The following is a 144,179-nucleotide window of genomic DNA, read 5'->3' as shown; positions in this document are numbered from 1 at the left end:
ATTTATTTTTGAGAGAGAAGGACAGAGTACGAGCAGGGGAGGGGTAGAGAGACAGGGAGACACAGAATCCGAAGCAGGCTCCAGTCTCCGAGCTGTCAGCACAGAGCCCGACGTGGGGCTCGAACTCACAGACTGTGAGATCATGACCTGAGCTAAAGTCAGACGCTTAACTGACTGAGCCACCCAAATGCCCCTATAATATATGCCTTTTTTTTTTTTTTTAAAAAAAGGAAAGCCTAATGAAAAAAAGTGGATGTTGTAGTGAACCACCCTCTTTTCCTTCTTCTGATAATAAATTATCTTTCTCATGGTAAACCCATTCTGATATCTCAGATGGGACAGGTTAGCCTCACCACACCCTGTGCAAAATACATTTATCCTCTCCCCCCGGGGGCACATGTCCCAGCACCTGCCAGAGGGGTCCACCCCTCTCCACAGGGTAGGCTCAAGCACATACGAGTCAAACCTGGACAAGAAGCAGCTGCCCTAGGACTTCCCTACAGACGCGATCTAGGCAGGCTGTCTCTTTCTGCCAGGCCTGTGGAGGATGGGAGGGTGGGGCTGCCAATGCCGTGTTGTCCATCATACAGACAAGGGTTGCATCCAGAGTCAAGCAGCGCTGAGAGATGGGGAGACTGCACTCTAATGGTGTGCTTTTGCTCCTGGATTCCAGCCATGCCTAGAACGGATGCAGCCTAGATCACACTTTTATATAAACCAAGACGTTCTCTTTTTGCTTGAGCCTGATTAAGTTGTACTTCTTTCACACACAACTAAAACAGTTCTGACTTAACACAAAGACAATCACAAGATTGTATCATCAGGGGTCATGAAGGTTCTGGGCTCTGCCCCTGTGGGCTCCCCTCTAAACCATTCTGTATACTTCCACTATGTTATTCTTTGAAAATACTAATTTTTTCATGAAAAAATCTTCCAAGGACCTCCAGTATTTACAGACTACTTTGATTCACTTCAAACAAAACCTAGGTTTAATTTGCACCCCTCCCCTCTTTTAAACTGGTATTCTTCCTAGTATTCCCTCCAGTCAGATTGGCTTATTGACTTCTTCCAAAATTCCTTTTTCATGCCTGACTCTGTTTTCTTGCTCATGCCTCCTATTTACCCTCCTTGGAATGTTCTCCCCATTCCCTTGTGCCTATTGAAATCCCACTCATATGTAATGTCTCAGTTCAAGTACACTTCTTCCCTAAATGCTTTCTCAGAACATAACAACTCAAGAATTCTTTCCCTTTTCTGAACGCCCATTGTACTTACCATCTGTCCCGCTCCTGACACATACAATAATATAAACTGCCTTCTATTATTTTTTTAGCTTTATTTATGTATTGAGGGAGAGAGAGAAGAGAGAGCAGGGGAGGGGCGGAGAGAGCAGGAGAGGAGAATCCCAAGCAGGCTCCGCACTGTTGGTGCGGAGCCTGATGGGAGGCTCTAACTCACAAACCATGAGATCATGACCTGAGCTGAAATCAAGAGTGAGATGCTTACCCGACTGAGCCCACCCAGGTGCCCCATCTTTGCCTTCCTTATTAGATTTCAAATCTGTAAAGGCCTAATGATATGAGGTTAATCACGCAGAAAATTGACAAAAGAGGCTTTGTGTCATGTCAGAAGGAAGCAAATTCACCAAAGAAAACCCAAAAGGGATGACAGTTGAGGTGAAGTCCTAAATACACAGATAAGAAAGTGAGTGTTCACGAAGAAGATTGTGGTAGTTACCAAATTCCTGCTTCTTTTTCTAAGGTAGAAAGTTGTTGGCAGGTAGCTTCCTAGTCAAGGACCACATGTCCCAGCCCCACCATCCTTCTTGATGGGGAGTCACGTGACTCATTTCCAGCAAGGGAAAGTGAGTGGAAATGTTGTGTGTCTCATCTGGTCAAAGTGGTTGAGAAGCACATGTGCCTCTCTACTCTTACTTTCCTTCCTGCTGGCTAGACAGAGAGGACTTGGGAGGGTCTGGAGGATAATGGCTCATAGGATGGAAGAAGCCTGGGTCTCTGAATCACCACAGGGTGAAAAACCAGCCCCTGACAAGGAACTCTGGCACTGGACTGCTCCTTGAGCAAGACATTAATTTTGTGTCCAGTCACTGAAATGTGCAGGATTATTTGTTACAGCAGTGCGTTAGGGTTCTCCAGAAAAAGAGAACCAATAGGATGTGTGTATCTGTCTATTTACCTCCTTAATCTATTGAGAAATTTATTTTAAGGCACTGACTCATGTGATTTTGATAGATGGCAAGTCCCAGACCTGTAAGGTGGGCCAGCAGGCTAGAGATCCAGAAAGAGCTGATGTTGCAGTTCAAGTCCAAAAGCCATCTGCTGGCAGGATTCCCTCTTGCCCAGGGAAGGTCAGATTTCTACTCTATTCAGGTCTTCAGCTGACTGGATCCATCCACATCATGGAGAGTGATGTGCTTCACACAAAATCAACCAATTTAAATATTAATCTCATCCAAAATACCCTTACAGAAACATCCAAAATAATGTTTGACTACATATCTGCGCACCACAGCCCAGCCAAGGTGACACATAAAGTTAACCATCACAAGCAGATAGTACTTCCTTAATATACACCAAAATGTGTTGAGACTAGCCACCAACACCTGCAGAAATGGCGTATTTCTCATTCCCTTGTCTTCACCCAGAAGTGGTTCCGACTCTGGTAAAGGAAGACATGTTCTTTTCTTTTCTTTTTTTAATGTTTATTTATTTTTGAGAGAGAAAGACAGAGTGTGAGCGGAGGAGGGGCAGAGAGGGAGACACAGAATCTGAAGCAGGATCCAGGCTCTGAGCTGTCAGCAGAGCCTGACATGGGGCTAGAACCCACGAACCATGAGATCATGACCTGAGCCAAAGTCGAACGCTTAACCAGCTGCGCCACCCAGGTGCCCCAAGAATACATGTTATTTTCAAAATATGCTGAACACATGAAACTTTCTACAGAGATACGATATTTGAAATGGCACTGGAGAATACACTATAGTCATTACACCATGATTTGTCACGTTTGCTTGAGTAAAGATACGGTCACCGGCGCTTTACTGACCAATTGATCTCCCTGCCTAGAGTCAGGCACAGTGAAGATTATCACCAAGGACACTGCCCTACACGTCCATCTTTGACAGCACCAAGGTTTTTTCTTGCCATGAGAGGCTCTTAGAGGAAGATCACCTGACTCCTGTTGGGCACCAGTTGGGCTTTTATGTCTTGGTTCTTATTAAGAAGCTTGTAAGCAGAGTAGAAAAACAGGACTGCAAATAGGACAGCTATACATATGGACCTCTGGAAACATCTTCCTTACCTTCAGTAGCAAAAAGATCAGTCAAAAACTAAGTGGTCTCCCTCCCCACCCCCCCATCATGTCGCACAAGATGGAAGCAGAGGGAATTGGTGTTGTTTCTGAATATTTACTGGCTGCTAGAGGCTTTGTAGTTCTCATGATAACACCGACAAATTTACCATAACCAACATTCTGGTCAATGCCCCATAATGATCTAGGTAACTTACTACCTTTTCCATGAACTCACTCTCAACCACCCCAGACTCTTTATTTCAACAGGTGTATATTCATTTATTCAACAATCAGCAGTTGAGAATCAACTATGGATATAACACTGTATCAGGTAATTGTAAATAATTCAGAGACGCACAGGGCGTAGTGTTACATATCTCCGTAAACTCTCTCTCTACACTGTGTGGATATGTGCATGCACATGCACTTAAAAAATAATGCTATCCTACTTGAACTCTGTGTCCTTTCTGTACTTTCCTTGGCTGAAGTATCTAAACACTTTTTGCCTGTGACCAGTTATAAGGGGGGCAGATTTCTGGGTCTCCTCCCTTGAAAGCTACTGTGTGTATCTGACTTTGAATTGTAATGGCATTACATGCTCACTACCAGGACAAGAGGGGACACAGATCTAATTTGAGGGGTTGAGGTGGGCATGCCCAGTAGCCAATGGCCCCTTATGCACTTCCTGAAGGTCCCACCCCAATTCTAGAAGATCTTGACAGGTGTGGTATAAGGAGGAAGTCTGCTCGTTTGTTGACTTGCAAAAGGGCTTAACAAAGGGGCAGAGCCACTGCGCCCCCAGACCATAGGGAATCTTGCACATGACAAGCTTGCACCAGCTTGGCTGGTGTACATATAACTGGAACTTCTGGAGACCAGATTCTGGGAAAGAAACACACCTGTCAGTTGCCTCCCTCCCCCTCATTTTTTTTTTTTTTTTCCTGTCCCTGGTTCTTGAAGCTCAGTGGGGGTTGGAACCATGACTCTGGAGCAAATCTCCCGGCTTGACAGTGTCGGGGGGATATCTAGGCTTTCAGCCCACAGGCCTGTCAGTCCTTCGGGCGCCTCTCGTGCCTCAGGGAGGAGGGGGGCAGTCAGGGGGAGACTTCCTACCTCACCATATGGTGCAGCTCTTGGTTTATTTATCAGACTGAAAAGTTTATGCTTAAGTTTAGGTATTTTTGTTGAATGGAAGCTTTAATTATTCCTCTGGCTAGGGTACAGTTCCAACATCTCAGTTTTCCAGCCCTCGCTCCCGAATTTAACTGCTGCTTTATTTTTCCCTGGCTGAGCCTCAAAAGGGCAGCCTGGAGAGGCTGCAGGAGGGTGGGATTTCCCCTCCTCTTGTCACATAAACAAGGAAGTGAAGGAGGCCTCTGTACTCTCAGAACTCCAAGCATGAAGTGCTGAGAGTCTAAGCATTTAGATCACTTGGCCTGGACAAGGCATGGAAAGCGCTCTTTTTTCATACCAATTAAACGTGAACCTCTGTGATGCGTTTTGGGACTTGGGGTTATCATTGGGATTATACTTTGATTCCTGCACTGGGTGTTCCACAAAGCTTTAATAAACAACAACAATAACAGTAGCTACCATTTATAGCTATGCTCCAGGCACTATCCCAGGGGCTTTAATGCCGAACCCTGAACATTTGTAATTATTCTCATTTCACAGTGGAAATGACGCAGACCCAAAGTGGTAAAAGAGACAAATGAAAACCTGCCCAAGGCACACAATAGGTCAGAGTTAGAAGTTGAATTTGACCCAAGGCTACTGTTTAACTGAAGTGCTTTTTTTTTTTTTTTTTTTTTTTAAGTAGACTTCACACCCAGAGCAGAGCCTAATGGGGTTTAAACTCACCACCCTGAGATCAAGACCTGAGCTGAGATCAAGAGTCAGACGCTTAGCTGACTGAGCCACCCAAGTGCCACTACCAAAGTGCTTTCAATTGACTCCACTGTTTCATAGGAAAAATGAAAATCAAATTATACTTTAAAGCTTTTTTGTTTTTAATGTTTATTTATTTTGAGAAAATGCGAATGAGCAAGGGAGAGACAGACATAGAGAGAGAGAGAGAGAGAGAGAGAGAGAGAATACCAAGCAGGCTCCACACTGTCAGTCCACAGCCCCATGTGGGACTCGATCTTGTGAGATCATGACCTGAGCCAAAATCAAGAGTCGGATGCTTAACCGACTGAGCCACCCAGGCACCTCCTCAAATTATACCTTAAACCTATGGAGATTTGCTATATATGAGGATCTGGTGGATCCTCTCATTAAGTGAAAAATATTTAGTCTGTGTGTCAATCCAGATATATACAGGTATAGAGATAGATTTATATTATAAATATAAAATATATAATATTTCATGTGTGTAATATATAATTTTGGACATGTTTAAGGTGACCTACAGTGTTTGGTCTTTTTATTTGGGACAGTAAAGATGTTTAAAAGAATAGTAAAGAGGGGCGCCTGGGTGGCTCAGTTGGTTAAGCGTCCGACTTCAACTCAGGTCACAATCTTGCAGTCCGTGAGTTCGAGCCCCGCGTCGGGCTCTGGGCTGACGGCTCAGAGCCTGGAGCCTGCTTCTGATTCTGTGTCTCCCTCTCTCTCTGTTCATGCTCTGTCTCTCTCTGTCTCAAAAATAAATAAACGTTAAAAAAAAAATTAAAAAAAAAAAGAATAGTAAAGAGACATCTGTTCATTCCTCAGCAGGTATTTATCAAGTGTCCCTCCGTGGGAAGACGAAGATAAGAAAAGCAGATGAGCTGTGTCCTCATGGACTGTGTGGTTCTTGGCTTTCTAGAGTGTCACTCCTTGCTAGTGGACCGCTTAGAAACAGAATGCCCACTTTCTTTGTGGTAATAAGTCAACAGCTGAAAAAATTTTATTTCCTTTTCCGTTTACCACGGTCATGCCTCTCACTGTAAAAATTTTAGAAAGCAACATTATAAGAATATATAACACAAAAAGTTACTCTCCAGGATTGCCGGCCCCAGAGAAACCAGCAGAATTATAGAGGAAAACTGTAATATTGAAATCTCTTGCTCCCAAGGGGGAACTGAGGAGCGAGGGTGCTAACTCCCTTCACCGGCTCCAGCGCGGCCCTGCAGGACTTGGGGGAGACTTTCCTACTCGGTGACTCCTAACTTAGGGCAAGCAGAAACACAGCTAAATGAAAATACGAAGCAAAATCCTGGCCAGAAGGTCTGACAAAGCCTCTTCTCCCCCTGCCTTGTTAATTTATTTCCATGAAAAGTCGCCAAAGACGTTTAAAATTAGGATTGTTCTGGAAAATCCAGACTAGATGGACACCAGATGTATATAGGGAACCAGGGCCTATCCCCAGGAAACAATAGATGTCTGCTCAATGAAGGAACGAAAACTCTGTACTGATATTTAGAAAATTAAACCAAAACAACCCTGAAATTTATCATGCCTGCCTTCATAGGTTTTATAGGTTTTCAATTTACCAACTTTTTTTTTTTTTTAATACACAGCAAAGGGAAAAATAGCCAAGCATTTCTTGGCTGAATTTTTCTATTTTGCTTTCAGTTTCTGCCATTTCAGTTCCTGTTATCACGCTTTGAGGTCCACTGAAGTGCAGCAAACCCCGGGGGTATCCGAGGCCGCTGAAAAACTTGGGCAGGCAGCAGAAGATATTAATAATGTGATGTCAACACAGCGCGCACTCAGGAAACTCCAGGAAAAGGACACAGACATAACCTCGGTACGAAGCACTTTTTGGAAAGGCTTTAGTGCAAAAGGATGGTAAGGGTTTTTACAAGGGCTATGAAGAAACGTATTTAAGTTAATAAAGCTCTTTATTGAGTGTTTACTGTGTTTTACAATGTGCCTTACATCTATTAACTTGCTTTATCTTCAAAACGACCCCATAAAGAAGTCACAACTATAATCCCCACCTTACAAATGAAACAACTGAGGCACAAAGCAGCTCAGGAACTTGCCCAGGGTGAAGGTAACTGGCAGAGACAGAGTTAAACCAGGCAGGGAAGCGGGTGCGTGGGAGGGGCTGAGTCGAGTTGTGGAAGGGAATTAAGAGGTACAAATTCTCAGTTATAAAATAATTAAGTCACAGGGATGAAAAGTACAGCACAATGAATCCAGCCAATAATGCTGTAATCACGTCGTGTGGTGACAGCTGGTGACTACACTTATCGTGGTGAGCATTTTGTAACGTCTATAAATGTCCAATCGCTATGTCGTACACCTGAAACTAATATAATATTATATGTCGACTATATTTCAATTAAAAAAAAATAAAGAAGAAGTCAAAGCAGGCAGCCTGGCACCAGGGCCCTGGTGTTAAACCGCTCTGCTACACTGCCTGTCAAGAGGACAGGGACACACGATTTATTCCTGGGTTGCTGAATGTTAGGTTATGTACATTGATCCCCACCCCTGCCCCCCAAATTAAGAGGTGAACAAAACATACGGGAAATGTTGGCAATAACATGTTAAAAAGCTCTTATGCTTCGTTCTTACTAAATCTATCATTTATTCATTCATACATTTTCCAAAGCATTTATTGCATATCTGCTGTATACCTATATAGTAATGTGCTAGCACCTCTCAGCTACTCAAAGGTGCATAAAGCACAATCCTACCACCAGTGTTTCCAGTGAGTTTTGGAATCATACATAAACAGGTTTGAGTCTCAGTCTTGCCACCTACCAGCTGTAGGACTTTGACAAGTTTTTTCACCTCTTAGAGTTCAGTTTCCTCACTGAGACACGAGGGGTAGCAGCGGTTACCGTATCAGGTTGTCCTGAGGAGTAAATGTGCTAACGTATGTAGCATGTCCAGCAGAGTGCCTGAAACATTATACGCACATGGCAACTGTTAGCCAGGCTCTGATTCACACCCTCACACCTTGTGAGGAAGAGGACACACAGAGACAAGCAGAACGCTGCCTCACCAGGGCTTACCCAAGGCAGGCCACACAAAACCGGAGGAAGCGAGCTGGATAACGTATGCCCAGGACTGCTCCCCTGCAGGAACACACTCCCTGTGGGCAATGGCAACACCAGTGGCAGAGTACAGGCTTGGATGTGAGCGCTGGCAACCTTGTTTACTTCAGGGAGCCCCGTAGCCTCTGGAGGTCTGCTTCCTCAGGTCTAGTAAATTGTAAGTTGGCCCAAGTGACACCAAAGTTTCTTCTGTTCTTTTTTTTTTTTTTAAGTAGGCTCTATGCCCACCATGAGACTTGAACTCATGACCCTGAGATCAAGAGTCACATGCTATACAGACTGAGCCACCCAGACACCCCTATAAATTCTATTTTAATCACATTTTTGGTCTTTCTTCCTTGTAAGGCCAAAAGAAAGGAGGCATAATTACATTCCGCCACAAAAAGGGTGAGGTTTTTTTTTTTTTTCTCTTCTTTTGAATTCCTTAGATGGGCTGAGCATTGAGAACAGTCAACTGCTAGCCACTATCAGATTTGGAGAACAGAACACCGGAGCCATAGTGCATCAAACAAAGGCCTCAGGGTATAGGATTCTTTTTCTTTCTAACTTCAATTATCCAAGAAACAGATGATCACATGACCAGGGAGAAAATTCAGATACACAAAACTCCATACCTTCAAAAGTCCCCTAATTTTATCTTCTCCACAAGTACAACTTGAAATGCAGAAAATGATTTTAATAAAGTCAACTTAAAAAATGGCTTCTGGGGCGCCTGGGTGGCGCAGTCGGTTAAGCGTCCGACTTCAGCCAGGTCACGATCTCACAGTCCGTGAGTTCGAGCCCCGCGTCAGGCTCTGGGCTGATGGCTCGGAGCCTGGAGCCTGTTTCCGATTCTGTGTCTTCCTCTCTCTCTGACCCTCCCCCGTTCATGCTCTGTCTCTCTCTGTCCCAAAAATAAATAAAAAACGTTGAAAAAAAAATTAAAAAAAAAAAAAAAATGGCTTCTGCCCAGAGAACCAGAATGACAACATTAGACCTCGACTCTACTTTGTGTTCTCGTTATCAGTTACTCAGAGGTAGACAGTGTTTCTTTTAGCTCTCACGGTTCATGCTGTTACCTGAGTTCTAGGTATCGTAAGTGTGTTTCATCTGTGTGCTCTTGAAGGAACTCTATTATAAGTCAAGTCAAGTGTCCTCACTTTCGTTCCTTGGGTGACATGCGGTGGAAAGTAAGCCTGGAGTGACAACATGTGGGTGTCAGTTAGAGCTTCTGTGACTCTACAGCTCTGGGTCTTGAAATGTCTTTTGTCCTGTGTCCTCACCTGTTAAAGAAAAATAATAAGGGGTGTCCTCACTTCCAACCCTTCGACCTCTAAATTCCATGCTTTCACATCTGAGTTATTAACTTCTCTGTATGGTACTCACAGAAGAAGGAAAATAAAATATCCAATTGAAATTATTTTTCTTTTGCTGACTACAGGCCGGATTAGCTTATTCGTGCTTTGGCAAGCTTCTCCTCCTATCGTTCTGTCTTTTGTTTCAACCCCAAAATGGTTTATTTTATATCTCAGACTTATATTCAAATGATTACATTTGATTTATTTTGCATGTCAGTCTAACCACTGAGCATATGTCATCACATCACTTAATTTATACCAGAACAGAAATTTGCTGTGTTGGCTCTGTTAGCCAAAATAGAATCTAGTAATTTACAGTCATCCACAGAAGAATTTACAGTGAGGAGTACTAAATAACAATAGTAATCGTCAAGAAACTCAGGAGGAAAAGTAAAAAATAAATAAATAAATAAAGGCAGATTTCTGTTAAAAAAAAGAAAATTTCTACCACCGTTTAAAAAAAGTTTTGTTTTCTTTTGTTTTGTTTTTCTGGGCCACCTGGGTGGCTCAGTCAGTTAAGCAACGGACTCTTAATTTCAGCTCAGGTTCTGATCTCATGGTTTGTGAGTTTGAGCCCTACATTGGGCTCTGCACTGACAGCATAGAGCCTGCTTGGGATCCTCTTTCTCTGCCCCTTCCCCTCTTACTCTCTCTCTCTTTCAAAATGAATAAATAAACATTAAGTTTTTTTTTTTTTTTTGCATCCTGCTGCCCTCAGAGAAAACTTTACAGATGCACCACCCCTCCCCCTCCCACCACATCATTCATTTTCAGATGTGCGGGGTGACCAAACAGGCATAAAGAGAAATGAAGATTAGATTGTTTTTTCATTAAACTTCAACCCTCAGATTGAAAAAAAAAAGGTAATAAAATAAATTTTAAGTGTAAGTTTTGTATCCTTTTGGGGGGGGGTGGGGGTGGGGAAAGGGTTACAGAGAATCTAATGAAAGCTATAGACAATCCTTCCAGAAAATACATAGATAAATCCCCCAAATTTCAAACCTTTCTGTGGACTCCAGTTTAAGAATCCTTGGCTTGGTCACTGTGGAAAAAATATTTTAAAATATTATATGTATAATTAGCAGGTACTTTATGTAGGTAATAATGGTAAGCCAGACCCTTAGTTTTTCAAACTATTTAATACATTATTTGTGTATGGTGTAGATCAACTCCCATTTACAATCCAGCGAATTTATGAAAAGTTAACAGATTTGGTTAAACAAATCTGAGTTTTAGACCACTGTACCCGTTGGAACAGTAGAGGAAAAAGTAAGGAAATCCTTCCATTGTGTAACTGACTTATTTCCTTTTCATAACTGGAATATGCCTTTTAACACACACTGCCTTAAATCTATACATTCGGCATCCTACGTAAGCCAGGACTCTGGTGGCCCTTAGGTACTTTAATTATATGGACATTCACCTCTAAAATGTTGTTAGACGATGGAAGAAACAACAATTTCATAAAAACCCTGATGCTAAATCAGAATTATCTCAATTAATATCAAGTTAGAAGTGCCAGATCCCTCTAGCCAATGCTGGCATGAAGAATGTGCTGGCAGCTCACCAAAGACATGTGGCCACTTACCCCATTGTTTTTAGGATAGAAATAAAAACTTATCCTGGCTCCTTATGAATCCCTCCAGGAGTTCTCACTGATCTCCAGAGAAAAGCAGTCTTCTAAAAAAAAATAAAAAAAAAAAAAAAAAAAAGGTCACAGACTGGAGGTTGTAGTAATAGTTTGAAACATGGAGTATCTAAAGAGAAAGCCAGAAAGAAAGAGAAAAAGAGATTCCACATTAGAGATCTAGAGTGGCTTTATTAAGCCCATGACTTTAAAGCATGTTGAGAGGCAGACAAGTTACTTCTCTAAACAGCATCACGAATGGAGCTTTTTAAATCAAAAAAAAGGGTTCAAAAAAAAAAAAAGACCTTTGGGAGGTGATTAGGTCATGAGGGTGGAGCCCTCATGAATGGGATCAGTCCTCTTATAAAAGAGACCTCAGAGGGGCACCTGGGTGGCTCAGTCTGTTGAGCGGCTGACTTCAGCTCAGGTCGCCATCTCACGGTTCGAGATTTTAAGCCCCACCTTGGGCTCACTGCTGTCAGCCTGTCTGTGCAGAGCCTGCCTCCAAACTTCTGTCTCCTCTCTCTGTCCCTCCCCTGCTTGCATTCTCTCTCTCTCAAAAAAAAAAATAATAATAATAAACATTTAAAAAAAGAGAGAGATACCTCAGAGAGCTGTCCTGTCCCTCCTTTCCTCCATGAGAAGATACAGCAAAATATGGCCATCTATGAACCAGAAAGTCATCTACACCAGACACCAAATCTGCCAGTTGGATTCCCAGACTCCAGAAGTGTGAGAAATAAATTTCTGTTGTTTATAAGCCATCCAGTCCACGGTATTTCTGTCATAGTAATTTGGAGAGACTAACAAAGAAGACATGGCAAAAATGAAACAGGAAAATAGACTCTATAACCGTGTCAGTAACAGGGCAGCTGGGTGGCTCAGTCAGTTGAGCATCCGACTTTGGATTTCAGCTCAGGTTATGACCCCAGGGTGCTGGGACCAAGCCCCACGTCAGGCTCCATGCTTGGGAGCCTGCTTGGGATTCTCTCTCTCCCTCTGCCCCTCGCCCCTGCCTGCAAGCTCTCTCTCCAAAATTAAAAAAAAAAAAAAATTAAAACCATGTCAGTAGTCCCAGAGACCCCACACTTGGGGTGAGGAAGGAGCAGGAGTGGGGAAGTGGTACAGTAAAGCACAGAGGCTCAAAGCACAGCATCTCGACTCAGGCAGGTCTGGGCTGAATCCTGGAGCTGCTGCCCAGGGGCTGTCTGACTTTAGGCAAGACACAAAAAGTCTCTAAACCTCATACCCTTGCTGAGGAAAGGAGTGTAATAATAGCACCTATAGTCCACTGTATTGTGAAAGTTCAAGGTAAGGTAATTAGTGCTAAGAAGCCCTGTGGGTGTCCAGTAAATATTTGCTATAATTATCAGTTATCTTCGAAGGAGATGCTATTGATGGGGTTCAGGGCAGGCCAGCCTAGGGTGTGTCACTCTGGCATGTTGATTATTTTGAATTAAGATTACTTGGGAAACAGCAAGTGCAAGAAGGGCACTCTGACCCTCCTCTGTGCCTCTGAAAGAAAGAAACAAAGTCCCTATGTGAGGGGTACCCTCCCCGCACCTGTAGGGCAGAGGTATCCTTTGTCTTGTCAGTTCTTTATAAATGTATTCTTTGTCTGAAAGGTACAAAAGCTCTGCCCTGCTCCCTACTTTGGGTGTCATAACTTTGGGGCCCCTGTATGTACTAGATGAAATTACACTTGTTGTTCTCCTATTCATCTCTTTTGAAGATGACTTTGAAGTCACTTTGAAGTGAAAACACACTTTTATTACAGTGTGTGTCTTGGCCAAGAAACTAGAAGGGTAGAGGGAAACTTATTTTTTCCCCTACAGATGTGGCAAGCCAGCCAGGAGATTTCACCAGCTGGACACTGCTTGCTCCAGGGCTGCTGTAGCTAAGAGATCTTGGGACTTCTGGCAAGCACTGGAAGAAGCTAGGAATTCTTACTGTGTCAGTCTCCTGGACTTCCGCCTGCGGAGTCTGTTGGAAATGAGTGGTGAAAGGCCTTTTTAAAAATTGAGATTGGGGGTGCCTGGGTGGCTCAGTCAGTTAAGCGTCCGACTTCAGCTCAGGTCACGATCTCGCGGCCCGTGAGTTTGAGCCTCGCGTCAGGCTCTGGGCTGATGGCTCAGAGCCTGGAGCCTGCTTCCGATTCTGTGTCTCCCTTTCTCTCTGCCCCTCCCCCATTCATGCTCTGTCTCTCTCTGTCGCAAAAATAAATAAACATTAAAAAAAAAATTGAGATTGGCAGGAGAAAATACCTGGGCAGCTATTTCTATAGGAACTCTGGTGAAGATTTGGTAACGAGAACTCTTGTTTTCTATCGATCCTCTTCCTCCCAGAGACGATCATTATTTTCTCTTGTCTCTGTCTTTTGTGTCATTTGTCATAAAGGGAAACATCATGGGTCTTGTGAGGTTTTCCTTTGTCTTATTCTACGTCCTGAGAGTTTGGCTTTATGACCACTAAGAATATTCCCTCGGCGTACCTGGGTGACTCAGTTGGTTAAGCGTCCGACTTTGGCTCAGGTCATGATGTAGCCGATCACAAGTTCGAGCCCCATGTTGGGTTCTGGGCTGACAGCTTGGAGCCTGGAGCCTGTTTCAGATTCTGTATCTCCCTCTATCTCTCTGCTCCTCCCCTGCTTGAGCTCTCTCTCTGTCTCTCTCAAAAACAAATAAACACTAAAAAAAAAAAAAAATTATTTTTTAAAGAAAAAAAAAAAAAAAAAGAATATTCCCTCTGGCCTGGGCCATCTGGAAGGTGTATATACCGGCATGCATCTGGTGAATAGACTGGGATTCTGAGACACGAAGTCAAGCAGTGCTCTCTTTGTAGACTGTGCCAGCAATCAGGGGAGTTTGTTACAAGGGGTCCCAGTACACAAGTGGCCTCTGTAATCTCAACCTTCATTGTCTTGTTAGTGCTGGAAAAGTCCCATTGCAGTAGTATGTGCCCCTGTGCCACAGGTTAGTTTTCGCATGAGAAACTTGGAGACACTATTTTCACTACACAATTCTTACCACCTAGGACAACAAAGGTCTTTGTTTCCTGGATCTTGTGAGGACTCTGTCTTTTGCAACCTCCTTTGGGGATGCGTCTTATATCCTGATGAAGCCAAAAACAGGTTTGTTGGTTTGAGTGGCTATGGGGATTCATAGATCCAGTAGTCAATGGCCAGACAGTGCATCTTTTGAATTTGAAAAACTTCTGTATTTGAAAAAAATTTTAGGAGCATTCATCCTAAACAATTGTTTCATTAGTACCTCTGGAAAGACCAAATTAAAAAGTGGATTCAAAGAAGTAGAATGGCTAGTCTTGGGGACTCCTTTAACTAGATGAAAGAGGAGAGATTAAATTTAGAACAAAATTAAAGTTCATATCCAGTGTAGATTCCCTCTCTTAAAACCTGGCTCTCTCTCCTCAGCAAGAAAGCTAGCACCCCAAACTCCTCCACCTTCCCCAGAAAATCCCTTCAACACCAAGCTGCTTATTTTAACTTCCCTTTCCCTGCAAGATATACAGAGAACACTCCAGACAAATCTCTGGGCCCAGGGTCTGCAGGTTATTCATGTAAATGCTAAAAGCCAGGAGATAAATTCAGCAGAAGTGCCTGGGCTGGGCAATAAGTCTCATTTTGCTGGCCTCTATGATCAGGCCCTGCTGGCTTCAGGCCTTCCTATGCAATGCCCTTTGTGGATATATTCTAGGCCCCCACCCAAAGAATTCATGTCTCCTGGACAACAGAACATCATTATCTTTTGATTCCCATCTTAGTTGGAAATTTCCTCTCTGATATAAAAAGGCAAATTCAGGGGCGCCTGGGTGGCTCAGTCGGTTAAGCATCCGACTTCAGCTCAGGTCATGATCTCACTGTCCGTGAGTTCGAGCCCCGCATCAGGCTCTGTGCTGACTGCTCAGAGCCTGGAGCCTGTTTCCGATTCTGTGTCTCCCTCTCTCTCTGCCCCTCCCCCGTTCATGCTCTGTCTCTGTCTCAAAAATAAATAAACGTTAAAAAAAAAAAAAAGGCAAATTCAAAATAGTACAGTTGAGTAGGCAAATCAACCTCTAAGTGTTTTAATGAAAAAGGTTATGCAATTCTTTGAAGACAGCTTGCAGGAATGAAAATTTAAAAAAGAGTTAAAAGTCAATAATTCTTTTTTTTTTTTATTTTTTTTTATTTTTAAGTAATCTCTACACCCAACGTGGGGCTCGAACTCACAACCACAAGATCAAGACTGAACACTCCAGGTGTCCCAATAATTCTTAATTTACAACTTAACTTTTCAGAAAAACAAAAGCATAACTCTGAAAGCAACGCAAAATCCACTCAGACCCTTTCCTACCTGCCTTCAGACATGTATAGATGCTGCAGAAATCAGGGCACTGGAAGTACAATGGTCCTGCACTTAAGAAGAAGAAAAAGAATTTAGATAGCAATTACCCTAGACTTCTGATAATGGAGAAATATATCCAAATTCCTAGAAGAAAACTTGCATTCTTTCTCTGTCCCTTGAAGATGTAAATCTTACCACGTCTTTGAAATGTAAACACCGAAGGAGGTAACTAAAACTCACTGGAGACTGGGAAATAAAGAGAAAGAGGCCTTTTTAAAATACAGATGGATGGCTGTGAAGGCTCTCTTGCTTCAACTCTACAGACTACAGCCTCCTTAAGATTACTTCTCAAGGGCAAATACACATCTTAAAAGTCATCTTCACAAATAGTAAAAAGCTTTAGGCATCTGAATGAATAAACTTATTCCAGCTGTTATTTATAAACTAGCGAGTTTTATATCGTCATATCTGATTCACGGCTAAAATTGTAAAATGTAAGGTATCTGTCTTTGGCTGTATGTATGTCTATGTGTGTGATTAGCAGTATGGCCATTTATCTACCTCCGAATGGCATTGCCAAAGTTAATTTGTAAAAGAGCTCTGTTTAACTGGCTTAAAAATAAGCGCTTTTAACTGAAGTATTTCTACATCTCAGAAAATAGTAGGAACTAACCCAAAGGTTTTTCAAACCCACATTATCTAGGATAATTTTTGGCAAATAAAAAGTAGTTTAAATTTGTTGGTTTAATTAATACAGACATGTATTATACTTTTAGAGTTGTCAGCAGTTAGTATGATACTTTTATTCTACCTAGGTTTACTAAAAATCAAAAAAGCTCATGCTGTTACAAAAATTTGTCAGCAAAGAAAAAAATTAAGATGGTGGCTAACTAATGTTTCGTGGAATCTTGAAGAGTAATCTAAGCATGATTGTTAAGAACAAATGAACTCAATACATGTAAATGAGATGAGTCTTTAGGTGCACTTTTCAGCAGTGATTATTGCTTAAATAGTTTTCCAGATCTTTTTGGTAACTTCCACCATCTAAATTAAATCAGATGATGGGAATTCAACGAATGTCTAGGGGCATTTCCAAATAAGATAACATATGGAAACACTAATTGCTAAACAAATCTAAGCTCACCTATTTTGACCTTTTATTACAGAGGAACTAAGGATATTGGGGTCAATTATTAAACATGTCTAATGCCACATTAAAAACTCTGCCATAAGGAAATTATGTTTCTAGAAATTATGAAATGTATTCATAAATTTGCCAATCTAAAGAGTGCTGGTATAAGAGTTCACGATTGCTTACTTCTTAGTTTTCACTAGAAATTAAGGTTTCTTAGGATTAAGACTTCTAATTAATATATGCAATTCAAGTTACTTGAAATAATAAGGGAAACATCTCCATAGGCAAGAAATGTAGGATACGCGGGGTGTTTGTTTGTTTGTTTGTTTGTTTTTTGGTGAGAAAAGGTATGGAGAATGGAGATGCATCTTTTTGTTGAGGGAAAAGAAAGTAATTTTGTCCTATAGTAAACCTGATTATTTATGAGTGGGAAAGATGACAGGGGACAAACTAAAATGGACATAGAAAGTTGTAGAACGTTTCTGGGAAAAAAAAAAAAAGACCTTGGAAAAGGAATTTTATGTGTGATCAACCTGAGCAAAACTGAATGGATTTGTTACAGGGTTTTAAACGTAAGCTTTATACCAATAGTGTACTTACGTAAAATTGAAACTTAATTTTCTTTCATGCACTAAAAGGACAAAGTTTGCTTGGATTCTTGGTCTGTTCCTGATAAGGGATTATAAAAGGTTTTCCCTTACCTTTTAAGTAATCTGCCTAGAAAGCAAATATTTTGTGTTTTAATGTGTTCAGGCCTTTGATTACTTAAAACAAACATACACACAAAAACAACCCAACAACTGAGTCTTTTCTATTAAAAGAGCTCAGTTTTACTTACAACTACTTAACTTCTGGTATTTGCCTGCAAAGTCTTTAATTGTTACCATGGTTAAATGGGTAAGTATTGTTTCATAGTGACCTATGATCCTATCTGACCAAGTGTTTTAAAACTTCTTTGATATTTTTGACAAAATTCCCCCCAATCAGATTCTAAATGACGTCTCTTTGACCTCAAACAAACTTTGGGAATTTCCAGAGGGTTCCTGGGACAAGTTAAAGGATTTGTTCTCTCTCCTAATAAGAAGAGACATGTTACACTAATTAGCCTTATTTGTTGTTTTAAATTACATGGGAAGCATTTGCCAAATAAATGGTGATAAACCTTCCTAGGTTATATTAAATGGGTGAATGTTATTAATACAAGTATACAGAAATTATATAAAATTTCTAAGAATCTGGTATGTCCTGGTATAATATTATCAGTCATACTTGTAGTTATTATCATAAATTTTGTATGGCATAAAAATAACCAAATTTCCTTGTCAGTTACATTATAATGAACTCTCATCAGATATTTAACTATGGGCATTTTTAAATCTTTGGTCATTTATAGACAGTTATTGTTTTCCTCTGATACTTTTGCAAATGTATTTCACCTTCAGAGAGATTCATGGAAAGGATTCTGACAAGTACTCTAGAACACAGTTTCTGTTAACTTTGAGATCATCAAATGAAACTGATGGAATTTCCAGAACTAATGGAAACACTGGATTTAAGCAGAACAAGAACTATTAAATGGAACTGAATGCAGTGAGTAGGATAATTATACTTATGACTTTGAAACACTGCTGATTTAAAAAATCTTTTGTTCTTTCAGATTTAAGGAAACCCTATTTTCTCTTTAACTATGACTTAGAGCAATTTAGTAAAATATGCCTTTGTGAACAAATATGACCCATTTATCTTTTTCTCCCCACTTCATCCCCCTAGAATTTGGAAACTCTCAGTGAGTATTCTTATATTTGTATGCGTTCAATCAGAATCTGTTCTCCTTATAATAAGACACTGGAGGCGTTGGTTATATTACCAAGATGTTGACTGGAATGTCATGTTTGAGAGAGACATGCATAGACTCAGACACAATCAGGCAGCTTTAAGGAACTAAGGTTGACTTTATGGAGCCAATAAAGTCTCTTGGAAAAATTGGCCTGGTACTTTGCTTACAGAGTTCCCAGCAGTCTTACCATGTGAGTAAGGAAGGTTACTTCCTGGCAAGACCAGGAGTCTCAGAATATTTTGGGGACCTTATGAAGTCAACAATTTACCCAAAACTATAGGTGTTACAATGAAGTCTGATGACTGGTCCTTGGGTTGGCTTCTTAGCCTCGAGAGGCTTTTAAAAGTCCAATCTGAAATTCCTTATGAAAAGTTCCAGTAAAGCAGATTAAAGATTCTGTATGATCAAAAGGTATTCTTGGGGCGCCTGGGTGGCTCAGTCGGTCGGGCGTCCGACTTCGGCTCAGGTCATGATCTCGCACTCCCTGAGTTCAAGCCCCGCATCAGGCTCTGTGCTGACAGCTTGGAGCCTGGAGCCTGTTTTGGATTCTGTGTCTCCCTCTCGCTGACCCTCCCCTGCTCATGCTCTGTCTCTCTCTGTCTCAAAAATAAATAAAAACAATAAAAAAAAAATTAAAAAAGAAAAAGGTATTCTTGCTGCACTTATACAAATAATCAAGCTCAATTTGTAAATAAATTGGTCTTACTGTGGTTATTGTTGACAGAAATGTGGTGATTGTAGACAGAAAAAACACATTTCAGTAAAAACTATAATATGCCCTTGTGGATATTAGATTCTAGTTCTGTTAATTGTCTTTGAGGTTTCATTTTCTACCTGTAAACTGGACTAGATCTTGAATTCTTCTAGTTTCCTCCAATATCTGGCAAAAACTCTCTAAACTAACATTCCAACTTTTCTCCCACCCTTTCGACTTAAAATCATTGAGGACTAAAGCTGCCCAGTTTCCAAAGCCACACAAGCTAAACCTGGACAACTTGATATGAACTACAGAAATCAACACAACAACATGAAAAGAAATGAAAAGAAAAGAAGAGAAAAGAAAAGAAAAGAAAAGAAAAGAAAAGAAAAATAAAATAAAAATCAACACAACAGCTCATGTATGGACAATCTTCATGCCTATTGATATATGGGCCACTCAGAGAGATCTCACTCAGACAGTCAAACTGCATATCAGGGGAATCTGTCAGATTGCCCCTGCCTGCCCTCCCTTTGTCTAAAGATAATTTGAGCCAGACATCTAGAAATCTTTGCAACTAACTGCCTCCAGAACTCAGAAACGAGAATAGAGTCTGCTCTATTAACCATTGCTTTTCGTTTGTTTCTGATCACTAAATCACTAAACACCTGATTGCTTGTACCATACAGGACTAACTTCGGAAGCCTACCTGCAAGAACACCTACTGAAGTTATAGACACAGATATTTAACTGGACTGACCTATTCTCTGGGCTGAGAGAGAGTCAAGGAGACATGGATACCAACTCAGCATCTACACTGTAAAACTCCCAGGGAAGTTTCAGAGGAGGGAACTAATGGGGCTCAGGACAGGCTGCCCCAGGGGGTGCCACTCTGGCATACTGATTATTTTGAATTTAAGTTACTTGGGCAACAGCCAGCATGAGAAGGATCCTCTGACCCCCTCTGTCCCCCTGGAAGCAGGTAATAAATTCCCCATGTGAAGGGTACCCTCCCTTTTTGGGGGCCCCCGTATGTACTAAATTAAATTTATTTTATTCTTGTTAATCTCTCTTTACAGGGGAGTCTCAGCTAAAAACCTAGAAGGGTAGAGGGATTCCCCCCCCCCCCCCCAAGATTATCCATTTATTTCCCGGGAGTCCCAGAATTATTAAAAAAAAAAAAAAAAAGTAGAGCCAGGAGTTCCTTTAAGAACAATAAGTACTCGCCTCTTATTTTATATGTAATACTAAAAAAAATGATTAGTAATTCAAGGACTCCCTATTCCCCCACAGCCTGCCTTTGGCTGGATGCACACTGAAGCTGAGACCAGGTTGGATTACTCTTTGCAAGAAAGGATGGACTGTAAAGTCCATTGCTGTATCCTCCAGCACCAAGAACAGTCCTGAGAAACGGCAGGCATGAAATAAATATGTTAAGTGCAAATAGACTTGGAATAGGGAGAAATCATAAAGAGTGTGACTCGGAAAAAGAAGGGGAGAAAAGATTTTTGTTTTGTTTTTGTTTTAAACGGAGAAAGAAATAGAAAAAGAGAATTTTGGCAGCTGGTCATGGAAGAGGGAATTGGCGGTGGGGGTGGGGGGTGGTGGGGGGAAGGAAGTATTTAAAGGAAACCTTAAGGGTGTTTTGCTGGTGATATGTGATGCAACCCCCCCCCCCCCACCATCCTCAGGAGAAATTAACATTGTCAGTCAAAGCTTCTGGAATCGTATTAGGGGATTTGGGCATGTGACAACGCAGGCAACTGACCTCCAGGACAGGCACTGGGCCTAAGAAGCTCGATTACATTTCTGTTGGATCTAGGTGAACAGAGAGGTCAAAGGATTTGCCCACAGACCTAATTAATGGCAGACTAGACTAGAACTCAGATCTCTAGATCCAATTTCACTGACCTTCCCATAAATTGGCATGAGGCTTAGTCGGCTGCCATACTTATTCAATTTCATGTTGAATAAGTCAGACTGTGGTCGGGACAACACATTTCTGGCTGCCCACACACTGGGCCTGTGTTCACAGATGCCTCATTGTGATTGAATGTCCCAAGACTCTAGCCCTGGCTTGACCACGTACCGTCTGTGGAGCCTTGGAAAAGCCACAACCCCTCAAAGTTTTATTTTCATCATCTGAAAAATGGGGGCTAAGAGTCCTACCTCTCAGTGCCTTTGCAGGATCAAGTGAGATGTTGTGAAAGCTGCATGTAAGACACTAAGTATCAGACACATGTTTATTAAGTAGTTACTTCTATTCGTAATTGTTACACTTGCCAGTATGGTATTTCTTTGGACATACTATGTTTTCCTTTTTTCTACTTCCTGAACTGATGCTTCCCAAGAAGACAGTCATTTTTGAAAATCTTATTTTCTTTCATTATGTTATATATAATCAAAATAGAATTTAAATAATTATGGGAGAAACTTGATACATAATTCCTCAACTCAGAGATATATCTTTAGCCCTTTAACAATTCTGCATATATTTAGAGTTTCAAACCGTGTTCATAATATACACTTTTTGCATCATTTTGAAAAATTTACTCGATATAACATCTTAAGCATTTTCTATGCCATTAATTATTCTTCAGCAATATGATTTTTAATGCCTGCACACTAGTCCATTGTCTGGACATACAACGTATAGAACATTTTTCAATTTAGATTGTGTCCAATTTTTTTTTCTATTATACATGATACCCTGATAAACGCCTTTGTGTATAGACTTAGTTCTAAGCTCACTAACCTGTCTCTTCATGTGGTTGTTGTGAGGGTCGAGTGAGAGAGTACATGTAAAAGATGAAGAATTGTACCTGGCACACTGTAAGTACTCAATACTGCTAGCTACTATTCTTATCACTAACTTCAGATATATGTGGTTAGTATCCAAACATACCCAGATCGAGTACTTGGTATTAAGTACATCAAATTATGCCTTCTAAAAATACTCTAAGATTATTTTTATAGTTTTGTTCAGAAATGTGCTTTTTCAAACGACCTCGAATTTGCTGGATGTTTCATTATGAATAGTAATTGAAAGTATGTTTGTTTAGATTTTATTTCTGTGCCTCAGGATGTCCTTGGAGGGAAGGTGGGGGTCTTAACATATTTGAAGTGATTTCCTGGTTTTAGAGTTTAAAGGAAGTCAACAAAGACCTACTTATTGGATTGGTCAAACACTTGTCCGACAGGGTCAAAATCTAGTTAAGTTACCTTCTTGATATTCCGTGGCGGGACCCACAGCTGTGGGTCAGAAGTTCGGAACAAAAAGTGAAATCCTAGGATTAACTGTCATACTCTTGTATCAAATACTTTGCTGTTGAATCGACTTTCCCATGGTAATTGTGTTTGGATGAGGCTTTGCCACCAGGGCCGTCTGCTGCATTCTCAGCTGGCACGGAGAACACAGCATGCAGGAGAAAAGCAGCTCGACGGGTGGCGGACAGCTTTTCAGGACCGGCTCTGTGTCTCCTGAGAGCCCCTGGGATGGCCGATCCTGTGCTTTTGTTGGGTGACAGCATGAAAGGGAAGAGCCTGAATCCCAAGGTGGTAGCCTGAGCCCCTCTCTGCCACTGACCAGCTGTGTGACCTTGGGCAAATGGCTCAAGCTTCTGCATCTCCATTTTAGTCTCTGGAAAATAGATATAATAATAATAATAATAATAATAATAATAAGTAGCTCATTAGGCCCACCTCTAACACTTATAGGACCCCAGCCAAGAGTATAAATAAAACACCTCAGGCCCACAGCCCATCTCCCTTTTCTTTCTACCTGGTCCCTGTCTCACACTGTGAGGACCTTTCTGCAGTGTCCACACTCCCACCTGCAGGTCCATATCTTTCCACCCTGCCTCCTCCCCCACCCTTTCCAGGAAGCCAGACTTGGGAAAGCATACCTGGGGAAGAGGCCCATGCAAGCCCTACAAGGAGGCCTGGGCCACTGAAGCAGGTGATTCAGGGGTCAGAGGCAGCCAGGGTTTCGTCTAGAAAGGGAGTATGGGCCCAGGTGGTCACACCATTCTGGCTCCGCAAGGAGGGAAGTGGCAAGTGTGGGGCCTCTATTGCCTGGATCTGAGGGTTAAATGGGTCGATACACGTACTGTGCTTTGTGTGGCACCTGGCACGTTGCTAGCGCTCGGTAGATTTAATGGCCACAATAATCATGGTAGCAGTTGTGTTCTCGGATGAGACTTCAAGTCCTTCATGTTATGTGGTGAGGAAGCACAGAAATATTAAAATTCACCACTATGAGGCACATACAGGACCTGAACCCAGGGCTCTTACCATGCAGTTGCCTTTCCTCTGCTCCGCAAGGCGTTCTCTTCAGCAACATGAATACGTGGGGTCAGAATCACCTTTAATAGTCAAGGTCCACAGAGGTGACTTGCGCTATCCTATCGTGATTTTCTGAAAAGGGGGAGGGAGTGTGTCCGCCTTGCAGAAAGGGGCACCTTCAGTGCGGGTCAGCGCTCCGAGGCCTCCTGTGAGTAACTCCCCATGTTGATGTTGGAACATGACAAATATTTACTGAATGATGAGAAGCACACGGATAAAGAAGGTGACATTTTGTACTTGAAAGCAGTGTATTGAAAGGCCCAGGAGTGAATACTTTAAGTCAGAAAAACCTATGCTGGTTCAGGTATCAGATCTGTAGACTGACTGAATTTCTTTTTTGTGAGTTAAATATGAACTAAAAGTAATTTTGAAATTTCCTTTCTTGTTCTCATTGTAAAACCTGGTTTGTTTCATTTTATCTCTAAAAATACCTTCTTTGACTTTTTAGCATCTGTAGATTTCTCACATGATATTTTATTTTATTTTTTATTTTATTTATTTTTATTTTATTTTGTAGGTTTCAAGCCCAGCAAGGAGCCCAACACGGGGCTTGAGCTCACGGCCCTGAGATCAAGACCTGAGCTGAGATCAAGAGTCACCCACTTAACTGACTGAGTCATCCAGGTGCCCCCTCGTGATTTATATTTTTAAAACTTTTCATTATGGAAATGTTTAAACACATAGGAAAGTAGAGGGAATAACATGATGAGTTTGGTGTATGATGTTCCATGCATCCACTGTCCCCAGTTTCTGCAGTAATTATGTACAGCTAATCCTGTTTCATCCATAAACTCTCCTTCTTTCCCTATCCTGGAGATAAGTTCTGAATCAAATCTCAGAGCTTCTATCATTTCATCCATAAATCCAGTAATTTGTTTTCTCTAAGATTTTTGGCGAACGTTATAAGCTCTCTCTTCATCTGGCCACTTCAGATTCAGCCTGTTCTGCAGGGGAGTCAACGGACCAAAGCTTGGGCCTTTCTAGAGGCCTTGCACGGTTACACATCCAGAGAATTCAGGCTTATCAGCTTGAAAATGGAGCCTCTTTTCATTGGGTTGCCTGGTGGGAACTGAATAAGGGACCATTTTGGATACTTTTTATTCCTTGCCGAATTTCTGCCAACTCTGTATATGGTATTACCATAAAAGTCTTGTTTTCTTTCCCTTTTATTTGAAGAATGAAACTGCTTTTCCCTTTTTTTCAGAGAGAAGACAGTCTCAGTTCCAGACTCCTTCATCCCCCCTGCTGCTGTTCAGCTTTCCTTCCATTTGGTTCCTGCACAAGTCTCAGTTTGCATATTCTGGGCTTTTGCAAATCCCTGGGTCCCCTGGGCGGGGAGGGTGGCCCTAGTCAATGCCTTCGAAAGATTATTGCGCTTCAATCACTAGGGTTCAACTGAAAACTTAAAAAAAAGTTATCTGTGTAGCCACTGAATTTTAAATCATTACCCTAAAAAGACTCAGGGGTGGGGGGGGGGGGGGGAGAATACCAAGTTAAAAAAAAGATTTCACATTTCCCTGCCAGAAACACTGTTCTTATTTTCGGTTGAATGGCTTGGCTATTAATTAAGTTTTTGTGCTCAGCAACTATCTCGTTTTCTACATTCTTGCTGTTAATCGTCATATATGTGACACATGACTTCTGTTTAAATGCTAAAGTTTATTAGAGTGGAAAAAAAAGGTATTCAGGGAAGGAAAAGAGATTAGGAACCAAGTCCAACCATTTGCTTATTCATCTGCATATGGTTAAAAGATTTAAAAGAATTCATTGGTTTCTGTTTCACTGCTACATGCAGGCCAAGGAGCAAGGGTTTTGAAAAAAAGCCTTTTCCTATCCATGGTGTAGAAATACATTTTCTTCCCTTTGCCTTGGGGGCAAGAAATCGTTTCCTCTCCTAATATTAAGCCAAAGTAACCAAACTTTGGAAGGACTGGCTCCTTCTGAGAGGTTATTGTTCCAATTACCTCTTGCTTTGTAACAAATCCTTCAAAATTTAGTGGCAGAAAACAGCAACCAGTTCATCTCGTACATGGACTCTGTGGGTCAGAAATTCACAGGGCACAGAGGGGCCTCTTCTCTCTTCCAGTGTTTAAGCCTCATCTGGGAGGACTAGAGAGTCATGGAGTGACGAAAATGGTGGGCTGGAATCATCTGGAGGCTTCTCTCCTCACACGTCTAGTACTTTGGATCAAGATGACTCCAAGTCTGTACTTGGAGGTGACTGGGAACCGGAACACTCCCACGTGGTCTCTGCGTGTGCCTTGGGCTTCTCGGAGCATGATGGCTGGATACCGAGAGGACATCCCAAGGTGGAGCATCCAGAGGGCAAGCATTTCAAGACCAAGTCAGAACATCACTTCCTACTCTTGCTGCATTCTAGTGGCTGAACAAATCACTCAGGCCAGTTTAGATTCAAAGGGAGCGCCACTGGACTCTACCTCTTGACGGGGAAGTCAAGGTCATACTGCAGAAGAACACGTGGATGGCTGACTTTGACAACACAATTACTCAGTCATCTTGCCTCTTGGCTGGTTGTGAGGCTGTATAATGGGGTGTCTTTAGTGAGGAGGTTGGGGAAGGAGTTATTTCATGCTGAGACCATCTTCTTCCTCTGGGCCCCCTCACTATGCTATTTCATCCAGTCCTTACTCAGCTTTTCCCCAAAGCCATGCTTTGTCTCCAGCACCTTCAGTCTTTGTTTAGTCTCTGGCCGTGGGCAGAGCTGGAATCACAATAAACAAAAACACTCCCTGTAGCAGCTTCCTGGCTGCTGTGCTTACTTTTCTGTTTGGTCTTTTTTTATCTGCATACACACCCACAAATATCTATATATATGGATAGATTCCTTGACTATTGATTGAAAAATAATGTTTTTTGAGAAATAATTCACATACCATAAAATTCACCCACTTAAAATGTGCATATGATTCAGTACTTTTTGGTATAGTCACAGAGGTGTACACCATAACCACTATCTACTTCTGGAACATTTTCATGACCCTAAAAAGAAATCCCATATCCATTAGGAGTTACCTCCACTGCTCTCTTCCACAGCCCCCAACAATGAATTTGCTTTCTGTCTGTGGATTTGTCTACTTTGGACATTTCATGTAAAGGGAGTGGTAGGATATGTGGCCTTTTGTGGCTGCTTCTTTCACTGAGCATGTTTTCATGGTTCATTTATCCATGTTGTAGCAGGTTATGTATTAGTATTTCACTCCTTTTTGTGACCAAGTAATATTCCCTTGTATGGACATACCACATTTTGTTAATCTGTCGTTGCTCAGGGGACCTTTGGGTTGTTTCTGCTTTTTTCCTATTACGTAATGCCAATATGAACATCTGTGTACAAGTTTTTGTGTGAATGTATATTTTCAATTCCCTGGCGGTATATACCTGGGTGTAGAACTGCTGGGTCATACAGCAACTTTATGTTTAACTTTTTTTAACTTTTTAAAAAATGTTTTTATTCATTTTTGAGACAGAGAGAGACAGAGCATGAGCAGGGGAGGGCAGAGAGAGAGAGAGGGAGACACAGAATCTGAAGCAGGCCCCAGGCTCTGAGCTGTGAGCACAGAGCCCGACGCAGGGCTCGAACTCAACGGACCGTGAGATCGTGACCTGAGCCGAAGTCGGACGCCCAACTGACTGAGCCACCCAGGTGCCCCTATGTTTAAGTTTTTAAGGAATGCCTAAACTGTTTTCCACAGCTGCTGAACCATCCTATATCCCCACCAGCAACATACGAGGGTTTCAATTTCTCCATGTCCTTGGTGATCCTTGTTATTTTCTGCTTAAAACGTTTTTAATAGCCATCCTAGAGAGTGGGAAATGGTGGTTACACTTTGTTTAAGGACACCCTTCCTTCAGGCCACTTACGTACCATGGAAGTCACTTTGGTTACGTGGAGTTATTGAGGGCTTCTTGTGTGCCAGGCTCTGTGGTAAAGGCAGCACACGTACCACCTTAGTTTGGTGCACAGAAGTCTGTAAGCAGGGACCATCATTATGCCTATTTTATGTCAAAACAAACCAAGGCACAAAATAAACTGCTAGAAAAGTGATGCAGTTTGGAAGACATGCATTTCCTGTGTTAAAAAAAAAAGAGAAAACATGGATACTAAGGTAGGAATTAAGTAGTTTAAGTGACAGGTTTGAAAAACATTTTTTCCTCCCAAAACGAAACAAAACAAAACAAAACAAAAAACCTCTGGCAGGCTGTGGTTGGCAGAATTCTCACATGGCCTCCAAAATTCCAGACCATGGCATCTACACCCTTATAATCCCCAAGTATGGGCGGGGTCTATGAATAATATCATGAGATATCACTTCCCTGATTATGTTTCATTCACATGGCAAAAGGTCTCTACAGATGTAATTGTGGTCCCTCAGCAGTTAATTTAGAGTTAATTACACGGGAGATTATCCTATGTGTGCCTGACCCAGTCACGTGAGTCCTCAAAAGAGACCAGCAGCAATACAGACTCTCTCTCTGGTCTTTACGGAACAGGTCACCATGAGTCCTACAACTGCTAGGAAATGAACTCTGCTAGCAGCAACCTGAACGAGCTTGGAAGAAGGTCCAGAGCTCCAGATCAGAACTCTGCCCGCCTGTCTCCTTGACTAAAGCCTCGTGAGACCCTGAGCAGAGAAGCAGTTATGCCCTGCCTGGATTTCTAACCTGCAGAACAGTGGGATAATGGATGTTGTTTTAAGCCGCTAAATACAAGGCAATTTGTTACACAGCAATAGAAAACTAGTACACTGGGGTGCCTGGGTAGCTCAGCTGGTTAAATGTCCGACTTCGGCTCAGGTCATGATCTCGTGGTTCATGGGTTTGAGCCCCGCATCGGGCTCTGCGCCAGAGCCTGGAGCCTGCTTTAGATTGTCTCCCTCTCTCTCTGTCCCTCCCTCCCCCACTTGCATTCTGTCTCTCTCTCAAAATAATAAACATTAAAAAAAATACTTAAAAAAAAAAAACTAGTAACAGAGATGGATCATTGACTAAAGGCTGGTAGAGGAGATAGAAGTTATTGATGTGCCATTGTGTAGAGCAACCGTTCTTAAAATGTAGCCCAGAGACCCCCCAGGGGGTCCTCAAGACCTTTTCAGGGGCCTGTGAGGTCAAAACTATTTTCATAATAATACAAAGATGTCATTTTCCTTTTTCCTGCTCATTCTCTCCTGATTTTAGTTTTCTAGATGCTACATGATGTGTGAGGATATCATTGCTCTGATGGCTAACAGAATGTGTCCTTGTGTATTCTTGTGTTTAAAAAGTTTCCTGTCTTAATTTCTAATGCAGTAAATGGTGACAAATATATCCCCCATAAACAAAAGTTTGTTGGGGTCTTTAATAGTTTTCAAGGGTGTAATGATGTCCTGAGACCAAAAAGTTTGAGAATACTGGTCTAGAAGAGCTGTACTAAGTAGGTCTAGACCAAGTCTGTAGGTATGAGAATTTATGTTTGGTCAGTGCCTACATTTTGTCCAAAACTGTGGCAGGTGTGACCAAGAGTGGAGCATGTTTCTAAGTACAAGGTATTGCAATATGATGGTATGTAGCTCAGGGCTAATCTTCGGCATGGGTGGCTATGTCACAGAGGTGTTTAGAGAACAAGTTGCTAAAACAAGGCTGTGGGAGGTGGGGAAAAGTTTGTGGGGAGTAAGTTGGGAGGGGAAGTGGAAGGAGGACAAGTATTCAAGGCTTATCCTTCAGATCTCAGCTAAAATGTGCTTCTTAGAGAGGCCTTCCCCGATATCCCTTGCTAGAGCACCCAATACCTTCTCCTCCATCACAGCACCCTATTCCTTTCCTTTCTAGCCTTTTTATTATTATTTTTAAGTTTATTTATTTTGAGAGGGCATGTGGGTGTGAGTGGGGGAGGGGCAGAGAGAGAGAGAGAGAGAGAGAGAGAGAGAAACCCAGGCGGGCTCCACACTCTCAGTGCAGAGCGTGATGCAGGACTCAAACTCACAAACCTTCTGTGAAATCATGACCTGAGTTGAAATCAAGAGTCAGATGGCTTAACTGACTGAGCCACCCAGGCACTCCTAGCAATTTTTTTTTTTTTTTTAAACCTAACCTAGCTGTTAAGGTAAGTTTGGCTGGAGCTAGAGTGCCTTGGTTCAAATCCCAGCTCTGCAACTTTCTAGTTATAAAATCTTGGATAAGATATTTAATCTCTCTATGCCTCAGTTCCTCAACAAATGTGCTAATAAAATGAGGAATTTATGTTGAAGAGTTAGCTTAGGTTGTGACCATGGGACTGAAGAGGAAAGGGTGGATGTGAACTAGTCCAAAGGCAGATTAAATAGGTGAATTCAGATGACAAGGAGCCAAGAGGACAGAAAGACAAGGGAAAATTCTGGGGACATTAATAGAAAGCGGCGGGCGGAGGGGAGGGCAACCAGTTACATATAGATTAAGGAAAGAGAGTAGAAAACAAAAATGATTCCAAAGTTTGTTGCTTGAGAGATAGGGTGGAGGCTAGGATCTGTTAACCACTCTGGAGGGAAAAGGGAGAGCTATATCTAATCCACGTTGAAAGTGAGCTGGCAGCAAGGGGCACCTGGGTGGCTCAGCTGGTTCTGGCTCAGATCATCTCATGAGATTGAGCCCCACCTCGGGCTCTGCACACAGTGCAGAATCTGCTTGGGATTCTCTCTCTCCCTCTCTCTGCCCCTCCCCCGCTCATACTCCCACATGCACACACACACGCTCTCTCTCAAAATAAATAAACGTTAAAAAAAATAAAGTGAGTTGGGAGCAAGAATGTAAGTGTAGATAATTTGTCTTTAGAGTGCTAGAGTGACAGGCTGAACAGAAGAAAGTTCAGGGCAGACAAGAAAATCTGGGTGTCTGCTCACTGCTGGACAGAGCTGAAAATCACGGGGAAGAAACTCCACGTGGCCCCAGATAAGGAACTGTATGGACGAGGACAATATTCTTTAACACTCACAAAGATGTTCTTATTGTGGATAAAAGAGGCTTAATACATTGCTGTCAAACTCCTTTTGGTGAGATGGGGCTTTTCAGAAGAAATAAAGCACTGATTCAATCTAAGGAACTGCACAGTAAGGGGGTAGTACATTTCTCAGTTTGAATCTATCTTTGGAAGGCCAAATAAACACCATGTTTTAAGTTGCTTTTATGAGGGAAAGCGAGGGTCATCTCCTTCTTAGCAGTCTTGCTCTTCAGTCTAAAATGGCACAACATTCCTCTTGTTGACACGGTTTCACAGCACTCTAAGTTCCTGGCTAAAGCTTCCTGTGATGACTTTTGGATGTCCTATTTGAAACAGTCAGACTTTCTGCCCTGGCAAACTGCTGAGACCCTTTAGGACAACTGAACTGTAGATAAAAATCTTCCAGGGAAGTAGGTGTGGGCAGGATGTGTGGTTTCCTTGTCTCTCATTTAAAGACTGATGCAATTAATTTTTCATGAACAGTCTCTTCCAGTAAGAGGTACATTCCAGAGTGTTTCAAGAGAAATCAGAAAAGACAAGCTAGTTCCTGATCCTCAGTTTGAGTCGAGACTACAGCACTATTTTTTAATGTCACAGAAAGACACAGCAAGGAAGCTGTGCCCCCACTATCATCTCAAACCAGCCCCCTTTGCAAATGTGACCTTGAGGACCTGAGTTAGCCATAACACCAACACAACACACACCAGACCATGTATTCGTTTGCCAAATAATCTGGAGCTGAGCCAACCTCACTCTGAATGTGTGCACAGTAGTCAGAACCCAGGAAGATTTTCCTAAATTTTTAGTGATAACACACACACACAAGATTCTTTCTCTGACATTCCAGGCTAACCACGGTCTAGGTTAAGGCTCTGCAAAACATTTGGGACATACATTGCTGGAAAAACTTATGGCATCTTTTCTACAACTCTCCATGGCCTGACGGGATTCTCTGTGGCAGGATTACCTGTGGGGACCCGGGGGAAGCTGCACTGGCACACTGACAGGCATTAACTGACCTGAACACAGTCCAATTTCACTTATTTACCTAGTGCCACTTAAACAAAGTGCAGAAAAAAAATTGAAAGGTGAAGAAATATACATGCTATTATCCCTAAAAAGATCACTTTCTGTCTAGAAAAGTAGAGGCTTATTTCATCTGACATTCTAGGCCTTTCCATCAATGGAAGCAGGGACAGCACCTGAGATTTGATGATTAAAGTCAAGGCACACAATGAACTATCACTAGGCTGACCTGTGGCAAAATACCATCCTTATTCTGAGAGTTTTCTCAGCCAAACACCTAGGAAAATGTCCTGACGACAGACGCTCCTACTTTAGCCAGAGATGTTCCGAGAGAACAATAAAGGCTGAATCAGCCTCAGCATTTTAATTTCACAGCATCTCAGGTACTCTGACAGTCAGTCTCTAGTTATTTTCACTGACAGTGATCTCTTCATTAAGCAGATTTAGAAGGGAAAAATAAAAACTCAAACACTACAAGAGCTCTTCTCACTGTCTGTTGCCTTGTTAAAGGCGAGAGCTTGGAGAAGGGGGAATGGAATGTCTGTTCGCTGAGGAGCCACCAGGCCAGGCTCTGCGCTGCGTGTTGTCACAGATTCTCAAGCAGGACCAACTAAATAATTGGTGGTGTCCAGTGCAAAATAAAACGTGGGTCCTTTGTCCCATATGTATTAAGAAATTTGAGAGTGACAGCAGAGTACTAACCCAAGTGCAGGGCCCTCCTGAGTGTGGGTCCCTATGTGGCTGCACAGGCCACATGCCCATGAAACTGGCTTTGCTCTCAAGCTAGGCTGCCCTAGGCTTGAATCTGGTCATGTGATTTTACTTTATTTTATTTTATTTTTTTTAACGTTGATTCATTTTTGAGACAGAGAGAGACAGAGCATGAACGGGGGAGGGTCAGAGAGAGGGAGACACAGAATCCGAAGCAGGCTCCAGGCTCTGAGCTGTCAGCACAGAGCCCGACGCGGGGCTCGAACTCATGGACCGCGAGATCATGACCTGAGCCGAAGTCGGACACCCAACCGACAGAGCCACCCAGGCGCCCCTCTGGTCATGTGATTTTAAATTTTTTTTTTTTCAACGTTTTTTATTTATTTTTGGGACAGAGAGAGACAGAGCATGAACGGGGGAGGGGCAGAGAGAGAGGGAGACACAGAATCGGAAACAGGCTCCAGGCTCCGAGCCATCAGCCCAGAGCCTGACGCGGGGCTCGAACTCACAGACTGCGAGATCGTGACCTGGCTGAAGTCAGACGCTTAACCGACTGCGCCACCCAGGCGCCCCAAGGTCATGTGATTTTAGACAAGTCACCTGTAAAAGGGGGATAGTAATAGTCCCTACCTCATTGAGTTGTTATTAGGATTAAATGAGTTAATATTTGACAAGTGCTTAGAAGAATACCTGGCCAGCGAGAACTTACCTAAATGCTTAGTAAAACTACACTCTGCCAAGGGGTGCCTGGGTGGCTTAGTCGGTTAAGCGTCCGACTTCAGCTCAGGTCATGGATTTGCGGTTTGTGAGTTTGAGCCCCATGTCGGGCTCTGCAACAGGTCAGAGCCTGGAGCCTGCTTCAGATTCTGTGTCTCTCCATCTCTCGACCCCTCCCCTGCTCATGCTCTGTGTCTCCGTGTCTCTCAATAATAAATAAACGTTAAATAAAAAAAATTTTTTTAGGGGCGCCTGGGTGGCGCAGTCGGTTAAGCGTCCGACTTCAGCCAGGTCACGATCTCGCGGTCCGTGAGTTCGAGCCCCGCGTCAGGCTCTGGGCTGATGGCTCGGAGCCTGGAGCCTGTTTCCGATTCTGTGTCTCCCTCTCTCTCTGCCCCTCCCCCGTTCATGCTCTGTCTCTCTCTGTCCCAAAAATAAATAAAAAATGTTGAAAAAAAAAAATTAAAAAAAAAAATTTTTTTTAAATATACTCTGCCAAGCCTAAACATCCCAAAATGCTAGGGACAGTTACAGCCATGACAAATGTGAATTTACTAAAGCATTTTTTTTTTTTTAAAGTAGGCTCTATGCCCAGCATGTAGCCCAATGTGGGGCTTGAACTCACAACCCTGAAATTAAGACCTGAGCTGAGATCAAGAGTCAGACGCTTAACTAAGTGAGCCACCCAGGGGTCCCAATTGAACATTTAAAAAAAAATTTTTTTTTTTTTTACATTTATTTATTTTTGATAGAGACAGAGCACAAGTGGGGGAGGGGCAGAGAGAGAGGGAGACACAGAATCCAAAGCAGGCTCCAGGCTCTGAGCTGTCAGCAAAGAGCCCAACATGGGGCTCGAACTCACAGACCATGAGATCATGACCTGAGCCGAAGTCAGACGCTTAACCAACTGAGCCACCCAGGCACCCCTCCACTTGAACATCTGTAAAAATTGTTTTGAGTTTCAGGGGTTGGGTGGTTCAGTTTAGTGTCCGACTCTTGATTTCGGCTACGGTCATGATCTCACAGTTCGTGAGTTCAAAACCCTTACTGGGCTCTGGGATGACGGCATAGAGCTTGCTTTGGATTCTCTCATTCTCTACCCCCACCCCGCCCCTACCCTAGTCATGTGCTTGCACACACATTCTAAATAGATAAATAAACTTAACATAAACAAATACAAAATGTAAAGGAAAAAAATGTTTTGAGTTTGGATTCCGGAAACACAGAATCATGTTTTTATTACTATGACAGTAGTCACCTTTTAATTTATTTTAACAATTAAACAAGACATTTCAAAAGATATTCTGGATTCAGGGCAACTACTCACAAAGCAAAACCAAAGAATAAAAAAAGATACTGGTGTATGCTCACGGTTCTGGAAGCCTGTGGAATGCAAATTGTCATGAAGCCCATTTAATATAACTGCTTCCTTTATACTGAAAGGATTCACTAGGGACTTTACTGCTTCCATACAGGAAATAAAGCCTGTTGTAGCTGAACAAAAACTAAGAAATATCTTTCTCTGCTACAATGCAGAATATTGTAAACAAAACAAAACAAAACAAAGAGCTGCAGAACAGGAAATGTTACTAATCATACTAATTCTATATTTAGTTGTAGGAAAAATATTACTAAGTCAAGTCAACAGATAACTTGCAGGTAGTGACAGAAAAGAAAAGAAATTTGGTGCACAGAAGCATAAATACTTAATGATTTATAAACGTTTGTTTTATAAGAGCACCCTCAGTTTCTTTACTGAGTTACACATTTTTTACTCCTCACCACCAATAATTCTCAGGACCTTCAGAAACCTTTATAATAAACATGTAGTTTTTCTCTCCCCTAATTGTGATAAATATGTTTGACTGCAAAATTCTAGAGAAGAAAGTTGTCATTTGTCAGACAATTCGCCCGAGGTACACAGACTTGGGATACTTCTCCTTAAGAGCCGGCCACTGAACAATGAAGTAATCGGAGAGGTGAAACAGAATCTTTCCGGACAGGGATAAATGTTCTACTCGGCAGATGCTTTCAACATAGACAATGATCACTTTCTTTATTCCTAGTATCCCAAGGAGAAGGGCAGATACGCAGACAGGAACACACGTTCCTGGTCCATTACACAACACCTTAAAAAAAAAAAAAAGTTGAAGGTCAAATTAACATACAGAATACTAATCTAAATGAGGCATTTAAAGTTAAAAACAGTCACATCTTAGAGGAGACTTTTTATTATCCTAAGCCTTGAATTATTCCTTATCAAGATCTAGTGTGCAGCAAACCCCATGCACATAGGAGTAGACAGGGCTCCGTGCTGGCTCTCCTGCTTACCAGCTGTGTGGCTCGAGGCAAACAACTTAACTTCTCTGGGCCAGTGGCTCCAGGCAAACAACTTAACTTCTCTGCTACCAGAGGGTGTCTAGCACAGTGCCTGATGCTCAGCCAGGATCCACTGTGTTGTGTTGCTCTTCTCCAATTGCTTGCGGGTCATACAAATACACAGAAGACAGATAAAGTCAGCTATGAGTCACTATTTTCTCACGTACCAACTTGTTCTTGTTGATTTTCTAAAATAATCTTTATAATGGTTGGAGCATTGACATGTAAGATGTAGAAGAAAATGTCTTTAAATGACTATGTAGGGTATTTTTGTGGGGTATATATAATCATTTTAGGAGTCCAGGCCAACAAATGGGATATTTGAGAGAAGGCTACTAAATGAATGAGGTTTTTTTTCCCCTCACGAGAATTTAATCTGTGTTTGTGGTCCAGGGATTTTGATGCTTTTGAATTTTGCTAATTTTTATAAAAAGCCACCGGTTAAAAACAATTTAGAAATAACAATTGTTATTTGGCAAAAGTAACAAGAGAAACAGAAATCCAACTCCTAGAGCAACTGCAAAGACTTTTTAGAAGACTTTTAAGAAAATGAGAGGAAGCCAATTTCATGGAATTGTCGGTAAGATAATTTATTATTATTTTCTGAGAAAAATTGTTATGCACAACATTGTAATCATGTGCCCGTATTTACTTAGCAAAGCCTAATAAAGCATTTTTTTTTTTTTACTCCACAAATCAAAAAACAGGAGATTTGTGGCTGTCTACACGTGCCTGCTGGGCATTATCTACAATGTCACATGATCTTTCCAGCACATAGTCCACAAAACTTATCAGACATCAGAGAATCTTAGAGTTGAAAGGGTCTCCAGATATACTGTCTGACCATCTCGGCATTTCAGAGACTGTCCTGATAGACGATGGACTGGACGGACATTCTGCCAGGGCTGTAAGACTCGGTCAGGGCTCTCAGGGTTTGATAAGTTATCTGATCTAGGCTCCGCCCTTCCTGGAGGCAAGCCCACCTGACACACCATCCACAGGACTTTGGGAAGAGAGAAGGTAGCCTGTTTCAGGTGGGAACCAATCTTTTTTATGCCTTCCTTAAAGTGGCTACCTACCTACCCCCTGTCTTTATGAAGAGTTTTTGTTTAGTTTTTCTTAAATTACCAGCTACTAAGCTGCTCTCCAGACCAATCTTCTTTGATCCCTATTGAGTTGCCCTTATAACTTTTTCTTCACAGACCCTGAAGACACTGTAATAGAAAGAACATGGGACTGAGAGTCGGGAACAGGGTACAACCCTGTTCAACAGTGTTGAACTGAACAGGGTTCAATTACTGTCTCTTTACTGTTGGGACAGTAACGAGAATCACCACCTAGGCTCTCACTGCCACTCTTTATCAACAACTCACTGTGGCCAGGTACTGTACTAAACAGTCCACACACATTATTTTAATTACTCCTCACAGCAATCATTTGAGGCAAGTTTTATTGTCCCTTTTTGCAGAATAGGAAACTGAGGCACAGAGAGATTTGGTAAGTTGCCTGATCGCATGTTTAGGAGTGGAGGACGTCTATTGCTTCAGTCACTTTTTACCTGGGACTCGGTTACCATATGTACAGGGAGAGTGGACTCAATGACTTTCCCTGTCAGCTCCAGGATTCTTCTAATTCTATGACTCTAATTCGCCTCTAGTTTTGTCTTATGCCTAAATTACAAGATTGTTCTGAATCCTTTCAGAGTTCAGAATTCTAAAAATCCTATTGATGCAAGGTTTCTCAACAGTGGCATTACTGACATTTTGGACAGGATAATTTTTCATTGTGGTGGCCTGTCCTGCACATTGTAGGATATTTAACAGCACCCCTGGCCTCTACCCACAAGATTCCAGTAGGCAAGACAATTAAGAATGTCTCCAGGCATTGCCAAATGTCTCTAGTTGAGAACCATTGCATTAATGTATTCCCTGATCCTTGGCTTATTTGTGTTGCATTTCTCAATCTTTTTTACATGGAACTGAACAAAATAAAACCTACAGCTAAAAAATAATGTAAAGATTGCTTGTTGGGTCTTCAATGTCACAAAAATATTTTCATGTTCATTGCCTTTGAAACAAATGTACATATCCATGTGTGTTCATTTCACTACCTGAACATACAAACTGTGAATGTTCTGATGGAAATGTCTGTATACAGGCAGGGAAATAACTGGCCATTGGTGGGAGATGCATTAACAACCTGCTACAGATCAGAAATAGAGATTGTTAAGCTAAAAGTGGAAATTAAAGGTATTCATTTGTTTATCTCTGTCCTCTATTTCTATTTTGAGGCACCTTACTATCAAAGTCCTCGATACGATAAAACCACAAAACCATAAATCAAGTATTTAAAAAAAAATGGCATGGGGCACCTGGGTGGCTCAGTTGGTTAAGCGTCCGACTTCGGCTCAGGTCATGAACTTGCAGTCTGTGAGTTCGAGCCCCGCATCAGGCTCTGTGCTGACAGCTCGGAGCCTGGAGCCTACTTTGGATTCTGTGTCTCCCTCTCTCTCTGCCCCTCCCCCACTCATGCTCTGTCTCTCTGTCTCAGAAATAAATAAACATTAAAAAAAAATTTTAAAAATGGCAAATTCATCTTGAGGAAAACTTTGGCGAAGGAAAGCTACTTTTAATTAAGCACAGGTTTTGATCCTGCATTTTACAGAAGCCTAGGCAAGACAATTAAAAAATTGTGGACTGTGGAGTTTCCACTGTTTAATGAAGCATATCAGAAAGACTTATTCCAAGCATTGAACAAAACAGAATTTTAAGTAAAAAAGATGTTAAACGATATAATGGTTGATCTTGTCTTTTTAAAAAAACACAGAAATACTCTTCATATTTCTATTTCTTAAAATGGACATTCTCAAGAAATATGGGGGTATTGCTTTTATTGTCTTTCCTCCTTTCTACTTTGTAAGCTCCTTATGGGCAACTTCTAGGACCATCTATGTTCTACACCTGGAACAACAAAAGGCACTCACTAAATTTTGCTCAAAGGAGTGAAGGGGTAAAGGAGGGGTGGGGAATCTTTTGCCCATTGTATATAGAGTGGAATGCTCCATTTGCTACACTCAACTCCATTTGTAACTCTATCATACACACTTAGCATAAACATAAAAGCTGTAACTGACAGCTTTTTTTATATTAAATATAATTTATTGTCAAGTTGGTTTCCATACAACACTCAGTGCTCATCCCAACAGGTGCCCTCCTCAATGCCCATCACCCACTTTCCCCTCTCCCCCATCTCCCATCAACCCTCAGTTTGTTCTCAGTATTTAAGAGTCTCTTGGGGCGCCTGGGTGGCGCAGTCGGTTAAGCGTCCGACTTCAGCCAGGTCACGATCTCGCGGTCCGTGAGTTCGAGCCCCGCGTCAGGCTCTGGGCTGATGGCTCGGAGCCTGGAGCATGTTTCCGATTCTGTGTCTCCCTCTCTCTCTGCCCCTCCCCCGTTCATGCTCTGTCTCTCTCTGTCCCAAAAATAAAAAACGTTGAAAAAAAAAAAAAAAAAGAGTCTCTTAAGGTTTGCCTCCTTCTCTCTCTGTAACTTTTTTTCCTCTCTTCCCCTCCCCCATTGTCTTCTGTTAAGTTTCTCAGGATCTACATATGAGTGAAAACATATGGTATCTGTCTTTCTCTGCTTGACTTATTTCACTTAGCATAATACCCTCCAGTTCCATCACGGTGCTGCAAATGGCCAGATTTCATTCTTTCTCATTGCCAAGTAGTATTCCATTGTATATATAAACCACACCTTCTTTATCCATTCATCTGTAACTGACAGGTTTTTAGAAAATCATCCCACATCCACTTGCCTTTTCTTCAGGGAACCATTGTACTGTATTTCTCTCTCTCTCTCTCAACTTAAGTGCTTGGGTAGACTCCATAACCAACTATAAGGAGAGGACATATGACTCCAGTCTGACCAGTCCTGGCATCAAATTCCCCTGACAGAAGTCACTTGTTCAGGGAAGAGCACCTAATCCAGTGAGAAAACCACAAGATGGAGCGGGACATTTGTTGGGGCTGCTGAGAGAGCAGTGACTTTTCTGCTATACGAAAACCTTGGAGGATGTAGGCCTGGCACTGTTAACACTTCTCTTGCTACCCTGAGAATGAAGCCATCACAAAGCAGAAGAGAACAGAACTGAGAGATGAAGACAGGCCAGGTCCCAAAGGTAGCATTTATGATCCATGAATCCAGCTGTGCCTGAAGGAAACCAGATCTATCTCTAGACTTGCCAGGTATGTGAGGGAATACATTCCATTTTTACTTAAGACAGCATGAATCGGGACTTCTGTCACTAGTAATAAAAAGTGTACTAATTGACGTAGCCCTTGATTTTGTCTAACTCCCTGACTAGCCTCTGACTAGTTGTAGTGCCAACTGTTAAGTGTTCAATATGTGCCTGCTAGATGAATTAATGAGCCAATAAATAAACTTTCTCTGAGAGCAGAAAATCCAAGAGATGTACTAAGGATAATACAAGTTATAGGTCAAGAAAACAGAAAGAGGTCAGGGCTAATATAAAGTCATGAGGGTAGATGAGCTGGATCAAGGATCAATGGTTACAAAAGGATTGTTGCTCTGTAGATGTGGGTCACCACAGGCCCAAGTCCTGTTGGCTGAAACATAACACTGGCATGTATGAAGAAATATAGTTAATTTGGGGAGTCTGAACTCAACTTCTGGCCTAGTGGGAACTTCATACACACAATGTGGGCCAAGACCTTTGGGGTCTGGATGGTTTTGAAGGTAAGAAACCATGAAGCTGAGAGCGATCCAACAGGGGGCACGTGAAGGAGAGATTAAAAGCCAGATGGGGAGCCCAACTAGGGCTGCAAGTGCAGGGAATGGGCAGAAAAGCAGAGTCTAACTCTGAGGTACCTGCCTGAAAGCTAGGCTTTCAAACAGCTTCTTGCTGGTGGAGGTGGAGGCTGGAGACAGCTCGTGAACGGCAGGGACAGAGCTGCAGGGAAGGTTCTGCAGAGCTTCCAGGGTCATGGATAAAGCTGGAGAACTAGAGGCCACTGTCAAAGCTGAGCTGGCTTAAGCAGGTAGTCTCTGTGGAGGTCACAGGTTTCAAAATCAACAGTCCTGTTTATTAGGATACTGGTTTCACTTTGTAGACAGGTAAATGGGGAAGATGCGGGAGGGAGCAAACACTGAGGTGGAGGAATAGTCCGGAGACACAGGGAGAAAAACGTCATAGATATAAGGCTTAACAGGAAGCAAAGTCAGATAAAGTGCTTAAGAGCGCATCTTCTTATTTTAGAAAAATAAGAAACCCACAAGCTCACCTGACTTAGCCTATGACCCAAAGTGTGTCAAAGATAACGAATCAATGTTTCTTATAGCCAAGAAAGCTACAAAGATAGAGATCATCAGATTTGGCCAAGAGAAGAGTAATGGACACCTCAGGGATAGCTATTCCAGTGAATCTTTGGGCTAAAATACAGGGCAGGAGAAGAGTGAGCCCAAAGGGGAAGAGAGCTCCAGGAGGAGCTGGGTGAGTGAAGCAGGCTGGGGAAAAGGTTTATAGAATGGAATGAATGATCTATATGTGAACATAAAGATCAGTGGAACTGGTGGTGAGGGAGGAACTTACTCTACAGAAAAGAGTGAATTCTTTCAACACCAGGAGAAAAGAGTTAGAATTCTGAGTATTTTTGAGGTTGGTTTGGGAAAAATTGTATTTTTTGAGAACACGACAAAGGATAAGAATGATGCCACTGGAAGTTTGCTCCCAGTGGATTTTCTTTTAAATGCTAATAATTTTCAGCTCATTGTGTAAACCACAAAAAGCATAAAGAAAAAAAGTAACCTTTCCAATCTCATCAATCTGTTAAATTTTGGTATATTCTCTTTCAGTGAATGTCTTTATATAAACATTTATATTTTACTAGAAAACAGGATCACATATGCACATACATAATTGTGAGAGCTTATATATAAATATTGTAGAATTCTGGTTAGCTATAGTTTTGTGTGTTATAAAAATTTTTTAAAATTCCATGATTTTTAATGACTGCCTATATTTAATTCTATGGCTAGCTCATAATTCAATTAACTCTTCCCTGTTAGAAATTTAGATTGACTCCTTTTCTTTCTGTTCTAAATCATGCTGTTTGATGTCTTTGTATAGATATCTGTGACCCCTAATGTTTTAATTTTGGATTGAACTACGTTCCAGAGTTCTTGCTGAGGGAGAGGTTAGAAGAAACAGCTTCAAGGACTTAAGGAAGTTGCAGAAAGTTTATTAAAACAACTGTCATGAATTGGGAATGGGCCATGTGGTGTTTTGGGTTTTGTTCCTGCCTAGAATCTGTTTGAGCAATTTCTTACCGTATGAACTGTGGCAGCAAGCAGAGCCCAGCTCTCATGGCCTAAGTGAGACTCCTTTCTAGGTCCCCTCAGCAGCTCGTGGACGGGCCAGTGACTTGGCCAGATGTTTCTGCCTAGATCTGACCAAGAGCCAGGGGTGTAGAAAAGCAACTCTGGAGAAGAAACGGTTTCTGTGACAAAGGTGCCATTGAAGAGACTCCTGTCCAGTACTCGCAGTGGCAGGTACAGTGTTCACTCTCCAGTAGCAGTGGCAGAAGTGTCTTCCCAAACCAGGTCTGTGGCCATGGAATTTTGGCCATGGCCCTAACTGTTCTGCTCCCATCTTGTCCCTCCATGTTTTCTAGTCCAACCTCACTGGCTTTCTCAGTAATTCTGAGAGCTCTTCTTTTAAGGTTCCCAGACCCAATTCCAAAGTGTGTGTGTGTGTGTGTGTGTGTGTAGGGGGGAGGAGTGTGGATGGTGTCCCTACACACAGTACCAAGCAATTCTCAGATTATCAGCAGCATGACTGAGAATTTAACTCAATTTTGACGTTATCTGGGGATAGTACCAGCATCCACAAGTTTAAGGACCAGTCCTATGAGAATGCTCCTCACTCCCTACTTCAGACATCAGTCACAAGCCCCAGGCTATTAAACCTGTATTTCTGATTGACAGGCTATAGCCTGGAAGTTAGAATGACTTCCTCGGTAGGTTCTTTTAATTTCCTAGAGCAGCTCACAGAACTCAGGGAAACATTTATGTTTACCAATTTATTAAAGGACGTGAATAGTCAGAGGAAGGGGGAGGTATAGCACACCACTGTCCCCAATCTCCAAGTGTCCACCAACCCAGAAGTTCTCTGAACCCAGTCCTTTTGGGTGTTTATGGGGACTTTACTATATAGTAATGACTAAGTCACTGGCCATTGGCTGATTCAACCTCCAGACCTTCTTCCCTCCCCCGAGATGGGGTTTGGGGGGAACTTGAAAGTTCCAACCTTCTAATCACAGGGTTGGTCCTCCTGGCAACTAGGACCCTAAAGTCACCTTCGTTACTGTAACACAAGACTCATTCATTGCCCTATCACAGGAAATTCCAAGGGTTTTAGGAGCCTTGAGCTGGAAATCTTGGACCAAGACTAAATACATATGAGAAATATATTCATTTCATTCATTCATTCAAATGACCAAATAATATATTTCTTATAAATCACATAATTTTAGCTTTCAATAGCCTTTCACTAAATTCTTTTCCTATTTCAATTAGCCAGAGTGGATTCAAAAAAAAATTTTTTTAAGTTTATTTATTTTGACAGAGAGAGAGGCAGAAAGAGAGGAGACAGAAAATCCCAAGCAGGCTCTGCACCATCAGTGCAGAGCCTGATGTGGGGCTCAAACCCCTGAACTGTGAAATCATGACCTGAGCCGAAACCAAGTTTCAGATGCTTAACCGACTTAGCCACCCAGGTGCCCCAGCCAGAGTGTATTTACCAAGAATCTGTACTGGTATGGGAAGAACAAAGACACAGAATAGCAAATGCAGAGTCAGACGAGGAATGGATCACATCAGGGCAGAAACAACATTTGCGCTGGCAGGGCTAACAGCACCGAAGCACAGGGAGCAGACACAGTGAGACATGGATGAGGGCAATGCCACAGGAAGGGCCAGGTGAGCAAGTACTCCAGAATGGGAAGGGGAGGTGAAAGACCTCAGCCACAGAGGAGGAGGGCAAGAGCAGTGAGGAAACAGCTCTGAAAACTGGAGGGAGAAGCATCTGTGAATAATCAAGGGAGGGAGGAAGAAAATGCAGTTGGAGAGCAGGTGGTCTGTAACATGTAGAGGTTAGTCAGGGGACCAGAAAGCTCGGGTGAAGCCTGAGGAAAGGCAGTGCTGAGTGTCCACGACCAGTGGAAGTGGACGGCAGGAAGGAAAAGGATGAGTAGCAGATGGGATGACGTATTCCTTGGCTCACAATGTGGTACATTGCATTTCTTCTTTTTTATGGATATTTGATCATCTGAGTATTAACAGTTAAACAGAAACATCTAAATATCAAAAATAATGTGAAATAACCAAATGAATCCTAAACACTAGAATCAACAGCTATTTATGAACTTAAGGTCTCTTACAATTCCACTGCTAACACACAGAATTTTCAGAGTTGTCATCATTGTGTATGTCGCATTCTGAGGTTTACTTTTCCAATTCCATCACTGCTTCCATTCCATGTGCTACATAGGCATTCGCTGCTTTGCAGCATGAACGTGCAATAGTCTACCTGGATACTTCCTAGCTTCTCTTGACACAGGTATAGCTTTCATCTTCTGTTTTTTTGTGAGTGAAGAATGAAACCGAACTTATTAATGTAATTACATCATTTGTAATGATGCTTTAAGCAGTGTTCACAGAAAAACAGACCGCCAATTTACACATGCTGAACAAGAGGTAATTGTGTTTACCACCAAAATACTTAGGTTAGATAAAGAATTGACACCTTTGAGAGAGAGATACCGGCTTCCAGCTACGGAATGAGTAAGTCCTAGGGATACAAGGTACAGCCAATGGACTAGAGTCAATCCTTTAGTAATACTGTTGTGTGCTTTCACATGATAGCTACACTTGTGGTTAAGTACAACTTAATTTATAGACATATGGAATGACTACGATGTATGCCTAAAACTGATACAACAAATGTATGAACAGTATTTCAATTAAAAATTGACATCCTTTACACTATCTTTAATTTCTCCTTCTTTGCCATTAAAAAAATCATTCCTGGGGCACCTGGGTGGCTTAGTCGGCTAAGCGTCCGACTTCGACTCAGGTCATGATCTTGCTTTCATCTTCTTTTAAAAAGGCATATTTAGGGGTGCCTGGGTGGCTCAGTCGGTTGAGCGTCCGACTTCGGCTCAGGTCATGATCTCACGGTCCGTGAGTTTGAGCCCCGCGTCGGGCTCTGTGCTGACAGCTCGGAGCCTGGAGCCTGTTTCGGATTCTGTGTCTCCCTCTCTCTGACCCTCCCCCATTCATGCTCTATCTCTCTCTGTCTCAAAAGTAAATAAACATTAAAAAAAAATTTTTTAAAAAGGTAAATTTAATAAATCGCTTTTTATCTAGTCTAATGTGCTCATGTTGTAAGGATACTGATTTTATTGCTGGCTCCTCAAATTATCAATTACTTGTACTTTGCTTGGTGACAACTCAAAAAAACTGTTCCTAATGTAAATGAGGTTCCTGGACCAAATTCCAACGTGTGTGTGTGTGTGTGTGTGTGTGTGTGTGTGTGTGTGTAGGCTTCCCCACACCAACAGTGATCTAGATACCAGCCGGGTGTCTTACAATTTGACTCAATTCTGACACTACCTACACAGAGACAGAATCAGATTCCAAAGGTAAAGGGCTCAGTCCTAGAAGTCCACCCTTCACTTCAGATACCAGTCACACACCCAGGATGGTACCTGTGCTTCTGGCTGACAGGCTACAAACTGGAGGCTCCAGCTACCTGCTTGAACTCAGGATACCACAAGCCCATGCTGTTACTGGTACTTCTGCCTAAATGGCTCTAAATCAGAGGTTCCCACAATCCCTTGCTTGAGTTCAATTAATTTGCTAGAATAGCTCACAGAACCCAGAAAAAGACATTTACTCGCTAGATTACTGATTTATTACAAAGGATGTTAAGGGATATGAATCAACAGCCAGATGAGGAGATACACAGGGCAAGTTATGGGCACGTGGAGCTTCCATGCCCTCTTGGAACTTGCCATTCTCCCCAAATCACCTTGTGTTCACTAACCTAGAAGCTCTCCGAACCCTGTCTTCTCGGGTTTTTGTGGAGGCTTCCTTACACAGTCATGATTGACTAAATCATTGGCCACTGGTGACTGAATGTACCTCCAGCCTCTCTCCCCTCCCTGAAGGTTGGGAGGGGGGTTGGCACTTAAAGTGCTAACCCTCTAATCACACGGTTGGCTACGCTGGCAACCAGCCCCCATCTTAAGGGCTCTCCAAATAAAACCTTTACTGCTCTCATTACTTAGGAAATTCTAACAGTTTTAGAGGAGCTTTGAGTCAGGAACTGTGGATTAAGACCAAATATATACGAGAAATATATTTTGGGTCACCTGAATGGCCATAAACATGCTTTTCTTCTAAATCACAATATCGCACATTGCAATAAAAAAACAACAGTAAGTTTTCATCCTGTAGGATCTTCTCCAGTTAAGTTCCCTATATTGACACTGATTACTCCAGTTCAGTCAGAATATTCTTGTTTATGTTGCATTCACACAATCCATCAAGAGGCTGGACAACATGGTGCTTATGGGCCAGGGATTTACGATCACACAGACATGGGTTGGCTGTTTCACAGCAGTGTGACCAGGGACAAACTGCTTATCCATTCCATGGCTCAGTTTCCTCACTTATGGATTACTTCATTCAAGAAGTATTTATTGAGCAAAGATAACATGCCAGGTACTATTCTGGGTATTAGGAATGTACTGATGAACAAAAGTCCCTGACTTCACAAAGTGTACGTTGCAGTGGGTAGACAGAAAATAACAGATGCATGTGTGAACATACAACACAGAGCAGGCTAAGGAAAGAGGAGATACGGAGGTCAAGTAAGAGCTGGGAGGAGGTGACTTGTAAGCAAATATGTGATGAAGTGGTGTGGTCTTCTGAGGAAAAGAGACACCAGAGCAAGAGGCAGGAAAGAAGAGGCAGATTTTGTGGACTGACTATAAGTTACTGAGGGCTAATGAAAGGGTTTGGGGGGTTAGGGAGGGGCAGGAGCTTGAGACAGATCATAATCTCACAGAGCTGTTATGTCCAGGTGAAACTCTATCTTCGGGGTTTGGCTTCTCGTGGTAAATACTGGAAACAAAGACACACAGGGCCAGATGACACTGGCCTGATGGTGCCGTGGGGAGGCAGATAATAAGCTTTAATGCATTCTTCTTCTTGGGAGCTTGTAGTAGGTAGGGAGAGAATGTGAGGGGTGGGGAAGAGTCATCAACCAGAAACAAACCAGAACATGAGGAAAACGGCATCTACTTAATAGTGTTACTGTGGAGATTAAATAAGCTAATACGTGTAAAAGCATCTGATGTAGTGCTTGGCCCATTTTAAAAATTCAATAAGTGGCAGTTATTATTATGATCCACCCAAAAGTCAAGGAGTGTAATTATGGCATTTTTCAAACTCTTGAGAGTGTTCACAAGGCTCTTCCTTCACTCTGTCACAGGCATAGTGCTGACCTGGCGCGATTCATCTTATCCGTCAGAGGACACCTCAGAAGAGTAACCCAAGCATCCATTTTGTCTTTACCTTCCAGTCATGTTTTTTTTGCCCTGCCTGCTCCCCTACAAGTGACGCTGGTGCAAGAAAATGATGGAAGGAGCCTGATTACCAGCAATGGTATTTTCCGGATTTCCACAGACGGTAGACAACTGAAGGATTCTTGAGCATCCCTGCTTTGGGCCTGCGGAGCCCCAGTAGTGTATCTCTCAGCCTGTGGCCAAATGGCCGTGAAAGTTGGCGGCTGCAACACGGTCAGCAAGCCTGATAACGTGATGAATAAGCCTCATCTTGTTCATTTCAAAACAGGAGATGGCTATTTTATCCTTGCATGGGAAACTAGACTCCCAACCTTCTGGCGACCTTCCTGATTTGTCAGGTTTGGGTTCAGCAACAGGGGTGGCAGGTAAACAGGGAGCAGAGACATGCAGACATTGGGCTCCAGTGTCCCCTCCATAACTCAGGGATGGTCAACTGTAGTTTCAGTACGTGTTAGCAGGATAGTACAGACCAAGGCTCCACAAAGCTGGGCACTCTATACATGTTGACGGCCAATCCTCCCACTCTGAGTGCAGAGTAGGCGAAGGAACTCAGAGCTTGTTGGGGACACACTGGGTTGGCGTTTCATTTCCTTGCCCTGATCTTCCATCATGAAAAAGTAAATACGTATGTAAAATTAACACTTAAATTTTTTTTTTGGTCTGGTTAAGCCATGCTTGCTCTGCATCAATATTAAAGATCATTGTCAGGCTAATCAAACATTGTTCTCCTAACCCATCCTGGAAGCAGCTGAGGAAACTGAATTTTTTAGTTTTCCGGTTCTCAGGACCAAACGGTCAAGGTGACGTTCATTTCCTGCCTTCTTGGTGTTTGTTTGTTTTCACTGTATTTTCCATGGTCTGAAATGATTTCACAGAGATCTTTGAATCGTAGTAGGTCAGTATTTTTTCCTTTGTTTTCCCTGCACCCTATACTCACTTGCTCTCCCAGAAGCAGATGGCTAGCGCTAGATGCGGCCTCTGGGAGTCATTTAGCTCAATCCTCTCCCTATTGCCTGAGAAAGAAGGGCAAGACCTTGACCTTTACAGGCACCTACTATTGCCAGGCACGGGACCTGTGTGACATTTTGCATAATTACCTCACTTAAACCTCACAATTGTTCTCTGGAGTGGATGCTGTTGCTCTCATGTTCTGGACAAGAAAACTAAAGCACAGAGAAATGAAATGACCTATGGAAGATCATACAGCTGAAGACTCCAACCCAACTTCTAGAAGACGAGTCTCTCCTGTCCACCATCCCGGTCTGGCTCTGCCCTGCACCTGTTAACCAGATCTGACATTAGCTGGAAGTAGGCTTAAAGGCAAGGAGGGCTCCAGGGCAGACAGGACTCAGGGAGTTTAACTGAAGGTGAAATTCTGACAACTGTTACTAATATTTTATAGCTTTAATAGAGACATAAGTGGCAGACCAGAACATGGCACTGGACTCGGATGGATTAGGAAAGGCTTTCAGCAGATTAAATAGAAAAAAATGGTTAACATTTTTATAAGAAAAGGGAGTACCCTTTCTAAACAGGAAGAACTGGCTTGATCAGAGCAGTTATATAATTCCTGACTTCTGTCAAGGCCCTCTCTTAACTAGATAAGTGATAGTCTTCATGATCTAGTCAGCAGTTCTCCTTAGATAATTTATGCACAGATTATTTTTGCACTACAGGCATATCTTGTTTTACTGCACTTTGCTTTATTATGTTCCGCAGATACAGTGGTTTTTGTTTTTGCTTTTGTTTTTAACAAACTGAAGGTCTGTGGCAGCCCTGTGTCGAGCCAAGTCCAACAGTGCTGTTTTTGCAACAGCATTTGCTCACTTCAGGTCTCCAGGTCACATCGTGGTAATTCTTGCACTATTTCAAATGTTTTCATTATTATTAGATTTATTATGGCAATCTGTGACAAATGATATTTGATGTTACTATTGTAATTGTTGTAAGGTGCCGCAAACTGTACCCATATAAAACAGCAAACGTGACTGATAAATGTGTTATGTTCTGACTGCTCCACCAACCAGCGGTTCCCCTCATCTCTCTCCCTCTCCTCGGGCCTCTCTGGTTCCCTGAGACACAATGTGTTGAAATTAGGCCAATTAATAACCCTACCAGAGCCTCCAAGTGTTCAAGTGACAGGAAGAGGCACATGTCTCTCACTTTAAATCAAAAGCTAGAAATGACCTAAACTTAGTGAGGAAGGCATGATGAAAGCCGAGATAGGCCAAAAGTTGCCGAACAGTTAGCCAAGTTGTGAATGCAACGGAAAAGTTCTTGAAGGAAATTAAAGGTGCTACTCCAGGGAACACACCAATGATAAGAAAGCAAAACAATCCTATTGCTGATATGAATAAAGTTTTGGTGGTCTGGATAGAAGATCAAACCAGCCACAACATTCTCTTAATGCAAGGCCGGATCCAGAGCCAGACCCCAACTCTCTTCGATTCTAAGAAGGCTGAAGGCGACACTAATGACTCTTTCCTAAAATAGGAACACTGGTAGGAAATGAGAGAAGCAATTAATTCTAGCAGGAGTTGTTTCAAGGGATTTAAAGGAAGAAGCCATTTCAGTAAATAAAAGTGCAAGGTAATGCAGCAAGTGCTGATGTAGAAGCTGCAGCAGGGTATCCAGAAGACCTACCTAAGTCAAGTCATGAAGGGGGCTCCACTATATGAGATTTTCAATGTAGACAAAGCATCCTTCTATTGGATGAAGATGCCATCTAAGACTTTCACTGCTAGAGATACCTGGCTTCAAATACTGGGCTTCAAAGCTTCAAAGGACAGGAGGACTCTCTAGGAGCTGATCCAGCTGGTGACTTTAAGCTGAAGCCAATGCGCACTTACTATTTTTTTTTTTAAATATGTTTTTTAGTGTTTACTTATTTATTTTGAGAGAGAGAGAAAGAAAGAGAGAGAGTGCACAAGTGGAGAAGAGGCAGAGAGAGAGGGAGAGAGACAGAATCCCAAGTAGGCTCAGCACTGTCAGCACAGAGCCAAACGTGGGGCTTGAGCTCATGAACCATGAGATCATGACCTGAGCTGAAATCAAGAGTCAGATACTTCACTGATGAGCCGCCCAGGCACCCTGCTCACTTATCATTCTGAAAGCCCTAGGCCTCTTAAGAATTTTGCTAAACCCACTCTGCTTGTGCTCTAGAAATGGAACCACAAAGCGTGGATTACAGCACATCTGTTCATAACATAATTTACTGAATATTTTAAGCCCACTGTTGAGAATTCCTGCTCAGAAAAAAGATTCTTTTCAAAATATTACTACTCACTGACATTGAGTTACTACTCACTCCACCCAAGAGCCCGGAAGATGTAGAACAAGATTAATGTTGTTTCATGCCTAACACAACACATAAAGATATAGATATATGGTTCCTCTGGTGGACCTGGGCAAAGTCCATTAAAAACCTTCTGGAAAGGATTCACCATTCTAGATGACATTAAGAACATTCATGATTCGTGGTCAAATTGTCAACATGATTTGGAGTTTGGAAGAAGTTGATTCCCACCCTCGTGGATGGCTTGGAGGGGCTCAGGACTTCAGTGAGAGAAGTAACAGCAGGTGTGGTAGAAATAGCAAGAGAACTAGGATGGGAAGTGGAGCCTGAACATGTGAGTGAATGGCTGTAATCATGATAAAACTTTCACGGATGAGGAATTGTTTATGAATGAGCATAGACGGTGGTTTCTTGAGATGAAATCTACTCCTGGTGAAGATGCTGTGAAGACTTGAAATGACAGCAAAGGATTGAGAATATGCCATCAACTTACATGATAAAGGAGTGTCAGGATTTGAGAGGATTGATTCCAACATTAAAAGAAGTTCTACTGTGGGTAAAATGCTTGCAAACAGCCTCATATGCTGCAGAAAAATCATTCATGAAAAGAAGATTCAATCAATATGTCAAACTTCATTGTTGTCTTGTTTTAAGAAATTGCCTCCACAGCTATCACCCTGATCGGTGAGCAGCAGGCAACATCAAAGCAAAACCCCCCACCAGCAAAAAAATTACAACTCACTAAGAGCTCTGATGACGTAGCATCTTTTAGCAATAAGGTGTATTTATTTTTTTAAATGCTTGTTTTTCAGAGAGAGAGAGAGAGAGAGAGAGAGAAAGAGAGAAAGCGTGGAGGAGGGGCAGAGAGAGAGAGGAACAGAGGATACCAAGAAGGCTCCACGCTACCAGCAGAGGGCCGATGTTGGGTTTGAACTCATAAACCAGCAAGATCATGACCTGAGCCGAAGTTGGACGCTCAACCAACTGAACCACCCAGGCGCCCTGACAATAAAGTATATTTAAATAAAGGCATTTGTACCGTTTGTTTTTTAGATATAATGCTATCACACACTTAGCAGAATATTAGTAGAGTGTAAACAGAACTTTTACATGCACTGGGAAACCAACAAAATTCATTTGACTTGCTTTATTGTGGTATTTGCTTTACTGCTGTCGCCTGGAACTAAACCCGCAATATCTTTAACCTATGTATAAAGAAATGTTTATGAATTTTTATAGGGGATTATCTGGTTCTTTAATTCTGAGTCAAAAGGATACATAAAAGCACTTGTTTCCGATATTTTCCTTGTGTGTTCGTGCGTGTGTGTGTGTGTGTGTGTGTGTGTGTGTGTGTAAAAGAGAGAGAGACACTAAGACAATGAAACAGAGGCAAAATGATAATATTCAACAAACTTAGATGCATTAAGTAGTTGTACTTTGTTGTGGTTAAACACGGTACTCTGTACCCAAGCCTGGACTCTACATCTTGAATAAGCTGTCAAGGTTTTCCAAAGAACATGTGCTTCACTCTGTTTTCAGGTATTCAAAAGTTATTTTCCTTTCATTGTCCATCACACATTTATCAAAATCAGGGTGTTTTTTGAGGTTTTCATTGACTTGAATCTTTAGCTGAGTTTTGTTAATAAGTATGTTTCACTGCACTAATGACTCTCTCGTATTATAGACTCAGAAGACAAGTACCTTAGCAGGGGCTGAGAGAAGCAATGAGTTTATCCCAGTTCCATTCAGAGAGGACCCCTTTAAACCAGAAAGTAGAGGAAAAAAGACAGTCTCTTTAGCAAATGGTGCTGGGAGAACTGGACAGCAACATACAGAAGAATGAAACTAGATCACTTACACCATACACAAAAATAAACGTCAAAATGGATGAAAGACCTAAACGTGAGACAGGAAACCATCAAAAACCTAGAGGAAAGAGCAGGCAACAACCTCTTTGACCTCAGCCACAGCAATTCCTTGCTCAACACATCTCCAAAGGCAAGGGAACTAAAAGCAAAACTGAACTACTGGGACCTCATCAAGATTAAAAACTTCTGCACTGCAAAGGAAACAATCAACAAAACTAAAAGGCAACCGACAGAATGAGAAAAGATATTTGCAAATGACCTATTGGATAAAGGGTTAGTATCCAAAATCTATAAAGAACTTACCAAACTCAACACCCGAAAAACAAATAATCCAGTGAAGAAATGGGCAGAAGACATGAATACATACTTTTCCAAAGAAGACATCCAGATGGCCAACAGACACATGAAAAGATATTCAATGTCACTTATCATCAAGGAAATACAAATCAAAGCCACACTGAGATACCACCTCATGCTGGTCAGAGTGGCTAAAATGAACAACTCAGGAAACTACAGATGCTGGTGAGGATGTGGAGAAATGGGAACCCTCTTGCACTGCTGGTGGGAATGCAAACTGGTGCAGCCACTCTGGAAAACAGTGTGGAGGTTCCTCAAAAAGTTAAAAATAGAACTACCCCTATGACCCGGCAATAGCACTATGAGGAATTTATCCAAGGGATACAGGAGTGCTGATGCATAGGGGCACGTGTACCCCAATGTTTATAGCAGCACTTTCAACAATAGCTAAACTATGGAAAGAGCCTAAATGTCCATCATCAACTGATGAATGGATAAAGAAGATGTGATTTATATATATACGATGGAATACTACTTGGCAATGAGAAAGAATGAAACATGCCATTTGCAGCAATATGGATGGAACTGGAAGGTATTATGCTGAGTGAAATAAGTCAGTCAGAGAAGGACAGATATATGTTTTCACTCATATGTGGATCTTGAGAAACTTAACAGAAGACCATGGGGGAAGGGAAGGGGAAAAAATAGTTACAAACAGAGAGGGAGGGAGGCAAACCACAAGGGACTCTTAAATACAGAGAAGAAACTGAGGGTGGATGGGGGTAGGGGAGAGGGGAAAACGGGTGATGGCCATTGAGGAGGGCACTTGTTGGGATGAGCACTGGTGTTGTATGTAAGCCAATGTGACAATAAATTATATTTAAAAAAATAAACCAGCAAGTAGAGAGATGACTCTATGCTAGTATTTCTCAGGCCTCCATATCACATTCACCCAGGGGCACTTGCCCAAAATGTATTCTTTCTAAAGCAGAATCTCTGGGTCCAGAATCCTGGAATATGCATTTTAAACAAGCTCCCATGTGATTCTGGTGCAAGCTATAGCTTATAAACCTCTGTTCTATACTATAAGAAGGGGTTGGCACCCCATCTACATTTATTCCTGCAAAAGGGGTCTGTGTGTGCTAAGGGAAAAGGAGATGTGGCTACCTGTGATCCATCAAAGGCCATCCTCTCTCTCATCCTGCAAGACCACTTTGGGGGCAGGAGTGCAGCTGAACTCATCTGGAGGAGTTTTTTAGTGAGTCTGAACTTCCTACTAGCAGAGAGAACTGCCAGAACTCTGTTGGCTAGACTCTTCAAAATCAAGTAGCCTAAGATAGGGAGGAGACCTATCTCAAAGGACTTGAAGTTAGCTCCTTAATTATCAGTTAATGCTTTACAAAGGATTAGTTAACAGCATTCTGAGAGTAAGGACAGGAGACAGAGAAGGCACCTGAGGACAGAAAGGGACATTAAATAGGGAGGTAGCAGGTGGCCAGGCAGCATCTCTTCTGTCACTCAGTCATCTTAGCTGCCAAGGGGCCCCATTTCACCTGGGCTAAAAGAGCATCTGTGCAGATGTGGGGAATGGTTTGCTGCTTGCTTTTTGGCATAACAACCTGGGTTGTTGGGAAGGAGGACCCGCTGGACAAGCGGGACCTCAGTAGCGGGGCTGTGCCAGAGTCATCTCAAGGGCAGGGGTGACAGGTTTTAATCTAGCAGGTAATCTGAGAAATATCCTGCCTGACCCAAAGCCAAATCTTGTTAAAGAAGAGATTCTCAACCACTCTGGAGAGAATACCAAACCTCTGGGTTTTCTAATTCAAATATGGAGCCCCTGTTTTTTGAAACAATAGTTTCTGTCTAATTGCGAACAAGATGGTGTCTCCGAGCAGTTGACAGTCCAAGGAAAGGGCATGACTCGAGGTGAGAGCATGGATTCTGGAGCCACACTGCCTGGGAGTGAATCCTGGCTCTGCCACTTCCTACCTGTGTGAACTGGTGGGAACTATTTCACCTCTCTGTGCCTCAGTTTCATCATCTATAAAAGGGGGATTCAAGCAGTGCTTTCGACATAAGGACTAAGTGGGGTAAGGCCTACAAAGCACTTAGAACTCAGCAAGTCCCTTATGCATATTTGCTATTTTTTTTTCCTTAGTCTCTCTGCCTAGGGTTGCCTCACAACAAATACCAAAAGATGGGTCTCAGAGCTGACGGGGGAAAAGAATCCTTGTGTCATCGGTACGGCTGATGTTCTTTCAAGATCAACAGTGGCTCTTTTGATTTCATTACAGTCTTCCCTCCTCCCCCAAACCCTGCGGAGGGCACTGCTGGGCCACGGTCCAGGCATCTTCTGTCGGGGCAGCAGGTTCTCAGGTCCCCTCTGAAGAGCCTTTTAAGGGAAAAGGACGTAGGCTGGCAGAAGAACAAACCCCTATTTTGTGTAGTTCAGCTACCAGGGCAAATATAATGCCCTCCAAATTATTTACTGGTAAAGCTTCCCAGGGCGAGACTGAAAATAAAATTCTGTTAGAAATCCACTCTAGGGTATGAAATAGAATTATCTCCACCAGGATTAAATCACACTTCCTGAGTCTGACAGAGCATTTCCAGGGAGAGTGAGTGCCATGTAGCCTTTCAAGCCACATTGTCATTCCTGACTCCTGCCCCCACTGACTGTCAGCCCATTCAGCCTCTCCTGCCAGCTCCTTGCGGCTTGAGTCTTTGAAACAAGGAGCTGGGTCCAAAGACAAAACCGGGGTACTTTTGGTTGGGGGAAATGTTGGCAAGGGGAATTCTGGAGAAGAGCTGGAGCAAGGCACTCACTCACACACCTGACAGACGCGAAGTTTAAATTTGATGTGAATTATAATCAAGTGTGTTAAAACCCACGTTGCAGTTCTAATAGCTTACCACCAGCCAATCACTCTGGGCTTCTCAACCTGTTATGACTTTATTAAGAAATTTCTTCACGAATTCAACAGTTATGGCCTGAGCAGAATGGGAAGCACAGTGTAATGATTACAGTATGGATGCTGCAGTTTCAGACTATTTTGGTTTGAATCCTATCTCAGCCATTTAGTAGTCATCAAACTTTGGGCAAGTCAATTTTTTTCCTTATGCCCCTATTTTCTTAGCCACAGAATGGGGCTAAAAACAAAACAAAACAAAACAAAAACGGCAGGTAACTAACTCATAGGGTCGTTCTAAGGATTAAGTGAATTAACATGTATATGGAATTGGAATGATGCCTGGCATTTTTCTTGGCACAGGGGCCTGGGAAGATGAGTGAACCACCAGGGAGCCTACAATCCATAAACACCGTACTGTATTCAGCTCCTATCATGTACTTTGCACAAAATGGGTGCACAGAAAAAGTCTTTGAGGGGTGGGGCGCCTGGGTGGCTCAGTTGGTAAAGTCCTACTCTTGGTTTCGGCTCAGGTCATGATTTCATGGTTTGTGGGATCAAGCCCTGCATCGGGCTCTGTGCCGACAGCACGGAGCCTGCTTGGGATTCTGTCTCTATCCCCCCCCCTCACTTGCTCACGTATGCGCACGTGACATATTTCTCTCTGTGTCAAAATAAATAAATAAACATTAAAAAAAGTCTCAGGGGGAGCTGGCAGAAATTGCTGATTCACTATTGAATCTCTAGTGGTGCTGGGCAGTTTAGCATCACAAAATACCTCAAACAACAACAACAACAACAACAACAACAACAATGCTTTGTACACTGCTTCTATAAATAAGAACAAAAGCTTTGTAACATGTCATTAGTTAAAAACTATCCACTCCAATACTGAGTGTCTTTAAAAACTATGAAATGAACAGAAAAGTTTTAGTCTTTCAACAGAGGAAATAGTTTTTCACTGCCTTATATAATCACTTCTAAAATTTAAAGCATATGTTCACCACTGATATGCCAATAATGCTCTGCTATGAGGGACCAGAGCACTATGTTCAATCAAGAAAATCCTTTAGACAATATATAGATATAAAAGGGTGAGAAGAACATCATGGACTGTTCTAAAGCCATAAAATCATTCCCCTCTCCTTCCCCTTCCACTTTGCAAGAGTATTCACTGATCTTTTCTTATTCACAGTTTTTAGATCTTTGTTTTTAAAATCTAAGAGTTCTTGTAGCATCCTATAAAAACAGACTACAAGGAGAGAGCCTCTCGAGGGACTGAATTCTTTCTAACCCAGGCAATTTAAGGCAAAAGAAGAATCCAATTAAAAAAACCCCAGAGATAAAGATACAGTCCACAATACAAATAACATCTAGCAACGTATCTAATGAAGTACTTTTTCTAGATCTGTGTTTGGAAAAAAAAACAAAACAAAACTGGGTAGACATAATTATGCAAGAGTGAGGAGAGTTTATAACATCCTCACATTCTCGAAAGCATGTGGCCCCCAAATGTCCCTAACAGAGTGACTTCTTTTTCTGCCTTCCTTTCTCCTCTTCTCTCTTTTGCAGTCAGTGCAGGCAATCACTGTGTTATGCCAGACCCTGCAGCTCTGGCTGGGCAGGGGGTTCCTTCTCCAGCTCCCTCCTGGGGGAGTGGTCCACCCCTTTTATTGGCCAACTCCATCTTTCTTTTGGCTCCAACTGTCTTCCTAGGCTGGATTCCCCATTTTAACCCTCTAATCCTGCTGGGAAAGGGCCTCTGGCAGGACTACCATTTGAAATCCTGTAATTTTAAAAAACAGTCTTTTTATCTGATACAACTCTCTTTCCCCCTCTCACCCAAACCCTGCCAATTCTGTTCCTAAACCCTCTTCAATGTGGCCCTGCCCTTGATCTCCACTACCTGAGGTGAGCCTCTCACCTGACTCACTCAGAGCCTCCCACCTGTTTTCCCGGGCTCGCTTCCTCCTGCTCCTCCACTCCACTCTCCAAGTGCTGCTGCATGACTTCTTCCTAAAATACAAACCTGATCGTGTTGTCAGTTATTGTCAACAGACTCCTGCTTTATGTTCCTGCTGAACATAAAGTCCAAATGCCCTGAAAGATCTTTCCCAAAACTCCTTAGCTTCATCATTGTGGTTTCAAGGCTCACCTCAATTATTTTCTATGGTAAAAGAGAAACACACGAGTATCATTGAAGTTAATATAACAACAATAAATGTGAGGAATCAAGACATATATTTCACAAATAATAATACCTGTTTGTGACTACATATTGTACTTTAGTGACCCTTCAGGTACAACCGGTTTTGTAGTTCTAAAGTAGACTTAATTGTTCTAAATGCTTTCTTTGTCCAAATTAATGAGTTTTTCTAAAACACATAAGCCAGGATTAGAAAAGATTTGGCCAGTATGCGTATTGGAAATCAAAACTTTAGGACCGGTATTCCCACTTCCTATTTTTTTTTTTTTTTAACGGGGATGAGGAGGGGAGAAATGACCAAATTAGGGCTCAGAAAGAGAAGAGAGAGAGGGCAACAAAGACGTATCAGATTCCTGAATGACCATTTGTACTTCAGGCTGGTCCTGACCAAAGCAGGACAGTTTACAGGGACTCATATTCTTTGTAAATAGTATCTCATGTCATTCTAGTCCCCACAGCCACAGTAAGAGATAGGTATGATTGTCTGTATTCTACAGGTGAAGAAACATAGCAGCAATATTAATTTTGCTTACTATGGCAATCACTGATTAAGTGTAATGCTTACAATTAAGAGGGAAAACTCACCCCTCCTGTTTCCCTGGATGGGAGAGTAAAGTGCCTTTTTCTCAGCCTTCTCACTCAACCCTTCCCTGGGGAGGAGGACTGCCAGGCTTGCCTGAGCAGTGAGTTTAGGAGAACAGATTAAGAATGCTCAGCCCTGCCAAGCCCATGGGCCTTTCCACTCTCTTCCCGCTAGCCCTTCTTCCACACCCACCCTTTACACTGGCTTGTGTGCTGGGTAGAGAAGAGAGGCAGGCCTGCAGTCTAATTCAGGGGAGAAGATTAGTAAACCTAGGGTGGCTGCACATCAAAGCCACACCCTCCAATCTGGCTTTCATCACTCGATAAAGCTAATATTTTCCTCTCTAGGTCTTATTTCTCAATTGGTTATGAACATAAAAGGGGAAGACAGAGGGCTATTAACTGGCTCCCTAAAAACTAAACAAGGCACATCATAGGTGCTCAATAAGTATCTGTTAAATGAATGAATGAATTTGCCCAAAGCCACAAAGCTAATAAGCAAAAGAACAGAAACTTCAATCTATGTCTGACAGAAAAGCCCATGGTTCCTTAAAATTCCACTTTAGTGCTTCTCGTCGAATGTTCTATTTCCACGTTCCAATTCATGCTTCTGCATGGCGGCCAGGAAACTGGAAGCCCTGGCATCCGCTGCCATAAAAACACATGTATGCCTAACAATTTGGCGGGTAATCCATTCGTCTACAAGAATGGTTACGGGTGGGTTCAGCATGTCTGCTTGTTCTCAGCTGTATCGTGGGCCACTGCTGAGGGAGCCCTGTAGGTACATGAGATGGACCCAGAAGACACGGAGAAGCAGAGCAGTGTGTGGAACAGACAGGGACGGGAGAGACAGGCAGCCGGGCAAGAAGCAGCAAGTGCAAAAAAGGGGCAGGGCAAGGAACTGGGGACCAAGAGAGAACGAAGGCCCAACAGGGCTCTGGGGGTTTGCGGGAACGGGGAGGAGGCAGGCGAAGGAAGAAGGATCATGAAAATCCCAGCAGAACAAAAGGCCACAGACACAGGAGATAAAACTATGTCCAAACAAAGAACACGAAGGGGAGATGGATACAAGAACAGGAGTAAATCACAGGCTATGAAAATAGCCACAAACTGATTTTCCATTTCATGTCAAGATGATGAAAAGTGAGAGCTAATCTGTGTGCCAGTAGCCTTCAGGAACTAAGAAATAAAACACCCAGGTTGAAAATAGTTTGGGGAGCCAGAAGATGACAAGATTCCTCCTGCAGGCAAAAGTGAAATTAATGACAGCATCCCCTACCCCTTTCCCCTACCTTCCCGTCTCCCTCCAGTCACAAAAGAGTGGGGAGCTGTCTGGCTGGCAACCATGTATGATCTCAGCGGGGACCCTGTTCAGGCTGAGCTAATATAGTTGCTTTTTAAGAGTATCTGGTAGAATTCAGGATTGTGTGTTCACAAACACCATATAAAAACAGGGTCGTCTTTGCCTTCCAAGCAGTTTTTTTTGCTCCGTTTAAAGGCCGGGCTGAGTCTTTTTTTCCCCTGGCTGGAGTGGCACACAAAGAATTCTCTGACACGCTGCACCCACTGCAGATGAAAGCGCTTAAGTGTGAGTGAAAGCAACAATGTTTAGAGTGACATTTACTAGCTGCAAACAGTGAAATCAGAGAGCTTCAGTTCTCGGAGATTAAATGTCAGGCTTTAAACATTTAGCAGAGTATTAGCTATGGAAGTTTTTAAAATTTAGGATTTAGCTTTAGACTGCAAGCAGGACTTGAGACAGAGAAAAGAAAGTCTTCTTAAAGCAAGGAAACAATTGAGCCATAAGCTGAATACGACTATGTATTTTTAACTGAAGGTGAGACAGCCGCAGGGCAGTTACTGAGTTCAGCTCACCAAACCAGTGGTGCTGGCTGTTCTTTACTGTTCCAGATTAGTATGAGGAAGTGGACGTTCCCTGCACTTCACATTTCGGAAGACATAAGCCAAAGGTCTAAAACACGGGAGTTTGTAGGCATATAGTTTTTCCACAGCAGATATGGACTTTACAAGCCCAGGAGTTTTCACATTACTGTTTCAGAATGAATGCTTTTTAATGCATCTAAAGAGGTTAGGAAAATAGATCACTTAAAAATATTTTTTTCCAAGGTTAACTTTATTGATGACAAAATTGGCTATAACTGCCAAATAGAACATCTGCTTTTGTGACTAATAAAATCTCAAATTCGACAATAGTAGCAATTCTTTCTTTCTTTCATTCAAAATGGCTGATAAGCAATTTCTCTACAATGCTTATTTTGGGGTGCTGGGCAGACACAAAGCCCATGATAATGGTTAACATTTCAAGCTTTATTTTAAACACTTTATAAGTGTTACATTATCCCCATTTTACAGATAAGAAAACTGGGGCTTCAAGAGATTAACGACTTTGCCCAAGACCACAGGACTGCTAAATCAGGTGGCATTCAAACTCTAGCCACTGTCTCCCAAGCCTGAGCACTTAGCTTCTGCCCCAGGAACTCTCAGTCTGGCAGAGACCACAGGCATGTGGACAAATAAAGTTTAATGCAAGAAAGCCACAACAAGATACGAACAGAGACACAGATTCTGTCTCAGGTCTGAGAGCTGAGGAGACATTGAAGGCAGGTCTTGACAGAGGACGTAGAGTTTTTCTAGGTGAAAAAGGTAACGTTGTTTCAGGCATAGGAAGCTACGCTCCCAAAGCATGGAGGGCTTGGCATGTGTGTGGAGGCTCCAGAGTTCACCGTGTATTTGACGGGGCAAGTATGGGAATGGGAAACAAGGAGATTACAAGAGGCCGAGTGGAGACATAGAGGGAGGCTGGAGTGGGGGAAATAGAGGCCACCAGAGTTAGGAAGGGCAGAAGCAAAATGATCTGGCAACTGGCTGGATGTGCACAGGGAGGGAGAGGAATCTATAGTGGCTAGCGTTTTAGACTGCTGCAAAGACTGACAACGATGGAGGTAAGACAGGTTGGGAGTGGGGGTAGAGAAGAGGAAGAGGACACTTCAGTTTTAGAAAAGCTGAGTTACAGACACTTGAGGGATACCTGGGTATCTGCTCTACTGCAACTTTACAAACACTGAGTGCCTTTTGTACCAAGTACTAAGGAGGCCACAAGAGAACAAAACTGGGTCTTGCCTTCCCGGAGTTTACGTACCATGTGGTCTTATTCTTAATGGTGGCAATGTGTTGGGCAACTAATGGGATAATTTCTGGTTGTGATCGTGACCTGGGGGTGGTGGTGGTGGTGGTGATACTATTTGTGCTTAGCAGACAAGTGCCACAGATACAGACATTCTGTGATATTTGGGACAAATATCTGGGATATTTGTTTAATAAAACAAAGCACTATCTTATATCCCACTGGATGTCTATATAGGTGATAAGTATTTGAGCTCATACCCTAATCGTCTTTCACATAGAAGGACAAAAAAAATTTTTTTTGCAAGTTTCATATACACATTGAATTTTCCCAACTAGAAGTACCATGAGAATTGAGCAAAGACTATACATTGCTTTGTTTCCCAAGAGCTAGCTGTTCACTATTTAAGAAAATTACATCAAGAATTGGAGGAGTTGAAAAAGTTCTGGAGATGGAGAGCGGTGACAGTTGCACAATAACATGCATGTACTTAATTCCACAGAATTGTCTACTTGAAAATGGTTAAAATGGTCAATTTTATGTTATATATATTTTAAAAGAAAAAAGTTACAAGTTAAGAAAGAGAAAAAAGATAATTACACGGCAGGCAGCAAACCCACTGTTTTCGAGCTACCGTATGATACATTGCATCGGTCTGCACTGCAGCTGCCCTAATCATGCAGATTCCACATTCTCATCTACCTCCTTGACTGCATCTCCTGGTGTGGTCATGCCTGGAGATACTATAAAACATGTAATGTGATGACAAATTGCTTGCTTTTTATTTCTCCTTTTTATTACAGCTAGGGCATTACATTGCATTTTTGGAATTCTGTGATACAGGAGAGGGTTATATTAACTATGAATTTCAGTTCAGCATAGGAAGGGGCATGTTACGGAATATGTGTTAGGTAAAGGATACATTATGTCGAAAGGTTGAGAACCCTATTGAGAGACAGACATAGGTAAGTGCAACTAAAACACAAGGCAACCACGGAAATACCTCAGAGAGGAAAAAGTATAAAGGGAGAACAAGGGAAAGAGATGTTATTGGCCATGGGGGATCTGGAAAGATCTGTGGAGTAAGGAAAATGTGAGCAGGCACTGACTGATGTCCTCTGTTAGAAGAACTACACAGATGTGGGGCTTGGGACCTGATGCCTCCAATGATGACCATTCCTTTTGGCATGACTTTGATTTTTATCAAGTTCTTTTTGATGTTCTTCCTGTTTCTCCCCTGCAGTGGCCCTTGTTCTGGGAAGTTCTAGTAGGTAGAGAATGATAAATCTCTAGCCCACGTAGTATCTTTTCCAGAATCTAAAAACTGTGGTCTCTTTAATAGTCTCTGGTTAATCTCTTCTTCAAGCTAATCTCCTTACTTCCTCCAACTGTTTCTCTTATAACTTGGTTTCATATTCCCTCGCCATCTGGGTCATTTTCCTCTGAACATGTTCCCATTTGTCAGCGGCCCTTTAAAAGTGTGGTACCTAGCATTAAATGTGATTTCCAGAGCTGAAATATGGAACTGTATTTCCTAATATCCCAAAAAGGGGGAAGTGTTATCGCTCCACACAGTGAGATCAGGATGGAGAAGGGAGCAGGGGAGGACCTATCTTAATCATCACTGTACTGTCAATATTGAAAACTTTTTCTTTTTTGTTTAAGCAAGTTAAATCTGAATTTTTTTAAAAAAAATTTATTTAGTTTTGAGAGGCAGAGAGAGACACAGCATAAGTGGGGAAGGGGCAGAAAGAGAGGGAGACAAGGAATCTGAAGCAGGCTCCAGGCTCTGAGCTGTCAACACAGAGCCCGACGCGGGGCTCGAACTCACAAACTGTGAGATCATGACCTGAGCTGAAGTTGGACGCTTAACTGACTGAGCCACCCAGGTGCCCCTAAACCTGCAACTACAGTTCTGATTTCTGTGTCTTTTATTCATAGTTTTTGTTTTGAGGATTAAATGAAAATGTGGGTCTTATTAAAAGACACTAACAATTATTTTTTTTTTAATGCTTATTTATTTTGAGAGGGAGGGAGGGAGAGTCCGAGTGTGCATGCGCAGGGGAGCGGCAGAGAGAGAGGGAGAGAGAGAATCCCAAGCAGGTTCTGTGATGTCAGTGCTGAGCCTAACACAGGGCTCGATCCCACAAACCATGAGATCATGACCTGAGCCAACATCAAGTCACGTGCCTAACCAACTGAGCCACCCAGGTGCCCCAACACTAACAATTATTTTTATTTGCTGATAGCATGTGCATACAGCCATTGTATAGTAATTTCTTATCTGAAGACTTAACAGATTGGGCCCTGCCCACGTCCCAAGTCAATCTACCCAAGACTGGCAGGTACACCACCTTTTCTAGGGGGTTGGTCCATAAAGTGGAGTTAGTATTTCTGCCTTAAGGATGGATCTGATGTGTGTGTGGAACGCCCCTGAATTCCTGTGTGTCCAGTGAACCTCTGCTTGAGCCCCACCATATGGATAATTTCACCTAGGCTCCTGATTTTTTCATCTCATTTTGGTCTGAGACTGAAACCCTGCAGTAACCTCACTGGCTCCTGACAACAGGCTGTCCCCTGGGGCTGAAACAGTCCCGGTTCATCTCCCCATTCTGATGCTACAGACACTTGAACCACAGTGACACCATCCAGTGGTCTGAAACTTTGGAAGCCACAGAGAACCTCTACAAAGACATCACTGAGGCATAAATACTAGCTTGCTATGCACCATGAATTCAATGCCCTCGAATGACTGACCAAGGAATAGGGGACAGATTAGCCTCAGAAGTCTAAGCACTCTATGTCACTTCTACTGGCCACCCAAGTTCCAACATGCTTTTGCAGCTGAACAAGACCAGCTTGAAGGTAAACCAGGAGAGCAGGGATATCTGTCTGTTAGCTGATGTATCCCACCCCCTTAGAACAGTGCTTAGCACGTAACAGATGCTTAGATATGGCAGACATCTATCTTTGTTTTGCCCAGCATTCCTTTTTTTGAGGACTGCTTTTTCCCTACTCCACATTATTCTGATGGGGCTCCCAATCACAAGACTGAACAAGCTAGGAAATCATGTCATAAATCTGGAGTTCACTAATCTCCATGTCCCTAGTCCCTAGATTCTCTGCAGTTAAGCAGATATCTGCACTCCTTACTTCTGGAGAATCTGAGTCATGATGTCAAGAGGGCTGATGAATGTAGGTGGGTACATTCTGCAAGTACATCATTCAGAGACTAAACTTTATATGAATGTTCATCATGAAACCCAAGCCAACAAGGTAATACCAATACCAGAATTTATCTTATTCACATTCAAATAAATTGGAGATAAAACGTTTTCAAAGTTCTGATAGATGGAATACAGTTTTTATAATGTCAGCTTTACTGTTTCCTCAGAAAAAATTTTAATCTGTGAAATATGAAAAAAATAGATATTGGATTAAAATAATCCAACAAATTGGGGGGGGGGACAGGAAAAGTTATGGTTTGCTTAAGGCTTGTTAAAAACTGTGGTAAAAATATATAACCTAAAATTTACCCTCTTACCCATTTTTAAGTGCACAGTTCATTGGTGTTAAGTATATTTACAATGCTGTGCAACTATCACCACTAACTACCTCCAGAACTTTTTTATCATACCAAACGAAAACTCTGTCAAAAATTCACCTTTCCGCCGCTCTTCCCAGCTCCAGGTAACTGCTATTCTTTCTGTCTCTATGAATTTGCCTATTCTAGGCAAATTAACTAGAATTATGACTGCATTACATTAGAATTATAAGTTATACAATATTTTCTCCTTTTGTCTGGCTTATGTCATTTAGCACACATTTTCAAGGTTTATTGACATTGTGGCATGTATTAGAATTTCATTCCTCTTTAGGGCTAAATAATACTCCATTATTTGTATATACCACATTTTATTATCCACTTATCTGTTGACAGACACTTGGGTTGTTTTCATCTTTTGGCTATTGTGCTATGAACACTGGGGTACAAGTATCTGGTTGAGTCCCTGCTTTCAATGATCTTGGGTATACCTAGAAGTGAAATTGGGTGGATCATGCAGTAATTCTATGCTTAACATTTTGAGGAACCTGTATAAAGCTTTTCAAAATGACTTATGAAGTAAAAATTTATTAACTTAGGAACTATATAAGCAATAAGTTATTCTTCACCTAATAATTCACGTATAATTACTGGAGACAGAAAGAGTGCTGTATTAAATAGAACAGAAGATGCATCATTTCCTTGTAGTAAAGGAGGGAACAGGAATTTCCAAGTAGCTACAAGTCCCCACAAAAGTAAGAAGTCACAATAACTGCAACTTGCTAAAATGTAAACACCAGGATCTTTACACACATGAAATATAGTCTTAATAAAACTTAAAACTTTTTTCCTAAATTGTGTAAGAATAAATCCCAGGATGTGATCACACAACTGGTCTCTTTTGTATGCAAAATAATCGATCAGTACCTATCTAAAGTGCAAAGGTTATGAAAGATAATGAAAGACTGAAGAAAGCAGGGAACTAAGGAGCTCTGATATTGGATCTGGAACAGAAAAAGGACAATGGTGAAAAAACTAGTAAAATCCAAATAAAGACTGTTAGCTAACAGTACTGTATACCAGTGTTAATATCGTCATTGTGATAACTATACTATGGTTACATAAGGTGCTAACCCTAGTGGAAGCTGGATGAATGATATATAGGAATTCTCTACCATTTCTGCAACTTTTGTGTGCATTTTAAGTGATTCCAAAATAAACGCTAAAAATAATTATAATCTCTGGACTTCAGTGGGCACCTGCAATTGTTAAGCCAAATAATCAGAAATAGCAATAATAAATTTGAAGTTGTAAGTCTCTTCCTTGAAAAGAGGCTTCAACATTCATGAAGAGGAGAAAAGACAGTAATTTTATAGTTAGTGCCTCCCATAACCAATTTTCTCTTGCACCCTATTGCCATCTTGGCCTTACATTTCTTCCTTCTAGATCCATCCTCCCAACCCTTTTAACTCAGACTTTATAGAAGAAGGCTCTCCCAACATTTATATCTTCTTTAAAAAATTTTTTTTAACGTTTATTTATTATTGAGAGACAGAGAGAGACAGGGCATAAGCATGGGGGGGGCAGAGAGAGAGGAGGAGACACAGAATCCGAAACAGGCTCCAGGCTCTGAGCTGTCGGCACAGAGCCCGATGCGGGGCTCAAACCCACAAACCGCAAGATCATGACCTGAGCCGAAGTCAGATGCTTAACTGACTGAGCCACCCAGGCACCCCGAACATTTATATCTTCTTAACCATCCCTTTCAACTGTTGCCAAATCAATGTTTACAGTCCAGATTGTTCTCTGAGCTTTTACAGTACACCCACTGGCCTACTGGACATCCCCACTTCCAAAGGCCGCTGAAATTCAGCATGTATCTAAAGCTAATCCTTCATTTCACTCACTTACCCAAGTCAGAAATGTAGGACTCAGCTTAGACTTGTCCTCAATCCTCCCCATCCCTACTCCTATGAGCAGACAGACCATCCTACCATGGTCTATACTGTAGTATGACATTCAATATCTTCCATTCGCTAAAGTATAAAGTTGAAATCCAGCCATCTTTATCATTGATAGACACAGTGAATTTGTACCCAAAAAAGCCAAAAGAGATTGTAGAAAGCAGTACTTATAAACTCAGAACATTTTCAATGTTGAAAACACATTTTTTTTTTTCTTGAAGGAGAAAGTACTTGCTTTGAAAGCACATATGCCAGAATTGGAATGATACAGAGATTAGCATGGCCCTTGTGTAAGGGTGACATGCAAATTTATGAAGTACACTTTTTTTTTTTAATAAAAGAGAGAGCGAGCGCAAGTGATAGAGAGAGAGAGAGAGAGAGAGAGAGAGAGAGAGAGAGAGAGAGAGACTCTTAAGCAGGCTCCACGCTCAGAGCAGAGCCCAATGTGGGGCTCGATCCCATGACCCTGAGATCATGATCTGAGCCGAAATCAAGAGTTGGACACTTAACTGAGACACCCAGATGTCCCTGAAGTATACCATATTTTAAAGAAATTATACCAATTTTCCACAATCTCTGTCAGAGGACAGAAATAGAAGGAATACTTCCTAACTTATTCTAGGACACCATAATTACCCTAATACTAAAACCAGACTACAACATTACAGGAAAAGAAAACTACAGACCAGTATCTCTCATGAAGATAGATGCAAAAATCCTCAATAAAAATATTAGCAAATCAAATCCAACAATGTCTAAAAATAATCATATACCATAATCGAGTGGGATTTATCCCATGTATGTAAGGTGGTTTCAACATTCGAAAATCAACTGATGTAATGTATCACATCAACAGGCTAAAGAAGAAATATCACATGATAATATCAATAGATGGAGAAAAAGCATTTGACAAAATCCAATACCCATTTGTGATAAAAGCTCTTAGTCAAGTAGGAAGAGATGAAAACTTCCTCAACTTGATAAAGAATATTTCTAGAAAACCTACAGCTAACATACTTAATGGTGAGAAGCTTTCCCACTAAGATTAGGAACAAAGCAGGGATGTCCCCTTTCATCACTCTATTTCAACATTGTACTAGAAGTCCTAGCCAACGTAATAAGATAAAGAAATAAAAGATGTACTGATTAAGAAGGAAGGAATAAAATTGTCTTTGTTTGTAGATGGCATGATCATCTATGTAGAATATCTGAAAGAACTGACCAAAAAATTCCCAGAGTAAGTGATTATAGCAAGGTTATAGAATGTAAGGTTAATACATAAAAAGTTAATCACTTTCCTACTAAACACTGACTTTAGAAGTTAAAAACATATTACCATTTACATTAGCACCCTAAACAATGAAATACTTAGGTAAAAATCTAACAAAATATGTTCAGATCTGTCTATATGAAGAAAACTATGAAACTCAGATGAAAAAAATCAAAGAACTAAATAAATAGAGAGATACTCTACATTTGTGCATAGGAAAACTCAATATTGTCAAGATGTCAGTTCTTCTCAATTTGATCTACAGATTCAAAGTAATCCCACTCAAAATCTCAGCAAGTTATCTTATGGATTTCAACAAACTGATTTTAAAGTTTGAATAGAGAGGCAAAAGACAGAGACTAGCCAACACAACACTGAAGAAGAACAAAGTTGGAGGACTAACACTATTCAACTGCAAGACTAACTATAAAGCTACACAATCAAGACAGTGTGGTATTGGTGAAAGAAGAGCTACATAGATTAAAAGAATAGAACAGAGAGGGGTGCCTGGGTGGCTCAGTCAGTTGGGCAGCCAACTTCAGCTCAGGTCATGATCTCATGGTTCGTGGGTTCGAGCTCCACGTTGGGCTCTGTGCTGACAGCTCAGAGCCTGGAGCCTGCTTCGGATTCTGTGTCTCCCTCTCTCTGACCCTCCCCCGCTAACGCTCTGTGTGTGTGTGTCTCTCTCTCTAAAAAATAAATAAACATAAAAAAAAAAAAAGAATAGAACAGAGAGCCAGAATACGATTAATTGACATTTGACAAAAGAGCAAAGGCAACACAATGGAGCAAAGACAGCCTTTTCAACAACTGGATATCCACGTGCAAAAAAGAACTTCGACACAGACCCTACACCTTTCACAAAAACTAACTCAAAATGTATTACAGACCTAAATGTAAAATGCAAAACTATGAAATTCCTAGAAGATAACATAGGAGAAAATCTAATGACCTTGTTTTCAGAGATAACACCAAAGGCATGATCCATGAGAAAAATAATTGATATGCTGGCCTTCAATAAAATAAAAAATTTCTCTCCTTCAAAAGACATTGTCAAGAGAATGAAAGAACAAGCCACAGACTGGGAGAAAATATTTATAAAGATGCGTCTAGTAAAGGACTGGTACCCAAAATATACCAAAAAAAAAAAAAAAGTTTTAAAACCTAACAGTAAGAAAATGAGCAACCCAATTAAGAAATGGACCAAAGATCTTAACAGGTACTTCATCAAAGAAGATAGACAGATGGCAAACCAGCATATGACAAGATGCTCCACATCATATGTCATTATGGAAATGCAAACTAAAACAACAAAATACCCATAAGAATGGGTACACACCCATAAGAAGTATAAATAAGCAGAGCACAAAAGATGTTTAAGGCAGTAAAACTATCTTGTATGAAATTGCAATGCTAAATACATGCCATTATACATTTGTCAACACCTACAGAATATACAACACCAAGAGTGAAAGATAGTGTTAACTATGGACTGTGGGTGATAATGATGTGCCAGTGTAGGTTCATCGGTTGTAATAAATGTACCACTCTGGTGCGGGATGCTGACAATGGAAGAGGCTATGCGTATACAGTGGCAGAGGGCATATGGGAAATTTCTGTGCCTCCTGCGGAATTTTGCTGTAAACTTAAAATTGCTCTAAAAAATAAATTTAAAAAGTGAGAGAAATAAACGAGTATACTAACACTTCTATTAGCCATGTGTTTATCTATTTGTGTATTATGGATTAGAAAATACCACAAGGATGAGTTAGTTCTTTTTGCTATTCCTAAGTTCTACAAAGAAAAGAAATTTATTGTTGACTGGAAGGCAAAAAAAAAATATCAGAATATCATTCCACATTTAGTGAAAGGTTGTACAAATTTGGAAGATAGAATTCCAATTCCAACCAGGCCTAGCAGAAATAAAAACAAGCAAAGTTCCTCATTGTATAAACAATGAAATTGAATAAAGTCAGAGGAATTGTTCTGACCATATATTTAGAATACTTTGTGCTGATCTGGCCACACTATGATCAGAAAGCTACCTCAGAAAAGAATGAGGGATGGTGGGGGCATCTGAATTAGCCTAGAAACCTAAATACCCTAATTACTTCCATATAAAACAGGATTAAGATTCTTTACCATTCCTTATTATTGAATTCACAAACTAAATTTGACTATTGCTTCAGTCGTCACTTTTAATGAATCAAAGTGATAGAAAGTAAAAATAATGAAAACATTTAACCAAACTTCATTTAATTATTGTTTTATCATATGAACTTTCATGTAAACATGATTTAGATCTTTTGGTGAATGTCACTGTAATCCCAAATCTCTAGTTTAGGGAATTAATAACATCCAACTCAATCAGAAGTGGAGTTGGAACTAAACTTTTATGAACTATCTTACAGTCATTTTCTCTTATTAGAGTAAGCTACCATGTTGTTGTAGTAGAGCTCAGTAAGGTTTTGCTGCTCATTAAGTTAATAATTAGTTCTCCATATTGGTTACTAAGACATACAAATGCCAGATATGGTGGTCCCCAAGGGTGTGTTAGCAGAGTTAGGGAAAGTTCTGAGGTACCTCTAACCAGACAATATTCTACAAGTTAGTCACATACCACATCTTCACATACTGGCTTCCCCTCTTGAGAACATCTATGCTTCAGAGCCAACTGGGCCTGTTCCAAATAGCCCTGCTTTGGTGGACTTTCCTAGTACATCATTTTAGAATCAAGAATCAAAGACTCTTAAAGCTGGGAGGAAACTTATTTATTTATTTTTTTTAACGTTTACTTATTTTTGAGACAGAGAGACAGAGCATGAACGGGGTAGGGTCAGAGAGAGAGGGAGACACAGAATCTGAAACAGGCTCCAGGCTCTGAGCAGTCAGCACAGAGCCCGACGCGGGGCTCGAACTCACGGACCGCGAGATCATGACCTGAGCTGAAGCCGCTTAACCGACTGAGCCACCCAGGCGCCCCATGCTGGGAGGAAACTTAAAGATCAAAAATGATATCACAGGAAAAAGTATAATCTGGTAAGATGCTGTTCAACCCTTTCTTGTGTCTACCCTGTTGATTAAACAAGAAAACAAAACAAAACAAAACAATCCAGAAGAATCTTCCCCTTTTATTACAGATATCAGGGTTGCTTTATGTGTAAATATAGAATTGTCTCATTTTTCCAGTGCAGGATCAAAAGCAGCCTGTATCGGAACTTGACCAAAACCTATTGTTTATTCACAATTTATCCTAACCCTTCATTTCTTCTGATGGAAGTAATTTTCCTGTGCTTTATAATAAAAACACAGCAACCAGAACCTGGATGTTTACAGTGTTTTGCCAACAACTAAAGCAAACAATACCCCAAATCTGAACTGGCTATGTAGACAAAAGAAATCAAATAATTACTTCAGAGTTCCAAAATCAATTTATTGGTCTAATGAGGGCTAGACTCCAACTTGGACACTCAACTGTTTTCAGGTCCCTAGTGAGATAAATGTTTTAGCATGTATTTTTAGCCAGGAGTTATTTTTATTTTAATAGCACTGCTTTTAAATAACTTTTCCTTAAAAAAAACCCCCAAAACCCAAAAACCAAATAAAAGACCCTCCAGCATTTCTAACTTTATGATTCTCTAATTGAATTATGCGATTCAATTATGAAGCAATGGTTAGTTTACTTTACCCAACTTTTATCTTTTTGTGTTTAGAATCATTCTCAGAAATCCAAATTGGCTGATTACTGAACAAGTTCTAATTACTCCCCAAAGTCCAGGGAGCCTGGACTTTTAGGATTGTTCACTGTTTGGCTGGGAAACAGGCTTCTTCTTGTAGTGCCCGATCTGCTATGGATTTAAAAACTGTCTTAAATGGCTATTTGTTCTAGTTCTTTGAAGTACATTTGCTGCTCCTGCCTTCTGGAACTATTCTAACAGACATGCTGAAGCCTCATGCCATATTCTTCACTATGTAGTTTGTGCAGTCGGGAAAAATGGGATAATGGCTCATAAACCCGCTCTCACCTCCAAAAGAGGGCTTGGGATTTAAAACACCTCCGAATAATCGCAATGATGTTTCTGTCTAGAACCCTGACGAAGTCAGCCAGTTCAGTCCCTAGTCCGCATGATCCCTCCTTCCTAGCCTTGCTCTTGGGGCCATGCCTGCCTCCTACATTCTATACCCCTCTGAGTATAAATGCCCTCCATGTCTCGTTGTCATCTCGGTCATCCACAGTGCCCAGCTCACAGCAGTTATTTGATGAAAAATAGTAACACATTTGTGAATAATTTATTTGCAAATAATTATAACCTGCTGTAAATAATAGCAAGCTTATAAAATAGTAATTCAGAAATAAAGAACTTCAAAGGATAGACGTTCAGATTATAATCAGTAAAATCTTGCTCTGATACCTAGGTCTTAACAATGGCATCAGAAAGCAATTCTACATCAGGGTGCCTGGGCTCAGTTGTTTAAGTGTCCAAGTCTTAATGTTGGCTCAGGTCGTGATCTCATAGTTTGTGAGACTGAGCCCTCACAGAGCAGAACCTGCTTGGAATTCTCTCTCTCACACTCTCTCAAAAATAAATAAATAAGCATTAAAAAAAAAAAAAGAAAAAAGAAAAAGAAAACAAGTCTACATTGATAGTTGCAGGTCCTTTTCAAAAATAAAAAATAATTCAATGAATAACATTTTCCTTAAGAATCAAGCAGCATTTTGGCAGAATGGCAATAAAGGAAGACCTGAGTTCCTAAGGCTTGGTTATGTTTCCTAACCCTTTTCAATATGAAGAGAGCTCAGCCATTTTAAACTTGCCGTGGCACTCTGAGGAGAGGTGAGGTCCAAGATCCCATGCTTTTTGGTAAGTAGGAGGACACGGCACACCTGGCTAGTGGGGACGGAGAGAGTCCCAGTAATAAAGATGTCCCAGGAAGCAGTGGATCACAATTCACTTCTCAGTGGAATCAAGAGGGACAAAAGGGGGGTAGTAGAAGCGGAGATATTTAGCTGACCGACCAAGAAGGAAGACAGTGCTTTGGTGGGAGCTGAGATCAGGAGTGGCTAATTTCTATCACAGTGTGTTCCAGTTCCCTCCATGTGAGTTATTAATGAAAGACCTCTCTAAGCACCTGACACATCACTAAACTCCGTAGGGGATAACGACAAACCCAGAAGACTTAGTTTTTGAACCTTGAAGTGCTCACAATCTAATCTAGGGAAGGAGAAAATTAACGGAGGTTAAGATGACTAGAAAACAATTACATGCTAACTTATAAGTTCAAGAGGAGTTCACAGAAGGGACAGATCTGGATAGAATGACAGCATAAGGCAAAGCTCAGAAGAAGCTTCCAGAAATGAGGGAATGAATTATGTAACTGAGAATCGGTCATGTTGATGAGCTCCTCCTTGATTCAGAAAGATGTCCTTGAATGGTGGCCCAGCAGAAGAAAGCTGAGATTCACTGGTAAATCCTGACAGACTGCTTTTGGAAGGGCTGGAGACTGTGATGAAAATACAACAAGAGAGCCAAAAAAGAAAGAACAGAGAAGCAAATAATCCTTGGTTGTTTTCATGCCTGAAGGGGCTCACTGTGGCATGAAAATCAACATGAAAACAGTTAGGCATACCACATCATCCAAGCTGGGCACTGTGCAGACATTCCTTGGCTTAAGTTAAAAAAAAAAAAAAAATTAACTCCTTGTTAGCCTCTCGGTTTTTGGAAGAAAACATTTAACCTAGTGACCAAGGGGGCGGAGGAGGACCTAGGAATTATCACGGAGGACCCTTATGTACATACTAGTTTTGTTCACATAAGACTGTGAAGTAGGTGTTATGGTCCCTGTTGTAAAGATGAAGAAAAGGAAGTTTATGGACATTAAACAGGTCACTTAAGCTTGCCTAAATATCAGAATGGCAGACCTAGATTCTGAACCCCAGTATGTGTGTTGCCCAAGCCCATTTCCTCTTTTCCATGTAAAGAATATATATACTTGGTTACCCTTAGAGAGGAGAGAAATCTGTGTTTCATTTGTAGTGTAGCCTAGAGCTGAACCTGGAGCTGGGAGTGAGAAGAACTGGTTTTTCTTATTCATGCTTTGCTATTAGTCCTAAAACTCTGGACAAGGCATCCCCCCCTCTTAACTCTATTATCTAAGCTTTAAAAAGAGAGTGTGAGATTAAATCATTGCTAAGGTATTATCTGTATAAGTTAATGATTCTATGTGTACAAGTATCCCCACCAGGGAATAACTTACTGTGACTATTCTAACAAAAAGAAGAAGGGAAATATGAAGAAACACATTGATCTTTGTATCTAGAAATCCACCAAGATAATAATAATAAGCAATCTTACAAGTATTAACTCTTCTGTCACAGGCTCTAGGACTCTAAAGAGGAAGGGTTCAGGGACAGCAGATTTGTCTTGATACTATGCATAATAAGCCTACTGCCCTCACTAACATGACCTGCATCTAGTCCTTCATGATGTGTATGAGACCTACCAGTCACCCCTTTATACTGCTACCACCCTTTATGGTCCTCAAGACAGAGTGTGAAGGCTAGAAAGCAACACGGTCCACTCAGGGAGCCCACACATAAGTGAAATAGAGGTAAGAGACCACACAGACCACATATCCTGCATGGGGAAGTCACTAGTGAGCTCTGGCTAATTTTTGCACTGCGGTCACATGCCCTTCCAATTTTTCAAAAAGAGCCAGAAATGTGCGTTTTGTGCAATGTGAAATACGCTGATCAACTACATGGTCCAACTACTGACCAACTATATGAATAAGACAAAACATGTCTGTATCTGTATGTGGCCCAAAGAGCATCAGTCTGCTTTAGAATTAGCTGATAAAAAAGAAGAGTCAGGAGGCCTGAGGAGTGCTTACCTTAGAAATGAAAAAAAAAGAGCTTACTGAAGTAGACGAAGAATAGGCACTGGGAAAAACCTTATCCAATTCACATCTGGATGAAGTCCATCAGTGACCCATAAGCTGTTACACATCTATCTCATAATGCTTCGAGTTTTTGTCAACACCTATCTGCTTCCTACAGCCAACAGCAACAGAACCTTTCAAACAAAGGTGAGTGCGCTGGGTTCAGGGACAGAAAAAAGGGACAGAACTGTTAAAAATTAAAACTAAGTTCTAATTCTCAATAGACCTGAGGTAACAGTATAATTTCTGTAGCAGAAACTGATCAAGGCAGCTGACCAAGATTGGAGGTTAACAGGCTAAACCCCAGGGTCTTTGTAAAGAAAGTAAGGTAGGAGAGGATGTCAAGGGGAAGATGAAAACTGGGGCTTCAACGTGGATCCCTCTGGGAGGTCAGAGGTGTGAATGAGAGAGAGGCAGAAAGAAAGAATGGTCAAAGCATGAAAAGAGACACAAGAGAGAAGGCTATTGGATAGGCAAGATGGCAGGCGCATAACCAAGCTTTTGAATGCATGTATGTGAGTGACAGGTGTTCCTTGAATAAACCGTGAGGAACCCCAGAAAAAATCTAAGAGTTAAGTCACCATCACAATTTCAAGAACACATTTTGGGCTTCCACTCTATCTATGACACTATGAGGTCCAGTACGTTCAAGGAGCATGAAGTCATTCCAGCAGGAGGTGAGGAGTTAGCAGTTTTGAGTGGTAGGCAATCACCTTCTCAGCAGAGAGAGTGGCCTGTTTAAAAGCAAGTGGATCTGACATTTGTGCTTCTTCGACTGTGGCCTTTTATCATTCCCATTTGATAGGGAGGAGAAACTAAGCTCAGAGAGGCCAGATGATTAGTTTCAAGTCACACACCTAATTATCGACAAAGCTGATAGTAAAACCCAAACCTCCTGATTCCCAGTATGGCACTTTTTCTCCCGTACCACAACTAAGATATAGCACATGGATGCAAACCAGAGCAAACAATACTATGGAAATTTAAAGAAAAAATGTGAAGCAAATACTCAGGGGGAATTTTTCATGAAGACTGTAAAATAAAAAGGGGGAATTCTCCTATGACCCGAAGATTGGAAGTGTGCCACACAGAAGCCTCACCCAGTTCCCAGAGAGAGAAGGGAAATCCACACCTCCACAGACTCCCAGCCCCCACCCTGCCCCACTTCTGGCCTCCTTTGGCAGTGAACAGTGAGGAACTTTTTTCTCCCCATGTGACTGCACACAGGTGAATCACAGCTCCTTGAAAAGCTGAAACAGGACAGTTGGCTTAGGAATAATAAAAACAGCAACAGATCAAGTCCCTTGAGCTTCGGGTGCTGCCTCCACTAACAAGACTTATCTGCAAAATCCGGTATCGTGTAAGCAAATCTTTAGAAAAACAGCATCTGGAGCTTTGAAGATGTGGACACAATTGATCTGAGCATGTGACACCTGTCTTTAGAGAAAAGCAATTATTTAGCCCATAAGAGCAAATGTGCTTTCACAAACTGTCAGCTATAAACACTTGTAAAAAATTGCTTTGTGAAAGATCTGTATAAATGGCTTAAAGGTGAGATCAGGAAGACCGAGAATGCAAAACGGTATTCTGGTAACAAATGGAATTTGCTGCCCTTTGCAACTCTACAGCTGATCCTGCCACAGATTTCATTCTTTATGATAGAATATGGAATTTGTGACATCATGACATACGAAACTTATAAACCTAGTATTCACACTTCTCAAAAGGAATGATCCACATGTTCTTCCTATAATTCAAAGGTCTTCTCAGCAAGGAACTTCTTGCTGTTTGTTAAGTTTATTAATTTGTTTTGAGAGAGAGAGAAAGAAAGTGCAAGCAGGGAAGGGACAGAGAGAAGGAGAGACAGAATCCCAAGTAGGCCCTGCACTGACAGTGCCCAATGTGGGGCTCAAACTCACGAACTGTGAGATCATGACCTGATCAAGGTCGGATGCTTAACCAATTGAGCCACCCAGGCACCCGACTTCCTACTGTTTTTAAGAGTGTGCAATACCAGCTCAAGTTCTCTGGCCTATTTCTAATCCAACCCTTCCACTCCTTTAAACAAGAATGCTAAAGTATCTTTTTGTGTAAGCCACAATAGTGTTTGAAATTTGCAAGGTGTTTACTCGTTCCCCTTAGTAAACCAAGGATAATCATAGTTATCAACACTGACTGGAAAGTCTTTTTGAAGAATATTTTTATAATTATTTGCCAATGTGCCTTAGAGAAAATCAGAGTTTGTCCTTTTGACCCTGTGGAAATGGCTCCATGGAAGGTGAGAAGCATGTGGCTGACATCTAATAAAATGCTGCCCTGGTGTAAGAGAATCTTAACACCCATACTCCATGTAGAGAAGTAGTAACTTTTCCACAGCTGATTTAACTTCATACATGTCTAACACTAGAAAAAGAAATTCATGACCAGGAAGCTTCACTGTATTCATGCTACAAAAAATAAGGATTATACCAGGAGACCAGGAGAAAAATCACCAAAAAGCAGCTACCAAAGAGGAAATGCTAGCCTAAAAAGGTATGGTTTCACCCAATGACTTGTGGGGAGGGAAATAAGAAATCCAAAAGACAGACTATGAAGAAGATGGCATTTAGTCCTCAGAGACTGTTACAAAACACTGACTAGTGTTTGCATGTATACACTGTATGCATGTATACTTAGGGTGTGTGTGTGTGTGTGTGTGTGTGTGTGTGTGTGTGTGTATCTCTATCTCTATAGATATATATCTAGATAAATCTCTATCGATATACACACCTATCTATACATGGACATCTATATATCTGTATCTATGTATTTTTTAAAATAAGGTAAAGCCCTAAGTTGTTCCAGGACACTTGGAGCCTAATACAGGCGGTGGCTGTACAACACTGTGCATGTACTCACTGCCACTGAATCGTACACTTTAAAATGGTTAATTTTATGCTGTGTGAATTTCACCTCAATGAAGAAAATAAAGTAAAACAACAGTATTCTGCTTAAGATGAATGTGAAACTTGCCACTTCCTTTTGCTTTCTTTGACAAAGGCAATATTTAAATGTTATCAAAAAATCCTTAGATGAATTCCAGGGATTAATTTAGTGGGGGCAAAAGTTAACCAAGGAGCAGTTATGCAGTGCTTTGACTCTTTCCTTCCTATATCCTTCCCTCCCCAACTTCTCTTTAACAGGTGCTGGGATTGCCAAGAAGAGTAACACATCCCACCTTTCCTCAAGTTCAGAGACTGCATTTAATTTCTCAACTCTCCAGGCTGCTTCCATAGGAGCTCTGGTTCTAGACATCTCCAAATCTTTAATGAGGGCACTTGACTAGGACCGCTCCCATCCCATACTCAATTATTTGTGTTTTCTGCGTTCCCTTCTTATCCTTTTTCCCTCACACCAGATGGAGGTTTTTAAAATGCTAAGCTAAAACGGGCGTTTATTGATTTTCAGATGCTATAAAAATAGAGGTATCCCCATTCATTTGAAACTTTAAAGAAGGCCCTTCAGAGGCTGTGAAACTAAGACTGATTCTAGGAATCACATATTTAACTGAAGATTGTTTCAAAGATTTTCTTTCTCTTCATCCCACCACCCTCTGTTCTCGCTTAGCCAACCAGTGCCTCCCACCATTCTCTCCCGCAAGGCCAGAGCTCTCCCAGTTCCCTGCCTCTGACCACACGTGAGCCCTTTCTTTGGAAACAGCTTTGTTTTCATCGCGCTTCCCTTTCTCATCCTCTCGCCACTGAATTCCTTTTCCTTCGGCGTTCATTTTTGCTTTCACTGTAGCCACATTGTTATCCTTAGGAAAACATGCTAGCTTTCACCCTGAAAGGAAGAGGCCCCACCAGGCCCCGGAGCTCACAAGTGCCTGTGATGGACTGGCACAGTGACAAGTCAGAGAGTGACGCAGGCAGAGTGAAACGGGAGAGAAAACCGGTAGGCAAAGCCACGCTGGCTTCTGCAGAGAGGAAAAACGTCACGTTTGCCAAGTGGAAAAAGGATCAATTTAGAAAGGAAAGAAAAATCATTTTCAAGCTTTGGAGAGTCCCCCAAAATGAAGAAAAAGAAAAACAACTCAAAGCAATCTCTGATGATATACAGCCTAATTTTGACCCAGATTTTGTTCTGAGGTCACTCAAAATGTGAAACAGAAGTCATAACGTTTAAATTAAATTCCTCATTTGTGGATGGAAGCAGCTACGGGTTGTCACCCAGCCAATGTGTCAGTGGCACAGCTGGTAATTTCACCATGCAGCTGGGAAAGGCAGTCTGTCAGTCATAAGAAACCAGATACGTGGGAGGATTTTCACATAAAATCACTTCTCACAGTGGACTCTGACCATCGTCAGACTTGCTAAATGCACGTATCACGATACTCAGTTTGTTCTTCCATACCTTTATGAAAGTTGTGAAGTTTACAATGCGTGTACTGAGGAGAAACACAAGCTGGGAAAAAGGAACACTGGCATCACTTTAAGGTGGTACAGAGGACTGGTTAACAGAGGTACAGGAACTGAATGAATTTAAACAAATGTCTCCCAAGTATGATTTCATTAATCGTAGACAATTGTGGTCTAATCGTTTCTTATTTGACTTGGCTGGAAAAGTCTTATTCTCACTTTACTCCATTTATAGATAGGCATCTTGGGTCAGCTGACCCTTTCTTTGTCTAGCTAAGTTTCCTTTGAACACGTTATAAAGGTTTTTGATCACCAAAAAATATAATACCAGATGAAGGTCATTATACAAAGAGAATGAAACTAACAGCAATCCAGCGGGAAAAGAAATTTACTGTAAGGATTCTGGCTTATCAACAAGAAGTTAATTGACTTCTTAATGTTTCAAACACATGTCAATCAACAGGCCAATAAAATTTTTATATACTATGCAAACAGTGGTAATTACAGTTTGTGGCTCACCACAGAAACTATCTAATGAAAAAAAAATCATGATATGGACAATAACCCACTCTCCATGTCATCAACTTGCTACTGAACTTAGAAATTTCACTCCTCCAACTGGGTATGGAACATGGGAAAAACTAACTAAGTAAAATAATGGCCTTCTTTCATACAAAGCATGATCGTACATGTAATAAATACATCTAAATTTGTCATGGTGAATTAAACCAGCTTCAGCTTCAGGCAAAGAGGCAGAGTATTAGGCTGAAATGGACCAATTCTTTCCAATTTGTTATACATGTAGAATCTGAAATTTATTGTTTACTTGATTTAAAAATTAAATCAGGTTTCATTTTTGTATGCAGAGTGCTTTCTTTGCATATTTCATTTAACAATAGCCAGGCTGGAATGAAGCCAGTAATCAAACACTGCAGACTTGGGAAACCCTTCTGGTTTTCCAAACTCTCAATAAAGCCTGAGAAGAGTACCAGTTTAGGGAGTGGGCGTCTTTGTTTTTGTGATGACTCACATCATCCAGTATTCATTCATTTATTTTGAAGTCATTCCACAAATATGTGGAAGGCACTTTTCTAGGAAGGGACCATGGGAAACACAAAAACACACAGCCCTTGCCCTAAAGAACTGTACAGATTTTCCCCCCAACATAAGCAGTCCTTTTACTGTAGTTTAATGATTAGCAACCTCACAAATTCAACTTTCTCTTCTTCTCCTTGAAACAAACTAATTTTTCCTCAGGAGTATGTTTTCAAGAGAGTAGGAGATCAGTCTACTCACTCAAAGACTGACTCAAAGAGGCCTACCTTCAGGAGAAACTAAGGAAGACACAATAGTGAAGAAATATTTGGGTTTTAAGATGGAAACAATGAACTACAAGGAATACTGAAAATTCATATTACTGTGATATCAACATGTCTATTACACTAGGGGGGAAAGGGCTTAGAACAGATTATGAAGGGCCAAGATCAAAGGGACTATTTTAGCCATGGTTTTAGAAGGGCTAACAAAAACGTGTTCCATGTCTCTTGTGGCTATCAGTAGACCTGTTAAATAAAACATCAGCAAAGACACAGAAGAACTCAACAACACTGTCCACCAACGCCATTTAACAGGAAATTCCAGAACACTCCACACAACAGCAGAATACACATTCTTTTCAAGCACCCGTGGAATATTCACCAAGATAGATTGTATCCTGGCTCATAAAACAGACCTCCACATATTTAAAAACAATGCATGAGGGGCGCCTGGGTGGCTCAGTCGGTTGAGCGTCTGACTTCGGCTTAGGTCATGATCTCGCAGTTTGTGAGTTCGAGCCCTGCGTCGGGCTCTAGCTCGGAGCTTGGAGCCTGCTTCAGATTCTATGTCTCCCTCTCTCTCTCTGCCCCTCCTCCGCTTGTGCTCTGTCTCTCTCTGTCTCTCAAAAATGAATAAATGTAAAAAATTAAAAAAAAAAAACAAAAAAAAACCCAAAGCATGTTTCCTGATCACAATGGGATCAAACGTGAAATCAGTAACAGAAGTGTAACAGGAAAAAAAACTCTAAATAGTCAAAAATTAAGCAAAGCACTCTAAATAATCCATCGGTCAAAGAGGAAGTCTCAAAAGACATAAAAAAATACTCAGAACCAAATAAAAATGCAACATATCTACATTAGCAGGATGAAGCTAAAGCAGTGCTGAAAGAGAAATCTGTGGCACTAAATGCTTACATTAGAAAAGAGGAAAGGTCCTAAATCAATAACCTAAGCTTCTACCTTAAGAAACCAAAAAAAGTGATACCTGGGTGGTTCAGTCGGGTAAGTGTCTGACTCTTAATCTCAGTTGAGGTCTTGATCTCAGGGTTCTGGGCTTAAGCCCCATGTTGGGCTCCGTGCTGTGCATGGAGCCTACTTAAAAAACAGAAAACAATCCCCCCAAAATGAAGAGCAAAATTATCCTAAAGCAAACAGGAGAAAAAAAATAATAAAGAACAGAGAAAAGAAATGAAACAAAAAGCTGATTCTTTACAAAGATCACTATTGTCAAGACTGACAAACATAAAAAGAGAAAAAAGGGAAGACAGACTTTGCCAATATCAAGAAACAGAGGGTATAATTACAGATCCTAAAGCTGTAAAAACAACAACAACAAGACAACAAAAGGACAATAAGGAAATAACACAAACAACTCTATGCATGTGAATGTGATAATACAGATGAAATGGAACAATTCCTTGAAAATCACAAACTACCAAAATTCACCCAAAATGAGACATAATCTGAATATTCTTATGACTGCTAAAAAGCTTCTGAAAAAGAAATCTTCAGGGCCCGATGGCTTAACTGGGGTATTTTACCAAACATTAAAGGAAAATTAACATCAATTCTAAACAATCTCTTCCAGGAAACAAAGAGGGTGAAACACTTCCTAATCATTTTATAAGGCCAATATAATTTCATGACCAAAAGCAGACAAAGGCAGTTCAAAACACAAAGCTAAAGACCAACATCCCTCACAACTATCATCATAAAAATTCTCAACAAGTTACTGGCAAATCAAATCCATGTATATATAAAAAGAATTATATACCATGATCAGGTGAGATTTATTCCAGGAATGAAAGTATGTTTCAATATCTGAAAATCAATCAATGTAATGCACCATATTAATAGGCTAAAGAAAGATCACATGATCCCATGTATTAACTGATGCAACAAAAATAAATGACAAGGGGCACCTGGCTGGTTCAGTAGGTTAAGCGTCCAACTCTTGGTTTTAGCTCAGGTCATTATCTCAGGGTCGGGGGACTGAGCCCTGCATCAGGCTCCACAGTGATTAAAACTCTCTCTTTCCTTCTGCCTCTCTGTCCTGCTCTCTCAAAAAAAAAAAAAAAAAAAAAAAAAAAAGTGACAAAACTCATTGTGTCATTAATGATATTATTTTTTTTTCATTTGCAGCAAATCATGAACAGAAGTTGTGATGATTAATATTATGTGTCAAGTTTGGCAATGGGGTGCCCAGACATTTGGTCAAACTTCATGCTGGGTATGTCTGTGAGGGTATTTTGGGGTGAAATTAATAACTGAATTGGTAGAATGAGTAAAGCAGATTGTTCTCCCTACTAATGTGGATGGTCCTCATCCAATCAATTGAAGACCTGACTAGAACAAAAAGCCTGAGTAATATCCTATCTTATTGGCTCTGGTTCAGTTTTTCTGGAGAACGCTAACTAATACATAATGGAAACTTTCCCAACTTGACAAAAAGCATCTATAAAAAACCCACAGCTGACATCATCCTTAGTGGTGAAAGACTGAATGCACTGCCCTAAAATTTGGAACAAGAGAAAGATACATGCTTATTCAATATAGTACTAGAAGTACTAGTCAGTGTAATAAGGCAAGAAAAGGAAATAAATGATATACTGGTCGGAAGGGAAAAAATAAAACTTTCCCTTTTTGCAGAATACATGATTATCTAGAAAGTCCCAGGAAATCTATTTTAAAGCTCCTAGGATTTGTGCTGATTCATAGGGGCACATGTACCCCAATGTTTACAGCAGAGCTATCAATAATAGCCAAATTATGGAAAGAGCCCAAATGTCTATCAACTGATGAATGGATAAAGAAAATGTGGCTTATATATACAATGGAATACTACTTGGCAATTAAAAAATGAAATCTTGCCATTTGTAACAACGTGGATGGAACTGGAGGGTATTATGCTAAGTGAAATAAGTTAGTCAGAGAAAGACAGACATCACCTGTTTCATGCATATGTGGAAGTTGAGAAACTTAACAGAAGACCATGGGGGAAGGAAAGGGAAAAAAAATAGTTTCAAACAGAGAGGGAGGCAAGTCATAAGAGACTCTTAAATACAGAGAACAAATTGAGGGTTGATGGGGGCGCGGAGGGGAGGAGAAAAAGGGTGATGGGCACTGAGGAGGGCACTTGTTGGGATGAACATTGGGTGTTGTATGTAAGCAATGAATCACGGGAATCTACTCCTGAAACCAAGAGCATACTGTATACACCATATGTTAGCTAACCTGACAAATTATGTTTAAAAAAATAGGAATAAATAGGGGCGCCTGGGTGGCTCAGTTGGTTAAGTGTCCAACTTTGGCCCAGGTCATGATCTCACAGCTCGTGAGTTTGAGCCCCACAATGGGCTCTGTGCTGAGAGCTCAGAGCCTGGAGCCTGCTTTGGATTCTGTGTCTCCCTCTCTCTGCCCCTCCCCCCACCTCAAAAATAAATGGGCATTAAAAAAATGTTTTTTTTTAAATAAAAAATAAATACTCCTAGAATTTAATAAGTGAGTTCAGCAAGATCACAGGATATGAGATTAAGAAAAAAAAAAGGTCCATGGTATTTCTCTATGTTAGCAACAAACATACCAAAACCAAAATTAAAAATGCAATACTATTTAAAATTTACAATCATTCCAAAAAAAGTAAAATACCAACATATCAATTAAAAAAAAAGCATGTATGTTGTGTGTGTGTATGCTGAAAATTACAAAATGATAATGAAAGAAATAAAAGAAGACCTAAATAAGTGCAGACACATCCATAGCCATGGATTGGAAGACTCAATATAGTAGAAATGCTGATTTCCCAAAAAATGATTTATACATGTAATGTAATTCCTAACAAAATCCTGACAAAATTTTATTGTATATGTACACAAGCTTATTCTAAAATCTGATAGAAAGGCAAAGGAACTGGAAGAGCTAAAACGATTTTGAAAAAGAATAAAGTGGGAGAAATCACACTGTTAACACTTCCTATACAGCTATAGCATTCATAATAGCGAACTGGCAGAGGGACAGACACAGAGATCAATGAAACAAAGAATCCAGGAATAGACAACACAAACACACCAACCAAACTGATTTTTTTAAAAAATTTCCATCAGATTTTTGACAAAGAGGCAAAAACAATTCCATGGAGAAATGACAGTTTAAAAAAAAATGTTTATTGGGGCGCCTGGGTGGCTCAGTCGGTTGAGCGACCGACTTTGGCTCAGGTCATGATCTCACGGTTTGTGAGTTCGAGCCCCGCGTTGGGCTCTGTGCTGATGGCTTGGAGCCTGGAGCCTGCTTCGGATTCTGTGTCTCGCTCTCTCTCTGTCCCTCCCCTGCTCATGCTCTGTCTCTGTCTCAGAAATAAATAAATATAAAAAAAAATTTTTTTTAAATGTTCATTTAATTTGAGAGAGAGGGAGAGAGACAGTGTGCATGTGTGCACAAGTGGTGAAGGGGCAGAGAGAGAAAGAGGAAGAGAGAGATTCCCAAGCAGGTTCTGCGCTGTCAGTGTTATGTCAGTGTTGTGTCTCATGAACCATGAGATCATGACCTGAGCTGAGATCAAGAGTCAGACGCTTAACTGATTAAGCCACCCAGGCGCCCCAGGAAGGTTTAAAACAAATTGTACTCGACATCTATAGGAAAAATGAGGCTTAATCTAAACACTATATTTTACACAAAAAATTGATTCAAAATGATCTATGGATTCATGGGCACCCGGGTGACTCCATCAGTTAAGCATCTGACTTTGGCTCAGGTCATGATCTCACGGTTCATGGGTTTGAGCCCCGCATCTGGCTCTGTGCTGACAGCTCAGAGCCTGGAGCCTGCTTCGGATTCTGTGCCTCCCTGACTCTCCGCCCCTCCCCCACTCACACTCTGTCTCTCTCTCAAAAATAAATAAACACTAAAAAAATTTTTCAAAATGATCTATGGATTCAAAAGTAAAACAAAACTATAAAACTTTTAGAAGAAAACATGAGGAAGTCTTTAGAATCTAGGACTACCTGGAATCTAGAACTCTTCACCTGAGTTCTTAGATGTGACAACCAAAATAAACAATTGATAAATTAGATTTCATCAAAATAAAAAATTTTGCCTGTGAAAAAACCTGTTAGAGAGATGAAAAGAGAAGTTATGACCTGGAAGAAAATATTTGTAAACCATAATACTGGACAAAAGCCTCATATCTAGAATATATATAAGAACTCTCAAAACCCAAAAGTAAAACAAACAATTCAGTTAGAAAATGGGCAAAAAGACATCAAGAGACCCCTCAATGAAGAAGGGATACTATGACAAGCACACAAAAAGATACTTACCATCATTAGCAACTAAGGAAATACAAAATAAAATCATGATGGCATATCACTACACACCTAAGAAAGAGAGATAACATCAAATGCTGGAGAGAATGGAGAGAAACTGGATCTCGCATACATTGCTAGTAAGATGTAAAGTGATTTGGCCACTATGGAAAATAGTTGGCAGTTTCTTACCAAACTTAACTGGAATCTTCTATCAGACCCAGCAATCTCATTTGTAGGCATTTACCTACAGAAATGAAAACTTAACACCCATAGAAAAACCTGTACATAAATGTTCACAGTAGCTTTATTTATAGCAGCAAAAATCTGAAAACAATTCAAATGTCCTTCAATGCATGAATGGCTAAGCAAACTGTGGTACATCTATACAACAGAATTCTATTCATCAATAAAAAGGAATTACTGATACATGCAAAAAACTGAAGAGATCTCAAGGGCATTATACTCAGTAAAAAAAGGTCAATCTCAGAAGGTTTCCAACTCTTTGATTCTATTTACAGAACATTAAAAATTTTTTATTTAAATTCTAGTTAGGTAACATACTGTGCCATACTGGTTTCAGGAGTAGAATTCAGTGATTCATCATTTACATACAACACCCAGTGCTCATCACAAAAAGTGCCCTCCTTAATACCCATCTCCCATCTAGCCCATCTCCCACCCATCTCCCTCCATCAACCCTGTTTGTTCTCTATCATTAAGAGTCTTATGGCTTATTTCCCTCTCTTTTTTCCATTCTTCCTGTATGTTCGTCTGTTTTGTTTCTTAAATTCCACATATGAGTGAAATCATATGATATTTGTCTTTCTCTGACTTATTCGGTTTAGCATAATACACTCTAGCTCCATCCACACCATTGCAAATGGCAAGATCTCATTGTGTTTGATGGCTGAATAATATTCCATTGTATACATATGCCACCTCTTCTTTATTCATTGGTCAATGGACATTTGGGCTCCTCTCTACAGTTTGGCTATTGTTGATAATGCTGCTATAAACATACAGGTGCATGTGCTCCTTCGAGTCTGTATTTTTGTATCCTTTGGGTTAATACCTAGTAGTGCAACCGCTGGATTGTAAGGTAGTTCTATTTTTAACTTTTTGAGGAACCTCCATACTGTTCTCAAGAGAGACTGCACCAGTTTGCATTTCTACCAATAATGCAGCAATAATGCAAGAGGGTTCCCATTTCTCCACATCCTCCTCAACACCTCCTATTTCTTGTGTTGTTGATTTTAGCCATTCTGACAGGTGTGAGGTGATATCTCATTATAGTTTTTATTTGTATTTCCATGATGATGACTGATGTTGAGCATTTTTTCATGAGTGTTGGCCATCTGGATGTCTTCTTTGGAGAAATGTCTATTCATGTCTTCTGCCCATTTTTTAAACTGGATTATTTTTTTGGGTGTTGAGTTTTACAAGTTCTTTATATATTTTGGATAGTAACCCTTTATCACATATGTCATTTGCAAATATCTTCTCCCATTCCAAAGGCTGACTTTTAGTTTTGTTGACTGTTTCCTTTACTGTGCAGGTTTTTTATCTTGATCAAGTCCCAATAGTTCATTTTTTCTTTTGTTTCCTTTGTCTCTGGTGACATGTCTAGTAAAAAATTGCTATGGCCAAGGTCAAAGAGGTTGTTGCCTGTGTTCTCCTCTAGGATTTGGATGGTTTCCTGTCACACATTTATGTCTTTAATCCATTTTGATTTTATTTTTGTGTATGGTGTAAGAAAGTGGTCCACTTTCATTGTTCTGTGTGTTGCTATCCAGTTTTCCCACCGTTTGTTGAAGAGACTGTTTTTTATGCCAGTACATAAAACTGTCTTGATGACTACAGTTTTGTAATATAGCCTGAAATCCAGCATTGTGATGCCTCCAGCTTTGTTTTTCTTTTTCAGGATTGCTTTGGCTATTTGGGATCTTTTGAGGTTACACACAAATTTTAGGGTTGTTTCTTCTAGCTCTATGAAAGATGCTCGTGTTATTTTGGATGGGATTGCATTAAATGTATAGATTGCTTTGGGTAGTATAGACATTTTAACAATGCTTGTTTTTTTAATCCATGAGCATGGGATGCTTTTCCATTTCTTTGTGTTCTCTTCAATTTCTTTCATAAGTGTTATAAAGTTTCAGAGTACAGATCTTTTACATCTTTGGTTAGGTTTATTCCTAGGTATCATGGTTTTCAGTGCAATTATACATGGGACTGATTCTTTGATTTTTCTGCTGCTTCAATGCTGGTGTATAGAAATACAACAGACTTCTGTACATTGATTTTATATCTTGTAGGTTGCTGAATTCATGAGTTAGTGCTAGCAGTTTTTTGTAGAGTGTTTTGGGTTTTCTACATAGTGTATCATGTTGTCTGCAAATAGTCCAACTTTGACTTCTTCCTTGCTGATCTGGATGCTTTTTACTTCTTTTTGTTGTCTGATTGTGGAGGCTAAGACTTCCAGTACTATGTTAAATAGTAATAGTGAGAGTGGACATCCTTGTCTGGTTGCTGACTATAGGGGAAAGGCTCTCAGTTTTTTTTCCAATAAGGATGATAGTAGTTGTGGGTTCTTTGTATACGGCCTTTATGATATTGAAGTATGTTCCATCTACCCCTACTTTGTTGAGGTTTTTTTTTTTTTTTTTTTAATCAACAATAGATGCTGTACTTTGTCAAATGCTTTTTCTGTATCTATTGGCAGGATCATATGGTTCTTATTCTTTCTTTTATTAATGTGGTATGTCATATTGATTGGTTTCTGAATACTGAACCAGCCCTGCAGTCCAGCAATTAATCCTGCTTGATCATGGTGAATAATTCTTTTAATGTACTGTTGAATTCGATTTGCTGGTATCTTGTTGAGAAGTTGTGCATCCCTGTTCATCAAGAATACTAACCTTTAATTCTCCTTTTTAGTGAGGTCTTTGTCTGCTTTTGGAATCAAGGTAATGTTGGCCTCATAGAATGAGTTTGGAAGTTTTCCTTCCATTTCTATTTTTTTGGAATGGTTTGAAAAAATAGGTATTAATTCTTCTTTAAATGTCTGGTAAATTCCCCTGGGAAGCCTTCTGACCCTGAACTTTTGTTTGTTGGGAGATTTTCTATTACTGATTCAATTTCTTTGTTGGTCATGGTTCTGTTCAAATTTTCTATTTCTTCCTGTTTCAGTTTTGGTACTTTGTATGTTCCTAGGAATTTGTTAATTTCTTCCAGATTGTTCAGTGTGTTGGCATATAATTTTTCATAATATTTTCTTATAATTGTTTGCCTTTCTGTGGTGTTCATTGTGATCTCTCCTCTTTTGTTCATGATTTTATTTGGGTCCTTTCTCTTTGATTAGTCTAGATAGGAATTTATCACTTTTATTAGTTCTTTCAAAGTACCAGCTCTTACTTTGTTGATCTGTTCTACTGTTTTGTTGGTTTGTTTGTTTCTATATCATTTATATCTGCTCCAATCTCTATTATGTCCATTCTTATACTGGCTTTTGGCTTTATTTGATGTTCCTTTTCTAGCTCCTTTACGTGTAAGGTTAGGTTGTGTATTTGAGAGTTTTCTTGCTTCTTGAGGTAGGCCTGTATTGCAATATACTTCCCTCTTAGGACTGCCTTTGCTGCATCCCAAAGGTTTGGGACTGCTGTGTTTCATTTTCATTTGCTTCTATGTACTTTTTAATTTCCTCTTTAATTTCCTGGTTAACCCATTCATTTTTTAGTAGGATGTTCTGTTACCTCCATGTATTTTGGATCTTTCCAAATATTTTCTTGTGCTTGATTTCAAGTTTCATAGCATTATGGTATGAAAATATACATGGTATGATCTGAGTCTTTTGGTACCTGTTGAGGGCTGATTTGTGACCCAGTATGTGATCTATTCTGGAAAATGTTCCGTGTGCACTTGAAAGAATGTATATTCTGCTGCTTTCAGATGAAATGTTCTGAATATACGTTAAGTTCATCCAGACTGTGTTATAGCTACTGTTTCCTTATTGATTTTCTCTTATATGATCTCCCCAATGCTTAAGCAGGGGATTAAAGTTCCCTACTATTACTGTATTATTATCAATGAGATAGTTTGTATTTGTTATTGATTTATATATATGGGTACTTCCAAGTTGGGGGTATAAATATTTACAACTCTTAGATCTTCTTGGTGGACAGACCCCTTAATTTTGATATAATGCCCTTCTTCATCTCTTGATACAGTCTTTGTTTTAAAATCTAGTTTGTCTGATATAAGTATGGCTGCTCTGGCTTTCTTTTGATGTCCATCAGTATGATAGATGGTTCTCCATCCCTTCACTTTCAATCTGCAGGTGTCTTTAGGTTTAAAAAGAATCTCTTGTAGGCAGCATATAGATGGATCTTGTTTTTATTATCCATTCTAAAACCCTATATATGTCTTTGATTGGAGCAATTAGTCCATTTACATTCAGAGTGATTATTGAAAGATATGAATTTAGTGCCATTGTGTTACCTGTAGAGTTGGTGTTTCTGGTGATGTTCTCTGGTCCTTTGTATTCTTTGTTGCTTTGGTCTTTTTTTTTTTCCCCCTCCACTCAAAAGAGTCCCCCTTAAAATTTCTTGTGGGGCTAGTTTAGTGGTCACAAACTCCTTTAGTTTTTGTTTGTCTGGGAAACACTTTATCTCTCCTTCTATTCTGGTTGACAGCCTTGATGGATAAAGTATTGTTGGCTGCATATTCTTCCCATTCAGCATGTTGAATATATCCTGTCATTCCCTTATGGCCTGCCAAGTTTCTGTGGACAAATATGCTGTGAACCTGCTTTGTCTTCCCTTGTAGGTTAAGGACTTTTTTCCCTTGCTGCTTTCAGGATTCTTTCCTTGTCTGTGTATTTTGTGAATTTGAGTATGATATGCCTTGGTAATGGCTGGCTTTTGTTGAATTTAATGAGAGCTCTCTGTTCACCTTGGATTTTGATGTCTGTGTTCTCCCCTAAATTAGGTAACTTTTAGCTATAATTTGCTCAAATACACCTTCTGCTCCTTTCTCTCTCTTCATCTTCTAAGTCTCCTATGATATAAATGTTATTACATTTTAATAAGTCATTGAGTTCCATAAATCTACTTTTGTGATTCATTAGTTTTGCTTCTCTCTTCCTTTCAGCTTCATTATTTTCCATAATTTTATCTTCTTTATCAGTGATTTGTTCCTCTGCTTCATCTATCCTTGTTTTTATGGCATACATTTGGATTCGCATCTTGGTTATAGCATTTTTAATTTCGGCCTGACTACATTTTAGTTCTTTTATCTCTGCTGTAAGGATTCTCTAATGTCTTTTATACTTTTGTCACGCCCAGCTAGTATCTTTATAACTGTTGTTTTAAATTCTAGTTCAGATGTCTTATTATATCTGTATTGATTAAATCCCTGGCCAACATTTCTTCCTGTTTTTTTGGGTTGGATTCTTCCATCTTGTCATTTTGGAGGTGAAAAATGAAGGAAGGAAGGAAGGAAGGAAGGAAGGAAGGAAGGAAGGAAGGTCCTAGATGTGTTTTGGGTTGATTGTTAAGAGAAGCTTGATAGAAAAAAAATATATATAAAAACTTAAAAATAATTCAAAAAGTAAAGAAATTGCTCTTTCTGTATAAAAAAAAAACCAAAAAAACAAAACCAAAACAAACAAACCCAAAGGAAGCTAGATCCTGTTTCCCCCAGAGCTGAAGCTTTGCAGCACTCTATGATCAGTAGACTTGGTGCGTGCAAGGGGGTTATGCTGGTCTGAGAGAGGGGTCTACTGCTCTGATTCTCAGGTGGACTTACTCTAGTGGAAATACACCTGTAGGGTACAGTGGGGGCAGGGCTAGGTGTAAGTTGCTCAGGTCTTCATTTGGTGGCACTCTTTTTCTCTCAATGAGGTCGGTCACTGCTGGTGGGCAAGGGGTAAAAATGGTTCCACCCTGCTCTCTCCTCTCTGGAACAGGGAGCTCATGCCCACCACTCCTCAGGAAGCCCTCACAGACAAACAATTGCCTCTCCAGGGGTCCCTGTCTTTGAGCTGTCTGCCTGCCAGACAGCACAGAACACCTGTGTTTTATCTTAGGCACAGCTAGGTTTCAAACCCCACACATCAGAGACCCTTGTGGCAGAGACCCATGCTGATCCTCTGGGGGAGGGTCTCACTGCGCTGTGTTGGACGCTGGCTTGTCCCAGAAAATAGTTACATGACTGCACAGAGGTTCAGAGTTTATGGTAAATTGTAATACATAGCCAGCACCAGGGTTGCTGTCCTCAGCTAGCATCTTTGTTCCTATGCTGGTGAATGGGGTACCTCAATGGTGCCCGCAGGATCCCTTGCCTATGGAGCTGCTGTATCACCTCTACCAAATGCTCTTCAAGCAGGGGAACCACTTCTCCCCGTGAACCACAGGGAATCCTCAGACTGCACTGCCCACTCCTGGGGCTCCTGCCTCATCCCCCACTAAGCACAGCCATGTGCAATCCTGGTAATGCTCTTGACCTCCAAAACTTCAGACACTGCACTCTGCTGTTTATAAAAAACTAGCGGTATTGAAATCCTCTCCTTGAGACAAAGCATAAGAGACTCTTAAAAACTGAGAACAAACTGAGGGTTGATGGGGGGTGGGAGGGAGAGGAGGATAGGTGATGGGTATTGAAGAGGGCATCTTTTGGGATGAGCACTGGGTGTTGGATGGAAACCAATTTGACAATAAATTTCATATATTATAAAAAAAAAAAAAAGAAAAAAAAAAAAGAAATCCTCTCCTTTTTCCAGTCAATGGTTTTGGGGAAAAATTTTTTTGTGCAGTCCCCTGTGAATGTTTTCACCCTTTTTTTCCCACTCTTACTCTCTTGTTCTCTCTCGCTCCTCTCTCTGTGATCAGGGCTCCTTCCCCACTGCTGCAATCGTGGCTCTTTTCTCCCCAAATCAACTCTCAGCATTTCCTCCCTTCCACGGGTCATTTTTTCTGCTTGTAGATGTGCAGCTTTGTTCTCCAAGACATCTGATCGATTTCTTGAGTGTTCAGAATGATTTGATATTTCTCTAGCTGTGCTTGAGGCAGGAGGCAAGCTTAGGGTTGCCCTACACTTCTGACATCTTAACCTTCTCCAGAACATTTTGAAATGACAAACTGTATAGAGGTAAAACTAATTAGTGGCTGCCAGGAGACAGGGATGGGGAGAGCACAGGGAAGCTCCTTTGCAGTGATGGAACAGTTTTGTATCTTGATTTTCATGGTGGTTACACAAATACACGATTAAAATAGCATAGAACTATACATATGCACACATACAACTGCACACGAATACATATAGAAAAACAGTGAAAACTGAGTAAGGTCTGTAGTCTGGTTAACAGCACAGTATCATACTAATACAAATCTTCTGGCTTTGACACTGTACTACAGTTATATATGATGTCACCTTTAAGGAAAGCTGGGTGAAGAATATAGGAACATCTATGTATTATTTCTGCAACTTCTTGTGATAATTGTTTCAAATTTTTTAAAAAGCTAAAAAAATGATGTGTTCAAATGCTTTTTAAAAAGAATCTTGAGTAGCAGAACAAGCTGTTGCTGCAGAAATGGAAGAATAATTTCTGATTTCGTTTTTTGCCAACAGAATTACTCTCTATTGCATGTCTACCTATCATTTCTTTACTCTATTTTTCTTGAAGCTAACTAAATAAAAGCTTCTCAAGGACATAGGCTCTATTCTAGTAACCCCTTTCAGTGCCTACTGCAATACAGATGTTAAAAATAAAATACTAGTTTTGAATTGAGCAAGTTAGCTAATTCTGGCAGAATCCGATACATTTATAAAGAGAACTAGAGTTAAGTTACACTGACTAGTTTTGCGACCTTGGTTACTTACACCTCTCTGGACTTTGGGCTCCTCATCTATGGAATGAATATAATGAGTATTATGTGAGAAGACTGTCAGGAAAATTAAGTGAGTTAATGTATGTAAAGTACTTAGAAGAGTGCCAGACAAATCAGAATAGCTCAATGTTATTTTTCTAAAAGATTTTAAAAATATGACTTTTAGGTGGATCCATTCTGATGAATCAAAATGATAATAAAATGGTTAAGTGGTTATTTCCTTTAACTATTAGGTTTCAATGAAAAAAGTCTGTGGGGATTTTAAATTTTTTTAAGTTTATTTATTTTGAGAGAGAGAGTGAGCAATTGAGCACAAAGAGGAGAGAAGCAGAGAGAGGGGGCAGAGAATCCCAAGCAGGCTTTGCACTGTCAGCATGGAGCCCAACATGGGGCTCAAACTCACAAACCATGAGATCATGACCTGAGCCAAAACCAAGAGTTGGATGCTTAGCTGACTAAGCCACCCAGGCGTCCCTGTTTGTGGGGATTTTAAAGAAAAAAGCCCAATATACCATCTTAAAAGTACCTTTGATATTTAGCCTTTTAAAAATGACTACTTATTACTTGTACTGAGTTAAGTTCCAGATCCTAATAGTTTCTAATAACAATAAAATATTATATGTAAAATTTCAATTAATAAAGGTTTAGTCTAAAGATTTCGACTTTATGTACATTATGTGACTCTCTTACCTAGCTGACTTATTAATCTTCACTCTTTTTTTTTTTAATTTATTTTTGAGACAGAGAGAGAGAGAGCAGGGGAGATACAGAGAGGAAGGGGACAGAGGATCCAAAGTGGGCTCTGTGCTGACAGCAGTGAGCCTGATGCAGGGCTTGAACTCACAAACCGTGAAATCATGACCTGAGCCAAAGTTGGACTGCTTAACTGACTGAGACACCCAAGTGCCCCTAATCTTGACTCTTCTTAAATGACAGTTTTGTATTCTCTCTTACCCACCTTTGCTTAAATGTCATCTCTACTTAGAAGCCTTACCCCACTTTCCAGAGAGGATGTATCACACTACAACCATCTAGCTATAGGCAAGACTGCTCTACTGTGCTAACTTTTATAATCTCTTGCACACAGTATAAATCCTGGCACAGAGTAGGTCCTCAACAAATATTTGTGAATGAACCAACCACTGACATATTCCCATGGCAATTTTTACTTGCTACCATTAAGGAACTTGGTATATTGAATTATAATTATTTTCCCATTTGTCTCCTCCATTAGAGTGTAACCTTTTTGAGGCCAGGGCCCATGTCTCACTCATGTTTGCACCCTCAGTAACTAGCACAGTGAGTGGAACATTTATCAAAGATATGTACTGAGAGGCTACCATGGGCCAGGTATCGTTTTCCAACAGTGGACAAGGCAGTCACAGTTTCTTATGGAATGACAATAAAGGATAATAAAAAGGATAATTTTTATTGGGACTAATACTATGAAGACAATAAAGCATAACAATGCGACAGAGGAATAAGGAGAAGTACTAGTAGTCAGGCCTTTGTAAGGAGATGATACTTGAGCTCAGAACAAAATGGAGCCGGTCATGTTTAGGTCAGGAGTAAAGAGTCCTAAGTACAGGGAACAGCAAGTACAAAGGCTCTGAGATAGGAATCAGTTGGGTTTGTTTAAAAAAAAAAAAAGGCAGGTGTGGCTGGCACATAGTAAACTAAGGGAAGAGAGGAGAAAAGGTCAAAGAAGCAGGTCAGGGCTGGAGCATGCAGGCTATCCTAAGTTTAAACTCTATTCTAAGAGCACCACTGGAGGATTTTAAGCATGAAGTAACAGAATCTAGTTTACATTAAAAAAATTACATTGGTTGTTAAATGGTAAAGAAAAATTGCGGGGGATCATGAACTTCCTTCCACAGGCAGACAAGTTAGGAGACTATGCAGTGGGGTGGGGGGGCGGACAGCATGGAGGCGGTCAAGATGGACTGAAATAGACAGATGGGTGATAAATTTCAAAGACATGGCTGGCAGGACTTGCTACTGAACACGGGAAGTAGGTTGTGGGAAAGAAGAATCAAAGATGTCTCCTGGGGATCTGACTCGAGCAAATTTACTAAAACGGGGAAAGAAGAGGAAATATCTACTATGCTGGACTAAGAAAGTTTCAGATGTCTATTAGATAACCAACTGGAAAAGTAGCACACAGCAGGCACTTGCTGCATACTTTTAAAAATTACCACTTTCGGGATAGACTCATCTACAAATCAAACATATAATACAGCATTCCAAATTTGGCTAACTCTATTTGCTGCTTCCAAGATAACAAAGATAAACAGAAAAGAATAAGTGACTGAAAGGACCAGAGATCTCAGTTCATTTGATGAAATCTCATTTTTGCTATTATTGATGCTCCTTGACCCAGATTTTTAATATAAAGGTGCCATATAACCTCCTGCGGCTTAGTGCCTCAGTTTCCTCAGCCATTAAACGAGAATAACAGTACCACCTATCTTGTATGGCAATCACTTAGTACCACATCTGGCATATATAAGTGCTCAATAAACATTACCTATTATGTTCCAGACGGAATTTCCATTTAAAAAACATTAAAATGTTCTATTATTCCACACTCATTCTGGAACAACAAGGGAAGTGTCTGTGTTTATATTTTATAGATGGCAAAGTGAGGTACAGAGACAGTTGAATGGAGCAGTACACTCAGGTGCACACAGTTAAAGTAGAGCAGACAGGCACCTGGCCGTTCAGGCAACTCCAGTGATTTAAGGTATGATGCTGCTGTCCCTTCTAAGAGTGGGTTTTTCTTTCACTTTTTTTTTAAAGAAGTAAAAAAGGAATAGTGCTTTGTGACAAAAGTCATAAGAAAGTCAAGGATGAATGCAGAGAGATCTGCATGTTGTAAAAAAGGCCTCTTGACCCTTAACTTTTCTCTGTAAAGTGAAGGGAAATACATTAAGTGCAAATTCATCTCGTGAAGCCAACTGTATGGGAACAGCTGATCGGGTAACGCTCAGGTTTGAAATGATTTTCACTAACTCAGCTAAGAATGGAAATAAGTACTTCACATCCCCCGACCCCTTTTCACTCTTATTCCTTTAGAAACGTCATAATAGTTTTTTCCTTCCATTCTTTTACAAGCAAATTTATAGCATTCATAAAATTTTAGACTAAGTCAGAAGGAAACTGAGAGGATATCTAATATATTCTTTCATTTTAAGGTAAAGAATGAGGCCCAGAAGGGAACTGACGAAAATGAAATGAAAGCCAAAGTGGCCTGGGACCAAGTGTCCTAATGCCCCACGGGTTACTCTTCTCACTACAAGGGTATCAAATACCGGGCCAGGCAGTCACCAGAGCTCCTCTGTGTCTATGACAGCCATCATCCATCATGTCACTACTTCCTTCTGAGCCTTAACCCTTTGGAGTCCTAAACCACACTCAAGCTAGCTGCTGCCAGTGATGGTGGCCACGCCTCTAGTGATCTAGTAAATATAAACACCAGATTTCCTGCTTAAAATATCAAGACCTTTTTCTCCCTTCCATTCCGCCTTTTGAATTTTAGAAATAAATAAACTTTTCTGGGCAGTAATAATTTTTGTAGGGAAATATCTAAATTCTACACACTGAAAATGTGGCTGGAGACTGTGAAATAAACTCACTCTGTCTAAAATTTAAAAATAAATATAAGCAAAAGTAATCTATGGTGATAAAAATCAGAAAGTGGTTGCTCAGGGCCAGGGAATGACTGGGAAGAAGCAGGAGAAAACTTTCTGGGGTGATAGAGATGTCCTCTATCTTGAGAAGGACACAGTCAGACTATACACAAGATCTGTGCATCTCACTGTTTGTAAGCTGTATCTTTTAAAAACAATCTAAACTACTCATGCAGAAAATTCAGATTTTAAAATTCTCATCCAAAGAAGGGACTTGAACCGCAGTTCAGCTGATGAAAGGCAATGACCAAAGTCAGAGATCGTTCAAAGTCAAGCTACACATTTCTGTTCCAACTACTCATGAGAATGATACCCACTAGACCAGAACTTGTGTATGTGGAGGGCAAGTGAAGAGCTTCCTTTCAGGATATGCTGATGAATGGATTCTGTCTTAAAATGGAAAGAAAGTGTTATTTAAGAACTGTGTACACTCCTATGATAACATATCCACCACTCTCCATGGTCTACTAAAATGCATTTAGAATTTAATAACAGAACTTCATCCTAAAGACCACAGAGAACTTAAGATGATAAGGAAAGTAAGCTTGAACACAGCGCAGTAATTACGTTTTTAGATTTCTATTTTCTGTATTATTCTCCTATAAAAACTTGGGTGTGTGTAACATTCTGCCCACTGCATTCCATATCTGGTAACACAGTCTTGACAAAAAACAAGAAGAGTACTGAAAAGGAATAAAAAATTGGCTCTCCTCTGGCTGATAAGCACATGATGTTGGCTCAGGAACCATAGGTGAGTAGGAAGACAAATTGGTTAAAGACACTGCTCTGTTAGGGCTTATCACAAGAGGAGGGGGGAGAAGAGGGCAAATTTAGAGTTTAAGTTACAGCTAGAAAGGGAAGACAAATTTCTCACCTCTTTCAGCAAAGCGCATTGCATGATAAATTTTAGCATATGATCATAAAAAGGTCCAGCATAGAATCTGGCATACTGACAAAGGGTAGCTGTGTAAGAAAACACTATGTTCCATTACTAATGAAGGACCCACAGGAGACTGACTGTCCCTCTCCTTAGTGATGGTCATACATACCAAATCTGGCTTCACTCGGTGAGTCAGGGGAAAGGAGAGCCACATAGAGTACAAAGTGGTGAGCATTGTGGACAGCCAGGACTGCTGAACCTCACGGCTTCTGGGAATGCGGTGAATAAAGTATTCGGGAAACTAGAAGGAAAATAGTAACAATCCAAGTCAACCGGGCCATTGATAACCAAGGTAAACACAGCAACAGTTAATGCTTGTAGACACAGGTCATGCTTTGTTTAAAATTTTCATTCTAACTACTTGTAAATTAAGTTACAAAGCCCTTTCCATGCTTTATATGACACACATCATCAGGTTATGACAGAAAAGTTCCTAAATATGATTAAAAATGTTAAAGTTGGTGTTGACAATAAGTTGGGATAAATTTTCTACAAAATATGTTTTAGGCAAAGAGGTTAACATGCTGATACACAAATTGTTCTTATAAACCAACATGTAAGGCAAATAATCTAATACCAAGATGGCCAAAGGAGATGGACGGAGAATCCCAAACAGAAGAAACTCAAACAGCCAATAAACACAAAATGATGGTTAATAATTAAACATAAAAGAAAGCAATAAGTCATTTTTTACTTACCCAATTGTCAAAGACCATGGTTACCCAGTGTTTTTTGAGGGTGCTGGGAAATAGACACTTACATTCCCTGGTACAACTTTTGCTTACAGCTTTTTGTGAGGGCAATCCAAAAATATCTCTCAGAATTTTAAGTGTGTCTACTTTTGATCCACATTTCTGTTTCCAGAAATATATCCCACAGATTCACCTACATGCTTATTCACTGTATCATGCATTGTATTTGTGGAAATCAGGGACAGCCCAAATATCCTCCAATAGGAAATGGAGATGTTCACACAACAAAATATATGAAGATAAATTAACAAATGACAGATTTATATGAGCTTACATGGAAGATGTGCCAAGCTAAATTGTTAAAAAGAATATGCAAGTGGCAGGACAGTATGTTTAATACGGTCCAGGGTGTATTAACAAATCACAACACATGTGTGTTGGTATACACAGATATACACATATTAGTATCTGCTCAGAGAAAATCTGGAACTATTCACCATAAACTGCAAAGAGGGGATATTTTTATTTTCCAGGTCATGTATGTCCACACTTAAAATTTGCAACAAGCATGTATTGTTACTTTCATAATAAAAGAAATGAACATTTCGCCTTGAATCAAAGTTCTTGGTATACTTGTTATCTTTTGCTATGTAACAGATTACTTCCAAACCCAGTAGCTTGAAACAACAAATATTTTTGTTTCTAACTTTCTGGGGGGTCAGGAATCCAGAAGCGGTTTAGCAGGGTTATTATGGTTTGGAATCTCTCATGAAATTGAAGTCAAGTTGTTGGCTGGGGCTGCAGTCATCTGACGGCTTGACTGGGGCTGGAGGATCCACTTCTAAGGGGCTCACTCACATGGCTGGCAATTTAGTGCTGGTTTTTAGCAGAAGATCTTACTTCTTTGCTACATGGACTTTTCCATAGGGCTACTTGGGTATTCTCATTACACAGCAACTAGCTTTCCAAAAGCAAGTGATTCGAGAGAGGGAAACGCAGACACCACAATGTCTTTTATGACCTAACCTCAGAAGTCACACTTTGTCATTTGCACAAAGTCCTACTGGTTACAAAGGTCAACCCTATTTAATATGAAAGAGACTACACAGGGGGCTTGAAACCCTGGGGGTTTCTTGGAGCTTGGCTACCACACAGGTTAAGTAAGACAGTAAAGGACTAAGTATTTAATACACTCTTCTCCCCATCCCCCTATTGGCTTAGAGGTACAATATACTCCTTGAGAAAATAGAAAAGTCTTTTCCTAAACTAGTGGAAGACATACAATTATTGGTCCTGAGATTGTGTGTTTAGAAAAAGATATGAAATTGTGTCTGGAGGCTTTTGTTGAGCCTCCAGTATGAGCCTTCCTCATACTCCAGGAAGGCATGAGTATAGTTCTTATATATACTGCACAAAATGCAAATGTACTGCACATGGGACTACTTTGTTTCACATGTGACTGTAAAGACTATTTCCTCCTCCTTTCATGTTACACCAGTGGAGAAGGAGAGATCTGGATTCAATATATTATTCACTATTTCTATTTATTCATCATTTATTAAACCAACATTGTTTTTCCTTCCAAAGGATTAAAGTACTAAATGTTGAACTAGAAAATAATACCGAATAGTTCCCAAACTACAGAGCAAACAGGGAGCAGTAAATAACCAAGCGGGGACAAACCTGTGAGGTATTTTCTTTGAGGTCTGTGCTTGCCTAATTTATGATTATTAATTGGAAAACACATAACTGGCAAAACAGTACTATGAGCCAAAATCCCTTATCAGAAAACTTTTGGGTCAGAAGTATTTTTAACAGGTAATATGGGGCATCCTTGGAAGTTTGGGGGAAGTAACCAAACATATTAATATCTCTGCAGCAAAACATGAATATTCACACTAACAAGGATAAATAAAGACTATAAGCCTTAGGCCAATTCAAATCAGGTTTTGCTGCCAAAGGTGTGACAAACTTCAGATCCCCTCCATCCCCCAGTTTTCAGAACTTTTTGGTAATTTAGATATGGGATTGTGGAACTTGTACTGCAAAACACATTTGAATCCAATAAGATGTCATTGCTATTATTACAGCAAAAATAACCCAGTAGGGTCTCATTCTAAAGGTTTTTTGGATGTTACTTCCCAGTTTTGAGGCCTGATCTCCGTATCTATAAAAATTTCTTCGGGGCGCCTGGGTGGCGCAGTCGGTTAAGCGTCCGACTTCAGCCAGGTCACGATCTCGCGGTCTGTGAGTTCGAGCCCCGCGTCGGGCTCTGGGCTGATGGCTCGGAGCCTGGAGCCTGGAGCCTGTTTCCGATTCTGTGTCTCCCTCTCTCTCTGCCCCTCCCCCGTTCATGCGCTGTCTCTCTCTGTCCCAAAAATAAATAAAAAACGTTGAAAAAAAAAATTTCTTCAAAAATGCATGGGTGTTTATAATGTCCCTTGAATCTCTTAAAGCTGCAAGCATATAACTTTATAAAGAAGCAATGCGCAATATTTCTGGATATTTTTAGTGTCTTGAGGGGCCGGAAGCAGTTTGACTAAGGCTCTAGTAGCCCAACTCCTCAGATTCCATCTGCGCTCCAGAGGGGCAAACACACAGGCCTGGTAGGGAGGGGTTTTTCAAGGGCGTCTGTCTGGGTCTGAAGACGGCAGTCTCAGACTAGGACATGGAAGAAGAGACTACATCTCATCCCAGGAAGCAGCTTGAAGAAGCAGAGAAGATGGGTTTAGGAAGTCTTGTCCATTCTCAGAGGAGGAACAGAAACTAGTAGTGGGATGTTCTGGGGTGGAGACTGAGGGACTTCCAAGACGGAAACTAGAAAACAGGCCTGAGGGTGAAAAACAAGGCTAGTCAGCGTGATGGCCTCTGCTTCTGGACGTGCATGCAAGAAGCTTGACCTCAGCCTCCAGATAAGATGCCAGGCTGAGGAGCGGAGTCCCAGTTCCACTTGTGGCTGGAGCTAACTGGGCCAATGATCACACACCTACAGTGGCCAATCACCCAGTTTGCAGAGGAGAATCCCAGTATAATTATTAACAGTGCCCCTTCTGCTCTCAGAAATGTCCCAGTTGAAATGATAAACTATATAGTGACCCACAGGGCAGGACAATGAGTAGGTTCTTCCAAGTCACAGGGAAAGAAATTTATTCAGAACAGCAGGAGGCAACATGATGGGAGAATCTGCATTACCATTAAGGATAAGAGTGTAAGTGGTAGCTGGGAAGAAAGCCAAGCTGAAAGTTCTGTCAATGAGATAAACAGGAAAACAGTCAGGTGATGATGAACTCGGGGAAGGGCAGTGATGAGGAGCTAGACAAGGGATCAGAACCATGACCCTGACTGGCAGGGACAGGACAGTCCACAGAGTCCACAGCTCTATACTGGAAAGGCCCTCCAGCTCCAGATCCCATCCAAATCTTGCCTACATTATCATTTTTTTGATAAGAAGTTCAGATAATTGGAAATCCTACCCAAAAGATTTCTCTCTAAATCCAAGTCTCTCACCACCCATTCCCCCAATACAGCAGGTCAGTTCTCCTTAGACACACCTTCCCGACTAACCTTTCTAAGATACCCCCACCCCACGTGTACCCGTACTCTTCCTTCCCCCATCGACAGGCTTGCTCTACATTTTTGTTTTTGTATTTTGGGCTTTTTTTGAGGGGGGGAGGGGCAGGGAGGAGGAGAGAGAATCTTAAGCAGGCTCCACTATCAGCATGGAGCCTGACACAGGGCTCCATCTCATGAACCATGAGATCATGACCTGAGCCAAAATCAAGAGTCGGGTGCTTAACCAAATGAGTCACCCATGCCACTCTACTGGCATACTATATACTTATTTATTTACTACCTGTCTGCCCCATTAGAATATAACTTACCTGAGGATGCCAGGAAATTTAATCACTGCAATCTCAGTGCTTGTGAAGAGTACCTGGTTCACAGTTGATGCTCAGTATTTATTGAATGAGTGATTCAATGTTATTTATTGCATGTTAATAGATATTAATCCAATCTTCTTGTCACCTAGCTGAGGTGTATTTAGACGGATGATATAAAAGGGCACAAAGATAGTGATTTCAGAGTGCACCTTTAGGGCCTTATTTGTAGGGGCCACTCAGTAAACAGATTAAAATGAATGGAATTCTTGGGGCTAGAGAAAAAAACTGAGCAAAGCGGGGGACTGGAAGTTTATAAAGAGCCAGAGCCAGGAGGCACCAAGTTCTAAGGGCTTGGGGAAACAGGAGGGAGAATGAGAATGAACCAAAGACCAATGCCCTCTTCCCTAACAATGTTTCCCAGGTAGAGAGCCTAGACTGCTCTCTATGAAACTGACCACTCACAAGGGCCTCAAGAAATGTCTCAACCTTTGTGGGTCCTCTCCCTAGAAAACAGATCCATGAGAGAAGAGTGTCCCCAAAGCTTTGAGGTCTGAGCATATAAGGGAAGGGAGCCTGTTAGGCTAGACAAGAACAGCAACCCATTCTGCACCTGACACTAGAAAAATTCTATGCCTTCAGTTTCGGTATTATGCCTTCTACACGGGTGTGTATTGAAGTGGATGGGAACCTGGGCCATTTTGGTAAGAACAGGGCTCTCAGATTAACTATGCTTGACACACAGAAACTGGTGCTAGGGTATTTGATGTCCCATATTGCCTAAAGGAAATACTAAGGGTCAGGCCATGGAAAAATCTTGAGAGGTTTTTTTTTTTTACATATAAAATAATCAAATACATGAAGAAGTCAACAAGGAAAAATTATTAATAGAAAGATTGTATTTTGGTTTTAACAAAAGTTCCTTTGAAGACAAAAGAATGGGATGGAGTTTCAGAGAGCTACAGTTCAGGCCTGGCTATGACCTTTGGCCAGACATTCTCAGGGATTGGGGCATCTGGAGAAATCCAAATGAAGGCATCTTCACAGACATAACTATTTTTGTTAGTCTGTACCTTTGCCTTGAGGGAAATGTCCCTAACCCTCTTTTATGTCCTACTAATGGGATGCAGGACACAAAGGAAGCCTCATCCATCATTTTACCACCCCTACCCCTCACCCCTAGACCCAATATTTAGTTTAGGAGAGGCCACACAACCCAAGCAGGGTCAGTCTTCCCTGGATCCTGGACCCAAGAAAAGTAATTCCTTTGAAAGACACTGTTGGATGTTAAACTGGCTCTGAATCCATTCCACTGGGGCCATGAAATGTATACTTTAGTGTTCCTCTATTCACTAGGCTTTTCTATAATGACTCAAAAGTACTATCATATTTGCCACCAAAACATGCTATTCCGCATTCCCAAGCCAGGAATCGACAAACGAACAGCAGAATATATCATAAATAAATTTCCTGGTTATATATGAAGATCATGAAAATATACATTGGCGTTGGCAGGGATGGAGGGTGGGGCACCTGCTCCTGTGGCTCCTTCTTCTAAAACCTCTACACACATTCCATATCTAGCTACTTATTCCCAACATCCCTGCTATTCTTGGTCCAAACTATGACCATCTCTCACCATGACTACAATAACCTCTCAACTCATCTCTAACTCTCCTCTGGCTCCCCTACACTTTATTCTCTACAGAATCACCAGAGATTATAATGTATAGCAGATCTTTCCTTTCATTCTCCTGCTTAAAACCCTCCAAAGGCTTACCAATGCACTTGGGATAAAATCCAAATTTCTGACAACTGTCTCTGAGGTCCTGTGTAACCTGGGCTGCCTTATCTCTCTAATGATTCCTTGTTCACTCACCAACCACATCAGCCTTCTTTCTGTTGTGTGAATACGTCAAATACATTCCTTCCTGAGGGCCTTTTCGATTCATTCTGAGTGGTCTACCGTGCTCCCTAGATTGGATCAATCCAGGTCTTGCTTGAACATTACCTCCTCAGAGAGGAGGCAGGCTCCCCACATGCCCCTCCCCCGATACACGGTCACCCTCCACCACACTGTCTTATTTTGCCATCTTCACAGCAATTACTCATACTTCCAATTAACTTGTTTGTTTGTGTGTTTGACTGGTGTCTGCCTCTCTCTTCAGAACACAAGCTCCATGAGAGCAAAGGATTTCATCTTGCTCACTGTGTAACCCCACTGTGCAGAACGGTGTTTCATACATCATGGGTGCTCAGTCAATACCTGCTGAACAGATAAATGACTGTCACTATAGTTTCTAGAAGTCCAGTCTGTGGTCTATGCTGGATAGGATGCTGACTCTTTACCTTGTAACATCTCAAGATTGTAAGAGACCAACTAATCCAACCTCTCCACTTCACGGATGAGAAATCTGAATTCTCCCAAGGTGACACCGCCAGCAAGTGGTAGAACAGGTCTTCCATGTGTCCTGAAATATGCTCCTGACTCACCCTTCTAAAGGCCCTTCTTTGATCTCTGCACCTCAGTTCTGAGGAATACATAATGAGCTGAACCAATTTCCCATGGAGCCGTGTTCCCTGCCTTCTGTTGCTTCTATATATAGCCAGCTACCCATTCTGACCCATTTTCTTTTCCTTCTCTGTTCTTCAACTCACCTACCCTCTATATCTACAGCCTCCAACCCACAGAGCTTGCCTGCTTCCCTGGCTCTGTGGGGACTGAGCTCCCTGCGGCCTCCGGTCACCTTCTCCTTCATACCCTGTTCTGTGCTGTAGGTTTGGCATACCAGCCCCAACTACCACTGTTACCAAGGTGTCCTTCCCGGCCTCCAAGCCTTTTTGGTAAAAACAAACAAAAAACCCCCAAGGAAACAAACAAACAAACAAAAAAACAGAGTAAAAATACAGGGACTCAGAAATCCTCAGAGTTTTTGTTGAACCTTAGCAAGTCCTGTTGTTTTGCTATTGCTCCTGCCTGGTAGCCAACTGGGTTACATAGAAAGTATATTCTACTTGAGTCCTTTTTTTTTTTTTTTTTTTTTTAATGTTTATTTATTTTGAGAGAGAGAGAGACAGAGAGAGAACGTGAGCAGGGGAGGGGCAGACAGAGACGGAGAGAGAGAATCCCAAACAGTCTTCAAGCACTGTCAAGCTCAGAGCCCAGTGTGGGGCGTGATCTCACAAACTGCTAGATCATGACCTGAGCCAAAATCCAGAATCGGATGCTTAACTGACCCAGGCACCCCCTGAGTCCTTTCTTTCTGTGCAGTTCTATGTGTATATCCTGCAGTGTGTGCATTTCTTGCAACATGATTCGGTCTCTTTCACGCAACTGGCAGTAATATAAAAGACAAAGAAGTGAGATTCTCTCTCTCCCTTATTCTCTCTGCACCATATCTTAGAAAAAGACACATACTAGTTAGTGAAACCCCCTTTTCATCCATCTATCTAAACGTCCTAATTAAGAAGGGGCAGAGGCCATGTGCTATAGTATTGTATGTATACCCACAGAGCCTCCCAGTGTTTCCTACACAAGTTTGACTGACGCCTAACTAGACATAGAGTGGCAAGACAGCCAAGAAAGGGAGAATGTTTACTAAAAAAAAATAATAATAATAAAGTAGAGAAATGGATTTTTTCCCCTCAGTCTCTAGTTTGTCTGAAATTATGTGAAACACTGAGTTAAATGCTAATAGTATATGACAACTTGTAACTTTCAAAGTATCTTCCAGAATTACATCACTGCTAAAACCCACAAACATATCTGGCTTTAGATCTGTGACAACCTAAATAGAAGTTTATAGTGATTTAGATGGAAATAATTCCACCAAGGAATCCAGATGGCATCATAAACCACAACAGAGCAGATTAAGTGGTCTATGAAGTCATTCTCTGCTGTTACCACACATTGAAATGTACAATATGTTTATTATTTAATGAATGCCACACTATTGCAGAATCTTGGAAACAAGACAAAACTAAAACGGTAAAATTTCATTCAACCAAAAAGGGTTTCAGCTTTCTTTTATAACTGTTTTCTTAATAATGCAAAGTATAATGTACATACTAGAAGAAAACTATGTTGGATGGTTCTATCATTCTGAAATCAAGATGACCATAATTCACCTTACACACAAAAATGTCCTTATGTGCATGTCCTTTAAGTACTTGGTAGGTGCTCACTTCATGGTAGCTGATGAAGGAGCGAAGGGGCCAAGGGTCCCAGACTGGGTCTTGCTGATAACCAGTTCTGTCACCTTGGGTAAGTCAACTTCTCTAGACCTCAGTCTTTCATAAGGAGGCCTTGCAAGATCAGGATCCTCAACTAGCCACCATGATTCTACAACTGGCCCTCAAGTCTAACCCGTCAAAGACAAGCAAGGCTGATGCTCCCTGCTTGTCCCATGGCTTTCAAGCCACTCCTCACTTTACCTTTAGAAGCATTCCACTCCTGGAGGTCAGGGCAGCAGGGAAATAAAAAAGTCATTTGTTCTTAAAACAATTATGGGACTCTGGCCATGCAAATTTTTTATGTCCTTTGTAATGAATATTTAGTTGTCCTCTTCTCAGCCTCTTACTGCCCCCTTCTTTTGCCAACAATAACCAATTTTCTTTTGGGTAACTCACTCCTCTCACACTCTCAGGCACAGTTTTGGTGGGATGTTAGCTCCTGTCTCCTTCACTTCCAAACCTCTAGTACCATGAGGAGGCCTGGAATGGCTTAAGCAACATGGGAATAACCCTCATGCCTGGCCACAATGACTGGCTGAAAGACAGGGCTATAACTCAGCTGAAGACCATGAGACTGGAGACATTAGGAATTTGCTGGAGTTTCTGGGAAAAAGAAGTTTCTGTCTATCTTCTACACGTTGTAAGAGACCTTTTTCCCTGCACAGGCTAGTGCAAAGATAGAAAGCCAGGAGGTACTACTGGGTTTTGCCACCCTGAGGGGACAGCATAGCTGCTGGAGCCAGCACTGTGGGGAGCCTGATGGAGGTGACGCTGCAGAAGATAGAGCAGACAGCCATTGACCATCGCTAGTGAAATTGCTGGGCACCTGGACCAAGTCTCACCCAGAAATAAGACTGAATTTTTCCCCTTTGCAAGTAAACAAATTCCCCTTAGTGTTCAAGCCAGTTTTGAGTTTAGTTTTATGTCACTTGCAACTTAAACACCCTTCCTTTTAGCTTTAAAATGATATGAATGTTTAAAAAATTTAAAAAAAAGGGGGGGGGGGCGCCTGGGTGGCTCAGTCAGTTAAGCATCCAACTTTGGCTCATGATTCATGATTCATCATCGGCTCATGATTCATCTGATCTCACAGTTCGTGAGTTCAAGCCCCGCATTGGGCTCTGTGCTAACAGCTCAGAGCCTGGAACCTGCTTCAGATTCTGTGTCTCTCTTGCTCTCTGCCCCTCCCCTGTTCACACTCTGTTTCTCTCTAAAAAATAAATAAACATTTAAAATAAATAAATAAATAAATAAATAAATAAATAAATGTAAGACTATTTCCTTTTTTTACAAAAGAAAATATATCAATATCATAGATGAACACTGAATTGCAGTGCTGTGTTTTTCATTTCATTCATTAAATACCTACCAGGTGACAGGAACGGGGCTGGAAACACAACGGTGAGGAAGGCATTCATAAGGAATTCAGTAGAGAGTAGCAGAGCAACACAGAAAAACTAGCAATTGCAATCAAAGAGCGTAATACAAAAGGAGATATAAGTATTAAATATAATGTTAGCACCAAGTAAGAAATGATGCACTATACTTTGAGAAGCTAAATCGGGCTTTATGGAAGAGATACTTGATCTCACTTCTTGGCAGGATGTGAAATTTACCAGGCATAGCAGAGGGGGAAAAAGGGTCTTCCAGACATGTTCAGAGCAGTGACACATGAAATTGCATGAAATCTGGGGGGAACTGTTTGGTATACAAGGAGCACAGGAGAGAACAGCAGAAAATGGAGCTAGGGAGGCAGGGCCTTCAAAGCCATGCTGAGGAGAATGTACATGAAGCTAAAGGCAATGAGGAATCCTTGGAGGATGATGAGAGCAATGTGACCACATCTGCATTCAGGAACCACTACTCTGGCAGAAGGGGTGGGGCTCCCCCAGAAGCAGATCCCTGAAATGTATCAGGAGAACGATGTCCAAGGCCTAAAGGATACTTGCAGCACTGAGATGAAGGAATGGAGAGGGCCAATGGTGGGAAGGAGGGACTTAGGGAGGCTGGAGAGTTTGGGGTGACTCTCAGGTTTTTAGGTGGGGTGAATGGTGAAAGGGGAAACAGGCTGAGAGCATATCATTATTCATTATGGTCTGGTTTTCAGCATAATTTTATGAGTCAGTAAAACAGTAAGTATAAAATATATCAATGTTAGAAGATATTACAGATAATTTTTAGGTTGAAATGGGGCAGATGGTTTGTACCTAAAATGGGGCAATGGGTTGACCTGGCAGGTACACAGAATAAGATAACCTAGGAATCCAGGAAAAGGGAGCGCTCAGAAATGCAGGTTCTAGGCAGGCACCAGAGGGCCCTACCTGGAGCAGCAGCCTCATTTGTCTTTCGTAAGTCAGGCTTGAGAGCCAGTTGTGGGGATCACGGTGGCTTTCTGAGGACCCCCTGATCTCGTCCAGGCCTCTACTTCACAGTAAGAGAATGAGGTCTGGAGAAGCTACCTCCCCTGGTTATCAGCAGGACCCAGTCTGGAACCCATGGCTCCTCCACCCACAGGTCACTCGGTGGCACTTCCTCATCAGCTGCCATGAACTGAGCATCTATCAGGTCCTTGACAGACAAGTAGACATGCCTCTGCACTCACCACTTTCACTTCCCGACCATGATCTGCCCTTTGGTCAATCCTGAAACTGAAAGTACAATAGTCAACCTCATTAGTTGCGTGGCTTGGAATTATGTTATGCCTGGCATGATTCTAACTACCAGCTCCATAATTACTTCCTGGTGCCTAATGGCTAAAAGGCACGAAAGAACCTTCGTTTATGCAAAAGGAAGGACAAAGGGAAAGAGGCCACATCCTGATTTTATGACAACTACGATGACAAGTTACTGTATGCTTGGGACCATAATATAAGTATACATTAAAAAAATATGCTTTATGTAAATGTTTACATGTAAACATCGGTTATTAGAATGTCTCTAATTCACTTCAAAATGGAGAAGTAGCAGCACTGTATTCTACACTGCTACTGGCTCTGCATGTTGTAAGAACTCCACATATATTAAACTGGCACAGGCATTCTGGACACGTGATCAGAAAGTCCAACAACTGCAATGTTATTCATAGTTTCTTCAATTCCATCAATTCAGAATCTGATGCAGAGAAAGTTTAACCTGACTTGCCTTTGTTGTAGAGATGGAGAATGGGATAATTAAGATTTAGGAAAGAATTTAAGAGACTCAGCTATTTAAAATACTTCAGAACCATGTATACATCTACCTGATAACAGCGTTTTGAAAATACTCATCTATTCACTGAAACAGCCACACCAGGATCTCTGTTTGCAATAAACTACCAACATTTTAGTTTGGTATTTCACTCATTTATAATGGCCTTCACCAAATTAGACGTATTCTTTATACCTATAATTGAATGCAGTCAAGATCCACTATAAAGAGGAAAAGTGTTTATATAGACTAATCACACTCTAAAAATGAATGCCACGAGTTTAACAGAATTCACAAACTGAAACGAAACCCACGATTGCAACTATATAACTTACAAAAGTATTTCTTTCAGGATTGCTTGGGAATTGTGAAAGAGAATGAGCAGATGCATTAGATTTAGAAGTTTCAGTAAGTTATAGCCAACTTCAGCCCACTCTGTGAAGTTAGCACCCCACCTTGTGGAAAATAGTAGGTGTTGTTGAATGGAAGCACGCCATGTTAATTTCAGAGGCCATGCTTGATAAATCCTGCAACCACCAAATTGCCACTGAGTTATACACATACGTAGAATAAAAGATACAAACCGAAATATTTCTATTTGTTAAAGTAGCAGAAAACTAATGTGTTTCCAAGATACAAGTATACCCGTCCCAAAAGACTGGTCCTTATGATATGTGTTTGGGTTATTTAGAAAATAAATATTTCCTATGCATAGATTACTATTTCCACAGGTGCTTTTACCACTTCTTAGTTTGTTTCAAAACATAACTTTAATTGTTTTCTAATTGTAACTTAGAAAATACAGAAAAATGTTCAAAGACAAAAGCAAACATCAACCATTATTCACAACCAAGAGATGATCCCTCTACCCTCTGCACAAACTTAAAAAAATATTGGGTCACTTAAATCCTTTCTGTAACTGAAAGCATTCTAAGATGACCTCAGGTTTCTAAAACTGAAATAATTTTTTATCTTTTAATTTCACCAACTTCTTTCCCAATCTCCTGTCATGGTTCAAAAACACCCACCATTTGTCCAAATGTGTCCTGTGTTTTCCAATTTCCTAGCCCTGAGATCTCTCCTTCCCCTGTATTCAAAGCACTTACTTTTTTTTTTTTTAATCAAAGCTATATAAATAAATATATGTACACACACACACACACACACACACATATATTTGTATGTATGCATGCGTGCACACACGCACGGTTTTGAAGTTTCCTATGAGACTCTCAGTTTGGTTAGACACCTGAGGTAATTCATCATCGTTACTGGCTTCTTGGAAGCATCCTTTTTGGAGTTCTCTGCCCCCCTGCTCAACTTCCAACTCCCAACCAGTTGTTCTCTAGGCCTGCTGTATGTGGTGGTCTTCATATGGAAACTCCCTTCACTGCCATCCTGAAAATTTCCTTCATTTCTCTTCTGGGCTGGAACCTAGATTCCAGGACCACAGTCTTCCTCCTTCTTAGGTCCTCCTTGTTTTGGTGAAGCACATCCTCTATGAAACGTCGTATGGGAACTGGTGTGAGGATTGCTCTAATCATTATTCTGAATGCCACTTGGACTCCAAACGTGACTCATTTTCCTTTGCTTTTTGGAAATTTTATCATTAGTTCTGAAATTGCATGATGATATATCTTCTGTGACTATAGTTTTACTGGGCTGGGGATACTCCTTTAGTTTGAAGGTCACATCCTTTAGTTGTAGGCATTTTTCTTGGGTGATTTTTTTTTTTTTTTTTAATGACACCTGCCTGTGTTCTTATTCTTTCTGGATAGTAGCCTTCCAACATCCAGTTTGATTATCTAATTTTATTATCTTTTCTCTGTTGGTTTTATCTTTTTGTTCCGCTTTATACCAGAATCCTTCAACATGATCTTCCAATATTTTCATTTTTTTATTCCTACATCAAAATTTTAATAGGCAAGGACCTTTCTAGCTATATGAGTTTAAAAAAAAAAATGGATATCATTCTTTATTTAAAGACACAATGTCCTTTCATTTCCCCGAAGATACTGTTTTCCTTTAAGCCCTTCCCCTATGCCCTGGCTCATGATTTGCCCTTTCCTCTGATTCCTTTTCTCAAAGTTGCTTCCTCAAATAGTTTTGCTTTTTCTTATGTTGAGGCTTCCCTCCAATGTCTGTAACTGTGGATGTCGGTTCAAGCCAGTGATTCTCAGGATGGGGGTGGATTTCTCCCCCAGGGACATTGAAGCAAGGTCTGGTCTTCAAGACTGGCGGGGGCAGGGTGGGGGTGGTGGTGGTGGTGAGGGGCTAGGAAGGCAGGGATTCTACTGGCATCTAGTGGTGGAGGCCAGAGATGCTGCTTAATTAACATCCCACAATGCCTCCTCACACGATTTACCTGACCTCAAATGTCAATAGTGTCGAGGCTTGGAAACCCTGGTTCATACTAAAGAATGAGGCATTAAAAGGCAGACTCGAAGCTCTATGCCCTGAGTAGGGTTGTCAAGGGGAAGATAAAAATAGTCATAGTGAAATAGCCATTTCACTGGGGGAAATCCTAAATATCAGAATCTATACTTCTATTCTCCTGAGCAAATCAGTTTTCTGAAAGCTAATCTTCAATCTTGTGCCTGGGGGAAATAAATGTAGCATTCTGGGAGCTTATTGGAAAGGAGATCTAAGGGGCGCGTATTGGGGGGACAAGGAGTAGTCAGCTGTTCACTCTCCTTACATCTTCTGTTCACAGGGCAGTGTCTATTCAAAATATGGCTGGGTGTTCCCAGAGCCAAAACCTTTTTAGTTCAACCTCTCCAGGGGTAAATGTTGGGTTTTCTACCATGATAGGGTAGAGGGTCTACCTGGTCTATAGGCAGATTTCAACCAAGAGGCCTCGTTTCAGCCCCAATTTGTACTCCGGCCTCCAGAGGTAGCACTGCCCAGTGGTACTTTGATTAATTAACTAGCACTACCCAATGACACTTCACTTGTTAATTAATTCTGAAGGTTGCCAGTATTTGTGCTTACGCCTCTCCAACTGCACAAAACATTTCTTGAGGCAAAAGGGCACTTCCTTTCCTTATTTGAGTTCTTTGTAAAACTTGGTCCAAATTTTGCACATAGAAGCTAATCAACAAACATCCACTTTCGATTTTCAAGAAGGATTTTACCTTGGGGAAGCCGCAACTTCTAGGAGCTGTTCTGCCCATCTCAAACAAAGAAGAGTCTATTACACAAATGCCAGTACTGCAGCCTCAGCAAGGTGCTTGGTGAATCAAATCTTTAAATAAAAATACTCTCCAGGTGGAAACACTGCTCTCAAGCCATATAAAGCCTTCTCAAGTCAGGAGAGGAAAATTATCCTTAGCAAGGATCTATGTTTCTAAACAAGAAATGAGATCGCTTCTCGTCACCCTCCCCACACGGATTAGTCTGTAACATATACTAGAAATGTCCCCCCTCGCAGCCATTCTGAAGATCGGCCCTCTGGCCTCCAAGGAGCGGTGATGCAGGGTGCCACCACTCCATGTTCAGCGGTGCACTGCCACCTGGTGGGAGCAGGAGGGGATAATAGCGACACGGCTGAGGAGGCCGCACAGTACAAGGATGCAAGTCTTTCAACACCTGGAAGGGCTCTCGGGGACCATTTCTAAAGCCTGAAGGACCTTTTCGGTTGGGAGAGAGGGAGAGGAAAGAGAAAAAAAGGGACAGAGCGCAAGGGCGCAGGACTCAGGAAATGGTTTTGAATCAGTGCAAGGAGGGGCCGTGCAGTCCCTCTGACTCCCAGGGTGCTTGTAAGTTCCTCAAGGCAGAGGCTGTTGACTCTTTTAGGTGGTGCGAAATGTTGTTTACAAAGACACTGACACTCAGGGACGCTCCACCTACAGAGTTCCCCAGGTCAGTGATGACAACTTCATTCTTAAAATTGCTCAGACCCAAAGCTTTGTAGCTCTGCTTGATTTCTCTCTTTTCTTCACATTTCTCTCTTTTCTTCATATCCAATCTGTCAGGAAATTGTATTAACTCTATTTAAAAAAAAATATCCAGAGTCCAACCATTTCCCCCATTCCTACCCCTTTCGGTGCAAGCCACACCACGTCTTTTGTGCACTGATTCAACCGCCTCCTCAGTGGTCTCCTTGCTTTCATCCTTTGCCCTTAGTCTATCCATACAGAGTTATCTGTTTAAAACCGCTCCCCATTTCCCTCAAAGTAAGACAGGGAGTCCTTACGGTGGCTGATGAGGCCCTATATCCTCTGGCCCCTGCACCAACCCCTCCCATCTCCTCTCTAGAGCCTCCCTCCTCTGACTCCTCTCCAGCTACCAGGATTCTCTGCTGTTTCCCCAACATCCAGGAATGCCCCACTCTATGGCTTTTCCAGAGACTATCCCTTCTGCCCAAAACACTTTTTTCCCAGGCGTCCCCATCGTCTTTAAGGACCTACAAGCAACTGCAATTTTTTTTCTTCCCTGTCAGAATTCCCAATCCCACTACCCCTGTGCAATCTTCCCACAGCACTGACCGCCTTCTAACAAGCTTTAAGATTTTTTTATTTACTATGTCCAGTGTTACTGTCTTTCTGATCCAGCTCACGTTCAGTAAGCTCCATGATGGCAGGAATTTTTTGGTATGTTTTGTTCATGGGTGTATCCCAACTGCCTATAATAATGCCTGGTCAATGGAAAGCAAATATTTATTGTTGAATAAGCAAAGTTTAAAAAAAGAAGGAAAACATTAGAATTCTGACTACTATTGCATTATGAATTTGGTAAAACTGAAAATCTTTCCTTAAAAAAAAAGATTTTAAGTAATCTCTACACCCAAATTGGGGCTCAAACCCACAACCCCGAGATCAAGAGTCGCATGCTGTACCTGCTGAGCCAACCAAGGGACCTGGAAAAGTGAACATCTTTGTAAAAGATTAAACATCAGAAACCCATTTCTGTATTTATTCCTGTCATATTTAATATCTATGAATATGAATAGAGGGCATAACAGGTTTTACTTAGTGACCAGAACAACAACTGTTTGGGATATCTCTTCTATTTGTCTCTGCCCCACATGATATTTATACTGTTTAATATGTTTATTACATTTACTCTAAAACAAGAGTTCAATCAACAACCTAGCAGAATGTGAAGTGCGAAAGGGTTGACATGCCCTTCAATGTCAGCAAGTTACTTAATTTGGGCTTTTTTGTTAACTTTTTCCCTAATCAAGGTAAAACTCACATTTAGAATACTATAGAAACACACATTTACATACTAAAGACAATTTGGAAAGTTAAAAGAATACTTGTGTGTGTAAGTACAAAAATGTTTACTGCAGTATTCAGTGAAAACTTGAAAAACTGCTGAAAACTGCAACAGGGAAATGGTACATCAATACTACAAACCACTATGCAATCATTAAAAAGTGTAAGGTAGACCTATATGTACCAACATGGACAGCCATCAAGGTATAGAGTTAAATGTAAAAACACTGAAAACAATAGATAGGTTTGATTTACGAACTAGCCATCCCCTGCCCCCAACCCATTTATATAGTTATGTGTGTATGTGTGCATGTAATTCATAGTATTTTCTTAGAGTAAATGTACAAGAGGGAAAAAGTCATACCAGCAGGTATAACTCGAGCTTGCAGTGTTTATTTCTAGAGAGTGGGACTGGGGCAGGAACAGGGAGCTCCTACTTTTTATTTTACATAAAGTTAAGTAAAGAAGTTCTTTACCATCCAAAGTTTTTAAATTAAGAAATTAAAAAATGGGGGGGGGGGGCGGTGCCTGGGTGGCTCAGTGGGTTAAGCATCCGACTTCGGCTCAGGTCATTATCTCACCATTGGTGAGCTCGAGCCCTGCATCAGGCTCTGTGCTGACAGCTCAGAGCCTGGAGCCTACATCAGATTGTGGATTGTGTGTCTCCCTCTCTCTCTGCCCCTCCCCTGCTCGCACTCTCTCCCCCTTCTCTCTGTCTCAAAAATAAATAAACATTAAAAAAAAACTATAGGAAAGAAAATTTGGAGAGAAAAGAGTAAAGAAACAGAAAATAATCACTTACAATCCTGCCTCGGTTGATTGTGGGGCAAATTTAATAAGGATTTGCTGAAATATACACATAAGTATAGTGTCTTATACAGAATGGGCACTCATTTAATATTTTTTGAATAAATGAACAAATAATCTTTCTTGGTAAAACAGTATAAGCTTATTTATAGAGCAGTGGGAAATCTTGTTAAATGACCCCAAAGTAAAGCTGGCTTCAAATCAGTTTTCAGCATCTTCTGTTATTTTATGTAAGAAAAATGCCTACTCTGTAATTTTTACATGTAGTTTTGAAAATGTTTTATTCAAGTGTTGCTGAGCTTTTTTCTTTAATGATATGATCTAAAAGGGCTAACTCATGCTCTAATAGAAGTTGCTCCGAGTAATGGTTGTCAAGAAAGGCAGTTAACAGATAAGGCTCAGACATAGAAGCAAACGGAAGGATGAACCAAAATCCACCGTGCGATGCCCTGAGCCTCGTTTCCTTCCACATCTCCCAGGGGTGGGCGTCCCTGGTGAAACAAAGGCCAGTGTGGGGACACTGTTGCTCTCCAGGAGGAAAGCTCTGGTTTGATTTTTCACCTCCCTTCATATAACACAGCTCTAGTAATTGGTTCTACTTGGGAAAGTTACCATCCAATCTTTCTGAAAGATATTACTTTAGCTACACTTTACTTTAGAACTAATCCCAGTGGAAATTACATTTCCTTTAGAAGGCTTTTTGAGATATTTTTTTCATAGAAGTCATTTCACAGCTAAACATTTGTTTCCTTGTTTGTTTTGGCTTAGCTTTTGCTCATCTTTCTAATCTCAGTTGCTTCATTCCAGTAGGATTGAGATGTTTCTCCCAAGGAAACCCCGTTTCTCTTTAAATGCCAACCATGCAGAGAAACATAAGCTACGAGTAGAGTTAAAAAGTACACCACAAGGGGCGCCTGGGTGGCACAGTCGGTTAAGCGTCCGACTTCAGCCAGGTCACGATCTCGCGGTCTGTGAGTTCGAGCCCCGCGTCAGGCTCTGGGCTGATGGCTCGGAGCCTGGAGCCTGTTTCTGATTCTGTGTCTCCCTCTCTCTCTGCCCCTCCCCCGTTCATGCTCTGTCTCTCTCTGTCCCAAAAATAAATAAAAAACGTTGAAAAAAAAATTTTTTTTAAAAAAGTACACAAGTAATTATTTCTCTTTACTCCTGTGTAATTATAAATACGGTGAATTGCACGCCTTAAGATTTTAAATACCATTTTAAAAATTACACTCAATCAAAGGAATCAGGAGAAATTTGAATGAAGTTTCTGCAACAAAAATAGGTCATCCCTACCATTTCATTAGCAAAATTACATTAATTTAAAATTTAGCTTAAAAATTTGCTGGATGATTAACAACTGGTAATCTGTATCTCCTGATATCTGAGAAGGAAGGTCTATCTGTTTTTGGAAGAGCAGTCTTGTGTTGCAAATGTGGGCTTTGGCTTCTCACCAGAACCAAGTGTGAATCGATGCACTTTTATTCCTAAAGAGCTCTGAGCGATGTGAATGAGACACCTTGCCCAGGCACAGAGTGCAATTACTGTTAATGCTTTCAAATGGTGCAGATTTTCTGCTTCACTTAAAAAGGCTGAAAATCAAACTATAAAGGGAGAGTCAAAGTCTTTAACCACAAGAATATTATCTGTAGCTAGGAAATTGCAGTTGGTACAGTTATATCAGAAAAAAAAAAAAGGCAAATTGAGTGAGCAGGGGTTGCTATTTATACAAACAGCCCAGAGCAGACATCAACACAGAGAACACAATAAAACTCCAACTTTGATTAGAAAATTAATGTGGCTTTGGTTCTGGCAAGACGGCAATATAAACTAACCTGAAAACCCTCCTTCTGTAAGCAGATTAAAATGCTATAATAAATGTAACAAAATATGGTTTTATCTGAAGTAGAAAGAAGGGAAATCCCTACCTGCCAGACATAAGAAAAAAATGAGAAAGGAGAGGCAGCCTTTGACACAGAGGCCTGGGAGGAAGACATAACTATGCCAGTGACCCTGGGTTGGGTTCTGAGGACCCCTGTCCTGTGTGTTTGGGGGGAGAGGCCACAAAGGAACAACAAACGGAGAGCTGATACTTGTATGATAATAACAGCTTCCTATATTTGAAAGTTAGAGTACCCTGGGACTCAGTTCTTAGTCTTCCACTAATTTCTAACTATACTCAATCCCTTGGTGATCTCATCCAGTTTCTTCTTTTAAGTACCATCATGTAAACACCGAAGAGTCCAAAATTCACATTCAGTCAGACCGGAGCTCTCTCCTGAACTTTGCGTTCACAGATCAAACTGCATAGTCAACATCTTTGCAAGTATACTTAAAGACATAGCACACTTGGTCCTCCTGCTCCCTCATGTAATCCTCTTTGCTTTTTTCTGATAGCTTGGGCCAATGATCTAGATGTCATCCTCTACTCATCTCTTTCCCACACCCACACACATCGTATCTGCCTATAGACAAAATTTATCTCTACCTTCAAAATTCATCCAGAATCTGACCACTTCGCATCACATCCATTTTTGCCATTCTTGTCCAAACCACACTGCTCTCTCACAGGATCACTGCTAAGGCCTCCAAACTCCTTTCCTTGCTTCTGCCCTTCTCCTCTTTAGTTTAGTCAGCAGCCAAAATGATCCTACTAAAATATAAATCAGGGGCGCCTAAACAACATGCTACAAACCACCAATGAGTCAACAAAGAAATCAAAGAAATAAATGAATCAATACATGGAGACAAATGAAACTGGAAACATAATGGTCCAGAAATCTTTGGGACACAGCAAAAGCAGCTCTGTGAGAAAAACTCATAGCAATACAGGCCTACCACAAGAAACAAGAAAAATCTCAAGCAAGCAAACCTTACACCTAAAGGAATTAGAAAAAAAAAACAAACAAAACCCAAAGTTAATAAAAAGGTAGGAAATAATAAAGATCTGAGTGGACATAAGTGAAACAGAGACTTTAAAAAAGCAATAGAAAAGATCAATGAAACCAAGAGCTGGTTCTTGGCAAAGATAAGCAAAATTGATAAAATTGTAGCCAGACTCATCAAGAAAAAAAAGAGAAAGGACCCAAGTAAATAAATCAGAAATGAAAGAGAAATAACAACCAACACCACAGAAATATAAAGGATTGTAAGAGACTTCTCTGAAAAATTATATACCAACAAATTAGACAACCTAGAAGAAATGGTTAAATTCTTAAAAAAAGATAATCTTCCAAAACTGAATCAGGACAAGATCTGAACAGAATGATTACTAGTAACAAAATTAAGTCAGTAATCCAAAAAACTCCCCCAAAGCAAAAGTCCAGGACCAGACAGATATACAGAATTCCTCTTAAACTATTCCAAAATATAGAAGAGGAAGGAAAGCTTTCACATACATTCTATAAGGCCAGCATTACCCTGATACCAAAACCAGACAAAGACACCACAAGAAAATAAAAAACCCACAAGCCAATATCCCTGATGAACATAGATGCGAAAATCCTCAACAAAATATCAGCAAACCACACTCAACAATATGTTAAAAGGATTATTCACCACCACCAAGTGGGATTTATTCCAGGGGTGCAAGAATGGTTCAATATTCACAAATCAATCAATGTAATACACTATATCAAACAAAATGAAGGATAAAAATCATGATCATTTCAGATGCAGAGAAAGCATTTGACAAAATTCAACATCCATTCGTGATAAAAACTCTCAACAAAGTGAGGTTAGAGAAAACATATCTCAATATAATAAAGGCCATATATGAAAACACACAGCTGACACCATACTCAATGGTAAAAAACTGAGAGCTTTTCCCCTTATATCAGGAGCAAGACAAGCATATCCACTCTTACCACTTCTTATAACATAGTACTGGAAGACCTAGTCACAGCAATCAGACAAGAAAAAAAAATAAAAGGCATACAAATTGGTCAGAAAGAAGTTAAACTGTCATTATTTACAGATGACATGATACTATATGCATAGAAGACTTTATAGACTCCACCAAAAAACTATCATAATAATTGGATTCAGTAAAGTTGCAGGGGATAGAATTAATATACAGAGATTGGTTGCATTCCTATACACTTAACAAAGTAGTAGAAAGAGAAATTAAGAAAACAATTCATTTACAACTGCACCAAAGGAAATAAAATGCCTATGAATAAACTTAGCCAAACAGGTGAAAGATCTGATCTCTGAAAATTATAAAACACTGATAAAATAAACTGAAGACAACACAAACAAATGGAAAGACATGCCACAATCATGGATTGGAATAACATTCAAAGTAATCTATACATTCACTGCAACTCCTATCAAAATACCAAGCACTGTTGACAGAACTGTAACAAATGATCCTAAAATTTGTACGAAACCACAGAAGACCCTGAACAGTCAAAGCAATCTTGAGAAAGAAGAACAAAGCTGTAAACATCACCGTTTCAGATTTCAAGATATACTACAAAGCTATAGTATAAAAAAAATATGCTACTGGCACAAAAACAGACTCATAGATTAATGTAATGGAATAGAGAATCCAGAAATAAACTTATGCTTATACGGTCAGTTAATCTATTGACAAGGGAGGAAAGAATATACAGTGAGGTGCTGGAAAATGGTGCTGGAAAAATTGAACAGCTATATGCAAAACAACGAAACTAGACCACTTTCTAACACCATACCTTAAAAAAAAAAAAAAACCAAAAAACTTAAAATGAATTAAAGGTGAGACAGGAAACCATAATACTCCTAGAATAAAGCACCGGCAATAATTTCTTGGATATCTGCCATAGAAACATTTTTCTAGATATGCTTCCTAAGGCAAGGGAAACAAAAGCAAAAATAAAATATTGGGATTACATAAAAATAACAAGTTTTTGCACAGCAAAGGAAACCATCAACAAAACAAAAGGCAACCAAATGAATGGGAGAAGATATATGTAAATGATATATTCAATGGAAGGTTAATATTCCCCATATATAAAGAGCTTATACAACTCAACACCAAAAAAACAAATAACCTGATTAAAAATGGACAAAAGACCTGAACAGACGTTTTTCCAAATAAGACATGCAGATAGCCAATATATACATGAAAAGATGTTCAACATCACTAATTATCAGAGAAATGCAAATCAAAGCCACAATGAAATATCTCCTTATCCCTGTCAGAATGCCTTGAATCAAAAAGGTAAGGAATAACAATGGTTGGTGAAGATGTGGAGAAAAAGGAACTCTTGTGCACTGTTGGTGGGAATGTAAATTGGCGCAGCAACTGTGGAAAACTATATGACGATTCCTCAAAATATTATAAATAGAAATACCATATGATTCAATGATTCCACTTTTGGGAATTTGCCCAAAGAAAACAAAAACACTAATTCAAAAAGATATATGCACCCCTATGTTTATCGCAGCATTATTTACAATAACCAAGATATGGAAGTAACCCAGTGTCCACTGACAGATTAATGGGTAAAGAAGATTTATACACATGGATTATCAACTATAAAAAGGAGGAGATCTTGCCATTTGTGGCAACATGCACGGACCTAGACGGACCTAGAGAGTATTATGCTAAGTGAAATGAGTTTCTTTTTCTTTTTCTTTCTTTTTTTTTTTTTTTGAAGAGAGTCAATCTTTTATATATTTGTTTAATTTTAAGTGAGCAAAGATCTTTATAGCATTGGACAAAAAGGAAATTCAGTTCTTTACTAGAATGGCACTACAAACTCCCTTTTGCATCATAATAATCAAAGAACAGTTGCTTTTTTTTAATTTTAATGTTTATTTATTTTTGACAGAGAGAGAGACAGAGCATGAGCGGCGGAGGGGCAGAGAAAGAGGGAGACACAGAATCCGAAGCAGGCTCTAGGCTCCGAGCTGTCAGCACAGAGCCTGACGCGGGGTTCGAACTCACAGACCGTGAGATCATGACCCGAGATGAAGTCGGACACTCAACCGACTGAGCCACCCAGGCACCCCAAAGTGCGGTTGCTTTTTAAATTTTGTAGAACATGGGGCGCCTGGGTGGCTCAGTCGGTTAAGCGGCCGACTTCTGCTCAGGTCATGATCTCACGGTCCGTGAGTTCGAGCCCCGCGTCAGGCTCTGTGCTGACAGCTCAGAGCCTGGAGCCTGTTTCAGATTCTGTGTCTCCCTCTCTCTAACCCTCCCCCGTTCATTCTCTGTCTCTCTCTGTCTCAAAAATAAATAAACATTAAAAAAAAAATTAAATTTTGTAGAACTTGTCTATAAAAATACCTAGCCCTGGTGTGTGGGGCTATGATTTCCCTTACATGTGGAATCTAAAAACAAACGAATAAACAAAAACAGAAACAGACCAATAAACAGAGAACAAACTGACGGTTGCCAGAGGGAGGGAACACAGCTGGGAGGATGGGCAAAATAGGTGAAAGCCAGTGGGAGATACAGGCTTTCAGTTATGGAATGAATAAGTCACTGGAATAAAAGGTACAGTACAGGGAATATAGTCAATAGTACTATAAAAACGTTTTATTGTAACAGATGGCAGCTACACTTGTGGTGAATGCAGCATAACATACAACCTTGTCAAATAACTATGCTGTACACCTGAAAGTAATGTAACATTGTGTGTCAACTACACTTCAATTAAAGAAAAAGTAAAAATAATAACAATAAAAATAAAATTAAAAGATCACATCGCTCCTCTACCTAAAGCTTCCCAATTGCTCCCCATTTCACACACAGGGAAAAAAATTCTAAGACTAAAAACAGACAACATGGCCTTAAAACAATCTGATCCCAACATGCCCACCTTGATGTCTATGGGCTCATAATCTGTTCAGCTCTTCCTCACTTACTTTGCTTTGGCCAATTTGACCTCTTCGTTATTTCAAGAACATGCCAGGCATAACCCCACCTCAAGATCTTCTTTGCAGTTATTGTTTTCTCCAAGAATTCTCTTTCCCCAGATGGCTTTATACTTCACCTCCCTCAGGTCTTTGTTCAAATGCCACCTTTCATGGCCACTCTAACCTAAAATTGCAACCTCCCTTTAACCCCCCAATATTCCCTATTTCTTTGCCTTGCTTTATTTTTCTCCTTAGCATTTATCACTAACACATTACAAATTTTACTTGATTATCTTGTTTATTGTTTCCCCATTGGAATGCAGCCACCATGAGGGCAGAGATTCTTGCATGTTTTATTTACTACTATATCACTAGCACGCAGTAGGTGTTCAATAAGAATCTGTTAAATAAATGAATGAATGCTAAATATATATTTATGAAGGAAAAAAATTCAACCTAGAATTCCAAATGCAGTATGCAATCAAAGGAAGATCAAAACCAAAACATATTCTCAGGAAAACAAAAAACACGGAAAGAATAAATCACTTAACAGACCTTCCATTGAAAGAACTAATAAAAGACATACTCTGGAAAAAAGACATTTGATCCAAAAGGAAGGCGTAGAAAGAATAAGCAAAGAAAATGCTATATAAATCTAAATAAGCACTGACTGTATAAAATAATAGTAATAAGTAATTTGGGCGGTATAAAAACAAGGTAGAACCAAAACACTAAACAATAGTATGTAAGATGGGAAGGGGTGCTCACACTTAAAACATTCTAGGGGCGCCTCAGTCAGTTAAGCGTCTGATTTCGGCTCAGGTCATGATCTTGCTATCTGTGAGTTCGAGACCCACGTCAGGCTCTGTGCTGACAGCTCAGAGCCTGGGGCCTGCTTTGGATTCTGTGTCTCCCTCTCTCTCTCTCTGCAACTCCCCCGCTCACACTCTGTCTCTCTCTCTCTCTCTCTCTCTCAAAAATAAACATTAAAAAAAATTTGTTTTAATTCTAAAAGCCTTGTTTTTCAGGAGGAGGATGGAGATATTAAGTTTTTGACTTTGAGTTAGGTATCCATGTAGACATTTAAGAATAATGTCTTGGGAGAATAGAATAATTTCCATTCTAGGGGAAGGAAAAAAGGGAATATAAAGAAAGCTAATTAATCCAAACAGAAGATAGGAAGGGAGGATGAAAAGAGTCAAAAATCTTTCGGTAAGTAGAAAGAATCAAATAAAATAGTAGAAATAAATTTAATACATTAATAATCACAATAAATGTACAGGTACCAAACAAGCTACTTCAAAACCAAAAATCATTGTCTTTTACTTTTAAAAAGTGTTATATGTCTTTTATAAAAGACACACCTAAAACACAACATATCAAAAAGTAAAAATAAAGAGATGGATAAAGATATACCATGTGAACACTGTAGCACAGATTACAAAAGTGGCAGGAGAATATTATGAAAATAATTATGTTAACACATTTGTAAACTCATAAAAAATGGACATATTCCTAGAAAAATATCTTAGCAACATTGTCTTAAGAACAAACAGAAAGTCTGAAGAGTCTATAGCTACAACAAAAAGAACACATCAGGGCTAGGTATTTTTATAGACAAGTTCTACAAAATTTAAAAAGCAACTGCGCTTTGATTATTATGATGCAAAAATGAGTTTGTAGTGCCATTCTAGTAAAGAACTGAATTTCTTTTTTGTTCAATGCTATAAAGATCTTTACTCGGGGCGCCTGGGTGGCTCAGTTGGTTAAGCATCCGACTTCAGCTCAGGTCACGATCTTACAGTCTGTGAGTTCGAGCCCCGTGTCGGGCTCTGTGCTGACAGCTCAGAGCCTGGAGCCTGCTTCAGATTCTGTGTCTCCCTCTCTCTCTGCCCCTTCCCCACTCATGCTCTGTCTCTGTCTCAAAAATAAATAAAAACATTAAAAAAAAAAGATCTTTGCTCACTTAAAATAAGCAAATATATAAAAGATTGACTCTGTTCAAAAAAAAAAAAAAAAAAAAAAGAGCAACTGATATTTACCCAAATGTCTACATGGATACCTTACCTCCTTATTTATTATATTGTTGTGTTCTTCACAGAACAAAAAGCTGTATACTAATGAGATTAGTTTAACCTTGATACTTAGGAACAGCACAAGAAAGGACAAGTACAGGGGAATCCTATTCATGAACATTAATGAAAAAACCCTACAAATATATTTGTAAACAAAATCCAGCAATGTGTTAAAATATAACTCGCTATGAACAAACTGGGTTTATTCCAAGAATACCACAATAGTTTATACCATGTAACTGCCCATGAAAACAGATAAAATGGGAAAAACAATATGATTATCTGAGACGAAGAAAAGACATTTGATAAAAATCAACTAAATATGATTTAAAAGTAAACTCTTGGAAAATTTTTAAAATCAGAAAGAATATAAGGATGACCAGTACATTGCTTCTATTAGTTATTGTTCTGGAGAGTCTGACAACAAAATGAGAAAAAGAAAGAAAAGGTGTAAAGATTAGAAAGAATCACAATTGTTACTATTTGCAGATGATATTATTTTGATAACATAAAAGTGTACATAACATAATATGATATCTTGATAACATAAAAGTGTACAAATTATTGGAATTAATTAGAGTGTAGCAAGGTGGTTCTTACAAGATCACTATACTCCAATCAATTATATTTCTATATACTGAAACACAGGAAAGATCATTAAAAGGTATATCACTTACAATGATAAGGACACAATACAAGGTACGTAGAAATAAAAACAACAAAAAATATGCAAAACTCTTGTGACGAAAATTAAAAACGTTACTGAAAAGCATTAAAGGAAACCTAAATAATGGAGAGATGGATGATGTCCTGGGACAGGAAGATACCATCACGTAGATTTAAGTTCTCTTCAAACTGATGCATGGATTCAATTCAATTCATACAAAACTTTTAGTATGTTTCTTTGTGAACTTGCCAAAGCTAACTCAAAAACCCATGTGAAAAAGAAAGAACACCTAAAATACTCCTGAAGAGTAAGACTATGGGAGCTTGATATTAGCAGCAGACAAACCTGTTAACAAAGAAGAAAACTCATACACAGATCTATACATACGCAGAAACTTGATATAACAGGGGTAGCACTGCACATTAGTGAAAAAAGGAGCATTCAGTAAATGGTGCTGAGCCAGTACTCACAACTACTGTACTAGACAGTGCAGATCTAGACTGTTCAGTATTCTTGGCTAATAAGGGCTCTGCCAGCAAATGTATTGATCACTACTGATTTCTTCACCAAGACTCCCTCTTCCCAGTCTTGTGAGCCCCATGGAAGATACACAATGGATAGCTGTCTGTGGGGGAGGTGGGGGTTGCAGGTATATCCCCCCCTTAATCTGTAGTGAAAACAAGAGAAGAGGAAGTGGATTCCTCCCCTTATCAAGTCTTGGTGGGAAGGTGTCTCTCCACCTGCCCTCTCCTCTAAGTGTGGCACATGGGGTGGCCAGCAGAAAGGACAACAGGCATGTTCATGCTATCACCCTCAGTGGCTCTCCTCTGCATTTTTGCAGAAACTCTTCCCAGCTTCAGATTCATAAGTATAAAACCTTTTAGGAATGAGACAGTATTTCTTTTCTAAGGAGACTTGCATTGCCCCAGCAGTAAATTAACTGATGGAAGGAAGTAGTCTAACAGAAATGCTTAGTCCTACAGTGGTGGTACCACTTTGATAGTAAGAAAAAATAACAGCACTTAAAAATTCAAAATCTTTGGCTTTTGTATTAAGGTGAATCAAATCTTGTTTGGACCTAGATGATATTATGTTAAGTAAAATAAGTCAGACAGAGAGAGACAAGTGCCATACGATTTCACTTAGAATGGAATCTAAAAAGCAAAAGAAACAAAGCAGAAACAGACCCATATAAACAGAGAACAAACTGGTGGCTGCCAGAGGTGAAAGGGCGAGGGAATGGGCAAAATGCATGAAGGAGAATGGGAAGTACAGGCTTCCAGTTATGGAATGAGTAAGTCACAGGGATGAAAGGCGCAGCATAGGGAATAGAGTCAGTGGTACTGTGACAGTTTTGCATGGTGACAGATGGTAGCTATACTTGTGGTGAGCACAGCATAACATGTAGAGTTATCAAATCACTATGTTTACACCTGAAACTAACGTTAACACTGTGTGCCAACTAGACTTCAATTAAAAAATAAATAAAGTGAATGACACCCAACTTATTGGGCTCTAAAGTGTCGACAACAACGTTCCAAATGTTTCATTAAACCATGAAATTCAGCAAATAAACAATCCATATGCTGATGGACCTGGAGGGAAATATTCAGTATATATACTGAATTAAAACTGGAGCCTCCGATTGGATGCAACTTTAGAAAGAAGAAAATAATATATACGCTAATAATTGAGTAAAAAGCTACCTGTTCCTTATGTTAAAAACAAGAATTTGTAATTTTTTAAATTTTATATTTTTAAGTAAACTTTATCACTGCTGTAACATAATACTATATTCCTCTTGTGCAAAAAATCACCATCATATTCTCCAAATTCTCTACCAATTCTAACATACACTATGATTCAATGACATTTTTAAGTCTCTGATGCCGCGAATAAACCCTGAAGCATTCTTTTCTAACTTAGTTTTTTGGGTTGGAAAAGAGTACACAAAAGAGGCCTATGAAGAAAAAGTTTCAGAGAAGACACGTTTAAGTAAGCGACACGTATTAGGCAGGACCTTACTTATACTTCTCGGTCTCAATTTTCTCATTTGTGAAATAAGGATATCGTTATCTGTCTCACACATTATTAAGAGGGCCAATAACTAGCACACAGGGATGAGTAGTGTCCCCCCTCAAATTCCTGTCCAGCTGGGATCTGTCAACGTGACCTTATTTGGAAACAGGTCTTGTAGATGGATCAAGTTAAGATGAGGTCATAGCGAATTGGGGTGGGCCATACACCCAATGACTGGTGTCTTTATGAGAAGGGAATGTGAAGACAGAGACACAGAAATGGCCCTGTGACAATGGAGGCAGAGATTAAAATGATGCTGCTACAAGCCAAGGAACACCAAGGACTGCTGGCAACCATGAGAAGTGAGGAAGATTCTCTCCCCTTCAGAGAGAACACGGCCCAGCAGACTCCTTGACTGCAGACTTGTAGCCTGAACACTCAGAATGTGGTACTCTGTTATAGCAGACCACAAGAAACAAATACAGCATTGATGCCTAAAACAGAAATGAAGCATTTGGCTCATCTCCCACATAGAAAAAACATACCATACATTTTGTTAGGGCTCAATTCACGGCAGGCAGATTCTAATGTTGTTTGACATGGACTCTCCAAGAACACATTTCCATAGTGTTTTAGTTAGGGATCATGTTTACAAGTGACTAAAACTTAACTGGAGTTTAAAAGGCCTGGGAATGGAGTGGAGTGGGGTGGGGAGGTGAGAGAGGGAATTGAGGGGGAGTGACAGAGGGGTGATATTAGTGGATCCTGATTTTCCCATGCAGATGCAGCTGGGCGTCTGGAGTTACTAAAGGCAGGACTCACCATCTGGTTTCTTATTTTATTCTTCCTGTGCATTAATTTCCTTCTTTTCTCCAACTGTAGTCTGTCTTTACCCACCACATGAAAACATGACTGCCAGCAGCTCCCAAGTCTTAGCTTTCACAGAGTTTGCCCCCAAAGAAAGACTGTCTCCATTTTCTGGGTCCCCAAGTCCAAAATGCCCAGTGAAACACTTTGAGGGGCCTGAGCGGGGTCAGCTTCCACTCCTGACCCACCTGCTGCCACCCCATGGCTGGGAAGGCACCAGAGGAGGGATGGATGGAGACAATCTACACAAGTACTAGCTCCGGTTCCCTTCATGATAAAGCACAGTTTCACATGGGTTCTTTTACCCCAAATTCTCACTAAAATGCTAAAGCGAGCAGCGAGAGGTACAGAAGTAATTATAAAGGCAGATACAAAGACAATTTGAAGACAAAGAAGTTGTCATAGATAAATCATCGAGAAATGCAGGACCTTGATAAAGAACTTTTAGTGAAGAGCCAATAAGCACATCAACTGGATGTCTTATGTAAGTTTAAATAAAAAAATTTTCACAGTTGGACTTAACTGAAAAATAATTTCCTTCCTTTACAAGAATAAAAAAGAATGTAACAAATTAAGCTACCACTCGAAGATACACTTTAAAGGAAGTCTTATCTTTCGGTAGTAGAGGAAATACATTTCATCAGCAATAAACATTTGACTGCCCTGTAAGGGCAGGGCACTGAGGTGCCACAAGATTGTTTCTAGAGATAATTAAACTCAATATATGACTTTTAACTTTCTTAGAAATAGAAATGATCACTTACCATAGTACTGGGGTCTCTATCAGCTCGATTTCGTTCAAAAGAATTTATTTTATGGGCACTCATTTCATCAGTATCAGCAATGATATAATGTCTGGGAGAGTAAGCATTGGACAGGTGCTCAAGCAGCCTCAGGATCTCAGTGGTGTGCCCACCTGGAAAAAATATTGAAAGGCCTAAGATTAAAAATCCCACAATGTGGGGGCACCTGGGTGGCTCAGTTAGTTAAGCGTCCAACTTTGGCTCAGGTCATGATCTCCCCGTTCATGGGTTCCAGCCCCGCATCGGGCTCTGTGTTGACAGCTCAGAGCCTGGAGCCTACTTCAGATTCTGTGTCTCCCCTTCTCTCTACCCCTCCCCTGCTTGCACTCTGTCTCTCTGTGTCTCTCTCTCTTTCAAAAATAAATTTAAAAAATTTTTTTAAAAATTAAAAATGCCACAATGTGGTTATTAGAGGGGAGGCAGGTGGGGGGATGAATTAATTAGGTGATGGGGATTAAGCAGTGTACTTGTTGTGATGAGCACTGGAAGTGTTGAATGTACATTGTACTTTACACCTGAAACTGATATTACGCTGTGTTAACTGGAATTGAAATAAACATTGAAAAGAAAAAAGAAATGCCCAACGGACATATCCATTTGGCTCTGCTATACTAATGGTATGTTTTATGTATTCCTCAAAAGACAAAAGCAACATCTGGAAACAATAATCGATGCCCTTGTATAAATACTACTTTTATATGGGGGAAGAGGATAATAAAAGTAAAACAATAAAATTGGCACTAGCAGTAGGTGCTAAGGAGGCACAAAGAAGTAGAAGACACAATTCCTGTTACCAAGAAGCCTGGTACGAGGGGAAAGAATGCACACAGACATGTAAAGAGTGATGCAAGACAGCATAAAAAATTTAAATGAGGGCAGAGGGGAGGCAAGCAAATGGTTATGAAAACAACCTTGTAAGAGTAGGGGAGATCCCTGATAAAGCTGAAGCCGAAGCTAATGGACACAGAGCAGTAGGGAGGCCACTGGGTGGGATTATTAGGACATGAGATGGCAAAATCTGAGATGTGGGCTCAAGGAATGGGGGAAATACTGGGAAGAAGGACGAGAGTGAAAGCAGATCAGGAAAGTAGGTTGAAAAATGGAAAAACTGTCACTGAAGGTTTCTGGGCTGCGAAGTAATGTCAGGGGGGCATGAGCACTGACCCGCAGGGCTCGGGGATTCTTAAGGAAGACTTTTGTTCATCACTGTAACCCCAGCTCCTAAGAGAAGTCTCAGCACACTGCAGGCCATCAAATATTTACCAGTTTCACCAAACAATGGTTCAAAGTTTGAAACTGTACAATCTCCAACATTTTAATGCTTTAATTTCAAAACCATGAATTCAAAAATCGACTGTGTACATTGAGGTTTCCTTCATGGAAAAAAAAAACACAAAAGCACATCAATCTATCGCATTATCTATGCAGCATTTTTAAGCAAAGCAATCAAACTCCTTCTCAACGAGCCCTATCATACCCATTTAGTTTCATTTCACAATCTCTCAGCCTCAGCCAGATTGATGTCCTTAACATTCTCTCTATTCATCTTGTTATCTCCTCCTTGTCTCTGGTCACACTGTTCCCCCCACCTACTAAACTCTCCTCCACTGCTACTGTTGCAAGAAAGTGCTTTCGATAGTGAAACAGTGAACATATAGAACAAATTAAGCATGTGGTTTCTCCCCATACACATATTTTATTATAGTAGAAAGGGAAGGATTACTCTCTACATTGCAGAAGGGACTAGATGTAGAAATAAAATTGGCATAGATTATGTGTGAGTTTCAGGAATTAGAATCATACTTTAGCTTTGTAACTTGTCACCCATCTTTGTGTCTGGGGCATGTAATTTACACATCTGATTTATGCTCATTTTTGTATTTTTGTTTTTAGCCTTGAGAAAGTGTGGTGGTTTGCAAAGTAGGTACTTGCTTTCACAGCTGGACCAATTAAGGATAAAAAGGATAATTTCCACATTTTCCACTGCAATTAAAACTTCATTATACCTGCTTTAACAGTCTTTTCTTTTCTTAAAAGGAAACACTTACTGAATACATTCTTTGAAGATTTAACCTTGCCACCAACTGAAGTCATTACAATGATGGGTCTTGTCTTCCATTTTACTCTTTTATTAAGATATATTCTTTGGGAACAAAATCTTCTCAGTTCTACCTTACATAATGCTCAATGTCACTCATCATCAGGGAAATAAAAATCAAAGCCACACTGAGATACCAGCTCACACTGGTCAGAATGGCTAAAATGAACAAATCAGGAAACTACAGATGCTGGCAAGGATGTGGAGAAACGGGAACCCCCTTGCAGTGTTGGTGGGAATGCAAACTGGTGAAGCCACTCTGGAAAACAGTGTGGAGGTTCCTCAAAAAAATTAAAAATAGATCTACCCTGTGACCCAGCAATAGCACTACTAGGAATTTACCCAAAGGGTACAGGAGTGCTGATGCATAGGGGCACATGTACTCCAATGTTTATAGCAGCACTTTCAACAATAGCCAAATTATGGAAAGAGCCCAAATGTCCATCAATTGACGAATGGATAAAGAAGATGTGGTTTATATATATAATGGAATACTACCTGGCAATGAGAAAGAATGAAATCTGGCCATTTGCAGCAATGTGGATGACACTAGAAGGTATTATGCTGAGTGAAATAAGTCAGAGAAGGACAGGTATCATATGTTTTCACTCATATGTGGATCTTAAGAAACTTAACAGAAGGCCATGGGGGAAGGGAAGGGGAGAAAATAGTTACAGAGAGGGAGGGAGGCAAACCACAAGAGACTCTGAAATACAGAGAACAAACTGAGGGTGGACACGGGGGTGGGAGAGAGGGGAAAATGAGTGACGGGCATTGAGGAGGGCACTCGTTGGGATGAGCACTGGGTGTTGTATGTCAGCCAATTTGACAATAAATTGTATTTAAAAAAATACACCCAGAATCCAATCTCTTCTCTCCATCTCCTTTGCTCCTACCCAGCTCCAAGCCATATTACTCACATTGATTATGACCATAGCTTCCTGGTCTGCTCCCCCAGCTCCATTTGTCTATTCAAGTGTCTACGTCCATCTATTCTCAACACAGCATCCACTGTGACCCTATTAGAAAGAGTTGATCAAATGATTTACCTCTGCTCAAAACCCTCCTGTGGCTTCCCTTCTCACATGGAATAAAAGTCATCTTGTAATCTAACCCCTTAATTTGTTACCTTATGGGCCTCATCTGCTTCTACCCAGTTTTAAGTCTACTCCAGCCACTGTGGCCTCCCTGCTGTTGGACATCCTGTCATTCCCCCAAGGAGGCTTTCCCTTACAATTCTAAAACGCAATCCCCCTCCCTACCCCCTAGTATTTATCACCATATAATTTAATATGAAATCTATTTATTTCTTTTGTTTTTGTCTCCCCCTACCCTTGCTCAACCATGACATGACGGCAGGGACTTCTGTTCATTTTATTACTACTGTATCTCCAGTGCTTAGAAAACAGTAGGCACTCCTATTATCGATGAATGGGTAGATGAGCATTTGATATTAAATCTAAAATTTGGAGATCATATGTTGTTTCAAGGAAAAGTAGTAATTTCGATTGATGTTCTTTGAATGTAAGTGGTTGATTAATATCGTTTTATGGTATCTAAAGACTACTTTTTTGGTAGTCAAGGTAAACACTGAAAATGCCTTCCCCCTCCTCCAACATTTTGGGCATGTAGTGTTAAACTGTTCATCTGAATATAAGTCTTTCTTTGACTTGGATGATTCTTTGAGGGCCTTGACCTCTCCCTACCCTGAATGGTTTGAATGACAAGGAGCATTTGCCAGAGTAATTATCAGTCTTAATTCTGGTTCTCAGTCCACCAAATCTAATACTGTCAAATGAATGGCTGTAACATCCATTCATTCAAGACAGACACCTGGACATCATTCCTGAACCTTTCCTTTCCTTACTTCCTACTTTCAAACCACAAGATCTGTGATTTTTTTATCTCCTAAATCTTATTTAAATGCATATACTTCTCTCCATCCCCAAACCCATCACCCTAGTTAGGCTGTCATCATTTGTCATCTGAATTATTCAAAATGTTCCTACTTGTCTCCCTACTTCAATCTTTGTCAAAACATTCCCTTGACAATGCAGGCTGAATGATCTACGTAAAAGCTTAGATTTAATTGGGTCACTCTCCACTCAAAAGTGTTTTAAAAGATCCTTTGCTACCAGGATTAACAACAGTCACCATTTACTAAATGGGGTGCCTAGGTGGCTCAGTCGGTTAAGCATCTGACTCTTGATTTGGGCTCAGGTCATGATCTCACAGTCCTGAGATTGAGCTCTGACTTGGGCCCTGCGCTGAGCATGGAGGCTGCTTGAGATTCTCTTTCTCCCTCTGCCCTGCCCTGACATGCACACTTGCTCTCTCTCTCTCTAAATTTTTTTTTAAATGCTTATTATATGCCAAGCACTTTGCTAAACCCTTCTAATACTTCCATACTTAATCTCTCTTCACCTCTTCTCATCCCATATTTTTTAAGGTGGAAACAGAAGACTCAGTGAGGTTAAATAATTTGCCCAAGATCACCAAGTCAGTAAGTGGCAAAGATGTGACTCCACCCCAGGATTATGTCAATCTAGAACCTGTGTTCCTAACCCCTACATGGAAGGAAGCAGTGGAGTAGTGCCAATAGCTTTATAGAGCATGGTTTACAATGCTCTTAAGGATCTGTGCCTCGTTTACCTCTCCATGTTGAACTCAAAGCAACAGTGCCCTCCCACCGCCAGCCCTTGCAAGTGCTATCAACTTCTTTTGACACCCTTCCAGTTCTCAAAGCCCCAGCTCCCCTTTCCTGGTCATCTTTCAAGTCTCAGTTTAGACAGCACTTCTTCCCAGAATTTTCCGGTCTCACATTCAGATAAAGCGGTGCCCTTCCTGAAGACTTCCATAGCAGTCTGTACGTCCCAGATTACAGCAATTACCTTTTTTGTTTTTTTGTTTTAGTTTTATCTAATCTCCATTCCCTTCACTGCCGTACCCTTGCACCTTTCACACTGCTTGGGACACAGTCACTACTCCACTGTAAGTAGTAGTATTAGTTCTGTTATTTCCAGAGTTTAGCATAATGCCTGGTCTCTCCTAAATCTCCACATGATTAAGTGAATAAAGTAATGAATTACACTTGAACATAAGTTTACAACATTTGCTCATACTAAAATTATTATTGTATCTGGATGCAATCTCCTAGCATTTCTAAATATACACAATATATGTGTCTCTGTCAGAACTAGACCATCAAATTGTAAGCGCCTACAGAGCTGGTAATCTCTGTTTTGACTGTATTACCCGATAGGACAGCTTGTTGTTCATACTGTGACACAATATTCTGAAACGTGTATTGTTCTATGGTCAGGAGATTGTTGTTTCTATCCTCATGGATTTTGTGTATTTATAAATGTGGCAATTCACTTTGCTTCATTTATCATGCAGTGTTCGTGATTTCTAAACTAAACACAACATGCCTAGATTAACAACGCAAAACAGCTTTTACTGCTCAGGAAAATTGCAAGCTGGCATCATAAAGCTGCTGCGTCCCCTCCGTTCAATATACATAATATAGTAATATAATAATTTGTTAGAAAAATATACGCTACAGGGAAGCTCAATTATAGACAAGCGTAAGTTACTCATTTGTCATTAAAAGATGCCTGGGCCGCGTCAGCAAACCAGCATTTCGCCCTGGCTGGGCTGACCGGTTCCGGTAACGCAGGGAAACTACAAACTGCAGCATGCAATGCTCCAAAAGTGCTAAGGAGACCAGAGAAGAGCGTCGCGGTGCACTCTGGGGTTTGTAGTCACCGACCCACGCCCCACTACTTACCGGACCCAGCCACCACCAAGAGACTGAGAGACTGACGGGGCACAAGGACCCGAGAATGGAGCACTACCCACAGCCGCAGGGCCAGAAGAAGCACGGCCACCGCAGCTCCCGCCGCGGCTAGAATAAGGACGCTAACCATGCGTAGCTACGACACATGTGTACAGCCCCCACCCGTGCGGCCTCTGAGACAAGGTCAAAGTTCAACAAGTACGGGCGCTGTGGAGACTCAACCGGGGCGTGGCGACCCTCTTGATGGGCGGGGCTTGTCTACGCTGGGAGGAGTTCGGGGCGAGACGCGGAAGCCCCAGCCCCGAGGACTTTGATGGCTTGCCTCCCGGATTCTGCGCTGCTGCCGTCCAAGCACAAAGTGAAATTCGGCAAGTAAAGCGCAAAAGTGTGATTTCCCCCCGTGACGAAGTCAGGCCGCCTGTGCGCCCTAAAGGCCCCAGAGCTCCCAAGTTAGGAGGTGTTCCAGCGCCACTAACTGTGAATTCCACCTGAGGCCAATAGCACATACAGCCTTTTTTTCTTCTCTTTTCTCTCCTCTCCCCTTTCCTTCTTCCTCTTTTTTTTTTTTTTTTTTTTTTTTTTTTTTGTTTTCTTTGCTCTCTCTCTCTCTCTCTCTCTCTCTGCCAAGGAAAATGTTTCTGTTGCACATGCAGACATTACTGTGCTTGCCTATAAAAGGTACCTTGGTACAAAAAGTTGAATTGAGGGCCCTCATCTGAATCTCTTTCCGAACACTCGTGTATTTAACTTTTTCTAGGCATTTTCTCAGATCTCAGTGTGATCAGAGTGGCAGAGGGTGATCACCTCCAGTTATGCCATGGTCCTGAGAGGAGTGGAAGCTCAGTGGCTCAAGGTAGCAGGATAGAGAAGGCAGCGTCCTACAATTAGTATTCAGTTACTACAAAGCCAAAACCTCCCCCAGCTCCAATTTTGCTCATTTTTGTTGTCTATTTAATCCACATGGCAGCAATATAAAAATATGGAGATTACAGAAGTCCCTTCACCCCAAGTGTAATTTGCCTTCAGTCCAGTACAGACCTATAGGTTAGATAGGACAAGTGTACAGATAAACAGGTCCTGAAAGATGAAACAGACTGCTCAAGTGAAATAGTGGCAAATCTAGGTTTAGAAACCAGAAATCCTAACTCCTGCTTCATAGGAGTGTTACATTGTGTATTCCTTTGCTAAGCTCAGACTTGCTCGATTATCACATTTGCCTAGAGCCTAGCATGTGTCTTCCCTTTTTAAAAATTTTTAAAAAATGTTTATTTACTTATTTTGAGAGCGAGAGCAAATGAGCAAATGGGGGAAGGGCAGAGAGAGAGAATCCTTAGCAGCCTCCGTGCTGTCGGCACTCGATCATAGGAACCATGAGATCATAACGTGAGCCAAAATCAAGAGTCGGATGCATAACCAACTGAGCCACTCAGGCACCCCTAAAATGTGTCTTTTAATGTTTAGTTATTTTTGAGACAGAGGGAGATGGAGCATGAGCAGAGAAGGGGCAGAGAGAGAGGGAGACACAGAATCTGAAGCAGGCTCCAGGCTCTGAACTCTCAGCACAGAGCCTCATGTGGGGCTTGAACTCGTCAACCATGAGATCATGATCTGAGCTGAAGTCAGACACTCAACCAACTGAGCCGCTCAGGTGCCCCTAGAATGTGTCTTCTAAAATGCAGTCTTTTAAGAGAGGCCTGGGATCAGGTTATTTAACCAGTGTGTCAATTTCCCTTAGGCAAGTGTGGAAAACATTTAGGGATGTGAAAGCATCATTTTCTGGCTAATGGACCTCACAGCACGGAATATTCAGTCTTCCATCAAATCGTCTTAACCCTACATCCTTACAATAAGACCAAAAAGTGATTATTATTTCCCTCTTTACAGATAAAGACGCGCATTCTATAACAATTAAATAGTTTGGGGCACGTGGGTGGCTCAGTCGGCCAAGTGTCTTGCTTTTGATTTCGGCTCAGGTCATGATCTCATGATTCCTGAGATTGAGACCTGCGTCAGGCTCTGTGCTCTTGGGATTCTCTCTCTCCCTCTCTCTCTTCCCCTCCCCAACTCGTGCTTTCTCTCTCTCAAAGTAAATTAATAAATAAACATTAAAAAAAAGTTAAATAGTTTGCCTAAGATTTCTCAGCTAGTAATAATTGTGGGCTTAGAATTCAGTGCATCAAATTTTGATGAATTCAGAATCCCTTGGGCTTATAAATACATAGTTCAAAGTCCAGAGGTAGGGCCTCTGGCATGGTATAAAAAACAACTTAAGTATATTACAAAGGATATAGTTTTCTTTCATCTGCCCACTCTACTATTCCCAACAAGCGTTTCAACCTAAGACTCTCCCCTCATACTTAAAAGAAGATGTTAAGGTCTTAGAAATTACATCCAGATGGGGAAATCTCTGGAGCCAAAAAAAAAAAAAAGAGGTTATCTTGTCATTGGGTCTCTTTTTTAAGGGCGAGGAAACCTTTTCTGGAACCCCTCACAGCAGACTTTCTTTCACTCTGTCTGGCCGTGTTTATATCACTTGATTATTCATAAAAGGAATGACACCTCAGAGCTGGCTGGGGTCGGGTGGAGGATGGCGTACAGTTACCTGTTGTATCTGGCTATTTGATGGAGGGTGGGTACTGAACACAGTGGTCATTCTCTTGGAGAGAAGAAGTTGGAAGAGGGTAGAGGAGAGATGATTGTTGGTTAGGCAAATAATAGTGTTTGGATTGCTGTGAGACTGTTGTGTCCCAGACAGCTTTGTAACCCGACACAGGCATCGTAGATGTCAAGCATATTAATAATTACTAGACTGCCGGTCTCAGAAGACACCCATGCATTCTCCTTTACCCCATCTCCTCACTTGTGTAGTTACCTGTATCTGTAGGAAATATCAGCTTGACCACATTGGCATGCAGCTGGAATGAATGGAGATGATCAAGCATTTAGGGGCTGCCAATAAATGGAGCGAATGGAGGTAGAGTAGCAGACATTGTTTAGAGTTATTGGTTGAGTTATTCTGAATTAAGGCTAGGGTCAAACTGTTCAGTGTTCCTGACAAGAAAGCTGAGGAATGCAGAGAGGAGCTAGGTGGCAGGCAGGGACAGGAACAAAGTTGGGAACTCCTGAGCAAAATCAATGTCTGTTGGGCTGTGACAGGCGCAAAATGTATAGATAATCACAAGGTCAAGGAGCTGTCCTGGATTAATCAGGAAAGGCAAGGCTTAGTGGCAAGAGGCAGTAACTAAAATTTCTCTTGGGCAGGTAAGTTGCACTGACAATGCAAATTACAGATAGATGAAAGTAAATTGTATGCTGTGAAAGCACGAAAAATGTATTAATAATTGACGAAATGAATAATAATTTTGAGCCATAACTAATTTTAAGTAAAGTCTGTGGGAAGTGATTTTTATTATCTTCTTAACTCTATTTTCTTAAGTTTCTTTGGCAAATATCTATAATTCATGAATATTTTAAAAGTTAGGATTATTTTGCACTATTCAGTAGGATTATACTGAATACTCAGAACCTGCTATGTGCCAGATTTAGTTACAGAGGATCTCATATGAATAGGAAAGGACAATAGCCCAGACAAGAAACTTAGGTTAGAAAGATGACAGCGGAAATAGAAGAGGATAGATTTGAGATATATTTTATGGATAGAGTCATTAAGACTTGTTGATGGATTAGATATTGGGGATCAAGATGGCTTCTAGAGTTTTCACCTCAAAACTGGTTGGATGGTGTCATTTGCTAAGAATAGACAGACAGGAAGAGAAACAAGCTTTTGTGGGTAGAGAAAGGGGAGGAGAGGATGAAAATGAAGTGTTCTGGTTTGGATGTTACTTTGAATAACCTGTTAGGCATCCAAGTGGTTATGTCAAATAGGTAGTTTCATGTACAAATCTGAAGCTTGGGTCAGAGCCAGAGGTATAAATTTAGAACTCAGCATAAACATGGTGCTGAAAGCCATGGGAATGAGTGAGATCACCTAGGGAGGGAGTATAGGTCAGACCTGTGCAATAGAACTTTCTGCTTTCATGGAAAGGTTTTACGTCCATGTTGTCCACTATCTACATGCACCTACTGAGCACTTGAAATGTGGTTAGTACAATTGAGGAACTGGATTTTAATTTTATTTCATTTAAATTATTTTAATTTTAAGTAGACACATGTGGCTAGGTGCTACTATATTGGACAGCTCAGGATTGAGAAGAGTATGGGGTCATCAACATTTTGAGGTCTAATAAAGGAGATTTAGCCAGCAAGGAAGATAGAGAAGGGAAATCCAGGGAGATAGAGAAAATCAGGAAAGGGTGGTGTCCACAAAAACCAAGAGAGGAAAATGATTCAAGAATGGGAATGCAGGGGCACCTGGGTGGCTCAGTTGGTTAAGCGTCTGACTTTCACTCAGGTCATGATCTCACAGTTTGTGAGTTTGAGCCCCACTTTGGGCTCTGTGCTGACAGCTTGGAGCCTGGAGCCTGCTTTGGATTCTGTGTCTCCTTCTCTCTCTGTTCCTCCCCCACTTGTTTTCTGTCTCTCCCTGTTTCTCAAAAATAAATAAATTTTTAAAAATTTTATAAAAAAAAGAATGGGAATGCAGTCAGCTATGTCACATGCTGTTCATAGGTAGGACACAATGACTTGAAAACAAGCTAGTCACTGAGGATCTAAACAGGAGTAGCATTTCCATGAAATGGTGGTTATAGAAAGCAGTTGGAAATGGGCAGAAGAGTCAATGGAAGATGAAGAAAATCAATGTCTGTAGACAATTACTTCAAGTTTTTCTTTGAAAGGTAATGGATAAATTGGATGGGAAATGAAAGAGAATTTGGAATTGAGGAAACTTATTTTTTAAGATGGGAGTTACTGGACATACTCATTTGCTTTTTAAAATGATCCAGTGGAGGGGCACCTGGGTGGCTCAGTAGGTTAAGCATCCAACTTCGGCTCAGGTCATGATCTCACAGTTCGTGAGTTCAAGCCCTGAGTTGGGCTCTTACTGACAGCCTGGAGCCTGCTGCTGATTCTGTGTCTCCCTCTCTCTCTGTTCCTCCCCCACTTGCACTCTATCTCTGTCTCTCTCAAAAATAAATAAAGATTAAAAAAAAATGATCCAGTGGAGGAAAGTTGATGCAGGAGAGAAAGGGAATGAGAATAGGAACAAAATTCTTCAAAAGATGAAAAGCGTTGGAATGTACAGCACAAGTGCAGGTGGTTGGGCTTTGATAGAAGGAGGGACCCTTGTCATATCCTGCAGGGACATAATGCAGGTACTGAGAGGTTTATAGAATTGGTGGTGAATAGATGAGGGTGTTGAGATGGGTACAGAGTATGAGAGGCTTGAGGAGAAAGAAGATATGAAATAATTGTCTTGAAAAGTAATTGGCATATTCATTAGGATCAGCGTAGGATTTCTGGGCAGATTGGAATGTCCATTTGAAGCTTGTGATAACAAATTTAAAGAGAAACCAGTCAGCCTAATTTTATGTCTTTTTCCCCCTACTGGAAAAGGCAGATTGTTGGCTTTAACCAAAGTTAGATTTTTGGCAGGTGAATATTTTAGCGAGATAAGGTTCTTCTCAAGGGGGTGAGGTCCATGGAACTTTCTCTGCAAGTAGTGGGAAGTGAAGACAGGAGAATAAAGGGACGAGAGTGGAGTAATAGTGGCAGACTGTAAGGTCAGGGGGTTGGAGGCCAAAAGAAGGTTGAAAATTGCAATGAAAGAACTAGAGCCAGTGAACTGTAGAGACAAGTGGTGGTGGTCAGAGAGTGGGATGCTTGAAGTCACTGTTGTGTTATTTTTGGTAGTAGTTTTTAGGGTATGACTATAAAAATGGATGAAAAAGATATGGGGGGGCCACACACATGGATGCTGAAGTCACTAAGGGGTGGAGAGGACGATAATGAGCTCAAGTCATCAAAAAGTAAGAGTTTGGAAGATGAGAGCAACCAAAAAGAACTTTGGGTATAAGCTGGATTATCTTCCGTTTGTCCCTCAAGATTCACGCTTCTCCACCCCACTCAGAGCCATGGGAGCTGAAACCTATGGATTCAATCAACAGTTTTCCTTGCTCTCTGGTTCTAGTTGGGTTTGGCCAATGGAGAGCCTCAGCAGATCTGATGCAGGGAGGCCGTGTCCCTGAATGGGAGATTTTCTGCTCTTCAACATGACTTCTACACACCTCTCTCCTTCTGGGCCCCAGATCTTCCTTTCCTTGTTCCTTCAGGCCAAGGGGTGGTAAGAGTTCCACTGTTACCAGCCCTGAATCCCTGCACTATTCCTCGTGCTTTCTTTACCTCATTCACACCTCTGTAAATAGTCCCTTTGTTAAATCATCTTCAGCTTAATACAAATGTACCATCTCTGTCCTGTTGGGGAAGTACAACTGCATGAGAAGAACTTCAGAGGAGCTAGAGCTTTTGAAGGAAAGAGACCAGTGGCTTGGAGGCAGCGATGTGAATTGAGTTTCCCCGCCTTCTGTGGAGGTGTGAGAAACAAATGGCCTCTATTTGAGAGACGTATTGAAGAAATGTGGGAGAGCAAGTCTTCATCTTCTGCCGGGAAGTGGAGAAGTCATTCAGAAAGAAGTTGAAGGTGTAGGAGGGGTTTGCAGGTTACAGATTAGGAGGTTTCAAAGAATTCGGTGAAAGGGTTTGAAGGGTGGTGAGGAATGCGAGTTGGTTCAGATTGGGGGAATTTACAAATAACCGTGGAGGTAAGAATCAGGATGATAATGGTTAATCTGGAAGGCTTCTGGGCATTGAAGTAAATAGGGATGAGGGCAGGCTGTCAATTCATTTCAGTTCAGTTCTACTAGTACCTAGTATGTGCAACTTGTTGGGGGTACAGTGGTAAGGCAGTAAGAGTTAATACCCAAGCAGTGACTTAACAATGAGCCTGACTATGTGAACTGCACACCTCTTGACAGGGCCTCCTAGAGAAAAGCCACCCAGCCCATGCTTTCATGGACTGCTTGGAGTATGGGACACTAGGGACCCTGGCAGTTAGGCCCCTTCCCACCAGAGTTCAACAATCTTCGATCCTAATGAGGGTAGTAAAGTGCGGGATAAAGAAGACTGAAGCTCTTCTGCAAGAGCCAGAAAGACCGCTTTGGTCAGCATTATGTTTGCCCATGACATGGTAGGGTAAAGCTGGAAGGGAGTTCTTAGTGTGGGCCACAGACAGAACTGTGAACACCAGGACTGATGGTAGTATGCCTTACCATTAAAGATGTTCTGCAAGGTTGGGTAGGATAGGTGATAGAAATTGTCCCTGTACAACCCAAATGATCTGCATGATAGCCAAGTCCTTGTGAGATATGCTAATATATGTTTACATTGCAGTCTTTCCTGGATAAAGCCACTTGCTAGGATTCCTTGAATGCTAACCCTTGAAGGCTAAGGCAATTGTTAATACGTAATTGGCATTTATTTTGTGCTTACTGTATGCAGGCACTTGGAGCATGAATTAACTAATTCTCACAATAACCCTACAAGGTAGGCATTATAATGATACCATTTTACAAATGAAGACATTAAGGTATAGAGAGATCATTCGCTCTGGGTCACACAGCCAGGAATTGGCAGTCAGAATTCCAAAAGGCTCACACTCTTCCCTTCTACAGTATCATTAAAAGTATTCATCATATATTTACACCAGCTGTTGTGCTATATATACCAAAGGAAGGAAGATAGAAATATAATGCTATTTACTATGACTAACTTTTCCTTTATAAAATTAGAACTAAATAGCAGGCAAAGGATTTTTAAAATGTGGCTTTTTCAGGGGTACTTGGCAGATTCAGTTGGTGAAATTGAACTCTTGATCTAGGAGTTGTGAGTTCAAGATCCATGTCGGGCATAGACCCTACCAAAAAAAATTTTTTTCAGTGGTTCTTTCATATTCCAGTAAAGAGTTGCTTCTCTGTTTTCTAGATTTTTGTCCAACTGCATTCCAAAATGATACCAGGTTAAATAGATATATATCTGTCTGTCTGTCTCTCTGTGTATAATCACTCTTGATTCATGCCTTTTTAAGATAAATTTGCAGTGGAGGCGCCTGGGTGGCTTAGTCAGTTAAGCGGCCGACTTCGGCTCAGGTCATGATCTCGCGGTCCGTGAGTTCGAGCCCCGTGTCGGGCTCTGTGCTGACAGCTCAGAGCCTGGAGCCTGTTTCAGATTCTGTGTCTCCCTCTCTCTCTGACCCTCCCCCGTTCATGCTCTGTCTCTTTCTGTGTCAAAAATAAATAAACGTTAAAAAAAAAATTAAAAAAAAAAAAGATAAATTTGCAGTGAAATTACTAGACACACTAATTTTATTGCCTTACCTTATGTTCACTTATCTCAGAT

General features: G+C 40.8%; 1 protein-coding gene and 1 non-coding gene across 2 annotated transcripts; one reads left to right on the top strand and one right to left on the bottom strand.

Moving 5' to 3' along the window:
• Positions 1-34,240: 34,240 nt before the first annotated feature.
• ALG14 (ALG14 UDP-N-acetylglucosaminyltransferase subunit) lies at positions 34,241-136,055 on the bottom strand. Its single transcript, XM_049616770.1, has 4 exons — positions 135,819-136,055; positions 129,892-130,043; positions 98,748-98,879; positions 34,241-35,170 (listed from the first exon to the last, which is right to left on the bottom strand). Exons 1-4 carry the CDS (start codon positions 135,955-135,957, stop codon positions 34,940-34,942), a joined length of 654 nt encoding a protein of 217 aa, XP_049472727.1. The 5' UTR covers positions 135,958-136,055; the 3' UTR covers positions 34,241-34,939.
• On the top strand, positions 67,129-67,232 carry LOC125913785 (U6 spliceosomal RNA). The gene has a single exon (XR_007455084.1). It is a non-coding gene; the product is annotated as a U6 spliceosomal RNA (small nuclear RNA).
• Positions 136,056-144,179: the final 8,124 nt, after the last annotated feature.

Source organism: Panthera uncia (genome assembly GCF_023721935.1).
Source record: "Panthera uncia isolate 11264 chromosome C1 unlocalized genomic scaffold, Puncia_PCG_1.0 HiC_scaffold_4, whole genome shotgun sequence".
In the NCBI taxonomy this organism is placed as follows: domain Eukaryota; kingdom Metazoa; phylum Chordata; class Mammalia; order Carnivora; family Felidae; genus Panthera; species Panthera uncia.
Note: the sequence above shows the minus strand (reverse complement) of the source record. Positions and strands in the feature narration are given on the sequence as shown.

Coding starts and splice junctions, on each gene's coding strand:
- ALG14 (XM_049616770.1), bottom strand. CDS start 135,957: ATGGTTAGCGTCCTTATTCTAGCCGCGGCGGGAGCTGCGGTGGCCGTG. Junction 130,044..135,818: donor CTTGGTGGTGGCTGGGTCCG/GTAAGTAGTGGG, acceptor TATTTTTTCCAG/GTGGGCACACCACTGAGATC. Junction 35,171..98,747: donor ACCGAGTGAAGCCAGATTTG/GTATGTATGACC, acceptor TTTTTTTTTAAG/GTGTTGTGTAATGGACCAGG.